Raw genomic sequence first — 144,179 nt, forward strand, 5'->3', positions numbered from 1 at the left:
TTTATATATTTTCTTCTGCATAATAATATTTTTGCTGCACCTAGATATTGCACATTTAATAACATTCCTTTGAGTTATGAATGGAACTGAAATTAGTTGTCTTGGTAGTGTTGTGATTTTTCTTTTATTATTATTCTACCAATTGTTACATGAGGAAGTTTTTATGTAATAGAGTTATTGGCATTTTTTTTAAATAAAATTTTTGAATTAACATTTCAGAGAAAAATATTATCAAATGCTCATTAAAGTTTAATTATATTTATATTTCTACATTACAAATATTGCAGTAAATACAAATTGATTAGATTACACTCCTTTAGCATTAACATCCTTTTGGACAGTTTAAAACAGTTTTGGACGGTAAATACCACCTGTCCAGTCCTAAACCAGTTTTGGACAGTCCAAAACCCAACCTTGTTGATACGTAAAGATGATCTAAGTTTTGGGATTTTAAAGAAATCCAAAGAGGCCTAAATTTAAATTTTGAGTCATAAAATTGCTCTTTTCTAAAAATTGATGGGAAATATTTAGAAAAGCCTGAATGCTGAACATGCAGTACTTGACACCATTTATTTTTGAGGTAGACCGGCAATGCAGCTAGAGTAACCTATGAATTGAGCTAAAGTACACAAACAAACTACTGTATACAGGGAAAAATGTATTTTGAATTCAAGAGAATGCAAGATGACAGTCACTGCATAAGAGACTCAAATACTCAAATATAGGGGAGAATGTTGTAGCTTGGGACACTGTAAATTTCTAAAAATCTATTTTTAGCTGCCATGTCTTTTGGAATCTCTAATAGTAACCTTCACCATTAAATTGTGCCATAGTAACAAACAGTATCAAAAGAGTTAAACTGATCATTTTATGAGAGAAAAAAAAATCGTGACTCTATAGAGTAAATATTTTCTTCAATTTTACTTCATTTTCAGTCTTTGAATTTGTAAAGCTAATCAACTGCATCTAGATTAACCACCATTTTGGTTTTTCTTAAATCACGTGGTGATTATACTCGGCACAGCCGAACATATTGTACCTCTTAGGATACGTCCAAAGGTGCAACATATGCATATTCTTAATAATTAAGATATGTTTAGGAACATGGAAAAATGTTGCAATCTGATGTATAGTCTTTTAAACACATTTAATATGTAGATAATAATTCATTATTTATTATTCATTACCATGAAAAAAAAATTTTTTTTTCATTTTTTGGTGCAAAATTGGTTCAAGTATATGGCTGTTTCCTGAATCATGAAGAGTGTCCCATGGTACAACAGGATGTGTTGTACTTTGGAACAGTTTGGAACTCTTACTGTAAATGGCTGGCTATATTTTATTTTCTAACTGTCTGAATTTTAAAAAATGTATTGCGGAGAAATATGTTGGGGGGTATTTTGATGTGACTTTTAGATTTTAAATTTGATTTCAATAATTGACATTAAAAATTAAAATATGAAAAGTGTCCCAAAGCACTCTCCCCTATAACAAAAATACATTATAGCGGTAACTTGCCTTTTATTTATACAGTTATGTGCTTCTAAGCGGCTGTTCATATAAAGAGAAGTCCAGTTTAACAGGGTTCGGATTAATGAGGTCTATGCCTGTAGTAATGATTGAACAACAAATATTTGTCAGTCATTTCTTTGTGTTTTCCGTGTTATCTAGAGAAAACTGAAATAAATTTTAAAATTTGTATATGTTCTGGCTTGCGAGATTGGCTCTGCTAAAAAAAGTTTGGGCACCACCACCCCTCTCTTAGGTATGTTATAATTATAATGATATGATGAAAGAGCACACCAAGGTCAAAAGAGCACAGCAATCCAAATAAAACTACTTGCTGGTCCCAGGGTTAGTGTCCAGTTTTGATACCTCCCCCCCCCCTCTTTAAATGGTAATTCTAGCTGCCCTAGTGACAAGAGGAGAAATAAAACTTAAAATTAAGCTATGAAAATTTTTTTGAAACTTATTTTTGGTACGAACTGCGTGTCACTTTTCAGATTACTTAGGGCTAAATTTCTGCTAAAACAAGTGAAGGAGCCCTATAGTCCTCACAATATATTTTTTTGTCTAAATGGTCTGAATTTCGTTTTAAATGTAAAAACCTTCATTAAATAAGGTATAATGTGCCTCGAGCGAAGGAGGATCAAAGGGGATATAATTCAGTTGTTTAACTTTATAAAAATGAGAGCTGTTGATGGTTTAACTTTTTTCACGGAAAGCAGGACAAGAGGTGATTGTTTTCAGCTATCCAAATCTCAGGCTAGTCTGGAAACAAGGGGAAAAAATACTACTTTAGTAGGTTTGTGGCACTTGGAGCAGTTTACCGGAAGAATAAGCAAGAATTGGATAACTTTAAGAGGGTCATTCAGCTTCATCGGTGACTAATAAATTGACTAGGATCTTCCTAGCTTGACCCCATAGCCTGTTGATGGTCATCGCATTTATATAAATTGAAAATAAGTACTGTAGCTCACTACAAACGTCAAAACCTTGAGAATCACGGGACTGGAAAAGAGGGGACTTAGGCTAATTAATCCTAGTTATGATCCCTGGTAGAAATGCAAAAAAAAAAAAAAAAAAAAAAAAAAAAAAAAAAAAAAAAAAAAGAAAAAAAAAAACATTGACTTACGGGAATAAGCCTAGGAATTTTGGGGCATAAACTGGAATTTTGAGAGCAAACCAACTCTTATGTTTTTCCACGTTGATTCTGATCTTAAAACACGATTGCGTGAGATTTTTTAAGATGATATCACTGTTGAAAAAATCTTCTATGTTCTCAGATTGGAACAAGGTATTTTGTATTTAAAATTGTAATTGAATTAAAATTAAAAATATGCTGTTGAACAGTTTTTTTTGCAAGAATTTCAAATTGATGGTTGATTTTGTACAAATAAATCATTTAAATGTTCAATTACGGATTTGTAATGTTAATAAAAGTATTAAACATTCACAAATCAATCAGTTAAGTATTTAATTGCATACCAATAAAAAAATAGTCAAGGGCAACTAAACAATCTATTTGGCATTATTTTTTTAGAAAAGAGTTACGTAATTTGCATTTGAAACTGTAAAAAGCATGAAAATTTTGAAATCGTGTAGGAAAAAAGTTAGCAAAGTTTTCTTTTCATTAAACTAATTGAAAATTCCCGGGATTTTACAAAATTTGCTTCCTGAGAATTCCGGTTTGTTCCCAAGAATAAACGCTTTTTTTTCTTTCCTTTGCAACGCAGGTAAAGAATTTGACTGCACAGGCCCTAGTTCAGCTCTTAGCTGCAACAATGGTTCAAAGTTGCTATTTGGGCTCAAGAAATGCAATGGCATTTCCCATGGAATTAGTTTTTTTTTTCCACCACTAGTAACATTCAAACACATTCTATTTATTTTTTTATATCTTGCAGTGTTTTATTTCAAATTAATTAAAAATAAGATTTTAAATGAATTATTTTCGTAGGCCTCTTTCAGATTCACTGCCCGAAATTTGATAGTCCATCGTTTTACATTTGGAAAACAATTTTTAATACTGGCTAAATAAGTCGTCGCCTGAAGAGCAACACTAAGATATCTTACTGTTGCTTTGAGGCGACGATATTCATAACCGCCCTTTTTAATTCCAGTTGGAACTAACAAGTTCAAGTAATCTTGAATTAGGAAAGTAATGCACGGATAATAACAAATTAATACCTTTGTGCTTGAAAATTAAATGAATAAATTTTCAACATTTTGATGCACAAAAATTGCAAATTACTGCAGAGACGTGTTTCGGCGTTACAAAGAACACCTTTTTCAATGCAAAATAGGGTGAGCTTTTGGATGAAAAGTCATCTGAAAGCTCACTCTTTTTTGCATTCAAAAAGTGTTCCTCACCGTAATGCGTGTCTGCAGTAATTTGCAATTTTTTTGCATCAAAACGTTGGTAATTCGTTCATTTAATGCAAGGATGTTTTATTTTCTGTCATGAAACTTTGATTTAAAATTTTTAACTTTTAAATTATAATCACTATTCAGTTCAAATGCACGAGCGAGTTACTCAAATTTAGCATTCAACCTCATTTATTCAAAATTAAAATAATGGCAAAAAAAAAAAAAAAAAAAGTGAATTCCCAAGAGAACTCTATTGAGTTTCTGGAGCCAAGCTAGCAACTTTGGACCCCCATTGCAGCCGAACTAGAGCCTATGTAGTGAGACATACCTGGGTAGTGTGAATCAACCTAAATCAAGAATTTTGTAAAGATCCACAACCCTCAGCTTCTGTGCCAATCAAGCCCTGGGTCCATTACTCTAGCTTGAAAAAATAAAATTAAAATGCGTGAAAGCTAAGTTTTCGAAGTATTCAATACTAATGCCATTGACATTCAAATATGGTTTACTAGTTGATGGACATTCTGCACCACTCATATGCATCTTTTAAAATGAGGGACAGCGCGAACGCAGTCCCAGCTACCAAAAATTACGCACCCCAAGCAACCGCAATTTGCGGATGTGGCGAACGTCAACCCTCCGAAGTGCAATGAAGGGCCTCTGCTCGGGGGAGCCTCCTCGTTGATCAAGGCATCCCCAGTGCCAGGTAAGTATGATTGGAGAAACTACAATTTTGTATATATATCTCTTTTTACTTCAGAATAAACTGGTAAAAAAGATATTTTTCCTAATTAGAGTGCCGTTACTTGGTACAGGTAGACTCAAACATAACTATGATGATAAATACCATATCAAGTATTCTCCAAAGTTTGGGTTTGCTGATAAAAAAGTAAAATAAATATCAATCAGAAATTATTTCCAACCTAAGTAGCAATTTTAGGAGTTCTTCAAATCGCGTTTTTCCAGATTGTCAATAGATGGCGCAAAACATCTTGATGCATCCGCTGAGTAAGACTTAAATGGGGCAACCGGGCAACCTAGCTGGAAACCAATGTAAAAGCTACGCAGATCCTAATCACAGCATCACGGCACTGCTAGGTTAGGTTTGCCCCAACTATAAAATTTAAAGAAATTATCCTATCCCCGGCTGAACATTTTGAGATATAAGAAATTAATATTGGGAACACAAAAAGCAAAAAAAACATCAATATGTCGGAGAAACTGCTTTTAATTTAAAAGAATTTGGTTTTTCTCTGTCTGGAGGCATATTTGTGTTTGATTTCCACCATGCAATTGCAAGATGTCGCCAGAAATTATTCGAAAGGACTTCAAAAATGACCCAATCACAAGTGGATATATAGAGGATGAATAAATATCATTAAATCACGATGACTCAGTCAATTCTGAATGCGTAGAGTACGCTTTCTTCCTATTGTTGGTTTCAACAAACAAATAAGTTTTGCGTCTAGAACATGTGTAACACAGCTAAATCAAAAGAAAAAAATGATAAATTCTGGATTAGTTAGCGTCATATCACATTTTTGCAAAAATGGGAAAGAACTCTCAAAAGTTCACAGACGAATGTTTGAATCAACGAAGAACCGAGTTAAAAATTTAAAGCTGTGTATGGAAATCGTACTTTCTTACTTATACTCCTTGAAAGATGCTGTCGTAAATTGTCAAAGTTGCGCATTTTAGCCATTAGACAATGGGTTTTTTTTTTCCTTCAGTCAAAAGTAGTACTTTTAGTCACTGAAATTGATAGAACAAGCAAAGAAAATAACATGGACCCAGAAAATTCTTTCATTTTTCCAACAGTTATTTTTTAATAAATTTTTTTAAATGTCCGATTTTGTAAACAGGCAAATGATGCTCTTTGGTGCCGCGTTTCCACGTTATGATAATCAAAAAGCGAATTAAAATTGCGCTCTACGCTTGCTATCAAACATATCGTTGCCAATACACGTGAGTAAAGATGCGAATTAATTATATTGCTCTGTGAATGGCATTTCATCATTTGTGATGTCATCGGCAGGAAATGTAAATAATGAAAGAGCACCGATTTAAGTAATCTTTTAAAAATATTAAACTTAAACAAATTACTTAAAAAATGGTTAGATCCTATCTTTTTAAGCAAGTTCTTTCAGAATAAAATACTTTTAAAATTTTGGAAACGACCCCATTTTCTCTTTTATTTTTCACAAATCGCGTTCCTCTCCAGATTATAATGGTTCCGACTTTTGACGACGGAGTTGTTATAGCTATTTCATTTGTAACTCATACAAGCTTGACACACAATCGAGGCCATTGTGGTAATCGCAATTTTGAAGACTAAAGATGATATGCACTTCTTTTTAAACCGGGAGCAGCGCGAACGCAGTCCCGACACCCAAAAATTACGCGCCCCAACCAACCGCAATTTGCGGAAGTGGCAGCCGTCAGCCGCCCGTAGTGCAATGGACGGCCTCCGACCGGGGAAGCCCCCTCCTTGATCAAGGCATTCCCGACGCCAAGTAAGTATGAACGGAGAAAATTCGTTTTTTGCTAGTATCATTACACACTATTCTAGAAACTGGTAGTAAAGGGATTTAGTGTGGTTTGGTTGGCAAAAAAAAAAGTTGGCAGTGGAATGTTTTACACCAATAGATAACAAAACTTGAAAACACATTAGTGCGGAACTTGTTTTTATTTCTTACATTTTTCAAAATCAATTTCATGTATTTTGAGAACCCTCTTAATTCTCACAATTGAGACATTTTAAATTTTGTTCAAATAAAAGAAGGCTTTTTCCAAATTCTTTTCCCTATAATGATGAACTTTTTTAACATAGTTATAATCAGTAACCCTAAGGTAAACAGGTTATTACTTATATAAATGAGTAAGATTTATAATTGAAAGAATTTAAACAGTCACGAGAGTCAAGATTACGGGTAAAGATGTGGAACGCTTCACGATTTTGCGTGTCATCCTTGCGCATTGGCCCTGCTAATCTTCACTGTACTGTATCCTCCCAATTTGAGTACATGTTCTCGGGATGTGTCGTTCATGAACGAACGGGTCTAAAAGAATGGTTCCTCAAAATGAACGGATCAGGACGATCTCCTAAAAAGTGAACGACCTTTCTTTTAAACAGTTCAGAACATTGTATTGATGCACTTGTGATAAAAATCGAGATTTTTTTTTTTTTTTTTTTGATTACAACGACAATTATCTTCAAATTTTAAACTCTCAATCAATAGCACATTTCCTTTTTCTAAATCTGTATATATAAAATTACTTGTCCTGACTAACAATCAAAGCGCAGCCATAACTACTGAGGCTAAAAAGCTGAAATTTGGAACGTAGGTTAATTTTATACCGTGCGTGCTAGGAAAGGATTTTTTGAAATTTCAATTTTGTGATGGTGAAATATGATGGGGAACGTTCCGCACGCACATGCAAAATTCTCGAGTTCATGGTAGGTAGTAAATAATTCGAAATCTTACAAGAGTTACGAATATTCGAGTCGTACGAACGAAAGATGCTAATTAACGGAGATATTAATTAAAAACTCATTTTTTTTACCCCAACTTGAACATGGGTCTATGCCAAGAAATGTTCCGATTCATTCGGTTTTTGTTCCGTTGAAAAGCCCATAAAAAATAATCATTTCAAAAATATTCGCAGGGACTAGAGCTTTGAACATCGAAAAATGACTACAAAAAAAGTTATAAGAGTTTGTAGTAAAAACTGATTTATTTCAAAAATAAATTTCTTTCTCCATTTTTTGCGCAAGATTAATTTTAGCTTGAAGAAAAGCTGAACAATATTATTTGTTGCCATTTATTCACGTTTTACACGCTTTTTTTCGTCCAAATAAGTAGTTTCTACGTTGGTTTAATTAAACACGCTAACAATAGGCTAAACAAAAACTTTCGCCAAGATTAATAATGTGCGAAAAAAAAAAAAAAAAAAAACATGTCTCCTATATGATAAAGGTAACAGTTTTCAAAGAGAGTCGACGGCTCTTTAAAATCCTCGTCTGGAATAAATGGCAACAAATAATATTGTTTAGCTTTCCTTCAAGCTAAAATTAATCTCTCAAAAAATGGAGGAAAAAATTTCTTTTTGAAATAAATTAATTTTTACTTCAAACGCTTATAACTTTTTTTGTAGTCATTTTTCGATGTCCGCGGCTTTAATCCTTGCGGATATTTTTGAAATGATTATTTTTTATGGGCTTTCCAACGGTATAAAAAACGAACAAATTGCACCATTTCTTGACGTATACGTATGTTCAAGTGGACGAAAAATTGAGTTTTTAATTAATGTCTCCGTTGATTAGCGTCCTACTTGGTTGAGGCTGGGATATTTGTGACCCTCGTCAAATTTCGAATTTTGAAATACCTGGTTCGACTCTGAACTCGAGCCCGTTCCTGAGAATTCCGCATATAAGTGCCTAACGTTCCCCGTCCCTTTTCACCCCCTTAAAATTGAAATTTTCAAAAATCCTTTCTTAGCACGTGCTTATGTTATAAAATAAACCAATGTTCCAAATTTCAGTTTTTTAGCCTTAGTAGTTTTGGCTGTGCGTTGATTGCCAGTCAGGCGAAGCTATTAGATGCAAAAGGAAGTGCGATATAACGAGAGGGGAAGTTTCTTCGTGAAAGGAAAATCTCACGTTTTTTAAAAGCTGTTGATGTAAATTTTCTGTAAAATGAACGTATTTTCATTATCATAATCGTATTTCACTTGACAAGTCGGACAAGTCGGAAACAAGTCGGAATAAAATCACGACGCATTTTTGAAAGTTCATCAATGAAATCAATTTGTAGCATTTTCTCCTGTGCTTGTTCGTTCTTCGTCTGAAGTACTGAATCCTAACGACCACTGATGACACAGAGAAACGAAAACGCTTATGGCACACGCACATTGCCATAAGCGATTCTTTCTTTTCCTGTGCAGCGGCAGACACAAATATTCCCTGTCTCCCTACAGTAGAAAGTGAACTCCGTAGATTTTTCCCTATCTAGTAAAGTCAAGAAACGGCAAAGTTTTTAGCCTACCTTCCCAGTAACAGTCAGAGAAAGAAGAAAAAAAAGCATGAAAGAAGGCTTAATGCACCTTGAAAATATTACAAAAAACAAAAAAAAAAAAAAAAAGTGAAAAATAAACAATTTTTGCTATGGGATAATGTATCCCTAGGGATCAAGTACCCCTGTCTCCCCTATAATATAAATTCTGACATTTTGAATTCAAATTATGTTTTTCGCAATCACGAGTTGCAAGAGAACCCTACTCATTGGGGTCTATTTCTAGAAAAAGCCCTCTCCCCAAGCCTGCTCCTTCTCCTGGGCGGTTCCGTGTGTGTACGTGTTTAAAGTTGTGCGTGTGTGTATGTGTGTATGTAGGACATGGACGCCACCGCCCAGGAGGAGAGGATTCTGGTGGACAGTGGCTGCTAGTGGAGGCCCAGGAACAGAGGAGCAGCTCCTGCATGGGCCGGTGGACGACGGTGCTACAGAGGCCTATGGTCCAATCCGAAAATGGAACCAGACATCAAGAACGGTCAAATGAAAACGATTAGAAATCGTGATTGCTCAAAAAAAAAGTAATTCGGAACTCCAGCGCTCGAATACGCTACCTTGCGGTGATTTATAAAACTGCGAATGCAACTAAAACTTTGCCACGTTGCGTTCCATGTGTGTCTGTTGACGTAAACACAGGCAGTTTGTTCTGAGTATTTATTAACGCAATCGATGTGTCTTAGTTTGCTTTCAGCTACAGAAATTAATTCGTCCCTTAGTAGTATTCTCGACCTCCTCAAAATAATGTTAGTTTTCATTATTTCCTTAATAATAGGTGAAAGCGAAAATTCTGGATTAACAAACTTGGATAACGTTCTACAAGGTAAAAATTTTTATTGTTTTGTATGAATTTGTAAGAATATGGGAGTTTTTTTAATCTTAAATTAATTAAACTTACCATATTTTACAGCAGCATTTAGTTGGAATGGACAGTATGCAAAATATTTTCTTGAATATATTATCGTAGAACAAAATGAATAACCGAGAAAGAATTTACTTTATTCCTTTTATTCTCAGCTGAAAGGTATCGCCAAATTTGTTTAGGGTTATAATTTTGGCATTGTGCGAGCAAAGTAGCCTTGGCGAGATTTCGCGTTTTTAGTTAAACCATTTTCAATTTTTATCATGAGTGGAATAAAATGGTAGTAAGATTACAGAATTCGATAAGTAAAAAGAAATAATTGTCAATCAACTGAAAAGAAAACTACCACCATATATCCGTGAGAATTTTGTTGATGATTTGCATAACATGACACAATTAAATCGTAACTCAGAAATTAGAAAAATCGAAACAGAAAATTTTTAAATTAACCGATTCAGGAATTCGAGAGAAATAACTCAGCTACAAATGGAAAACAATAAGCGCTAGCCAAGCAAGGCAAAAAAAGTATCATCTTCTTTCGATAACAATTTGTAATGTCATATTGAATTTTCTAGCATTAATTGTTATTCTTGTCAGACCACAATTATTATTTAGTTTTATCAAGAATTGATAAATATCGAATTCAACATCGTGGAAATAGCTGCTTAGAACTACGAACTACGTACTTTGCATTAATGTTTGACGTTTAGTAATGCTTCTTGAATTCTCATTTCTTTCTACGTGGGTCAGAATATCAACAAGACTTTGAAAATTAATTTAAAAAGAATAATGCGAAACAATCATACGTACGAACAAAAATCACAACACTTTTAGCATTTTCTTCGTTACCATGTGCGTTTGTTTTAGTTTTCAATTCCGCCATTAGACAGTGACTTCAGTGCCCCCTATAGTTCGTTGGAGTTGCGAATTAAATAAATATCGAAAAATTAAAAACTGGGAAGTAGGGTATTGAGATGGGGGAAAATGTCTGTCGTCGATCTGTCTGTCCCCCTCCTAAAACTTTTGAGCGAATAGTCCGATTCGAACAAATTTTTTTTTTGTTCGAAAGAATTCGTTTAGGACACCTCAGTCCGGTATTTCACTTTTTGATTTGAACTATTTTTTTGTTCAATTTTGAACAGTTCAAAAAATTAGTGCCTACGGGGAAATTCAAGGCAATTTCGAACTGTGAGGTAAATTTGCTTCAAACAAACTTTGTAGGAAAAAGCTTTTGATGAAAAACGTGTATATAAAATATCTTTTTGATTTGAACAATTTTCCATTCAATTTTGAACAGTTCAAATCCCCTAACATTAGCGCCTACGGGGTACTGAAAGTCAATGTAGATTCCGTACTTGAAGGCGGAATTACTTCAAACAAATTTTGTTGGAAATAGCTCTTGACTACCAACTCCAGACTCCGACTCCGAGAATTTAGGGGCACTTGACTCCGACTCAGACTCCCCATTTTCGTCTCGGACTTCATAGCTTTGGCAAAAATTTACACACGGAAGAAAAATGACTGACTCCGATTCTTGGATATTCGACTCCGACTCCTTTATCCCAAAATGAGATTGTCTCTGACTCTGCATCCATGGTTTTAACTGTGAAATAATTATTGTTAATATGACTTGTTTTTATTTTCACTCTAAAGTTTTAATTTAGGTATTCAGTTTTCAGCGGATAAACTCGAAGTCATTTATGTTTCTACACAAAAATATGCGAAGAAGATTTTTTTTTTTTTTTTTTTGACAATGAAAATTATTTCTTTACGTTGACATTTTATTGTTTTTATTTATTTTGGTAAGTGCATTGATTCATTTAAAAAGTCATTTTTTGCAACAGGGGAAAAAGAAACGATTTTTTTTTGATATGATTTATTTATTTTAATAAGCTTATTAATTTTAGTTATTATTTTTTTCATTTTGAAAGCGGTTAAAGAATTTTTTTTAAATGGCTTATTATTTGTTCGTTTATTTATTTATTTATTTTTGACGTATCCGGAAGAAAAATGACTGACTCCGATTCTTGGATATTCGACTCCAACTTCTTTATCTTAAAATGAGATTGACTCCGACTCCGCAGCCATGGTTTTAACTGTGAAATAATTATTGTAAATATGACTTGTTTTTATTTTCACCCTAAAGTTTTAATTTAGGTATTCAGTTTTCGGCGGATAAACTCGAAGACTCGAAGTCATTTATGTTTCTACACAAAGATATGCGCAGACGATTTTTTTTTTTTTAACAATGAAAATTATTTCTTTTAAGTTGTCATTTTGTTGTTTTTATCAGGGGAAAAAGAAACGAGTGAGTCATATTTTATTCCTAGAAAGCAGCCTAAAATATTAAAAAATTATGTTTGAAACAATTTGAGATTTTAGCTATTTTTTAGAATATTGATCAGGTATAAAAAAGTAGCATGAGTATACGAGAAAGTACGCTTGTTTAGTTATAGACGGAACTTCTAGTTAACATTTAGAATTGGTCCTGCCCCTAGACGCTAGCGGAAAACGACTGCTTTATTACTAATAAAAAATCATTTTGGCCCTTTCAACAAAAAGGAAAGGCCTTTCGCACTTTGATTATATTTTCAACAGTAATCAGCAAACAGATACAGATACAGATACAGATCATAAATATATTGAGTCAGAGCGAAGCTCTTTTACTCTGTATGAAGGATAAGATGTGATGGAGTTGACATTAGTTAGGTCATGAGGGGAGGGGGGGAGGAGGAAAAATAAGAAAGAAAAAAAAAAAAAAAGGAATCGTTTCAGGGCCACACTATATACATATTTACATATTTATAACATGAGATGAGACAGTGTAATAGTAGAATAATGAAAATCCGGATAAATAGGAAATACTAGGATAAATAATAACATGACATTGAGAATAAGTATGAAGTATATACAAATTTACATGAACGAAGTCATGAGTTGGAGAAAAGCAAACTGCCAGACCATACCTGGCAGTTTGCAGCAACTCCCACGAGGGGGAGCAAGTGAACAATGTCACTATCTATACTAGGGTTGCTAGCCCTGGTATAGGAGACTAATAGAGAGCATAATGAATAAACATTGAGTCAGACGGGAGATTTTTCCCGCCAGAGTTAAAGGTATATAATACCTGTTCATGAATAAGGGGGTTGGTGTGATTTTCAAGATTAGTGAAGAAGTGAGTAGAGGTGTCAATGATGAAGTCAGTAATGTGATTGACTCCAGAGTCATTGTGTAGGGTAGCGTTGGAAACGTACCAAGGGGCTTTAAATATTTTCCTAAGAATCTTATTTTGAATTGTTTGGATTTTTGCAATGTTAGATTTGGCAGCATACCCCCATGCGGGTATACTGTAGACAAGGGCTTGTCTGATGATGGTAGTATACAGTAAGAGACGGTTTTTTGCGCGAAGGGAATTTGTTTTGTTAAGTAAACCGTAGAGATAGCCAATCTTAGTGTTAGCTTTTTTTATAACGTTATCAATGTGAGGTTTGAATGTGAGGCTTTTGTCGAGGTGGACTCCGAGGTATTTGACAGTATTGGAGTAAGGGATAATATCATCGCCAACTTGGATGGGCTTAGGATATTTTTTGATGTTGTTATTGTAAAAGCAAATAATCAGCAAACGTAGGCCTGAACTACTTTTTATACGTTACTATCTTTAAAAAACGCTGGTAGTAAAAACTGCAGAACGCTGATTCAGAAGTGTACAATAGGCTATGTTGTCAGACAGAGCCGCTGAGAGCCAAGGCGGGCCCCTCCCTTCCCAAAGAAAGAAAAAAAAAGAAAAGAAAAGGGGAGAAGAATAAAAAATAGGGAAAAAGTAAAGAAAATGGGAAATGAAGAAAATAAAATGGGAAAAGAAGAAAAAAAAAAAGGGGGGGGGGAATCAAACCTGCTTATTAGAAAAACAATTAACTCTATTTGAAGTGCCACCACAGAAAAAAAACCAAGAGTAAATTTTACTTAATCTTTACGTTTTCTCTCATTTGGAATTGCCCCCTCTCCGTTTTTTATTTCTTCCTTTCTTTTTTTTGCGTCGTCGGGCCCCCTCAAGGCCCGGGCCCCTAGTTTCCGATTAGGCTGTCATGGCCTCTGGTCGGACCTGTTGTCAGATGCCACTGCTGAACACTGCTCAATCAGCTGTGGAAACAAGCCCAAAAACCAGTCATGAAAGCCGTAAAGAGCAGCACAAATAAAAGCCAGTTCAATCTTACGTAAATAGGAAACAAAACAAAACCAAAAAAAAAAAAAAAATGCATTTTTTCGAAAAGAATTTCGATAGTTAAAATAAACTGCTGATTTTAAAAATGGAATTACAAGCAAACGATGATATATAATTCCGTTTTTATGGCTTATGAGCTTGCGAAGTCGGGTTTTATTTTTACATTCCGCTGAAAATTTTTGTGTGGTACTAGACTTTAGCAACAGAAAACGCTGCCGAACCTTTTCGGCTCACATCAAATTCGAAGACAATTAAAGCAATGTGTTTACTTATTAAGAACTAGCTAGAGTATATTATTTTGAAGGAAATAGGGCATACTACTAAACTTCCAATATCATAGTAAGTCTGAGAGAATTTCTAGGGAAGGGAGTATTCGCTCATAAGATTCTCGACAAATCTGTTATTTCAAAAGAGTTGAATAGCAATTACAGAGACGGTTGGTCCATACAAGCTGCGGAACGGCAGCATCCCCCGCAAGTTAAAATATTAATAATAATAATACGTTGTTAAGTATTTGATGCATTCATACATTTATTTTATGTTGATTCTGAGTGGGAAAAAATCATACAAATTCATTGTTGATCATTGAAGGGAAATTTTGCATCACACACACTAATACGAAGATAATCTTACGGCCTCAACTGAAGTGCAAAAATATTCCCTAGACCGCTCCACGCAAAGCAGCTCCCTCAAGCTCGCTGCTTCATTCGGTTGCGCGCCCGCCGCAGGTGGGCGTCAGTGATGCTAAGAGTAGTTAGCTCTTTTGATCAAAAGCTTTGTACACATGCGCTGCATGACGTATGATCAGTTGTGTGGAAGGATTTTTCAACCGTCTGTAGGCTGCAACTTTTGCAGCTTTGACACTTAGCAGTTTGGCAACAAAATTCCACTTCCGCCAGAGGCCGCTACAGTTCCATCTCTCGCACTGTTCATATCTTTTCGCTCGTAGCGAAACATTGTAAACAAGTGTGTTTTAAAAACTATCATCTGTATATTTGGAAATATTAAACTACTTTTGCCATGAAGCTGTTCAGAGAAGCATAGAATACACCGCCCTAGGTTTTTGGCATATTTTGCATTCGATGTGTCTAATTTGTGTTTATGAAGCAATCTTTTTAAAACTTGACTTGATCTGCTACGACTTTAGCGAGCATTCATTCTTGATATGTGTTGTGCAATTTGTGTTCTATTTTGTATATTGTTTTTGATATGGCTGTTCTCCTCATTTGCCATGAAACTAAAAATGATTTTAGCTGACTTTTGAAAACATTTTCTCCCAGCAAAACCCGTAAATTACGATACAGAGTATTAATTTTTTTTTTGTAATCGTTTTTATAGATAAATCCAACAGAAAAAAGAAAAAAAAAAGCCTTTTTCAGCAGAAGTAAACAAAAACTAAACTAAATATTGGTGCAGTGAAATATTTAATTTTAAATGAGCTTATATCACGCAAAATTTATGGCGGGGGGGGGGGGGGCGGGGAGGGGCGGGAGAAAGTTGATCGAAGTAGCAGAATAAATTAATTGGAGTAAAAGAACTAAGCAAGCGAAATTCTGCTTTCCCTTTAAATTAGTCGAGCGAACTGCGAGAGATGGAACACTAGCGCCACCAGTGGCGATGGAATAATCCGGTCACTTTTTCACCCCGCTGCCAAAGGAGATGAGGCTTGTAGCCTCCCTGGTGTCAACAGATTAGAGTATTACTTCGCGAGATTTTTTTGACAACATCGATCACGTGACGGGAAATGTCGAACTCGAAAGGCGAATAGCTTGGAATCCAAATTGACTAAGCTATAGGCGCGTTTCCATGGGCACTTTCGACCCCTGAAAAAAACCTGCTTTTCACCGCATTTCGGTTATTTACGGGTTATATGTGGAATTTTTCTCCTCCTGCTTCCTTTTGGAGTAAAAGTGGATTTTTACCCAGAATGCATTACGCGAAACAAGTTCGTCTAATTGCTGGGTATAGTCGCTAAGGATGCTGGGTAAAAACCGCTTTCTCTGGTACAATGGGAAACCTCTTTGCACATGTAAACAGGGAATTTTTCAACCGGTTTTTTTTTCGGAGCCGGAGTGGTTGTTTACGAGGTAGAAAAGGTGTATTGTGAACGCGGCTAATGGAAGAGAAATAGGCACTCGATAGCTGAATCTTAAGGGGTATCATCGATACTTACTTGAAGTTCTCTCTTAGTTTTGGCCATGGATGATTTACTGCTTCTGTAGCTTTTTTTTTTGGTAAATCAGGAAAGCTCTAGAAGTGTACATTAAACCTATCAAATTTTTTTTTTTATGGTTTCCGGAACGTGACGGGCATTAACAGGAGAGATTTCCCAATTCTTCAGAAAGTTTCAAAGAAAATTTTAGAAAAGTTTCTGACTTTTACTTACAAGATATGTTACTGGCAGAAATTCGGCTCATCAGCTGCCTATTATTTTCCACGAACGTTTCTAAATTGTTTTTACAGTGTAAAGTGTAGGGTGAAAGTTGTATGAACCGTCAAAATTTTTACAGCGGGGCAGGGCCGTCGCCAGGTGCATTCGTTTGGGGGGGGGGGGGGGGTGTTGAAACTGATTTTGCCGACTGACTCCAAACTTTTTACCAACAGCAGTGGCAGAACTAGAAAAAAGTTTTAGGGGGAGGGGGGGGGGCTCATTTGAAAAAAAAAGAACTGATAAGGAAGGGCGGAGAGGGGGGGGGGGGGTCCAGGGGTTCTCCCCGGGAATTTTTTTTAAACTTGTAGCTATAACAAAATTTTGGACTTTCTTTGCTGATGTTAAGTGGAAAAAAAGATACAGGGGTCTGAGCGGAAAAATCTAGAAATTGAAGCCGAAAATACACGATTGCAATCCATTTTGGTGACGTTAGGGAGAGGGATGGAGCTCAGGGACTGTCCCCTATCGATTTTTTAACAGATTTAAAGCAACTCCTCCTCCCCCTCCAAATTTTTAAAATTAAGTTTCAAAAACGTAATTGCTGACAAACTTTGAAAATTTTACGTGAAAAAAGATTGTGGAGCTCTTCACCTGGAAATTTTTCCCTGGAGAGATGGAGACTAAATAACAGATGCTCCATAAGGCTTTCGGTGTTTGTATGTGGTGTGGGGGACTTTGGAGGAGTAGTATTTTAAAGACCTTATTTACAGAAGAAACGGAAAAAAAGATGAAAAAAGGAAAGAAGTAGCGTGTGGGTGGTGGGAGACTTAGCTGAACAATGAGCAGTAACTATTAAACATTTTTAATTCAAAGATTTCTTTTTAAAAGCAGTTAAGATTTTCCTCCTAACATTTTTTTATATAAAGATCACTTTGTTATCACAAGTTGTGGTCTTTTCTTCTCTTCAATAATTAAGAATAGTTTTTTAAAACATTTAACTTATCATTCCCCTCCCCCCCCCTTCTGGGTGTACCACTGGCCGACAGGAAGGGAGGAACCATGGAACCCTTTCTCTTTCTTTAACGTCACGAAACATAGCTTAAAAGTGTAATAAGGCCTTCAATTTCGAACAATTTCCCCCTTCTCTTAGGTCTTTGCACTTAACCTAAAACTGCGCTTTGGAAATTTCTATACCAAAGATTCTGTGGAGACATCCCTCGATCAAAAATTAGTCTCAAACGCATTTTTAAGATTTCAATTTTTAAAAATTCCGAAATTCCCGCTTTCCCAAAAGTTACTATCAAAGATAGCCTGGACCTGAACATGCGCTTTAAAGATTTCAATTTCAAAATCTTTCCGAGATAAATCTCGAAACACCCCCTCTCACTTTATGTATTCAAAGGTAGTCTAAAACTAAACTTCAATTTCGAACTATTTCCTATAGAAGTTCTCGACACCCCTAATATCAGAAAGATAGTCTAAAACTGACTTCAATTTTGAAAAAAAAAAAAAAAAAATCCAGAGGCACCCAAAACCTTTTTCGACATTACAAAAAATTGCCTAAAATTACGATTTTCGATATGAATTTGAAATATTAACGTTCTGCTCTTGACAGAAGTCACTCTCCCAGTATCTATGGCAGCAGCTGTAGGGACAACTTCAAACTTTGTTGAGAGGAGTAGTGCAGATAGTCAAGAGCGTCTAAATGGTCTAGTTCTGTCTGATGTCAATACAGAGTGAAATCATTTGTGCTCTTTCGACGTTGTTTTTTCTTACTTTAAAGTCTTATTTATTTAAACAATTGAAAAAAAAAAAAACAGAAATTTCATATTTTAATGTTTTTAAGCTTTTTCTGCGTAAATTTAAGTGAACTGTTAATCCTATGGCAGGTGAAAACACTTCAGTATTTCTGTCTCTTAATTGAGAAAATATTTTAAGCATATTACTGATGCATAAATAATGAGGTATTTATCTTTTTTAAAAAAAATAACCAGAATCACAATAGAGTGTATTGGTATTTTGAAATACCCTGCGAATGTGTAATAGTCAGATTTATACCCAATTTTTCATCTCAGCACCCTACTTACAACTTCATTTTTCAGTATTTAAAGGAAGATATATAAAAAAAAAGAGAATCTTAAAATTAATGCTTTCAAAATATTACATTAAAATAATCATACCTTTTCTGCTGCATTTCAATGTTTTTTCTTAAGCTCAAAGTAAGATCATATGCTTTCAGTTTTTCTCTTACTTGTCACAATATTGCTCATTCACATACGAATGAAGTTCAAAACTTCAACTAGTCTTCTTTTTTTGGAGGGCAGTTCAGAGTGCAGAATAAGCAAAATAGCTCTTATAGAATAATAACTCAAGTCTTCTACTTTTCCAATGCCTGATGCCTTTGATGCAGCCAGCAAAAGAGCAGGAAAAACATCAAAATCAATGCCACGTATCTCATCAGAACTCCAGCACCAATAACAAATTTCATTTTATTGCGGAAAGCTTTCATAGCACGACAAAAGGTTCAAAATCAACAGCACACAACAAACTGATCCAAGACTTCCCTAATTTTCCCTCGATCACCTAGTTCCAGAGAAAGATTCTGAAGTCCCGACGTTTCTAGCGCTACCGCAGTCATCGCCGTCTACTCAGCGGCATTTCCCAATGCTACAATAGATGGACTAATGTCCTGTTCTCCTGTTACTAGTTATCACGACACAATACACTTCTTTGGTCGAAAAATAGGCGTCTGTGCTATTTCGATTTTTACCCGTCAGCCTAGAAAAAGCTGAAATGGTGCTGAATATGTATTCAGAAGTTTGTTTCAAAATCTAACATTTTATATCTACCAATGTGACTTTGTTTTGTAATATTTTAATTTGTCTTTCATTTCAGCGCCCCGTGTATTTTTTCCACTTTGCTGTGTTTTTTATTGACGATACAATTTCATAAATGAGTCGACGACCCAACGCTATGTTTGTTAATCTACTTGTATTTTTAAACTGAAGTTTACCATTGGTTTCTATATACTGAACTGAATAATTATTCTGAAAATAAATAAATAAATAAACAAATAAAAATGTTTGAAACGTACATCTTGGTTGCTCATAGTTAGGTTATCTTAATGTGTAATACAGATTCCCGAATATTTCTAAATAATATTTTAAGATTACATTTACTTTCTAACCTTTACAAAATAAACACTAAAATGAAATTCAGCCTTATTTTAGCAAAAAATTCGTGCTTTGCATTTTAAAACTGTTAAAATGGAAAAAATATTACCAAAGATATGGGGATTCAGAATTAGCTCTAAAAATAAAAAGCTTATTATAACTGAAATTGCCGACTGATATAGTTATAGGCACACCAACAGGAGATCCCTGTGACCTCTCGAAATGTCCTCATTTGGCAAATTTCGTCTGACAATTCGGCAAATTTGGAGACATAATTGCAATTTTTAAATTCCCGATTGTCCCTTATCCATGGGTGCATGTTGATACCCTTATTTTATCATTCGGCAAATTAAGATTTCCTCCCAAAGTGAGAATTTTCCAAAAATTTCTGTTCGGGGCGTCCCTGGATAGTGTTGGCAAAATCAAATTTTGTTGAAGAAACTGTTGGAAAATTCAGAATGCAGTGCAATTAGCTGTCGGCTAATTGATTACATCTTTCACGTGATACACAAAGACACGCCTATGCAAACTATTTATGTTTTTGATTTTTCCTCCTAAAGGTGAAAAAGTGCACATGTCAAGCTGCATATTACTTTACTCAAAGATTTTAAATCCAGAATCAATTGAAAAAGATTAAAAAATGCCGACTCTAAATGAAATTTCTCAGTGGGCGCTTATCGTGTCGGGAAAATAAGCAGTCGTAAATTAAGCAATCGGCATATAGTGAGCAGTTGAAAAAAATGATCCTATCTGAAAAAAGAATTTATCAGAATGAACATGAAGCACTGTCAAACATGGTATGCCCGCCCAAACTGTTCATATTTTCTTTTCTCTTGTCGATGCTTATTATTCATTATAAATCTGTGTACCATGTGTGCTACATTTTTAAAAAAATCAAACGTTTCGTGAATGCCGAAACTAAAAAGTCAAAAATACCGATTCTGATTAATTTGACGACTGACCGTGTCATATTTTTCACGGACCAGTCAAAGCGCCCTTAAAATGACACGTTAAAGAAAACAATCGGCGAAAGAATGCCGAAGTAACTTTGTTGGCTTTTCTTTTTTAATTTTTTAATTAATGAATGCTTTTGAAATTCCGAAATATTGAAAATGCCGACTCAAACTCATTTTGCCGACTAGATGAAATCATTGGGAGGGTGAGACACCCCCTCACCCCCCCCCCCCCCCATAGCGACGGTCTTGCAGCGGGGTCGATTAGTTCAAAAGAAGTCGAGGTGAACAGAATCAATGCCTGCGAATTGAACTTTTAACATTCTCATTTCAAACTCGAATTATAGCATACAAATAACAGCTCGAATATGATTTTGAAGAAGGTGAAGTCAGCCGTGAAAGAGAAACGTCGTGGATCTCAGAGGAGACGTATGATTTTCCAACAAGACAACACACGCCCTCACGTTGCTCAATTATTCAGTGAACACACTGATGAAATGAGCTGAAAGGTGCTGCCTTGCTTTCCTTATAGCCTCAATTTAGCATTCTTTGACTTCCAATTGTTTGTTCCACTGATAACAAGGATGTCAAGAAATTCGCCGGAAATTGGCTCCGACACCAAGACAAAGATTTCCTTTCAGCCTGCATAGAAAATCTAGCAACCCGTTGGGACAAATGCATAAATGTTGATGGGTAGTATGTTGAAAAGTAGGAACAGTCATATTTTACTTAAATGGTTTTTTCTCCAGGTCAGTTTGTCTTTTAATTATTGAACGACACTCGTACATTAAAAACAGTTCGGAAACGTTCCTGGAAAATAATAGGCACCTGATACGCTCAATGTCGCCAGTAACATTTCTTGCAAAAACTAGGAACGTTTTCCGCTAAAAGTCAGCAACATTTCTGAAATTCGATTCCGAGTCACAACTGACTACAACTGTATTTATGTCGAGGACTGCATACTAAGTGCCTTACCTCAATTATTTTTTATACCGATAGATGGCAGCACCATCACCGGATCGAACAGTTAATGAGAATTTAGAACTAGACCAGGAGCTAATAGCTACCTGGTGCTAGCACCCCCAGAGGTATCGTTTCACTTGGAGGACATTGAGACTACGAGCATATTTAACGTCCCCTAGTCCCCTTTAATGACGACGGTGGATCTTCGACCATCGAGGTTTGAACTCAGGACCCTCTGGCCCCGAATCCGACACTCTACGATCGGGCTACCACGGTCCATTTCTGAAATTATCCTTGAAACGTTCTGAAGAAGTTAGAAATCTCCCGTTAGACTACCCCTGAAACATTTGAGCAACTAACTACACGGAAACCTATGACAGAATTGCAAATTGAATCAAAGCCTATTACTTACCTGCAACTATCCAATGAATGCTTCACTTTTACATGGAGCATAGTCAATCTGGACGTATCGTGTGCGTCTGAGAGCATTTAATAAACAGGCTCAGTCAATCTTTAAACTGGTAGAGGAAATTGTTTTTCACAACAGCGAAAAGTGTGCATTCGTTCAACTTGTAGAAATTCAGGAAACTTGTTTGCAAAGATACTTGATTTTAACAGGAATGAGATGGAAATCTGTGAAATCCTGAAATGTTCCTACTGATATTACCAGTAACGATTATACATTTTGGTTCCAAACTAATCGGGTAGGGAGTAGAGATGAGACGGGCTCAGCCCGGGCCCGAAGCGGGCTCGGGCTCTAGAAACAAAAATAGGTTTCGGGCTCGAGCGGGCTCGGCCTCGAGCAGATATTCAATCGCCAATCTCCATACAAATTCAAAGCAAATAAACATTTTCCTACTGTGAGAAAATGAAAGGAACATTTAAATCAGTTCAATCAATGTCAAATTTACCCCCCACTCCAGAAAAATAAATAAATAAATTAATTAATTAACGCTTATTTATAGTGTTTTTTTTTTCGATTACTATTGCAATATGTCATACAGTACTGCATTTGAAGTGGAGCATTTTAAGAAAATTTAGAAACTTCTCTCTGTTAATGAAGAGCATTTGACGTAACATTTTTCATTGACAGAGAAATCATATCAGATGTGAAAATGTGGTTCATTACAGCAAACATTTCCCGATTTAATTTTCTTGAATTTGTGAACTAAGTTATCTTACTAGATTTACTTGAAGTGACATTTTACTCAACTTAACATTCATTGTTTTAGGACCTGAGCTCATTTTTTTGCATTGAAAAACGCGTTCCTTTAATCCTGAAACACGTGTCTGAAGTAATCTGCAATTTATGCTTTTTGAAGTTGTTATTTCTTACTTTACTTTTCAGCACAAAGGTATTTATTTATCTTACTAGAAACAAGGTCAGATCCAAAGCTGTATTGTAACCGAAATGTCGGATAAGTCGGCCTGTCCTTCTCAAGGGGTTTTACCTTTACCATGAGTCTTTCGTAGGGAAAAACGCCACCGTTTCATCATCCACGGCCGCACTCGATTAAGGCCCCTATATATACGAGCCGACGCATCAGCTGATGTTCAGCCATTTTGGATCGGAGCGCGATTTTGAGTGGTTGTCTTATCTAAAACTAATTACTAATTTCAAAATAATTCATAACTAAAAGAAAAATAGTTCAATCCCTGCACCAGGGAAAGAAAAAAGAAACTAAGGAAAATCGATTCCGTCTTAAAATAAATGACGAGTGCCAAACTATAGATAATGCCGCCATCTAGCAACCATGCTGCCAAAGTTTTCGCTAAACCCTCACACCAGTCACATGACATATGTTTGAACCAATTTTCTTTATCAGCAAGAATGAGAAAGCTCGGTCTGCTCTTATTATTAGTCTATGGGCTAATAATACAAATAAATCTTACTACTATTACTACTATTATATATGCAAAAGTTTGTCTGTATGGATGTATGGATGTTTGTTACTCTTTCACGCAAAAACTACTGAATGGATTTTGATGAAACTTTACAATAATATAGTTTATGCATCAGAATAACACATAGGGTAGTTTTCACCCCGTTATGGGGGGCAACCTCCCCCCCCCCTAGAGGGCGATAAAACCCAATTTTTGTATAATTTCTCTAATATGAGAATGAAAAAATATTTGCACATATTAACATTATATGTCCATCGAAAGCTCTGATTTTTCTACTGAAGATGGCACCTGTTCAAAATTTCTAAGTAGAATAAAAAACGAGTTATGAGCTTTTTAGTTCCATGTTCGAAGGCTTTCCTCAACACAATATAGTATTTAAGGTATAATCTCAACTCCCTGTCGATTTTGACTATCTTCGCTTTTCGTGACTGTTCAAGGCTTTTCTCAAGTCAAATTTTAAAGTAAGATTTTTTGCACAAGATAGGCAAATAATACATGGATTTGGCTGATTATTTTCCAGTTTTACGCAACTTTGAGGCAATTATTTTTTTAGTAATGGTTTTTTTTATATTTTATTTGTGTTAACTGGGTGCTTGATCAACCAGCAGGAATCTCGCTAAACTTTTTTTGCAGAATCATTTCAACAGCTAAGGCATGTGGCAATTTTTTAAATTGTCGCTGTTTTTGAAGCTAAAAACTACGCGAATACTGTTTCTCGGTTTTCCCCATGTAACCAAAATATCGCCATTTCTTTAATATTTCTTTTTTTATATCATTTGTTAACATGTAAAATCCTCCGCCAACTAAATTAATCAAATCCATAAACAGCACAAGTTTGCGCACAATTTCAAACACAATTGCCAAACTTTACTACTTATTTTGGAAACATTTTGGATAGCATCATTTCATGGTCACCAGAAGTATTTCAGTATTTGGCGACACTATCTCTTCAATAAAATTAGTAACACACAGTTTTATAAAGTAGGGAAGTTAGTTATCCAAGGTTAGTTAGGCCAAGATATCCGAAAACTATTACAGCAAATTTCGTAACATTTAAAACCGCAGTAAGGGATTACGGGCGGCTACATTTTTTAAAAGTTTGTACTTCAATAGCAATATAGAGACGATTTTAGAATATGTTCAAAAAAAGGGTAAATCGTTTTTAACAAGTGAAGTTTAAATTCATATTTTGGAAATTCCTCAAATTTGTATATTCGTAAATGTCGTTTTTTCGTTTCTAAAAGAGTGCTATTTTGTCCTTCGTATTTATTGCCATTTTACTTTTATGGGTAATTAAAAAGCTCGATTTTTAATCATGTCAAAGCGGTATGTTTTGAGTTTTTTCAATTAAAACAGAAAGCGAAGGAAAGTAGCGATTGTTTCTAATAATTATTACTGACCCAGGCAACGCCGGGTATTTTCGCTAGTTATAATAATAAATAGTCTATGGGCCCTATATTGAGCCGACTCATTCGCTTCAGATCAGCCATTTTGGATCGGAGCTCGTGTTTGACCGGTTGTCTTTTCTGGCAAGTTATCGCGTTTGGTGATTTTTCACTGCGAGCAACTTGGATTGTTTATTAAATAAAATATTATTTTTGGCTAATTTGGCAAAACCAGAAACTTTGCTATGGTAACGCTGGCTCCGCAACAATGAAAAATTCGATCCAAAAACTAACTAATGGTTAAACTTAAGTTGATGCGTCAGCCTGTATATATAGCGGCTCTACACTCGATATCATACTTTAAGCTTCATCAAGTGCGGCAATGATTTTTTCGTTAAGAAATTGCTGTCAGACTGGTTGAATGTTTTAGTTTAGCCTTACTATTATGATAGTAATTAATTTTATAACCGTTAAGTCAGCACTCAATCGCCTGTGAGTAGTTTCAACAAGCTCATTTGCTTTTCAAAGTATCGAAAACATCTTAGAAGAGCGAAGGTTTTATAAACTTCGTAAGTTTTACGAATAATGCTGAAAGTAAGCGCTTTTTTTGAACTACCACGTGTTGCTTATTTGTCTCTCTTGACAGTATTTGATATTCCTTTGATTTTATTTTTATGTGTGTTCGATGCATGTTCATCCGATATGGATTACCGTTTACCTGAAATAGAGAACATCTTAAATTTAAAAAAAAAAAAAAAAAAAAATGAATTCGGAAATTTTTAGTTCAAATTATGTTTTTCGCAATCACGAGCTGCGACAGGACCCTACTCATTTTAGTTATTGTTTCTAGAAACAGCTCCTGTTCCCCCAAGCCTGCCCCTCCTCTTGGGCGGTTACGTGTGTATAGTTGTGTATGTGTAGGCTTGTGTGTGTGCGTAGGCCTGTGTGAATGCACGTTGGCGTGTATGTGTGTAAAGACACGTGTTTGTATGCGTGAGTGTGTATGTGTGTGAGCGTGCGTGTGTGTAGGACATGGACGCCACCGACCAGGAGAAGCGGATTGCTCAGGACCGGAAGAGCCGCGCCTGCAGGAGCGTCAAAGACGGTCAAGTGAAAACAATTAGCAATCGTGATTGAGGGGATATTTTGATAATTGGAAATCTGGTGCGGTCGTCTCATTTTTGGCGTAAATAATTTTTTTTGGTTACCCTGTTGATTTATAGTAACCCTATGTGAATAGATGTTTCCTGTCTCTTCGTTTTGATTTACAAAGAAAAATACCTCTCGCGCAGGAACTGAAGCCTAAAGTTGACTCCAATGAAAAAAGATCGCCAGATTCCCAATTATCGAAATCTTCCCGAAAAAAGTTCAAATGAATGAATAAATAAATAAAAAATGTCAACAACCCGGAGATTATACCAAAGCTGTCCCGCCGCGAGCACACAAAACTGCATAAAGATGTTAACTTTCTCGATAATTCGATTTTCAGTCGGTTGAATTTTTACTAACGATACTTTTAGGAAGACTTTATCCCTCCTAAGGGTTGGACTGACTAGGATCTGGTCGCGGCCCCCTGTTAACCAGCAAATTTTCCACTCAACTCGGCGGATTAAACTCCACGAAAAGCAGTAGAATCGAATTGAATGGGGTTGTTTACATCAGTCAAAAATAATACTTGTAGTCACTGAAGGTGACAAAATGAGCAAAAAAAAAAAAAAAAAAAAAAGAAAAAAAGTAAATGAATAAATAAATAAAACAAAAAGATGGAGCGAGTAAAAACTTACATTTTTAAAACTTTTAACTTTTAATTAATTTTTAAAAATGTCCGATTTTTCGAAAAATTAGCCGTGGTTATTATGATGTCACAAGTGATGTACTTTGGCGCATAATCAACTGGCGCGGGGAATGCTTACGCTTGCTGTCTACCGCATTTTCTGGTTATGATAATTCAGAAGCGAATTGAACATATGCATTCCAAGCTTGGTATCAACTATATCGTTGCCAGTTCATGTGAGTAAAGAAGCGAATTAAAAACTGCGCTAATGTCATTTCATCACTTGTGATGTCATGTGCAGAAGCGCAAGAAAGTAATTTGAATCTGCGCACCAATCAAAATATTTTTTAAAAATATTAAAATTTGTCAAATTGTTTAAGAAGTAACCAAATCCTTTGTTCAAAATTAGAAGAAGCTTAATTTAATGCCAAAAAAAAAAAAAAAAGCTCTTTCGAAGGACATAGAATGTTAACGGATGTGTGTAATCTTTCCTCCCTTTAATAGAAATTTATGTGAAATATTAGCTTAAAAGATTAATTACATAAAAAAGAAAAAGAAAAAAAGCACTTATTCTTAAAAAAAAAAAAAAAAAAACTGCTGTTCTCTAGTATCATTAAATTTGCACGCAGGATCGTTAACATTTCCTTTTTTCTCTTTTAGTTTTCAAAATCTGTACAGCTGGTCTACTTTTGGTGCTTGTTTCTTTCAGACCTTTCATTCTGTGGTAAGATACACTTGTTTTTAAAAGAACCAAAAAAAAAAAAAATAAATAAAAAAAAATAAATTAAATAAATAAATAAATAAATAAATAAAAATAAAAATAAAAATAAAATAAATAAAATAAAAAAACCTTGTTCTTTGTTTTCGAAGCTCTGATTGAAAAGTCTTGTGTAAACTACTGTATTATATCAGCTCTAAAAACACTTGAAATAAAATTTGGTTTTCAGGGGAATTATTTTCATGCCGGAAAAAGAGACGGTTTTCAGAACTTGCTGTCCTTAAAAATCCACATTTAGTTTAAATGACGACTTTTTGAGGTTTTTTTACCTGCTTGTCAAGGAGCCTGGAAGAAAACATGACTTATACAAAAAACTGAGTAACACCTGATCCAGCAATCCCGGAGGCATTGATATAGAATGGGAACTTGAATGGCTTTGTGATCACTGCGCAATTAAAATCACCAGTCACCGTTAGAGTCCCTAGGGACTCTAGTCACCGTCGGTGGTACATGTGGTACTATAATTGATCCGGTGAGGAGCGGATACAGAGATAGTTTTAGGAGGAGGCACCAGACGGTAAAAGGGTCTCTGTTCACCCTACTTCATAGCAACACAAATGCTTTAAGAAAAATATGGCTTCCTTCTCAAGATAGACGGAGTTCGCTACATTGTGGAACGGTTGAATAATGCCATTTCTGCCAATTGCGATTGATTGGGGGTGGGGGGGGGGGGCAAAGATTTTGGGTATCTAACGTTCCTCGGAAGATTTGTTCAGTAAGAGGATAGGTAGTCTTCTCTTATTATTTTTTTGAGTCGAATGGCAAATCAGATAGTTATAATCTGAGTGTGTTTCAGACGCTATGATATGCTACTAGCAGGAGTTGAATTCATCAACTGTATATTATTTTCTAGGAATGTTTCTGAATTGTTTTCACAGTGTAAGATTTCATGCTTTTGAGCCGTCATAGAGTGATATCAGTCTAGAGTGCAAGTTGTGACTTTAACATTCTGGAGTCGACATCGAGTTGATATGCCAATAATACATTGTGTCTGAAGATAGATAGCTATAGAGTTATGGCAATAGTTATAGAGTGCTTGAAGTAAACTTAAAAATTTTTGGCTGTAGAGTTGATATCCGTCTAGTGCGCTAGTAGTAAGTTTAACATTCTTGACCCACCAAAGCGATTGTAAAGGTCTAGTGTGTGCCAGTTGCAACTTTAACATTCTAATCTGACATAAACTTGATATAAGTTTTCTGTGCCTGAAATAAACGTTTCCATTCTTGAGACTCCTTGCAGTTGATATCAATATAGAGCAGTGTTTCGTAAATTGGGCTCCGCGGAACCCCAGGGTTCCACGAAGTTCTCTCAAGGGTTCCATAAGACTTGCATGGTTTCTTTTCACACCTTTCAAATTTGTTCTTTTAAAAATCGATAAACCTAACACTTTTTCAATATTAAAAATAAATTTACTTTTACTTTCGCATACTAATCTGAGCATTATTACGTTAGAGCAGGAATTAAAATGGAGGGAGCAAGTCCCATCATTGGCTCAGCAAAATCTAACCCATAGACCTCGAGTCACGTGACTCAGCAACGACGAATGGTTGGCACGTTATGCGTGAAACAAGCCCTAGAAACTTGATTTCTTCCAATGCTTTGCTTTAAAATCTATCATGTGACTGTAGTCTAGGTTTCATGAATGAAAGTCTTCACTCCCTCCCTTAATTTCATCTCTTCTCGATGTTAGTCACTATAAGAATATTTTTATTTGATGCCAAAAATGATACTAATTTTAGACTATCAAAAATAACTTGAAATTGTGCCTTCAAGATTTCACCTTCATAATTTTCCCTAGATCAGTCCCAAAACACCCCTTCTCATCTAATGCCTCCAAAGATAGCCTAAAAATGCGTTTTGAAAACTCCTATACTTCGATTTCGAAAAAATTCCGTAAGAAGCTTTTAATCTCTTAATATCACCAAAGAATATTTTAAAAGTGATTTCAGTATTGAAAAAAATTTGGGAGTCACACCCCCAAAGTCGTTTTCCTACAACATTGTCAAATATTGTCTAAAATTATGGTTTTTGACGTCATTTTCATATATTCCGCTTTTGATACTAGCCACTCTCCCAGTATCTGTGGCAGCAGTTGAAACGGCAATTTCAAAATTTAACGAGTGAGGACCAACTTAAGGAGCAGTACTGGTCAAGGGCGTCTAAATGCTCTTACTCAGTCTGACGTCATAGTAACATCTAAGTCCATTATTTATAAATAACTTTAAAAATGTTAAAAAATTGAAGAAGACATTTTAATTTTTGAGGTTTAAATACTTTTTCTGTGTAAGTTTGAGTGAAATATTGAACAAAACACATTAGTATATCTTTTCTTAATTCAAAAGAAAAAAAAATCAGATAACTCATTCATACATTCTGATTCTTATTTGTCCATTTTAAAATACTCAGAGTTACAAATAGGAGTGCATTGGTATTTTATAACAACAAATAATAACTAGAAGTTATCAATAATTAGTATGATCATAAATTAAATCTTATTTAAGTTGCCATTTAATGACAAATAGTGTATATAGTCTGTTTGAGGTAAGAACCTGGGCGCCCTAAGAAACAAAATCCAGGCTACACCGCTGCAAACTGGTGATGAAAAACCAGGGGTTCCACGAAAAAAGTGAGCATTAAAAAGGATTCCACTAATAAAAGAAATTAAGAAACACTGCTATAGAGCGACAGTTGTAACTGTAACATTCATCAGTCGGCATAAAGTTGCTAAAAGACCAGTGTTCCTGCTTTAACACTCTTGAGACCCTATGCAGTTGAAATCACTTCAGAATTCCAGTTGTAACGGCAACATTCTTTAGTCTTCATGAAGTCGATATAAGTCTAGTGTGCTTGAAGTAAGCTTTAACATTCTTGAGACTCTATACAGTTAATATCACTCTAGTGTGTGGTTGTAACTGTAACATTCTTCAGTCGGCATAAAGTTGTGCGCCTGAACTAAACTTCATTCTTGAGATTCCACACAATTGATCTCGCTTTGGAAGCCTAGTTGTAACTTTAACACTCTTCAGTCGGCATAAAGGTGATATAAGTCGAGTGTTCCTGAGGCAAACTAGTATTGAGCAGTCATAGTGTTGAAATCAACCTATAGTGCTTCCGAAGTAAAGATGGACGTTCTTTTCATCCTATCCAGCGTGCGCAAATGACTGCAAAAGGAGTGATGTCCCGCAAACTGTAATCGTCAGAGACACCTGCACCTTCCGGCCGGGAGAACTGTGCCACATGATGTGCAAAACGGACAATTTGCTGTTCTGGAGGAAGCATATTCTGTGCCAGGAGAACGGGCAGTGGGCTGAGATACCACCCTGCTCAGGTCAGATAGTGGAAGCTGTGGACTGCGACGAACTCTCCGCAGATGATTCCGAAAAAGAAGGGGCGTTCTGTATCCGGATGGCCGTTCCAAGAATAGAATCGGATACGGCGCCTTGTCCGGCTATCTCTCGGCTAGGATTCCAGGTCGGGGAGTGCACCAGGGAGCCGAGCTCGCTCTGCGCTTTGTCGTGCAAAGACCGGAAGTACGTCATCCAGTGTCGGTCGGACGGGACATGGTCAGAGATACCGCCGTGTGACGCTGCAGACTCCTGTCCAGAGCTGACGTTCGCCAAGCTGGTCAACTGCACCAGAAAGATTGGAGACATATGCAAGGTTTGTTTTAGATCTAAAGAGTTCAGGGAAGAAAGTAATATTATCAACTCCAGTGTTCGAGTTTGAAAAATAAAAACCACACTGTCATCTCCCAAAACTTACCTCTTTCGGCAACTTTCCCTGACGATTCAGCAATTTTGCAGACAGTATGTATTATTGCCATTTTTAAAAATTAATGTTGGCTATTCTATGTACATGTTCGTATTTTATCCTTCGGTAAAATTAGTAGTTTCATTCGGAAAATTGGGAATATCCGACCGATGAACCGTGGATTTTTTAAAATTAATTAATTTTAAAAAAATTAAAAAAAAAAAAAACGTTAAGAATAGTGCAGATTTTTCTCAAACACCCTGTACAACGATGATGTACTCTATGTTGGATCCTACGACGCTTTGGTTTATGAACTTTTTTGCGTGTACAGGTTCGATGCCCGAACGAAGTTATTCCTCTTGAGGATGCTATTTGCCTCTCATCAGGGGAGTGGTCACCAGTGCCGTCATGCCAGTCCAGAGAGGTTTGTGCGATTGCACCACTTCCTGAGCCCCTTCAGTTTGTGGATCCGAGCTGCAAGACATCGGCAGCGCAGAGTTGCAAAGTGGGCTGTTTCATCCGCGTCTTTGTGCCGGGCTCCGAACAAAACACGAAGAAACTTGTGTCGGTTGCTGACACTGTGTGCACGAACAGTGGCACGTGGAAGCCTCTTCCAGATTGCGAAATGGCGAGAGAATTATTTTGGGACGAGGCCATCAAGAATTCTCGTTGCCCTTTGTCTGAGCTTGATCCCAGCGCCGAATTCCAATCTCCATGTTCAGCCGTGGACGGATCGGAATGCCTGCTGCGGTGCAAAGAAGACTTTTTGCTTCAGGGGGATCACGTCATCAGGTGCAATCGGACGAAATGGATTGGACGTGCCAGGTGCCTGGAACCCATCTGTCCATCTTTGCCAGACGCATTCGAGACTGTGGGGAAGTGCTGGAGAGTTAAAGATTATAAATGCAGTGTGAGGTGCAAAAAGGGTGCACTTGAGGGAGAGCGAACTGTCCAGTGTCTGCCAAGTGGAGAATGGAACTCAATACCGAAATGCGTTGACAATGAAAAATGTCCAGTTTTTGTGTCTCCAGATATCTCTTTCGTGGCAAATTGTTCTTTTACGCATGAAAACAGATGTCAAATAATGTGTAATAATGATCTTGTGCTGGTAGGAACAAATTTTGTTACTTGCCACTCAGGAACCTGGAGAGGAATTCCTGACTGTGTTCCAATAGATTCCTCCCCGTATAAAAATTTCGGAATTGACTGCAAAGATGAGCCAGAAGTATCATCTACTCTGAAACTTTTAGGCCAATGCCGATATGTAGCTGGAATGTCTTGTCGCGTAGCTTGCCGTGATCCTTTGGCCTTCATGGAGGGTCCTAATGCGACAACATGCCTGACACCTGGGACTTGGAGCAGTACCAAATATTGTGTAGGTGCAAATACGTATTGTATCGATCCACGGCTTAGTCCGCATTTAGAGCTAGCTGAAAATTGCTCGGGCATGACTTTGGGGTCTGAATGTAGCGTAAAGTGCAAAAACCGACCTGAAATAAAATTTACCATCAAATGCTTAAGCAGTACAGTGTGGACAATGCCAGGAACTTGTACCTGTCGGAAGCCAGAGGTAGGTTCAAATTTAAAGACAATTGGAGACTGTTCAAACGTATCGATCGGAGAAAAATGTCAACTTGCTTGTGAATCAGGTTTTGAAATGGAAGGAAGTCGTTTTGTGATTTGTCAAAACGACTCGCAATGGAGCTCAATGCCCAGCTGTAGAGAAGCTACCTGCTCGCCACCCATTTTGCGAGAGCCTTTGACGTTTGCGGAAGATTGCTCATTGAAATACCCCGGAAGCTTCTGTGAGGTAAAATGTCCAGTAAATGGTAGACTGGTAGGGGAAAATACAATCGAGTGCATTAGTGGAAGTCGTTGGTCGGAACTTCCCATTTGCGTGTGCGATGAACCTTCCTTAGGGGATGATGTTGAAATGAACACTAGCTGTGTCGCAAAAAAACCGGGAGAGAGATGCTATCTCAAGTGTAAGTCACACGCGGTTTTAGAAGGAGAAAACTACATTGAATGCAAAATTGATATGGAATGGACTGATTTGCCTGCCTGTAAAAAACTCATGTGTCAAAAACCCAACTTACCTCCGCCACTCGTTTTCGCCGAAAATTGCAATTCAAAGATGCCAGGTGATCAATGCAAAGTGAAATGCGCAGGAGAAGAAGAGATCGTCGGAACGAATAAACTGACATGCGTGAATGGAAATCAGTGGTCTTCCTTCCCAACCTGTACATGTCCCAATCCCAACCTGCCTAGTGATTTGACAACTGCTAACGACTGCATACGGAAACGTCCCGGAGATAAATGCTTCCTCAAGTGTAGAGGCAGATCTTCATTTATTGGAAATGATTTCATTGTATGCATGAATGATTCGAGTTGGAGTCCGATTCCCGAATGTACGTTTTGCTCTGAACCAAAGCTTCCTGATAATATGAAGTTTGAAGAAGACTGCTCTTCGAAAGTTATTGGAGATGACTGTAAAGTTGCTTGTATCAATAGGGGCAAACTATTAGGTGCGGATGTTGTAGTGTGTATGAATGTCTCAGCTTGGAGTGAGTTCCCCACGTGCTCGTGTCCCAATCCAGAGTTTAATGAAAATATTGTTCCCGACAGTGATTGTTCTGGTGTCCCGCCAGGAAAGTTTTGCCTTTTGAGATGCAGGAATAATTTAACGATCGTTGGAAATAAAAGCATTGAATGTCTCCCTTCTTTGAAATGGACTCTTCAACCAAAGTGCGAGCCTAAAATCTGCTCAATACCTATGCTCACAGAAGGTTTGATGTTTACGGAGAACTGTTCTTCAAAATTAGAGGGACAGAACTGCCAACTGCGCTGCAAATATGGAGGGAAATTACTGCATAGGAATTACATCACATGCATAAACGAAACGTTTTGGAGTCCTCTTCCTTCATGCACCTGCCCGCCTTTTCAAGATCAAAATTTAATGACATTAGGAGACTGTTCTGTGAAGCACGCCGGAGAAACATGCAATTTATCTTGCGAAGAAGGAAAAATTCTTACCGGAAATTCCATGGTATCATGCCAAAGTAACGGCACTTGGGATTACCAACCTTCTTGTAGAACAGCAATCTGCATGACGCCTAAGCTAGAGGGTACACCCCTACACTTTAAGGAAAATTGTTCTTTCAAATCTCCAAGAGAAAGCTGCAAACTTGGTTGTAATAACGATGGTGTTGTGATTGGGACAAATTCCATCGAGTGCATTAATGAAAGGGAATGGAGTGCTTTGCCTCTATGTGCATGCAATGAACCGAAACTAGAAAATACCACCAAAACCAGAGTTAATTGTAATGGAACAACTCCTGGGACTGCTTGTCAATTGGAATGCACAAAGAAGGGTACTGAATTCAAAAGTAAAGACTTTATAGTTTGTCAGAACAATATCACGTGGGATGATGCTCCAGTTTGCGAGAACATTATTTGTCCCGATCCCATATTACCTGAAATATTAGTTTTCGAACAGGATTGCACTAACAGAGTTGCAAATGATAAATGTACCGTGAAATGCAAAGAGGGTGGAAAGATGCTTGGAGAAAGTATTATTCAATGTATTGAAGGCGTTAGTTGGACATTAGCTCCTGACTGCTCTTGCCCTGAACCTGAGTTGAAACCGGGATTAGAGTTCAAAAACAACTGTAGCCAAAAAAGGCGGACCGAAACGTGCACTTTGGGGTGTAAAGGGGGATTACAGCTGCTTGGTACCACTTATTTGACGTGTCTGAACAATACCAAGTGGTCACCACAACCGGACTGTCAAAGAATATCCTGCCCAAATCCATCTCTTCCAGCATTTCTTGCATTTAATGGCTCTTGTGTATCAGATGCCACTGGCGATATGTGCCGTTTGAAATGTAAAAACGGAGGAAAATTGGTGGGTAATGATTTTATGAGGTGCACAGACGGTATGAATTGGAGCGAGAAACCTGTTTGCACCTGTCCAAGACCAGCAGCCCGACAAAACGTGGAAATTAGAGAGCGTTGTGAAGAGAAGAAGCAGGGAGATCAATGCAGGGTAGGTTGCAAGCCGAAATTTAAAATTGAAGGTCTTAATTTCATCAGGTGCCAAAGTAACGGGCAGTGGAATCGACTTCCACAATGCAAAAGAACGGAATGTATTGTACCGAACGTGCCAAGAGTCCTGGAAACGAATGAAAACTGCTCTAATAAAAAAATTAACGAATCATGTCGTTTGAAATGCAAAAAAGGAGGTGGCATATTAGGCGTGGCATCCATTAAATGTTTGAACACGGGTAGGTGGAGTAGATTCCCAAAGTGTTCATGTCCAGTTCCACAACTAAGCGAATTTTTAGAGCCAAAAGGAAACTGTAGCCTAAAAGAGCCAAGGCAGAAATGCGAAATACAATGCAAGCAAAATTATCGTTTAAGCGGAAACGCATTTATTACTTGCAACGACAATACAGAATGGAGTCCTCTGCCTTCATGCGCAAAAATAATGTGTCCAAAACCTTTTCTTTCGGATGAACTGCTGGAATTTCAGGAAAACTGTACGCTTAAGTCTGCCGGAGATACCTGTCAACTGAAATGCAAGTCAAATAGTTCGCTGATTGGCTTGGGTGACATTAAGTGCTTGCCAAATTCTACGTGGACTGAAACGCCTAAATGTGGATGCCCGAAACTGGTTCTCCGTGGAGAGCTAGAGACAGCAGAGAATTGCACTGAGAAAAGAAGAGGGGAAACTTGTTTACTGAAATGCAAGAAAAATTTCGAACTGACTTCGACAAAAAATCGCATTTTATGTTTCAATAATGCTCAGTGGGAATCTCTACCAACGTGCAGGAAAAAATTGTGTTCTTCTTTTGCACTGTCTTCTGCAATACTTGACTTTATTGGGTGTGCTTCAAAAGGTATTGGAGAAACTTGTGAAGTAAAATGCAAAAAACGTGGAGAAATGATAGGTAGTAACAAAATTACATGCAGAAATGACACGTTATGGACTTCTTTTCCCGATTGTAAGTGCCCTGCTCCTTCTTTAGGAAATAAACTAAAAACGACTCAGGACTGCAAATCAAAGAAACGGGGAGAAAAATGTACGCTAATGTGCGAAGAAGACTATGTATTAGAAGGTAGAAGTTATATTGTTTGCAAAAATGACACCACTTGGGATACTCCTCCTACTTGCAAATTGAAGAAATGCCCGAATCCCAATTTCAGAGGCAGTGTATTCGAACTAAATGTTGCATGCTCAGGTAAATTCATTGGTGAGACATGTAGGCTAAAGTGTAAGAAAGGTGGGAAAATTATAGGAAATGCAACCATTATTTGTGGGAAGAATACTTCATGGACAGGTTTTCCAGATTGTTCATGTCCCGCACCAGGTTTGGGAGCTTATCAAAAAGCAAAGGGGGATTGCAGTGAAACGCTTCCTGGGGGTGTCTGCAGATTGGAATGCATAAAAACGGGTACTGAATTCAAAGGTAAAGACTTTATAGTCTGTCAGAACAATACCATGTGGGAAGATGCTCCCTCTTGTGAGAATATTATTTGCCCCGATCCTGTATTACCTGAAATATTGATTTTCGAACAGGATTGCACTAACAAAGTTGCAAATGATAAATGTACCGTGAAGTGCAAAGAGGGTGGAAAGATATTTGGAAAAAGTTTTATTCAATGTATTGAAGGCGTTAGTTGGACTTCAGCTCCTGACTGCTCTTGCCCTGAACCTGAGTTGAAACAGGGATTAGAGTTCAAAAACAACTGTAGCCAGAAAAGACGGAATGAAACGTGCACTTTAGGGTGTAAAGTGGGATTGCAAATCCTTGGTAAGAAGTTTTTGACATGCCAGAACAATACCAAGTGGTCACCACAACCGGATTGTCAAAGAATATCCTGTCCCAATCCATCTCTTCCAACATTTCTTGCATTGAATGGCTCTTGTGTGTCAGATGCGAATGGCGATATGTGCCGGTTGAAATGTCAAAATGGAGGAAAATTGCTGGGTAATGACTTTATGAGGTGCACAGACGGTAGAAATTGGAGCGAGAAGCCTGTATGCACCTGTCCGAGACCAGCAGCCCGACAAAACGTGGAAATAAGAGAGCGTTGTGACCAAAAGAAACCGGGAGATCAATGCAGAGTAGGTTGTAAGCCGAAATTTCAGATTGAGGGTCCAAATTTCATTAAGTGCCAAAGTAATGGGCAGTGGAACCAACTTCCACAATGCAAAAGAACAGAGTGTATAGCACCGAACGTGTCAACAGTCTTGGAAACAAATGAAAACTGCTCTAATAAGAAAATTAACGAATCATGTCATTTGAAATGCAAAAAAGGAGGTAGCATATTAGGCGCGGCGTCCGTTAAATGCTTGAACTCGGGTAGGTGGAGTAGATTCCCAAAGTGTTCATGTCCGGTTCCACAACTAAGCGAACTTTTAGAGGCAAAGGAAAACTGCAGCTTAAAAGAGCCAAAGCAGAAATGCGAAATACAATGCAAGCAAAATTATCGTCTAAGCGGAAATGCATTTATTACTTGCAACAACAATACAGAATGGAGTCCTCTTCCGGCATGTATGAAAATAGTCTGTGCAAAACCGTCTCTTTCAGATGTACTACTGGAATTTAAGGAAAATTGTGCTGTTAAGTATGCCGGAGACTCTTCCCAATTGAAATGCAAGTCAAATAGCTCGCTGATTGGCTCCGGTGACATTAAGTGCTTGCCAAATTCTACATGGACTGAAATGCCCAAATGTGGATGTCCGAAATTGATTCCCCGCGGAGAGCTAGAGACAGCAGAAAATTGCACTGAGAAGAGAAAAGGGGAAACTTGCTTACTAAAATGCAAGAAAAATTTCGAGCTCACTTCGAGAAAAAATCGCATTTCATGTTTGGATAATGCTCAGTGGGAATCTCTGCCAACGTGCAGGAAAAAAATCTGCTCTTCTTCTGCATTGTCTTCTGAAATACTTGATTTTATTGGGTGTGCTTCAAAAGGTATTGGAGAAACGTGTGAAGTAAAATGCAAAAAACGTGGGGAAATGATAGGCAGTAATAAAATTACATGCATCAATGAGACTTCCTGGACTTCTTTTCCCGATTGTAAGTGCCCCGTACCTGCTTTAGGAAATAAATTAAGAGCGACAGAGGACTGCAAATCAAAGAAACGAGGAGAAAAATGTACACTAACGTGCGAAGAAGACTATCAATTAGAAGGTAGAAGTTTTATTATTTGCAAAAATGACACCGCTTGGGATACTCCCCCTAGCTGCAAATTGAAAAAAATGTCCAAATCCCGATTTGAGAGGCAGTGTATTTGAACTGAACGGTGCATGCTCGGGTAAATTCATTGGAGAGACATGTTGGGTAAAATGCCAGAACGGAGGGAAATTGATAGGAATCGGAATGATCACTTGTGGGAAGAATACTTCCTGGACAAGTTTTCCTGACTGTACGTGTCCCACACCAAGATTGGAAAGTAATCTGGAAGCAAATGCCGATTGCAGTTCCGTGAAAAGACTCAATAAATGCCCACTGATTTGTAAAGACGGTTATGAGTTAGTTGGATCTGATTCCATTTCCTGTCAAAGTAATGGAACTTGGACGACTCAGCCCCGGTGTAAAAGAAAACAGTGCAAAGAACTGCAACTACCTGATAAAATACTTGGATGGGATGGACGGTGTTCCGGAAAATCTATTGGAGAAAAATGTACTGTAAAGTGCAAGAAAGGCGGGGAAATGATTGGAAATGGAGACATTATATGTCTAGCAGAATCCTCATGGAGTAGTTTTCCTGATTGTAAATGTCCCTTTCCAACTTTGCAATACGAATTAAAGTTTGAAAGAAACTGCAGTTCTTTGAAACGTGGAGAAAAATGTTTCTTAAAGTGCGATGAAAACTTTAAAATTGTCGGGAACAATTACATTACATGTCAGAATGATACTACTTGGAGTACCCCGCCTCGGTGGGAAATTAAAGAATGTTCAAAGCCATACATTTCTATTCATATGCTCGAATTTGCTGATGATTGCTCTAACAAGTCCATTGGAGAAACCTGTCTCGTTAAATGTAAGAACGGTGGCAATATTGTGGGGAAAACAGTTGGAACTACAAGCATAAAATGTAAGAATGAAGTTGAATGGGATCCATTCCCAAACTGCACCTGTCCTTCTCTAAATCCAGGTCCAGGATTAGAAGTTAGAGAAAATTGCGACAGTAAAAAGTCAGGTGAGAGGTGTGAAATGAGTTGCAAACCTCCATATCAACTATTGGGGCGACATAATTACACTTTATGCCAAAATGACGCAAAATGGGGTCCGCAGCCAACGTGTCAGAAAATAAGTTGCCCTGTCTCAACAATACCGGTGGAGAAATTTGACTTGGATAGAAACTGTGTAAGCAGGTTCGTTGGAGAATTTTGTGAGGTGAAATGTAAAGACGGGAAATTAATTGGTTCAGGACGCATACAGTGCTTGTTAAACGCGAGTTGGTCTTTGCCAGTTTGTGGCTGCTTGAAACCTAGTTTAACCCAAGACTTAATGTTACAAGAAAATTGCGAGAACAAAATACCAGGAGAGACATGTCGAGTGGAATGCATTAACGGCTTGCAGATAAAATGGAACAAATTACATAACCTGTCAAAACAATACTAAGTGGTCGACTGCACCCGTTTGCTTTGAAATGAAGTGTCCCGAACCAAGACTTTCACCGAGAGTCTATAAACTTGAACCTAGCTGTTCTTCCAAATCCATCGGGGACTCATGCAATGTGAGTTGTGCGAGAGGTGGCAAAATACTCGGATCTCCCACGATTATGTGTTTGAATGATACCACATGGAGCCGATTTCCTACGTGTGCCTGTCCGAAACCACTTTTAGATTCAGGTCTGGAGAACACGAATAACTGCAATTCCTTACGACCGGGTCGCAGGTGCAGACTAAAGTGTAAAGGAAATATGAAACTGATTGGGAATACTTCTATTATTTGTCGCGGTAATACCTCTTGGAGCTCTCAACCAAAATGTAAGAGCAATTTGATCAAATGTCCGAAGCCTTTGGAGAGATACTTGAACATCGTCGAACTGCTTGAAGATTGCTCCTCAAAAGGTGTCGGCGAGACGTGTCGCTTCAAGTGCAAGCAGGGAGGAACTGTCTTGGGATCTGATACTCTACAGTGCTTTCCAAATGGTTCTTGGACTGCGTTCACGGGATGTACATGTCGAGACATTCCTTTTACAAGAGGATTACTACCTGATGTGGAGAAAAATAGAAGAAATCCCCAGTGCAGAGCAATGAAAGAGAACGACAGATGTTATGTCAAATGCGAGACAGGTTTGACGTTATACGGATTGAATATTTTTATTTGTCTACCCGATACAACCCTTTCTCCACCCACTTCTCATAGACGATACCCGACTTGTCACGGTAGGGGTTGCTGGGCGCCTAGTATGGAATATCTCCCACCAGGAGGTGCTATTAAATATGAGATATATGAAACAGTAGCAAACTGCTCAGTAGTGAAAACCTACGATACCTGTCCTGTCAAATGTAAATACGGAGGTAAAATGTCGGACGATGGGTCATACATACGAAACATTACATGTTTTCCGAATGGGACATATACAGCCCTTCCTGTTTGTACATGCAAACCTTTGGTTTTGCTTGAGGGTATGCGGTTAAATAAATCGGCAAATCTTGATTGTGATAGCAAGAAACCTAGAGAAAATTGCTTCGTGGAATGCATAGAAGGTTACACAGCAGCATTCACTGACAAGTTTGAATGTATGGACACGACTAAATGGCGTGGATCGGGATCCTGCCGTTACACCGGAAGCGAAATACATATTTGCAAAAAGCTAGATCTCGGCAGCGAACATGTTATCGAAGGACCCTGCGTGCCGAAACTGGTTGGAGAATCATGTACTCTGAAATGCATATCTGGTGGCCCATATGTAGATGGAGCCATATATCACAGCGTAATGTGCATGGGCATAAGATTTTGGCGAGAGGCCCCGCACTGTACCTGCCCTTTACCTGTTTTATCTGATGGATTGGAATTGGATGTGGAACGCAATAAAGATTGCTTGGGACGCAAACCGTTGGAATTGTGTTATGTGCGTTGTCGACCGGGTTTCAAATTAAGAAGACCTGAGAAAAATTTCATCGAGTGCATGCATGAGGCCGAATGGAGTACTGATCCATACGGAATTTCGAGGGCTCAGTGTGATTACGTGGGATCTTCAATAGGCTATTGCGCACAGCCGACGCTTTCTGGAGCTCAAGAATTAGCGAGCGAATGTCTCTTGGGATTCAAGGATGATTCATGTGCAGTGAAATGCAAAGCAGGCGCAACATTTCAGGGCAATATAGTTTTTGGATACACTATATGCTTGGGCAGAAACATGTGGAGTAAATTGCCTGCGTGTCACTGTCCTCCGGCAGAAAGTGTTGGTCTCTTCAAAGGCGGTTTAGAGCTTGATATTACGAAAAATAAACACTGCAACGATGTGGCTCCGAATAAGTACTGTTATGTAAAGTGCAAGAGGGATTTCGCTTTGAGAGCTGGAGGAAGGGAGTACATAGCTTGTGAAACCAAACGAAATAGAAATGTCTGGAACACTCCTCCCGTGTGCGAATACAGAGGTGCCTTAGCCTCATACTGCTTGCAACCTGTTTTGCCTCAAGCATTAGATTTCGACTCGGACTGTGCGCTGGTGAAGCCCGAAGAGTCATGCCGTTTGAAATGCAAAGGAGGTGGAAGGTTTCTTTCCGGAAAACATTACATTTCTATTAAATGCAAAGGTAATAATACGTGGGAAGAGTTGATTGATTTTAAAGACTGTGCCTGTCCGTCACCTCTCTTGACAGGTAGCGTAACTCTTAGAAAAGATATGAACAGCCATTGTGACGGAGTAAGCCCTGGAGGGAAATGTTGGTTGTCATGCCTGCCTGGTTTTACTTTAAGAGGCCATAATTACACCGCGTGTACTTTTGATGACACCGTACAGAAAGATTATGCCCTCTTCAAGTGGTCGCCTCTTCCTTACTGTGATTACACTGGCCCGTTAGAGCAATACTGCGCAAACCCTACTATACCTACTGTGCTGGAATTTGAGGGAGAATGCAGTTTGAAAGGCGTGTCAGAGGCCTGTACTTTAAAATGTAGACGTGGTGGAAGGTTTTTGAAAGATGGCAAGCAGTTCGACTACATTCATTGTATCAAGCATGGCAAGTGGAACGATCTCGTTGATTTTATTGGATGCTCGTGCCCGCCACCAAAGTTAAACGATCTACTAGCTATTGACACTGACATAAATGCAGACTGCGACTTTGTCGCACCAGGGCAGTATTGCTACTTGAAATGTCCAGGAGATCATCATGTGCGAGGCTATAACTACATCAAATGTCTCTCGGATAACACTTGGAGCTATCAGCCCTCCTGCGCGAAGGGAGTGAAGACGTGTGTGAATCCACCAACTCTTCTACTCGGCCAAGCACTTCTGCCGGAGAGTGCCTGTTCCAACAAGAGACAGTACGAGACGTGCACGATCGCCTGCTATTCGATCGCTGGATGGTCCTACGTCACGCTCACCTGTTTCGGAGACGACGCGTGGTCTAAACCACCGAAATGTCAGTGCCAGCCCCCCTCGCTCTCTTCTGCGGCGGTCGATGAAACGCGGAATCCAAATGTTGACTGCAGGGAATTGGCTCCTGGGAATCAATGCTGGCTGAAGTGTCCTCCAGGTCAGGCGTTCGAAGCCAACGACTACATCGCTTGCCGAGCAGATGAAGACGTCGGGTGGGATCCAGAATCCAGATGCGTGCCTCTTTGCCCGCCCTTTCCTTTTCACCTCACGCAGGGCCTGGCACTGAACGAGCCTAACTGCGACCGCGTGCTCGAAGGACGATCCTGTCGCCTGAGATGTGAGCCGGGATACGTGCTGAATGGGAGAGCGTGGGCACTTTGCAGGAACGGAGAGTGGGTTGGAATACCTTCTTGCGCTTGGGGAGGATGAGGATGAACGTATGAACCTTGAAATGTGCAGAAAAACTTGGGCCTGGAATCAATTTTCGAAGTTTGCGATAAAAAAAATTGGGATTTGGGATGATTTTTTTCAATTAATAAAAGAAATACTGCGAATCGGCATGAATTTTCAAAATTTAGAATTCGAACAAAATTCACACTTGGGATGAGTTTTTGAAGTTTAAAATTGAAAAACCTGAAGAATTTGGAAGCGTTTCCAAGTTTTAGAATAAAAGTTTTTTTTTAAATGTTAATTTAATTTAAATCTTGGAAATTGATACAGACCTGTGAAATGGAAATTAGCTTTTTTCTTCTCAAATTTGATTGATTTTCACTATAAATAGCAATAATTTTAATAATAATAACAATAAATTTATTAACTCTTGGAATTTAAAAGAAATTACACTCATGTATTCATTCTAATAAAAAACCAAAAGTTTCATGAGCTGTTTGTTTTCTTTCCAGTTTCTCCCCCCCCCCCTTTTTTTAAATTTAAAAAATTCACAAAATTACTCCTCATACTCCACACAGTATGTCATGAGGCTTACAGATGTAAATGGTAAACAATACGCATATACTGTTTTTGCAAAATTGTAATGACAAAAATAGCTAAGAAGAAGGTAGAAGTTGAAATATAGTTTACAAATTTAAGTAACAATCAAAGTTGCGAAAATGTATTTTTTAAGGTTTTAAAAGCTGTGTTCAACAATGACAAACCGGGAAGCATCAGCACACATACATGAAAGCAACATAATGAAAACATAAACGTTCAAGAAATTTACAAACAAAATAAATACACAGTTTACTAATTTAAACAACAAATAAAACTACGAAATATTTTATGGTTCTTAATGTTCTCAATAAATAAAGACAAACTAGGTGGCCAAGAATTCGTCCTGTTTCAAGTCTTTCTTTAACATCTCTCTTGGACCTGAATAATTACTACAAAACAATAAAACACGTTTTACAGTTTTGACTTCCTGTTCACAAGAACAAATATCATCATTTACCAAATTAAATTTAAACGGATAACTTTTAAAATTTCCATGTGCTGTGACAATTTGTATCAACTTGATGTCAGTAAAGAATTTTTTACATTTTCATCGCCAAGAATTTTTTTGGTCCGCAAAGCTTTTTGTGCATCAAAAAACTCTATTCCAATTACGAACAATTCTAACAGAGACTTTGCTTATGGTGAGACAACGAGACTGATATTGATCATCAATGTCAGATTAATGTTTAATCACTTGGCTTGTCGCATCTTTGGCCAAAAAGTCAGCGCTATTATTGGCTAGATTTCCAATATAGCCTTAAATATAGTGCAGTGAATTTCTAAATTTTATTGAATTGCTTACAAAGCCGATTAAACCTCGACGACCAGTTTTTCCGAGTAGGTGGCGATTCGCAAGATGCGGAGTGAAGATTGGGAATCAGAGCAAATAAGAAACTTAGTAGTTCCATTCTTTCGATGAGTCTTACATTAATTTACTGGCGAGATTAATGGCCGGTAGTTCAGCTGGAAGAACTGAACATACATTTCTCAGTCGACGTTGAAGGACAGCCATTTCGACTCCTCAACTGCAACGTAAGACAATCCTACTCTTTTCATCCAGCTTACGCCATCAGGGACGCAAATAGTTCTGAATAGAGCCCCTTGAAAAGGAAAGACCGACTTATCCAACATTTTGATCCAAGACAAAATAGGATCCAACCTCGTTCCTACTATTCATTAATACGTTATAATTTCGCTGGTTGCTATGTCGTAAAGCAATTGATGATAAGTTGAGTAAAATGTCACTTAAGGTGAATCTAGAAAGATAACTTAGTTCACAAATTCAACAAAAATGCATCGGGAAATGTTTACTGTAGTAAACCTCATTTTCACACCTTAATTGTTTTTACTTTGTATTCCTTAAATCGTCTTCATCTGCAGAATAAAATAATCAAACATCAATCTGGCAACACATTTAATGCTTGGACACCAGTTTTCTGCAATGAGACTTTTGTACAAGTACTATTTTTTTTGCCCAACAATTCTGGAGAAACCAAAATGTCGGATAAATCAGCATCCCTTATATAGGGGAGCCTTATTGCTGAAGAAAACCATTTGAACACCCGATGAGCTCTGTTATTGGTTTCCTGTAAATTGGGTGAGGCAAAGAAGAAACAGAATGCTTCCCGTTCTTTCGAGTTTCACTTTCATAAATTCTTTTAAGTTTGCAGAGAGTGGATGTAGTGGACCAACAAAAAAGCTATTGTCATAAACGTGGGGTGAGGCATAGTAAAGTTGCAATGCGCTAAGCAATGATGCCATTTACAGCGCCACCTGGTAGATGAATTCGGAGTTAGCGTTTTTATCTGGAAAAGGTAAATTATACGAGGAAAAGTCTACTACTAAGTTGCTCAACATCATTTATTCTAAAAACGTATTTTACGCACAAAAAATGACATAAATGTAAAACATAAAATGGGCGTTTGATCGCGTTAAGCAAAATTGCACTTGCTGAAAATGAGTTTCATGTATCTGTAATGGTCAAAATAGTATTTTATTTCAGAACAAATACACATTTAGACACGGGACTTCAATTTGTGCAACCACATTTTACAGCACAGCATGAGACACGCTGGGATAAGCATCCATAATTCGGATACTAAGTTCCGAAAGTTGCATACACTCGTTATTTGATCTATTCTTGCAGGAAAATATCCAAAGGGTCAGGTGACCGTAGACAGGCGTGTCCACCTCGGGGGGGGGGGGGGGGGGCATGGCGCAGACAGCGCCATTGAAATTTTTAGGAGGGTTGATTACAGGGATATTTTTTACTTTTTTTGGGGGGGGGGGCGGGCTCTTGCTTTTGGAAGGGGGTCGTCGTGATATTTGGGGTGCACCCTTGCTCTTGGGGGGCACCCCCTGTTAATAATAAACGCAAATGATTTCGAAATTCCTAAATGGAAGTACATTCAGATTATCTAAAGTAATTTATACATTCACTTGTTGATACGTAGCATATGTGCAGACTGTCCAGCCGGAGGTCGCGTCCTACCGCGACATAATCAAGTGAAACATTATGCCCTAATTGGCGGGAATCTTTGGTGTATTTTTCTGTCCTCCATTTTCAAGAAAGCCATATTACGAGACCGGATCAGAATTTTTTTCAAACGTTGTTTGGTTTTTAACAAATAATTTGAACTTATTTCTACTCACTGGAAGATTGAATAAAATTTTACCCACAAGCCTTAAGAGACAAATTGGTCAGTAATTTTTGCGGGAAGTCGGGGGGGGGGGGGGATCAGAGTCCTTCTTGGGAAGTGGGACAATTAGTGCGTTTTTCCAGCTGGGTGGGTTGTAGCCAAATTATATAAAAAAAAATTTAGTATTTTGGTCAGGTTGGTGATATAGCTCTGAGTGGAAGGCATTTGAGGTGCAGGGGCCGTGATGAGGTCATCACCTGGCCCTTTCCTAATTTTGAGGTTGATAATTATCAGCATAATATGAAAAGGGAAGAAGGTAAGGTGATTGTCGAAGTTGTCGTGGACTGTGGAATTTGTCTGATCTTTCTTTACCGTACGTATTACAAATATCGTCGGCCCTGAAACGACTCCTTTTTTATTTTTCCTACATCACCGTTCCCTTCATACAACTTTCTTACTCTTCCTGACCCTCCTACATACCCCATCTCTTTAGCCAACTCTCCCCCCTCCCCCATTCATCTCGAAGAAAAGACTCCGGCCTGTCCGATTTATATAATTTTCTAATTTTCATATAAAGGAAGATAACACTAGTGTACGTATCAGTACAAAAGGTGCTATAAGCTGCAGATCTGTCCTAAACTTTGTTTTAATGAAGGAAAGCAAGAAATATTTAACGTAATAGGTATCTATTTTGCGGCATCAAAGATTTCTCTGACTATGTAATAATGAAGGGTTTCACGGCCGGTGTCAATAATGTCGTAAGATTCCGGGCTGTTGTGCCGTGGTCTGATTTGTTATTCCTAACGTTTCGGCGGCATCTGCGGCGGCCATCTTCAGTGTGCATGGTTGAAGCTTCCAGGGAAGCGACTTCCTAGTAACTGATGCAGATATCGAAGCGTTGTCACTATTATGTGGGAAGAGCTAGCTCTCCCTTCATTCTGGGGCAGGATTGGTTGATGAACGTTCGTCCTTGTTTCTGGTTGGCTGAAATTTGAGCTCACTTCATTCTGGTTGGCTGCAGGGCGTCCGTCGCTGTTTCGCTGTTTCTGGTTGGCTCGAAGTATCTCTCGGGATAATCCGTCTAAGTGTAGCATGCCAGGGTTTGTTGATCTTAATTCCTTCTTCTTTTTTGTTAAAATTGTTGGGGTGTTTGAAAATTTCGATCGCTTTTCTGTTTAATCTGGAGTAACAGTGGGAAGTCCTTAAAAGTATTTTGGTTTCTTTGAATTTAATGTGAGGGGTGCCATCACTAAAAGTGTGTTCCGCGGCTGCTGATTCCTCAGTGTGGCCCAGACGGCAATTTCTTTGGTGTTTTATTATTCCTGTATTTACGCTTCTTTTTGTTCCAATGCAGGCCGATCCGCAGGAACAAGGGATCTTGTAAACTCCTGCAGCGGACAAAGGGTCTCTCGCATCTGTCACTGATCGTAGTAAGTTGTTGATTCGATGGGTAGGCTTGAACACAGTCTTGATGCGTTTGCGCAGCAGTCTTTCGGTGACATCCTCAACCTAGGGGAGATAGGCTGTAGATTTGACCGGTTCTTCTTTAGGTTTTTGTCTTTCTACTTTGGAGTGGAAAGCTCTTTTAATTTCTTGCTTCGAAAAGCCGTTGGCTTGGAAGACATTTGTGAGGTGAGAAGACGTGATGGAACAAATCAGCGATATCTGATGAAAATATTTTCCGCACATAGTCCCTGGCTTTCTTGATTGAAACCCTCGTGAAAAGACAGACGAGGTTTAAGCTCACCAGAATATCTGCCGATTAGATGTTGAAAGTTTTGAGTTTCTCTATGAAGTGTGAAGAATCACGAGCAAAAGAGTCTGTTTTGCTGACGTGAGGTTTTAGCAGGCTGGCAAGATGTTTGGAAAGGAGGTAAGTTGGCGAGTTCATGACATTGAAAATAGGTCTTAATGGCACCTCTTCCTTGTGGAATTTTGGTAAACCATATAATGTGGGTGTCGGTGCTTCAGATGTTGCGATGATCTTCTTAGTTTTATCAGGTAGTGTTGACTTATTAATTAGTAAGTTGGTTTTAATGCTGGAGGTAGGGTCACGCTGGAGTTTAAAGTAGATGGTAGGATCTAAAAGATCCATTATCTTTTGTTGATAGTCTTCTGGGTTGAGAATAGTTGTTACATTGCCTTTGTCCGCCGGGAGCATGACGATGGATTTATCTTCATTGAGATTTCTTAAAGCATTTCTCTCCTTACTACTGACATTACTTTAGGGTGGTTTGGCTTTTTGCAAGATACGGGATGCATCTCGCCGAATTTCCTCAGCCTCTGCTTGCGGTAGCTGTCTCAGTCTGGATTCGACGTCGGCAATAATGTACTCCGTCGGAATTTAATTCATTGTAATAGCAAAATTATCACCTTTGGCCAGAGTAGAAGTTCTGCAGGTGTTAAGGCCCGGTTAGACTTGTTTAAAACCATTGGAGAAATATCAAGGGGAGGTTTAATGGATTGGATGTCATTCAGAGTGTTGAATTTTCTATTTTGACGAGCACTAACACTTTCTAATTTCTTCTCAGCAGAGAAGAAGGTGACACGATCAACAATGTCCCAGTCGGCTGGCCTGATGGAATTCGTTAGACTAAGCTGCAATTGAAGCAACAAGTGGCTTGTTTTAGCCAGATCTTTACGAGTATCAAGGATTTGTTCACGTAAAAGAGCTGTTTTCGTTCGGTTGCAGATTCGGTGAGTTTGAGCTCACCGCATCTACAACGGAACGGAACGTAAAAGAGCTTTTTCCGTTTAGTTGTAGATCTGTGATCTCAGGCTGGCGAAACGGAAAAAATCCAATGGGGGAAGCGACCAAAGGGTCCTTCTCAGGACAGACGGCGGAAATCCCGTGATCGCGGCTGCTTCTTCCCCTTCACGATCCAGATCCCCGTCTATTGAATCCACTTCAGAGTCATACTACAGCAGATGTGTGAAATTTTTCGTCACTTCCAGTTACAAATGGACGATGGGATGAATGAGTGCCCATCTTACCGATTATTTAAAGGAATTTAATCTCGAATTGAAAGGCCTAGAAGTGAAAATGCAAGAAACCGACGACATCCAGTGGGTGGAGGATGCAAAGACCAAACTACGCCAGGCCAGCAAATGGCTGAAGAACTACAAACTCGAGTCAATCTCACGCTCGGATGTCTACAAACTGAGGACTATCACAAAACACAAAAAAATTGATCAAAATCGGTCCAGCCGTTTAAAAGCCTTATGGTGACAAACGTCCGCACAGAAGATTTTTATATATTAAGATATTTTTTCCGTAAGTGCTGCTGAAGATAGATGCCACTCTAAAGCTCTTTTCCTTTCCACAACACCAGCACATGAAATGACAACCTCTGTCTTTTAACAAAGATTGCCAATAAAAATTCATTAGTTTCGGATCTATAAATTATTAGTTACTTTTTTCCCCTATTTTGCACTGAATCATAAGCTGGAAGATAGATTCTGTTGCATGCTTCGTCCTGGTTGGACTCGGGCATTTCAGAGAAATTTATTACTTGACTCTCAGATTTTAAATAATATTCATTTTCGTTTTCAGAGCTACCAGAAACCAGAAACTGTTTGGATGCAGGAATGGCATACGACCTATATAGCATTACATACTCTGAAATGTACTTTTTAAAGGTTCCTTTTATTTTCAGGAATGGCTATGACACGAAACCACTGGTTTGGGACCTTGTGAATTTTTATAAGCAAAGGAGACTTTCCTGAACTTCTAGTTTTCAAGTTCTGAAAACGACAGTGAGATAGACCGATCGTGTATAAGGTACACTCGTATAATTTGATTATTGGAGAGAAAATATTATTAATTTTTATTTGGAGACCTGCAAAATTTTTGCTACATTTGAAAGTAGTGTTTGGAACATTATGGACCAGAGTCATTCTATCGATAACTTGAACTTCGTTTTTCAAATAGAGTCTTCCAGAATTTTGCTGCAAGAAGTATCATTTTCAATTACGTTCACGAAATCGAACCTCGCTCTTTGCTTCAGTGAACTATTCTGATGAACCTAACCTAGCGTTGGGCTTATTGTATGGAAATGATTTTTAGATTTACTAACATCACTTTTGAGCTAACGTTTCCCAGGGTAAATGTTTTTTTAGTTTGCTTTTGCTGTTTTGCAGTCGCTATAGAAGACATTGTCATTGCAGGACTTTCTCTGGATAAGAGACTATTCACATTTTCTTTAACGTTCCACTGTTTTGATGCTGCTTATGTTATAGCCTCGCTCATTATGTTTCATAACTCGGGTGTAAAATCTGCAAAAGGGTTCTTCTGATCATTTATCCTTTCTATAATTACTTCGTACTTGCAAACTTGCATGTTTTAATTTTTTAAAAACGTCATTGTAACCCATACTAAGCAGTTATAATGCGCTAAAGGTTAAATAATTAAGTAATTACTTAACTGGGACATTGTTTTGATATTATTACGAAATAAAACCGCCAAAACAAGAGAGCCACAAAATTTGCTTTGGTTTATATCGAGTCTTTAAGGTACATTCGGCAATTTTTTTTTTTTTTTTTTGAGCAATCACGACTGCTTATTGTTCTCATTTGACTGTTTTGGCGTGCTATCATTTTATTTTCCCACTCCCATCCTCTGCCAGCACCGCCGCCGCGTCGACCGGCCTCACCATACTGCTCCTATAGCGAAAACCGTCGCCACGTTGCGCCCATATCCTACACACACACGCATGCACACACGCGCATACAAACTCACACATTTACACACACACGCATGCACACACGCGCATACAAACTCACACACATACACACACACGCATGCACACACGCGCATACAAACTCATACACTTACACACACACATACACACACTCCTACACACACGTACGCCTACACACACAAGCGTACACACACAGCACTGCATACACAACATGCACACACATGCTCACATACACATGCACACGAACGCGCCCACACACATGCGCCTACACAAACACATACGCGCATACATACACACATACGCTCGTGATTGCGAAAAACAGAATTTGAATTCAAGATACCAAAAATTCAAATTAATTTTTTTTTCTTTTCTTTTTTTTTCTTTTTTTGTTGAGCAATCACGATTGCTTATTGTTCTCATTTGACCGTCTTTGATGTTGGGTTCCTTTTTCAGCTTGGACAAGGGACACCAGCACCACCGCCCACCGGCCTCTGCAGGCACGGCACCGAGCACTGCCTCCTGGAATCCGTTTCTCCTGGTCGGGGGCGTCCATGTCTTACACACACGCGCGCTCATACACACACTCACACCACCTCATACACACACACACGCGCGCGCTCATACACACAAGCCTTTACACAGATACACACACTTCTTCGTGCATACACACAGGTCTACGCACACACACAAGCCTACATATGCACGGACGCGTAACCGCCTAGGAGAAGGGGTAGGCTTGGAGGGACAGGAGCTGTTTCCAGAAACAATAGCCCCCAATGAGTAGTGCCCTGTCACAACTCGTGATTGCGAAAAACATAATTTGAATTCAAAATTTCAGAATTCAAATTAATTATCTTTTTTTTTGTGTGCGTGAATTACCGCACCGCAAATGCTTTTTGAGCTTGCTTTTATTTCACTTTTCAACGCTTTGATAATAATTAAGTAATTTAAAACAAACTGGATAATGATATTTCAGATTTTATTGGTTCTCTAAACAGTTAAATAATTTTGATAATTTGAAAAAAAAAAAAAAATGCGTATTTTATTCAAAATTTTTGCTTTAATGCGAAAAATGGAATTTTATTCAGAAACTAACAAAGATATGACCTTAATCATACTAAGCTTTTATAAAGTCTTAGTTTTGTTGCGTCGATTGCCACTTTTTGCAGAGTTCTATCTCAAATAGCTCGCGAGTAATAAGTGTTTTATCAAACGGCTCCCCCACTTCTTTCCCTCCTATCCTGGGGATGTCGACATGTGTTTTCATAATCACTATAGTGCCTGCGACAATAATCAGAAATAGTTTTGCGTCAATTCTTCCATGCATGCTCAAAACCTTTCTTCAGATCCTGAACTACACTGCGAATCGTGTTCGAGCTTGCTACTGTCATTTTGTTTTCCAACGCGTTAACAGTACTTAAATAGTTTTAACCGACTGAATAATGATATTTAGGACTTTATTTATTTGAAAAAAAAATTAAACAATTTTTATTTGGAATTTGTCTTGGTCAAAAAAAGTTTGTTTTGCATATTTTATTCAAAATTTTTGCTCGTTTGCGAAAATATGGAATTTTACCCAGAAACCAACCAAGATAGGTCTATAATCATATTTAGCTTTTATAAAGCCCATATTTTGTTGCATCGTTTGCCTCTTTTTTCAGTGTTTTATCTCAAATAGTTCGCGAGTTATGAGTGTTTTAGCAAATGGCTTCCCCCACAGCTTTCCCCCCTCCCCTGGGGTTGTCAACCACCCAGGGGGGCGACGACATGTATTTTCATAATCACTATCGTGCCTGTAACAACAATCAGAAATAATATTGCGTCAGCCTTTCCATGCATGCTCAACCCCCTTCAGATCCCGGTCTATAGAGCCACTGACTATATTTAGGATATTTATGCGAAAAGGGACGTGGAGGTTAAAGGTTAAAGTAAAAAGTTATGGGCCCTGAAGATCCCATAGATTCTGTCGACGGCTCTGGCTGTATACCGGCACCTACCTGGGTGACGAAGACAATCTCTAGCCCCAAAATATAGGAGAGGTTCTCCTAATACTTGCACTGCTTACCTCCAATTTTCCAATTTCGGCACTTACACTCCTTTGCATTTCTCACTGCCTCAATTAATCCAAGCAAACCTTCCAAAATAACGCAAGCCAAGTTGAGATCCTCAACAAATACCTTAATAGATCATCGGCTGAGTGAAATTTACAACTATCAACCTGCTATCCAAAGTGCGACTAACTTACACAATTTATCGATATCGAAATCAAAAGTTTACAAACAATTCTCTTTTTGAAGCAAAATAGGCTTGTTGCGCGTCTCGAGTGCTGGAAAAAGGAGAATAAATATGTAATTGTGCCTTAAAAGAGCGTTTAAGTTAAGCGTGGCAAAAGCATGGAAGCTCCTCGACATTTTCTTTATCACTATATGAATACGAGTTATGTATCAAGGAGAGTTTCAGTCAGGCGTAATTAATTTCGAAACCAAGGAAAATAAAAACAAACGAGCTGATGTGTGCATCACATGACTTCCTTTTACTCCAATTTAATGTCATTTCCTCATTATTGGCAATTTTAATGTGATTCCATTGCTTACTCTCTAAATATCACCAACAGTGGCCAAATTGAAGCCAAATTTAAAAAAAAGAAAAAAATATCGCCAAATTTGTCGCCAAGTTGGCGACAAAACTTGGCGACCAAAAGACTGGCGATATATTGCCAAATGTCCAACAAATTATAACACAACTTGAGTTTACATCGAAATTAACAATGATTTCCCCTCAAAAAGGGGCAATAGACCCCCTCAGGAACATCCGAATGCAACTAAAAGGGAAGGCGCGCAACTACACCCCACAAGAAGTCTACGTACCAAGTTTCAACTTTCTAGGACATACCGATTTGAGTTATGCGAGATACATACACACATACGCACGTCACAGGAAAATTCGTTGTAATTAACTCGGGGGTCGTCAAAATGGATATTTCGGGTGTCTGTACGTTCCTAGGCATGCATCCACGTGTGATCGGGTCGGAAAAAAACTGAACAGTCATTCGGGCGTGAGAAAAATTGAAATCAAGGCCGATTTTTGAGTGAAAATTTTTTCGCGAATACAATACTTCCTTTTTTGAAAAAAAGAAGTAAAAAACGATGCTTGACAAATAAAGTAAACAAACTAATGACGCCATCTAGTGAACAAGACCTTTACATTTTTAAGAAGCGGTTATCATAAACCAATGGCATGTCCATCTACCCTTCACCCATTTGGGATTCAAATTAATACACTCCGCGTGTTGGTAAGGCTACTCAAGTCCGATCTCTTTTTAGCCTCCCCTTTCCACAAGCGTCTAGGGACAGGGCAAATCCTAATGTTAAAAACTTAGTCGTTTCTCTACTTCTCTGGGTAGGGAAAATCTACGGTGTTCACTTTCTTCTGTAGGGGAAAGGGAATATTTGTAACTGCTGCGCGCCAAACAGGAAAAGGAAGAATCGCTTATGAAAAGGTGCATGTGCAGATGTTTTCGTTTGTCTGTGTTATCAGTATTCAGTACTTCAGGCGTAGAACGAACAACAGAAGAAAATGGTAAAAATTGCTTTTACACTGATGAACTGTCAAAAATGCGTCGCTATTTAATTCCGATACAGTCTTGTTTCCTTTCATTTCAAGTAAATATATAAATATCATAATCATTTCAAGTAAAATGATAAAAAAAAAAAAGAAATAAAAAAAATAAGTTCATTTTCATGAAAATTATTTAACAGCTTTCAAAAAACGTGAGATTATGCATTTAAGTGTATTTTCTCTCGTTATATCGCACTTCCTTTTGCGTTTCTCCTGTATATATATATATATATATATATATATATATATATATATATATATATATATACAAAGAAAGAATAATAAAGTAGAAAATAATTCCAAGTTTTCACTTAATGCACATCGGGGTCGTAAAAAATATTATCTTTCACAAATTTGATTAAGAAAAAGAAATGACGATTGCTGACCACAAACAGATAAAAACGATACGTTGGTTATTTTTCATTCGGGGAAAAATATTTCTTTTTGAAACACGCAGAGTAATAAGCCCGCAGTTTTTATTCTCTTTTAATAAAAATGTTGTTTGCAACTTACATTTTAGAAGCAAATACTCTCATTTACTAGTACAACACTGTAAAAATATTCCGAAACGTTACTGATTATTTCCGTGTAACGTTTCGGGATTTCAATCGTTTTTATCCACTTCCTGGAAATATCCAGTATCATTGTCAAAAAGTTTCCTGAATTGCTACAAGTTGCCGAATGCTGACTTCTCTCTGTTGTAAAAAAAATTTTAGCTCCTAGTTTCAAGATTAACTGAGAGTGTTTATAAGGTGTATCGACTTCTCTTCGATTACGACTAGTCCATGCGGATTAAACTTCCAAAGGGAGCGAATAAGTATGGACTACGTAGCTTTGTAGGAATTGCAATAGGGAAGTTGCAACCTATTAAATGTTCATATTTTGGCTATTGGATATTGTAAATTAACCCTCAAAACTAAAAAATTCACCATCGCCGAATTTTAAAACACCGTGATTGATTTAATGAATTTTTAAAAATCCACGCGCAAAAGTGCGCTCTTCTGAAACGTCACGAGCCTACGTCACAGGGCGCTAATGGGCAGCCTTCCGCCAAAGATCCCTTGTTTTCGCTAGGGACATTTTGACCGCGCTGATATTTTTATTTTTTAGAAATTCAATAATCCTTTTGAACACACTGTGGAGGCCGGATTCGTTAAAGCACAATCTAAATAATCTTCCTCAATTAACATCAATGATGATATTCGAATATTTCCGAGAGGATGAGAGGTTTAATGTTCCAGAAACGCAAGGAGTTAAATGCGAGGAGATAAGCCTTTTACGTTTCGTCTTCGAAGTCGAATGCACGTCCTTCAGCTTCTCCCCTATCGGAAGAGCGCGTGACCTCACTTCCTATGACATTTGACGTCACAAGCGCTTGAACTTTAAAAATTAATTTAAAAAAAAACTACTTATCGTATCGCAAAAATTTTTTCACCTATGATGTTCATACATGTTACTCTATCATATAAAAATAAAATTGAAAAATCGAAAACTTCCCCTATTTTGTAAGATGGTTGATACTTACTTGCAATTCTGGCTAAACTTTAGCCAAGTTTCCAAAATTGATTTTGAAGCTGTCTTGATAAATCAGAAAGGTGCCGAGCTGTTATATTATCCCTACCTAAAATGATTCTGAAGTTCCAGAGACACGGTTGGCTTTAAACGGGAATAATTCTGGATTTATCCGGAATGTTACTGACTTTTAGCGGAAGACGTTCCTGGTTTTTTCGAGATATGTTACTGGCAGAAAAATTGGGCACATCAGCTGCCCATTTCCAGGAACAGTTCTGAATCGTTTTTACAGTGAATATCATTGTATGATAAGATTATTGACTTCAGTTTCAGTCCTATCGCATTTTCACAAACATTGCTTTTTTTATTGTCTGCAGCTTCGGACAAACACAATGTAACGAATGGCAAGGCAAGATATTTTCGGGTAGTGTCTTTCATCCCCCTCCCCCCCCCCCCCCCCGCCGGCACCGAAATTTAATACTTTTGTACGTCGCAATATCCTGAAACACTATAATTTCCATCTTCAGCGTAGGTCACCTACGGTAAATATATTAAATGAGATGTAAATTTTGCTATTACAAAACAAAATTAGGTAACAACAAACATTATTTTGATATAAAATAAAATGAAAACTTTATAATAGGGGAATGTAGCAAAGTGTGAAATGATTATTTAGAAAACAACATATGGGTTACATTATTATACTAGTGATACCCGCACGACTTTGCGATTTACAAATAATGTATGTTGAATTTCTCGCCGATTGGCTTGCCCATGTTACGGTTCCATGTTATGATAACTTGGTCATTTACTCGTCCATCTTATGATAATTTTGCTCGGTAAAATGTTCTTAAAATGTGAATAGAAAAAGAACAAAACCGAATTTTCGAAAAATCGCTTCGAGGTGCACACCGCTACAAACTAACTTTGTGCCAAATTTCATGAAAATCGATCAAATGGTCTAGGCGCTATGTTCGTCACAGAGATCCAGACAGACTGAGATCCAGAGATACTTTCAGCTTTATTATTAGTAAAGATTTAAAGAGTACTGATTAATGCACCTCAAAAATTGGGACGCATGCTGACCGTAGGCACCCTCAGGGTTGCCCAGTTGCCCATCGGCGGGGGCGGGGGAGGGTGCAGACTTTACCATTAAAATCTTTAGGGGGTTGTTTTCAGCAGCAGCTTGCGCCATAATTCCCCCCTGTGTGTACCCCTGACCATTGGTATGTATCAGAGGGGGGTAACAAGATGATGGAAGCAAAAAAAGGGGGTGTCGAATGAAACATGGGAGGTTAGGGGTGGCGCCCCTGAAGTTATCTTAAAAATAATTCGGCAATTTTATTGCATTTCAAAATTACTGATTAATTGACCTCAAAAATTGGGACACTCTCAGGGGTGCCCATCCAAGGGGGGGGGGGGCTGAGGTATGTCGAAGACTGTACGATTGAAATTTTTACAGGGGGGGGGGTTCTCAGAAGTATCTTTCTCTTTTTGAGGGGTTCTCAGTCTTCTGGCGAGGTTATTGCGGTATTTGGGGTGGGAAAGGGGAGTGCGCTATTGCTCTTGGGGGAAGGGGCAACTCTAGACCCTTTAACAATTTAAACTTCCTTTCTTATGAAATGATATAAAAAAAGTTTCATTTTGAATTTTTAATTAAAAAAAATAATTCACTTGTAAAATTTTTGTTTTTCAATCAATCATTAATTTTTAACTTTGAAAAGTGGAAGGACAGAAGCACCCCCCCTCCATATGAGCCGTCTATTGAGGGGGGGGGGGGTCAATGACGCAGACTGCGCCATCAAATTTTTTAGAGAGTGTTTCAAGCAATCTCTTTCTTTTTAGGAGGGAATGGGTATTTATATATTGAAAACCAAAAAACTGGAAAAATTAGGGATAGAAAAATTCAATAAAAACAAGAAGAGACCTTCAAGAGCAATTAAACCAATTAGACTTCAAACATAACTAGCGCATGGTTGCCCATTTATTAAAAGTAAAGGCAAGCACTCCCATCAAAAAACCAGGCCCCCATTGAGCATCGCTCAATGGTGTGATCCATTGCAGTTTGGCAGGATTTGTTCTGCACTTGAGGAAGATTTTCCCTCTTTTTCCCTTTTCTACCAAGAGCTAGAAACCAGTTTTCCCTACCCGGAGAGGAGGAGAAGTTTCTAACATTAGAGATTTGTCCTTTCCCTAGACGCTTGTTTTCTTCAACATATGTAGCACTATGTATCGTATGGCTCACTTTCTGAGATTCGTATCCGAGATGCGACTATTCGCTTTGGCCTCCCTTACTTTCAATAATAGTACGGTAATATTAGGCCAAAAAATGGCCAAACAGAAACATCAAAAAAAAAAAAAAAAAAAAAAAGTTGAAACCTGTTGCAAATTACTCCTTACCCTTCCAGCAAGAAGGGATAAAAAGTCCCAGCACTTTGCGTGTCGTGTTTTGGGGGAAAGGGTGGAAGGGGCGAAATAATCCTCTCTTTAAATAAAAATAATTTCTATTACTTAAGTCGCCGAAATCGATCACTATAATAGTAAAATAATAAACTCTCATGGAAAAAATGCTAATTAACCGGAGTGCACAGACGAGGGGGCGGGGGGGGGGGGGGGGTATCCATGGCGCAGATCGCGTCATTGGAATTTTTTATCGCAGTTTTTTCATTTTTTCAAGGGGTATTTCTTTCTTTTTTGAGGGCTTTTACTCTAGATGGGTACTCCATCACACTTCAGGGGTGCACCATCGCTTTGGGGGGGGGGGGGGACCATGAATGCATGACAGGCAATGCTGCAGTTCTGTACCCTACAAGTTGGTGGGGGTTCTCGTTTGCAAAAAACCTAGCCGCCTCTCTTTTACACAGCCGGTTATGTGAATTATGCTAAATATGCGAACATATACACATGTCACATCAGCTATCCAACGATCCAATGCAGAGACAAATTTAGGTGGTCCAGAACCTGTAGTGATTCAACGATGGAAGAAGTATTGATGAGAGCAATGCGCAATACAACAGTAGAATGCTAAATACTGATTCTCTTCTCTCTCTACGGGTATTGACTCAAGTTGGTAGTTTTGATGTTGCTCGCCGATACTGGTCGGTCGCTGATAATAAGGTGAAATGTGATGAGTTGTATTATCATAAAAGGATATGGAAGGCAAAAATTTAGTGCCATTTCTTTATAAAGGAGGTATGCAATTATGTCTCTAGCTTCTGCTACGAGAGTAGTTACTATCTGTAGAGATGTGTAAGCCCAAACCATCTTTTACACCGAATAGTATGAACAGTAAAAAAAGATGGAACAACAACGTGCTAAAAACTTCTAGTACGAGTTGTGCGCTGATCCTCCATCAGCATTCGATGAATCTGGTTTCAGAAGTAAAGAAAACCTGTAGGGTTAAGTGTTATTATCCCCCCCCCCTGAAGCAAAAGATCTATCCACGCCACCATCACAAAATAAACAATTGGTGTCATATATGTTATAGATGGAAGATACCTTCTAGATCATGTTTTTTCTTCTTTTTTTTTCGGTAATGATCTGCAAGCCTCAAGGAAATATGCCAGCAATGCAGTGTATATGTCACTTGTAAGTATGGGAAAGCTAGTGTCATTTTTGATGGGTACCAAGAAGGCGAAAGCACCACAGAAATATCTGCGTCCTATTACAACAGCAAGCCTTCCGCTCTAGAAGACTTTCTTCGCCCCATATCTTGTGCTTGCTCTGAGGGGTTCATTGGAAAAATGCATATTTGATAAGTCTGAAAGTGGACTGAAGTGCTCAACTATATGCACTAACTGTGTTAGACATAACTGCAACAATAACGAGGATTAAGATTCCAAAAAAGATATTGATAACGAAGACTTTTTGTTACAAGCTTTTAGGAGATATCATTTGAAAACTCCAGTTCTGTTGGACCTTTTATCTCAATCTGATGACGTATTTGAGGCATGCATGTTATAAAGCAAACTAAAAATTTTGCTTTTAAGTACTGCAAGAAAGCAATACAGTAAAAGGGGAAAAAAACCAGTTCAGCATAATTTTTCTGACTATTTAATCAAATGTGCCATCAGAGGGGGTGGGGTGTAATCTTTAAGTATGTTATTTCGTTTTGGGAGGTGAGTTACTGTTCTTGTGGGGTGGACAGTCCTGATTTAATGCATTTTAAATTTACATGAAATAATACTTCTAGTTGAAATGGAAAGGGGGGGGGGGGTTGGCGTATTATTTTTTTTCGGGGGAGGGAGTGCTGTAGCTTTGGAAGGATGAGCACCATCGCACTTGGAGGATGGACACACTTGATTACTAACTTTAACTTTGCATAAAATAATATTTCCACTCGAAATGTATGGAGGGGGGGGGGGGGGGGGAACGGGGGTACTGCTTTGTTTTACGGGGATAGGGGGCTCTAGGTGGGTTGTGTCATCCCTCTTGGGGGTAAACGCACTCATTTTCATGCTCTTAAATTTAGCATGACATAATATTCCCTCTTGAAGTTTACTCTAAAAATTCCGAAAAAATGGTCAAAACAGCAATTTTTGGATGCCCCCCCCCCATTCCGAAACCCGACGCACAATGGGGGTAGACTTTTTACCTGTTCTTATTGGGAGGACGATAAACAATTATCACCAAGTTTAGCTTTTTTCTTGGATGTTTGGGTCCGACCCCTATTTTTACTGTAATATAATGTCTATATAAGGTGTTGCATCTCCATTCAGGCGATGCATTGTTCATGAATGTTTATCAAGTTTTAATACCCAACGGGGAACGACTGTTTGAAAACTTATTTACTACCACTCTTTACAGACACTGGTAGGCATAGTATTTTAGAAAATTTATATTTTCTGTAGTCTTAATCAGTGGCGCAGTGGGGGAAGAGGACATAGGTTTCTCAACACGCTTTGCCGAAGGCAGCCAAGGGCAAAATTTTGAAATTAAGAGGAGAAGTGCACCGAAAGAAAACACTGTTCATAAGAACCGTCTATATTTTGTAGCTGCAACATGAATGGAATTGAAATCATTAATTTGTTTTTTTCAATTTATTATTAATTGTTCAATAATTCCGCAAAACCTTCTAATGTTCCACCTAGAGATGAAAATAGTCGGAAAAAAACCGGAAAAATTTCCGAAAAAAAACGGAAAAAAGACCGTTTTTTTCCGAAGAAATAAATTTCCACTTCGGAAAAATTGAAAAAAAAAAAATAATAAATAAATAAATAAATAAAAGAATTTTTTCAACTTTTCAGGGTTTTTTATTGAAATTTTCAGCAAAAAGTGATTAGAAATTTCTCACGATTAAAATCTTGATGCAATCCCCCCCCCCCTACCGTTTAATATTAAAATACTGTCTAACGTTAATGCAAGTTTTGTATGACAATATAATTTGCATATAGATCAAAAAATGTTTAATAATACTTTTTACAAAAAAGCTTAAACCAATGACCTTTGTGAAGAATTTGTTTTCCTTCTTCATAAAACAAACAAGCATAACTTGAATCACAAAACTATGTTTCTGCTGTCTGCAAACCAAATGTACAGAGTGCGGCAAAAAAAAAAAAGGCAAGCAATTTTCCAAGAAACTTAATTAAAAATAAATAAACTAACAAAACACAAAAAATAATAAGACCTTTAGCAATCATTAAATTTAATTGGTTTCAAACTAGCAGCCTTTTGCAGTAATACAGAGATGCAATTGCTTATTGAAATTTTCATTCAAGGGCAGCAAGTCCTTTTATCAACTCTATTCCCTATAAAGCAATTGGTTTAGAGAGTTCAACTTTATGTGTAATTTAGGGTAGACCTTTGACTCTAAAATAGGCCATAGAGTGTAATAAATGGGATTGAGGTCGAGCGAGTAAAGCGTCCACTCAAAAGATAAATCTTGTCAAAAACAATGCGCTTTGCACCACTCTTGTCTTTTTGGCCATATGAATCGGTGTGGAGTTCAAGGAAAATGTCCAGTCTACAATGCTGAAGTACTCTTGGGCCCACGGAAGTACAATAACTTCGAAAATGTCCTTCTGGTTCACTTTTTGGTTCATTTTACGGCCCTCATCCACAAAAAATCTAGAGATTTTTTTGTCGCTTGTCCTGATTCCATCTCAGAGCAAGCCTGACTTCGGATTTTGGTGACAACTAACACTTTCTAAGGTGCTTAGAGTGTCTACCAAGGGTGCCCATATGCAAAATTTTAATGGGGGGGGGGGGGCTCTGATATTTTCCCCATGGAAGCCGACTTTAGTACAGATTAGAGCTAATAAAATTTAACATTTTTGATATGGCTGGAGAAAAAATGTTTTTACATTTTTCCAAAGAAAACAGTATTAAAAGGAAGGAAGTTCTCATTTCCAAAAGGGGAGCTTGTGCCCCCACTTTCCCTCCTATACGGGAGCCTATGGTGTCTACAGAACAAATCATATGGTTGAACCGGTTGAACGGTAAATCAGTGAAAGGTATCTCTTCCAGCGTGGACTTGCGTTCCCGTCTCAAACGTTTCTGGCATTAACGAATGCCTGAATTTTTGGAACTTGCAAAGCTTCTGTTTGAGCTGTTTTTTCACTTATTTGCACTTATCGGTCACAAATTCCCCTAAACGGCTGCTCTCGTGGAAACCCGGGGATTTCATTGAACTCACTTTTGAATGACCTGACGATAAACTGAAATGTTCATTGTTCGTTTTTGTACACTTTCCAGACATCATTTTCAAGCCACTTGAAACGGCATGCCGTTTCAAATACTGTTTGTCGAGGCACAATAAGCAAGCGAACTGTCGTTCTATTTGGTCAAACAACTTAAAATAGCGGGCATTTCGCTTAAAATTGTAAGAAAACCGAAAAACAATACATAAACTTGGTAATATATTGTAAATTATTTCCTAATAAAGTGAGAAGCAAAAGTAAATTAGGTACTCTTTAAAATGAAATTACCCTTCTTCCATTCTATGATACAATTTTTGTCCGATATTTTTTTTTACTGCCGTGCTAAGCAAAAAAGGGGACCTTGCAGTTGGGCTCAAGCTGAGATATTGTATTTTAAAGTGTGGCTCTTCCACATATTTGATTCAGATGTCTTTTTTTTAAAGGAAAAGAATTTTTTAAACAATAGCTCTTGATCAAATGGCCCTAAAACATTTTATTTATTGAGTAAAATACGGAACAGAGAACAACTTGGTTATAATAATTCAGATTTGTTCAAAAGGGCTGGTATGACTACTTTCACTACTGCTTGCTTAGCAAGGCCGTATGAATAAACTTAAACCCCAGTTTAATTTTGGTTCAGCTTAAGAAAAACCAATTTAGTTTTGATTTGGACTTAGACTGGATTAGAAAAAATGAACACTCAACAGCTTTCATTTTCAGACAGTAAATTGTATTATTTTTCTTCCAAAAAAAAAAAAAAAAAAACTAGTATGTTGTGGCCATCACAAAACTTTCTTCTATATTTTTCTTTTTTTTCTGATCCCTCCCCATGCTTGACAATATGCAATACTCCCAACAAAAACAAAATTACATATGCAAAAACTAGACGACCATCCCAATGTCTGAATTATTGCAAAAGTAAAGACAAGAGCGAAAATTGAAAGTTATTTTAAAAGCCTTGCTTGAATTAATTACAAATATTTTATTTGTTAACAAACATAAGATGGCAACAGTTAAAAATTTTAAATCATATTTCCTATCATTTCCATACAATTAAAATCCCGAGAAATACGCAGACGACACTCTATTACGATGTATCTTTCTTATTGCATTAATAAAGCTATTTTTATTCGCAAAAAAAAAAAAAAAAAAAAAAAAAAAAAAAATCAACACCTCTTGGAGCGATTGGCGTCAAAATTGAACCAAAGCCTGTTTACATATGGGTTTACATATATTCCAAATTTCAACCAGAACGTAGTATTACTTCTTGAGATAGGGCACTCACAATGGAAAAAAAGAACGGGCGATTGCGCTACTCCCTTTCTAGCTGTTGACACCAAAATAAAATCAGCTCTTATACCCACTAAGGGCTACTTGTCGATAAATTTTTCTTTCATTCCCTTCATTATTTCTTGAGATACAGCAGTCACAATTGACGACAAAAAACGTTCTATAACTCAACCCCCGTTTGAGCTATTGACACCAAAATTGAATCAACACTTGTTCCTGTTGATGGCAATATATGGACCAAATTTTGTTTGATTCCGCCAGTTACTTCCTGAGGAATAGCAAGCACGCGTAACTCAAAAAACGCCCCATTGCTCCACCCCCCTTGGAGGAATTCGCGCCAAAAATCAATGGGCACAAGTTCACATAGGGGCACATATTAGTACCAAATTTCGTTCGATTTCATGCGGTAGTTTTTGCTGTAGAGCGGCCACAAAAAACTGGTCACACACAGACGTGACACACACACATACACACACACAGACAGACAATTTCCAAAAATAGTCGAAATGGACTCAGCACACTTCAAAACGTTCGAATCCGTCAAAATTCGAAATTCGAAAATTTGCACGAATCCAGTACTTTCTTCTATATATTAGATATAGAAGAAAGTAAAAATCAATCATGTTTGAAAGTCGAAAATTTCAGAAGTTTCAATGGCAATCTAAAATAGAAAATGTAATTGTTATGATTAGACACACATTACCCAATATTATTGGTTGAGTGACGACTTGACTTATTTCTGAGTTTTACCATGAAAGCCCTCTACTCAGTTATAAAACAAAAAGGAATTTTCTTCTAATTAATCTTACCTTTATGTGTATTTCTGTCCAGCAGAAAAAGAAGATGTGTGGATAGCATATATTTTTTAATGCTTAACCCTTTATATGTTACAAGAAACACAGAGCTATTAAGAAACCCAAATTTTATTCTTAAAGAAATCAAATTATCCATTTTTCCAATTTTTCCCACCACTTCAAAATTTCCGGAAATTTTACATCTCTAGTTCCATCTGAGTATAGCTAAAACTAAAAATCAGGTTTAATGATTAATGAGAACAAATCGGGGAGATTAGAAAATTTTCAAACTACGTTACACGAAAAATAAATTTCAAAAAGAAACCATGAGATTAAAAAAGAGGGTGATCAAGAATATTTGTTTTCAACCAAAGTGACTTGTAAAAAAATTACAGTGAAATCACAAAATATATTCAATGGTATTAAAACAATTGATAACGGTTTGATACAAGTATTGCTATTAACGGTATGGTACATATTCAAAATGAATGTATAATTTCTGAAGATAACATTGTGCAACAAAAAAGGTATTGTTCACTTTCCTCCAATGGTTATTTCCGGACAATAAATATTCGAAAACTTTTGCCAATGTAGTAGCTGTTGCGATCTTTAATCAATGATTTAGTTTTGTTGTATCTATATTTTAAAAGCATAATCAAACCCAGTTCTTTTTTTAAATATAAATTTAATGATAAACCTGTGGCATCTAATACATCGAATATAAAACGTGTATGATACGATAAACATCGACCCTAACACATAGTTAGCGGCTATACACAACAATAAAACGGGTAATAACCATTGAGAAGGAATACTAATGGAGGGAGCCATAGCAAATGTCTCAGTGAAATAAGCTTGGGAACCAATGTTTCCCAGGTCAGGTGACTTGTTTGGCTGGGAAGTTGTCGCGTTTTGGCATGCAATCGCTCTTTTGGCATTAAATATTTTTCAGACGACGCGACGGCGCTTATTATGAAGTCGGGCCTACAAATCAGAGCAACTCTGGCTCCAACTCCTTTACCGCACAGTAATAAATAAATAAATAAATAACGGATACAAATACAGGCCTATCATTCAAACTCCCTCTCCCCACATGTTTCCGGATTTTAAAATATAATGTAACTGCATTTTTCATGTATTTTGATGTTTATTCCGTGAAATGACGGGCATGTACAAATAGTTTAAAGTGTTCTGTTATTGACTGAAAATTTATGGATTCATATGTATTGTAATCCATGATTTGAAATGATTTCATACGCAGGCATACTAGTATTTAAATTGAAGCATAAAAATAGCAAATCTTTATTCTTGCGCATCTGCTGTTCCAGAGCTTGGCGAGAAGATACTCGACAACGAAGCAAATGTACACAAAATGCTTAAGAGCAGTTAAAATAATTTTTAGCTAAGTAAAAAGTGTTTTTATGGAACTAAAATGTTATTTGCACTCAAGATATACAATGTTTTATAACTTTTATAGGTAAAATAAGTACAAAATTTTAAAAATTATAGGCAACTGTGGAATATGTAATCGTTGAATGCATATAAATGTTATTTTTTCTTTATTTAGAAGTAAAAAACATTCGTACATGCTAGGGAAAAGTTACTGGACCTCCTGGTGTGGCTTTTTCCTCACAGTTTACAATGCTAGAATACTGCACTATTACTATAAATCTAATTTTTCCCTTCTACAGTAAAAGGTTGTTATCATGCATGGCTTCAGATAATGAAAACTTCTTCAGCGGTTACGGTCAACTCGAAATTGCTCCCCAAGTTACATGGTACTTTTGCCGTATCGGGATAGTAGGGTTGCACTCTCTCCATCTATTCCTTTTCAATGGTAATAACATAGATGTTGTAACAGTTACGGGGGAGGGGGTCAACCTCTGTCCATAGTGCCCCTCATACATCTCCCATCTTACATCTCCAGTCTCAATACAGTACTTCAACACCCCCCCCTCCTTACCATCTAAGTAAGGGAAACTCTGACTGCCCTATGGTATAGTGCCTAGAAAGAGTATGATGCCTCTTTCTAGGCGCTATACTAATTAGTTTTGAACATAAATCCAGATATGACTTGCCTTTTAAAACAGCCGATGTACTAAGGAAATAAAAGAGCCCTGATGCCCCTATACTCGGGTCACTAAATATGAAACTTCAAAGTATTTACTCTCTAAAAACTGCTTAAGGCTTTCACTGCCGGCGTCAATATGAAGAGAGGACATTTCCGGGCTTATTGGCCATGGTCTAAATGAATACGAAGAAACAGCAAACGTTTCGCCGAGCTGACATCATCGGTGGATGGAAGTGACAAATAAGTTTTGTGTGAGTGACTAATTGAATAATGAGTTTTTATTTGAGTGACTAACTAAGTCACTTCGAATCCATCCACCGATGATGTCAGCCGCAGAGCTCGACGAAACGTTTGGTGTTTCTTTGTTCTCATTTAAACCACGGCCACTAAGCCGGGAAATGTCCTCTCTTCATAGTTACGCTCTAATTTTATTTTTCTCCCCACATTTCGTCTGCTAAAGAGAGAAAAATCAGGCATGTAATTGCGTGATTCCCGAAACAGCAGTTTTTCAGATGTCTCCGTTCAGAACCATGGGAACGACATTTTGCTGTCCAGCCTCTCTGCTATGGGGAAAGAGTGCCAATCACGGTAATTTGTAACTCCAAGAAGAACCATTCAGAATGCTAATTCTATCCGGCCGCACCTCTCCCCGTATTGCAAAACTAATGTTTTTTCACACAAAAATGTGTATGTGTGTGTTTTTTAATGTTTACCGATAAAATTTTCATTGTGAATGCAACCCCCCCCCCCTCCTTAATGGAAATGCTCGAAACAATGGGGTTGCGACTGACATTCCAGCGTTATTGCTTTTTCAAAACAGCAATCTCTACCACCAAGCTGTTTTGACCGTACACCGTTGGGATATTTCAAAAGGGAATTTTCCTTATTTTCACGAACGCCGCACGGGTAATACAATTTCTCCGAAGCTGAGAATTGTCAAAAATTTCCCCAATTATAAAAAAAATGCATGAACTAACAATAAAATACTACACCTGTAACATTTCCGACTTTTGATATGATCTAAGTGTATGTAATTCATTAAAACACCATTATTTTTTCATATAACTAGGCGAACTTTTGAATCCTAACACAATACGAAATATATTAAGCTGATGGCCGGTATTATTCTTCTTTCCAAAACTTCAGCAACGAATGAGAACGGCTCTGTCTTGATTGCAGCAACGCCCCCGGAATACTAATTGCCTATTGCAATTGCCTAAAAAATGAATTTCCGTCGATGCCCGATCTGTTTTCCGGTACAGAGGACAGCGCTACCTAGCGTCAACCCAACAATGGCATTGCTTTGGAAATAGATCCAAATAATTCAAGCACTCGCCTTGTGAATACTTATACATCGGAATAATTCTTGAAACAGCATTGCACAGCCGTCATCCAACGATGGCGTTACAGCTGCTATTGTTATTTTTTCCGCTATTAGTTTCTAATACCTTCGATAGATGGCAGTGGCCTCCGTAGTAACGTTGACTGGTCCTCGTTCTCTTGTTTAGAGTAAATGTTTTCTTTAGAAACTATTCGTAAGGAAGATTTTGGCAATTTCCGACCCCCCCTACCCTCGTGTAAGGGTACGTAGGATTTTTCAAACCCATCCCCCTCCCCTCCCCGTCTACGCAAGATTCCATTTCGTTTTTCAAAATATTGAAATGTTAGAAAAGGATCAGTTACATTTAAACTCCCAGTTTGACATAAATCATTTTCAAAAACCTTATTGTGTAAAGAAATATTTACTAAAATGTTGGAATTTACCTTACAAAGCCGTACAAAGTGTGCTTCTTTTATTATATTTTATACTGTAAGTAAGAAACAGATCATACTAATAGACTAAGAGCTAGCTACACAAAAAAAGTACTCATAAGGTACATTAAAAATTTCTGTATGGAATGAAAGTACATACATAGCCAAGCATTTATCGCTTGGTCTGCCAGGGAGGGTAAGGGGACCGGGCGGGTTGGCGGGGGATCAAAGATCACCAATTTTCAGCAGGAAGCTGCAGATTTCTGCATAAAAACTGCAGTTTTTCTGAAGGTAAAGCATCAAATATTTAAAATATCTACAAAATTCTTCAAAATTTCTGCAGATGAACTTCTGCAGATTTTGTGAGGAAAACGCAGCACATTTGACTATTACTGTTTAAAATTAGGCATTTTCGTGCAAAACAAAATGCAGTATACTGACTTGATTACACTAGTTTTATTTTGATGTGTTTAGATACATATATTTTAGTTGCAATTATGTCACGAGATTACGTATGTGGGGCCGTGTACGTAGTACACGTATATGGTAGTGTTTTCTCCTGTTTTTTAGAACAAAAGTGATCTGTATGAAGGGGGGGGGGGTGTTAAACTATAAAGGGCGCAACTGATTAAGCTATGGATTTTAGAAGAAAAAAAATCCTGGAATGATTTTGGATATGGCAGATGAATGATCTCTTTTGCATGTAGTAATAATTGGTCACTTTAGCCAGAGGTTTCTCTCGCCCCCCCCCCAATGGCGCCCACCCCCAATGTTGCATAGCAACCCCCCCTCCCCCTTCCCTTGCTGAAAAAGGAAAGACCCTCTAAAAGAGTGACTAAAAGCACATTAAAAAATTAGATTCAAAAATAAAAACTTCTTTGATACTGTCTGACCACGGATTGTATGGAAAGACAAACATTCGTTTTACACCTGGAAACGGACGAATCTATTATTTTTTAGCGATGTCAGCTTTTGCAGAAGCAGAGTCTCATTCAAATGAGCGGAATACCGGTATCAAATTTTTACTTTTCCCCCTCATTCAGATGGATTCGTCTTATCTGGACGTTTGAAAATTCCATACAATCCGTTGATGGACAGTAGATATTTGAATGATAACTTCTTTGGAGAATGATGTCATTGTAACTTCATTTTTACTATCAATAAAATAGAAAATGAATGAGCATCTTAGCCTTTTTGACACACTCCTGGCGGTGCTGGATTATGTATAGGATTATGTACGAATTTTTCAAAAAATTTGCACCCTAAAGGGCAAGGCCTATAGCATTTTAAATAGAACCCTAAAATGCAAGTTTCCCATAGGTATGCATACAAAGACGCAAATAAGATATCTGTTGAACAGAATACTTCTTATGGCATGAAATATATATTACTGTTTTCAAAAGAATTTTAAATCACGCAATCTGCAGCTTCTAAAATGAAATTGAATTTCTTGTTAAATTCCGACCAATGTTTTGCTTATCTAAACACTGTTAGACATTCTAAATTATTATTATTATTATTATTATTATTTTCTTAGCAATGAAGCAGTCAAACTTATGGTGCTGAAAAAATATACTTAAAAAAAAAGTTTCAATTCCGAAATTTGCAGCCCCTAAAACCTGCCGCCCTAGGCGACTGCCGAGGTCGCCTACCCCAGTAGCCGGGCTTGCTTGTCGGAAAGAAAATGGTATACATGCAATTCAACGGCTCAGTAACGTATCAGACTTAAATTGTAACGTTTTTGCATTATAAAAGATGCCAACTCGACTCCCTGCATATCCCAATTCAGATAAACTTCGGGCAGCTGCTTCGGTTTCTTGAAAAACAAAACAAGTGATCCAGATACAACACTAATGAGTCCTCTTGATTTCATGCTGAGAAAGTTGCATAAATTCACAGACCATAGAAGCAGATGCGTAGATTAGCGAACCAAAATCTCCTCCTAAGGTCTTGGTTTTACATTATTTCCGATCCTAGTACAGTAGTTCATGTACAGGATGTCCTGAAAAAGAATGACTGTTTTGAAAAATTTATTACAGGAAATCGGTTAATGATAAAAATATAATTCTTGCAGAAAATTCATGTGATAGGCCGTAATTTTTCCCCCTCCAAAGTAGCGAATTTAGTTCAACAATTTTCCAATAGGCGGATCCAAATGGCGCTTCAGACAGTAAGCCCGTGAATCAAAGAAAGATTGAACACTACATCATAATATTTCGAAAAATTTCTTTAATGAACAAAATTACGTAACCATTCTTCAAAATGTCGACCGTCGGCTACAATCACGTTTCACAATCAAAGGAAAAATCGGTAAAATTTCAATTCTTCGTTTTTGACTTAGAGGTTTACCATCTACAGCGCCATCTATTGAAGAAAATTTTTAACTAAAATTTGGAACTCTATGGAAAAAATTTTACGGCTCACCAAATTAGTTTACTGCAATTTTTTTTTTTTTTTTTTCATTAACCGTTTTCCTGTTATAAATTTTTGAAAACAGTCAGTCTTTTTCAGGACACCCTGTACTATACGATAAGAATTTCACTTTGTTTGTTTATTTCACTAAAATATTTGCGTTACGTAGTCACGAAAATGTACTATTTTCTGTTTAAAAACTAAGTCAGATATTTGTACCAGTCAACACTTTTTATTTTCTTACATCTGTATCAATGTGCTTAAAAAGTGCAAAATTTTTATTTTAGATATAGTTGATATAAAATAATTAGTGTGACCAACGTAACATTCGATCTGTGGCTAACGTAACATTTTAAAAACGACTGCTATTATTTGAAACTTATTTAAGTTAATGTACATTTTCATTGACAATTTTGATTAAGTAGACATTCTACATTGATTAAAAATATTTAGGGTGAAAAATACCTCTAGCAAATGTTACAATGCTTCTTAAAAAAGGCTTTTTTAAAGGTCTTCTTTTAAAAGAAATATTTCCAATTTAAAGAAGAATTATTATTTTTTAAAAACAAAGGTGGGTAAAGCAAAATGATTACTCTTTTAAATATGCATTCAACACAAGAATTAATACGAAAGAATTAAGAAAATAGAAAGACTACAAAGGAGAACGATAAATTTTTTTAGGAAATATCTCCACTAAATATTAAAATACAATAATGGCAGCTCGTTGGAAAACATTTGAGGATGTTATGTGATACATTGACTATAAACTTTGCTGTAGCATATTACAGAAAATGCATTAATGATGATTTAGAAAAATAAACATTTGTGATGATATGTGAAATGCTTTTCATATGATGCGTTATATGAAAAGCATTTGAACATATTTTTTCTCAATATTACATTTTAATTCAGGATGTACAGCACTATTCGTTCGATGAATCAGTAAACCTTGAAGAATAATATGTCGTTGAAAAGTAACGGAGTTTCGTATGACGTAACTTGTATATTGGCAGAAGACTAAAATTTGGTGAAACTATCCACTAATTTAAAGTTAACTTCTTAAAAAAAGAGATATTTAGGACTTAATTGGCCCAAAAATTAGTAAATACCTTATTCAGTTAGTAAAAGCATTTTTTTTTCTTTTGGTACATTGGAATTGAGTTAACTAAACTGAATTCTTCCATTCAACTTCTCACACTAATGTAGAAAAAAAAGTAAAGAAAAAATCATAATGCAACATAAAAAAAAGTTCCTAAAAAGTGTAAAAGTGTAAGTCCAGGGTGTCCTGAAATTGACTGTTTTCAAAAATTTAAAGCAGGAAAACGGTCCTAGGTGCATACTTCCAATTGCAAAAATGTTCAAAATCAGAATCAGAGTTAAGGTACTGAACATTTAAGTGAAAATAAAAATGATTCAAAAAATACAAAATTTACCTTTGAATTCGGGCTGTAGGTCCTCTAAACTTATATTTAGAGAAATAATCTCCATTGAAAAATACCAGCACCTAAAAGGTTATAGCACATTATTCCCCAAATCCTTGTGGCAGGGTTTTACGTTTATGATTTTGAACAATAGAATTACGTGCACAGAAATTTGTAATTATTTATTTATATATTTGCTATTAGTAGCAAAAACACCTGGTGGAAAAAACCAGTAAAACCTGGAGAGATAAACTTGTATAAATTAAAAATATTTAAAACATTTAAATACGATCTTAATTTCTTAAATTCCATATTTTTTCCTTATTACTTCTTTTAAAACTTGAGAGTATTGTTTGAAAAGGTGACAGTAATGAAATATTGAAAGTTATAATTAGTAGTTGTATTACTATATCAGAAATTATGCACTTTTAGTTAAGTAAGTATGGGACAGATGGAAGCAGTAGATCTCACTATGAGTGGTCGAGTGGTCGCATAACTTGTGAAGCAACTGAGCAACATTGTCGTACGGCAAGCAACAATATTAATTTTAGATTCCAGATGATACGAGTAAGCTGCTGCGTTAATAGTTTTTGTCTTTTTATGCTCTTTTACATATATTTATGGCTTACGTATCTACCTCACTGCCGACCGTTTGTGTACGTTTCTTAGGTATTGATGGTTAGGAAAAAACCGAAGAAAAACATTCATAAGCTTTAATTCATAACAGACATTAAAAGTGGTAGCCAAACGTGCCTTATTTATACTGCCATCTGTCGCATGCGTCAGAAACTATAACCAAAGAAAGGTTGGTTTTACCGTGGATTGCTAATTCTTAAATGTGTATACAAACGCTCTCCCAGTTACATGTTTGGATTACAGTTTGAAGACAGCTGGATGACGTTATTTGTAACTTTTTTACTGCCTTCATTAATAGTATTATTATCATTTAATCTACGAACCAGCCTCGAAAATTTCAATTTGAAGGACGGTTTCAGCAGTTCAAGAGATATTTGTGTGGGCCAGGGTCTGATTCATAGTCTAATCAACGGGGTGGTGATTGAAAACCGTAACCCCAGACTCGTCATGTGGGGGTTCAGGCGGTCAATTGATCCCCCCACCCCGTCGATTTTTGAAAAATTAATGTTTTTACACGTAAGTGAGCGTGGCTTTCGTTGTGTTTTCCGATAAAACATTTCAATGAGTCACCACAGGAAAAATTCGAAATGACGGGCTTGCAGCCCCCCCCCCTCCCTTTTCCATCTTACCTCAATTTGGATATTACGATGAGCAACTGTGCAGACATGTTCGTCTGTACATAGAAAATTTTGTTTTCAAAGATAAAAATTTAAAAACGCACAAGCATTATTCTCACAATAGCGTTTTCCGTAGAAAAACTTTTAATAAACTTGAAACGTTTAATAGTTTTTTTATAATACTTAAAATAAGCAAGCAAGATAAAAAAAATTGAAATCAACAGGTAAAACATTAAGATATCATCAAGAAGTCACCAGAACTTATGGCCCTCATTAAACGTTTTTACGTTTTTAAACAAATAATTTACAGTTACATCTCTCAAAAAATGTTTTTAATACAGGGGTGGTCGCTTGGGGGGGGGGGGGCGCAGACAGGGCTGGCGCAGACTGCGCCATTAAAATTTTAGGGGTAGTTTGGAGGGGTATACTATTTTGCCCCCTGTTTTAGTAGATGAAATTATGTTTTACCCCTTTCTTTATTTAGATAATAAATAAAGGTATTAGCTTACACCCTGTTTCAAATAAGTAGACATACCAGTGTATTGAACTTACTAGACAGATAATCCCATCAACATAGCGACGCATTGTCGCCTTCATAATGTAACAAAAAATACGGTGAGACTGAATGGAATTGCACTCTGTGACCTTGTACGAACTCATTTATGTTTGGGATGCTAGTTGAAAAATTATTTTATTGGCACTGCGCAAATAACCGGTACTACGCAAAGGTGCTCGGTTTCCCTCATCCTTGTTTTAACAAACGGAATAGTTTAATCCCACGTACATAGGAAGTCATCGGATCAGATATAGATTGTAAACAGCTAGTGCAATCCTGCAGCAAGACTGAACAGAAAAAAAAAATATTTTTTTCACAAATTTAGTACTAATGCACCAATTGGCACAAATTACTCTAAATAGGTATTTATAAACATATGAGACCTGTTTTAAAACGAAGTATGCTACGATTTTACCTGAAATGGGGAACTTAACGGCACATCAGCAACTTTCCTACAAAAATTAGCTTATAACGCTATATTAAAAAGAAAAAAAAAGTTTCTACTTCATCTGCTAAACAGTTGGCTTAGCTAGTTGGGTGTCGTATGAGAAGTTTCAAATGGGTCCACAACTAACGCACTAGTACAGACAGTGAGGGTGGTGGAGCAGTCTTAATACATGCAGCTTGTCGGTCCAGAATTTTCTGGAACGATATACCCCTACTTCAACGTCTAACATTCTGTAAATGTGTATTTTTTTTTGACGTTTTGAAATTATTTGGAAGATAATGGTGGAAAGACAATTACATATACAAACATAAAAAATATTAAAGTTTTTAAAAAAAGTGAAGGCGAACTTGGATTAGAATTAAAAATTGGGTAACGCTGTTCAGCCTCGGCTACACAACTGTCTAATACAGGAGTCCTCAAACTTTGAGACATTACGACCCCTTTTAAGATTTAGTATTTTGGCGCCCCCCCCCCTCCCCAAAGTTTTAACTCTGTCTAAACCTCTGTCTAACAATAACTAAAAACTACACAAATGTTTAAGTTTTATCCTTTGTAACATAAGTAACTAGTCAAATAAACATGAAATTTTATTTCTTGAATTATTTTATAATAAGAGACAGTAGTAGATCTTACTAATTTTATGATCTTCCAATAAATTAGTTTTCTTTCAACTTTTCTTCCACATCTCGCGAACCGCCTGAACACATTTACACCCACAGTTTGAGAACCCCTGGTCAAATAGGACCGGGGGCACTACTATCTAATAAAACTAATTTAAAGCAAATTTATGGAATTAATTGATTAAATAAAACAGTAGCAATTGCTAGTAATTCATAACATTGGTTTCGGAAAATGACGGTCACGGAGGGGGCGGACAGCTGAGCAGTTAGATAGCCCCATCTTTGGCCATTTTCAACTTAAACACCTCCATTCCTAGAGATCACATTGCAACAGAACCACGCTGGTCAGAAATGATGAAAGGGCGTTTTCACTGTAAAGATTTTTCGGTGCGTTGGTTTCTATGTGCCGAAGGAAACCGCAGTCTTAGACCATTGAGAGATAGACGAAACACAAGCCATTCCATTCAGTTCCCTGAAGCAGGAGTAAAGGCGACAAGTTTTATGAGTGGGGGAGAAGATCAAATAATTTCGCCGCCTTGTACCACGTGATTCGGCCACTAGTCCTTTGGATGTCGGCGCTTTCTTCCTTTGTCGCTGTTCTACGACAGCGGAACTTTTAGAACCATTTTTAAATCGGCATAACTTACCAACTTACTGTAGAAATTCAAAAAAAAACAAAAAAAAAACACTCATCCTTGAATCAGGAAACTATGCGCTTGCGGGGGACAGAAATAAAACGTTCCAAAACATTTCAGGCAGAAGGTAAATAATTAAAATCGACGACTATTCAAATTTCTATGAGATTTAGTGCAGCTCTCGCGAAACATCTTCCGGGGAAGAAAAAAACGCAGTCACGTTTTTCCCCCTCACTTTCCCCGGAAGATTGCTGCGTAAGCAACCACACCCACTTGCAGCATCAATAGGGCGTTTCAATGTACACTTTCGATCCCGGAAAAAACCTGCTTTTCACCGCATTCCGGTTATTTGCCGGGTTTATGTGGAATCTTTCTACTCCTGCTAGCTTCTGGAGTGAAAGCGGTGTTTTTACCCAGAATGCATTACGCGAAACAAGTTCGTCTACTAGCCGCTAAGGATGCTGGGTAAAACCGCTTTCTCTGGTATAATGGGAGAACCTCTTTTTACATGGAAACAGGGAATTCTTCAATTGGTTCTTTGTGAAGCCAGAGCGGGGATTTTCCGGGTCGAAAAGTGCGTTATGAACGCGGCTAATTGTGTCAATGATCTAAGACGGCAGTATGAGGGGAAGGGGGGGGGGAATGAGGCCTAAAGGTGGGAACGATTGCCACTTTCCCCCAGACTCTAGAAATATTATGCATTTTCATTTTTTTTTTTTGATGTAATATGCTTATTTCATTAAGCTTATATATATATATATATATATATTTAAATTTGAAAGCGATTAAAGATTTTTTTTAATGGAAAAAAAATAATTTGTTGCTTTGTTTAAAATTTAATACTATTACTTGTTTTGTTCGTTTATTTATATTTTACGTATTTATTTCTAAAGATGAATGAGGCATGTTTTGTTTCGAGAAATCAGCATACAATGTTAAAAGGGTATATATGATATAATTTGCAGTCTTAGCTAGTTTACAGAATATTAATTAGATAATAGAAAGTCGATTTTGGTATACAAGAAAGTAGTCTCATTTAGTTCTTAAAAGTAGCAGGATATAAATTCTAGTAATAAAAGAAAAACTAGTGACAATCGCTTAAAAGTATATGAAAAACATCGCCTCGTAGGTTTTCAGAATTTACTTTCCACCACTTTATTTTAACACAAATGTTGCTATTTATACTAAAATGCGTCAATCGTTGAACCCTATCGTTGACCAAAAATTTCAACCCATCGTTTTATCCGATTTTTCTGAATTCATACTTAGTTTAAGTGGTTTTAATGATAACATGTTCTTTTCTACTTATTTTAAACTACTGAAGTTTCATAAAAAATTTTTTGTCAAAACACGTTTACTTTTAATATATCCTGACTTTATATTTATATAAATAATGAAGATTAAAAAAACTTTAGGCGCAGTTTAGCCCTCAAGGCCTCTTGGGCCATTACAACTAAATAAATAATAATAAAAAAAAATTATAAGCAAATTAATTTGAATTCTGAAATTTTGAATTCAAATTATGTTTTCGCAATCACGAACTGAGACAGGACCCTTCTCATTGGAGTTATTGTTTCTAGAAACAGCTCCTGTCTCCCCCCCCCCCCAAACCTGCCTCTTCTCCTGGGCGGCTACGTGTGCATAGTTGTGTGTGTAAGTGCGTAGACCTGTGTGTATGCACGTAGGCGCACGTGTGTGAGTGTGTGAGCGTGCATGTGTGTAGGACATGGACGCCTCCGACCAGGAGAAGCGGATAGCTCAGGACCGGAGCAGCCGCGCCGCGCCGCCTGCAGAGGACGGTGGGTGGTGGTGCTGCAAAGGCTTCTGGTCCAAGCTGAAAAAGGCACGGAACATCAAAAACGGTCAAATGAGAACAATAAGCAATCGTAATTGCTCAAAAAAAAAAAAAAAAAAAAAATAATTTGAATTTTGACATCTTGAATTCAAATTATGTTTTTCGCAATCACGAGTGTGTGTATGTAGGCATGTGTGTTTGTGTGCGTGTGGGGGGGGGGGTGTTTGTGTGTACGGGGTATGTGTGTTTGTGTTCTGGCATAAGTGTGTGTGGGGGTATGTGATGTGTATGTGTGTGTGTGTGTGGGGGGGTATGTGTATGTGTGTGTAGGCATATGTGTTTGTGTCTGTGTGCAGGCAGGAATGTGTGGGTAGTTGTGTGTATGTGTGTGTATGTATGCGTATGTGTATGTCGGCATATGTGTTTGTGCCTGTGTGCAGGCATGAATGTGTGAGTAGTGTGTATGTGTGTGTATGTATGCGTGTGTGTTTGTGTGTGTATGTGTTTGTGTGGTTGTGTGTTTGTAGGTGTATGTGTGTGTAGGTGTATGTGTTTGTGTGTGTGTGTGTGTTTGTGTGTGTGTGTGTGTATGTGCGCGTGTGTGTGTGTAGTTGTGTATGTATGCGCGTGTGTGTAGCTCATGGATGCAACCTGGAGACGGCTTTCGCTATAGGTGCAGCATCGTGAGGAGCCCGCCTGTCCACGGTGATGGTGCAGAGGGTGGCGGTGGGAAAATAAAATGATAGGACATAAAACAGTCAAATGAAAGCAATAAGCAATCGTGATTGCTCAAAAAAAAAAAAAAAAAAAACTAATAAAAGAACTTAGCTGTTCGACGACAGTGCCTTATAAAAAAGTGCACTAATGTTGCCATTTCTAAGTAGGAGGAAGCACATTTATGTTCTCCCCTCTACCTTTCCGCGTCATTCACTGCCGGTGAAATTACCTAAATAATACTAATACAGGACTTCGCCGCCATGGTGGGACGAGCCAACCTCTCCTCTAATTGGCTTCCACACTCACTTCCTATTATTTTTTTCAATCTTTTCAAAATTTATTAACCGTCTTTATCGTTTAACATTTTTTAAAACTTAAGAATTATACATATGGAATTAGGAGCTTTTGACTCCAGGCGTTCCAGAACAAGTCATTTATACATATGTTCCTGCGAGAGAAAGAAAAAAATAACTATATACTAAGAACGGAGCATTCTTCGATTTGCTTTACCTTATCCAAGAGGTAAGATAATGCGTTTATTGCAAATTTTACATAAAATGCTTTCTTAATTTTTCTTGTCTTTTAATATTAACTTTCGTTACACCATATGGAAAAAAAAAGTATGAATCTCGTGAAAGCATAAAACAGAAAAGGTTTTTTTTTAAATTATATTTTTGGGAGGGGGCAGGGGCTTGCACAGAAATTTTGGGGCCCGTCACAAATCACTTTTCCGGCCCCCCTCCACATTGTTTACCCCTATATTACACCCCTAGTTTTAAAAACATTGGGGCCCCTTCAGGCGTGGGCCCGGGCCAACTTCTTTCCTCCCCTGTGCACGCCCCTGGGCGGAAGGGATGTTATGGCAAATTCTAGCCCCGGTGACATCCATACTAAGGACGCCACTGGATCTAGGGAAGCACTTCAATCTTGCTAGCAATCAAAACTGGTGGCTTTAGCCACCAGCCTGAAGAACGGCGAAGTACATATAAGTATTTTTTCTGCATTTCGTCGTGCATGCAGTCCGCATCTACTAGCAGCCTCGCACGGCGGCTCTCCACATTGCCGGAGGGCCGCTGATAACAATATGGCTTCATATACATCCCACGCTAGCATCTAAGGACAGGTTAAATCCTAAATGGTAAAAACTTAGTTGCTTCTCAACAACAGCGGGTAGGGAAAATCTACGGTAGTCACTCTCTTCCGTAGGGGAAAGGAGACTATTTTGTGTCTGCGCACGCAACAGTCGAAATGCGTCTAGGGACAGGATAAATCCTAAATGCTAAAAACTTAGTTACGCCGGAAACATTGGGCGCCGAGCATTTTGGGCCCCGGGAATATTTGGCACAATATACTCGGCGTCCAAAGTTCCCGGCGCCCAATTTACGGCGCCTAATCTTCCTAAACCGGGAAAATCTACGGTAGTCACTGTAAGTCTCTGTAAATCCTTAAATTTCAACAGTCAATGCGCATGCGTCTTGGCGCGTGCTTTGCGAAATAAAGAGCGATAAACATGCAAATTGTCTTAGTTCTTAAACAACGTTATAGATCGCAATACTGCAAAACGGATATCTGTTGTATTGCCAGTAAAAAGGCGGATTTGAAAATAAATTTATAAATAAAGTTAAAGTTCCTCCTTTTCTTTTGAAGATACTTTTAGGACGTTGTTAAACTGCCTTCACGAACTATAGAAAAATATATCGCCAGGTTTCTTTTTTGGCGTGGTTTATCGCACACTTGGCGACTAAATTGTTTCTCTGAAAAATGAAAAATTTTCTTCTGAATTCTCGTTGCCAAAATATTTTCAAATAAGGTAAATTCTTAAGAACTGTAAAGGCAATGCGCGATTACAAATACAAAATTTCATTTTGTTTATGTGCGTGTGCAAATGGAAATTAATGCATGTACGGGAATGCCGTGTTGAAGATGTTCCGTAGATGCGTTTAGGAGGAGGGATGTTTGGTCCTCCTCTCTTTTCTCTCGCCAAAGCGGACTAATCGAAATTTGTGCGAACTGTGTGAATTCGGGTGGAAGGAATCTGTTTCCATATCGTCTATCTATTTGCGTGGAAACGCCGGAAAGAAGAAGAAGATTAAAGAAATATTAAAAAGGAACAAGATTAAAATTTAACATCTGAGTGTTTTCTCAAACATTAAAATTACTTTAAATGTGATAAAATTAATAACTAACAATTTGAACTGCGGTGCCGAGTGGTCTGAGTGACTGCTTGACATTGGCACACTTGAGGCGGTGGGCTCGACTCCCACCCTCGATCCGGCTGTACTTTCCCCTCTTTATAATGTAAATTCTTTCATGTGTTGTTAATATGTGTAATAAAATCTATCATGCGTAAGCGAGGCAAAGCACTCAGATTGTAGTCTTTATCAAAATAAACCTGTGCAATTAAGCACCGAAAGAGAGAAAGAAACAATCCACGTGCCGCTAATAATCGCTCGCAGTGAACAATCACCAAACGCGATTACTCGCCAGACAAGACACCCATATTCGGAACTCCAGCGCTCGAATACGCTACCTTGCGGTGATTTACAAAACTGCAAATGAAACTTAAACATTGCCAAGTTGCGTTCCACGTTTGTCAGTTGACGTAAACACAAGTAGTTTGTTCTGAGTATTTATTAACGCAGTCGATGTGTCTTAGTTTGCTTTCAGCCAAAAAAAAATCATTCGTCCCTTAGTAGTATTCTCGAGCTTCTCAAAATAATGTTAGTTTTCATTATTTCCTTAATAATTGGTGAAAGCGAAAATTCTGGATTAACAAACTTGGATAACATTATACAAGGTAAAAAATTTTATTGTTTTGTATGAATTTGTAAGAATATGGGGTTTTTTTTAATCTTAAATTAATTAAACTTACCATATTTTACAGCAGCATTAATTGGAATGGACAGTATGCAAAATATTTTCTTGAATATATTATCGTAAATGAATAACCGAGAAAGAATTTACTTTATTCCTTTTATTCTCAGCTGAAAGGTTTCGCCAAATTTGTTTAGGGTTATAGTTTTAGTATAGTGCGAGCAAAGTAGCCTTGGCGAGATTTCGCGTTTTTAGTTAAAACCATTTTTAATTTTTATCATGAGTAGAATACAATGGTAGTAAGATTACAGAATTCGATAAGTGAAAAGAAATAATGGTCAATCAACTGAAAAGAAAACTACCACCATATATCCGTGAGAATTTTGTTGATGATTTGCATAACATGACACAATTAAATCGTAACTCAAAAATTAGAAAAATCGAAACAGAAAATTTTTTAATTAACCGATTCGGGAATTCGAGCGAAATAACTCAGCTACAAATGGAAAACAATAAGCGCTAGCCAAGCAAGGCAAAAAAGTATCATCTTCTTTCGATAACAATTTGTAATGTCATATTGAATTTTCTAGCATTAATTGTTATTCTTGTCAGGCCACAATTATTATTTAGTTTTATCAAGAATTGATAAATATCGAATTCAACATCGTGGAAATAGCTGCTTAGAACTACGAACTACGTAGTTTGCATTAATCTTTGACGTTTAGTAATGCTTCTTGAATTCTCATTTCTTTCTACGTGGGCCAGAATATCCACAAGACTTTGAAAATTAATTTAAAAAGAATAAAGCGAAAAAATCATACGTACGAACAAAAATCACAACACTTTTAGCATTTTCTTCGTTACCATGTGCGTTTGTTTTAGTTTTTAAGTCCGCCATTAGAAAGTGACTTCAGTGCCCCCTATAGTTCGTTGGAGTTGCGAATTGAAGCTTGCAGAGTAGTCTAGCAAAGTAAATATTATGAAAATGGAAGCTGCTCTTCTATTGTGGAATAAAGAGATGAGGAAGAGGGGCTGTGCGTTGCTATAAATTGAAACGTTGTAAAAGAAAAGATGAAGCAACAGTATTTAAAAAAATGTATTAGATAAAAATAACGATCTGATCATAAAGCATAAATCATTATTATTTTCATTTTTAAACTCATAAATATTGTTCGTACAGTACTATTATAGTTCAGCATTTTATTATTACTACATACTGTACTTACCGTGTTGTTTTATTTTATGTCTTTCCTTCCAATTGATCTTTATTTTGTGCATCTTAAAGCATTTCATGTTGAATAAAACAGTTTTTTATTTTTTAAATACAATAAAAGTTCAGTTTTTTAAGTAAGAAACTAGTGTATAGTTGAGGAATGCTTTAAAGCAGTTTGAGGGGTGTCTATAACTGTCTAAAAGAATTTGGTAAGCTTCTAAAACGATTGTATACTTATATTTTTCCACAACGCGAAATTTCGACTTACGCGAGGAATCTTGGAACGCATCCCTCGCGTAATTCGGGACTCGACTGTATTATATATCGAGTAGATTTTTTTCGCGTTCAACGCAATTTATTTCAATGCTCTTATTTACTTACGGTGGGAGTTATTTACGTTTTTAGTTCGATTTTTTTAAGGCTTAGCTAAATTTAGTCTTTACCTTCTTCATTAAATCTGTCAGTAAAAAGTGAAGGACATATCCCAGTTTTCTTTTTGATACCCCTGTAAAGAGCAACTTTTTTTACTCCAGATCTAACTCGACCTATGGTTGAAAAACTAAGGTTCTATCTCCAAAGGAAAAACAGTTACAAGCCGTTTTAATCAAGTTCTAAACATCTCATTTCCATTCAAATTATTGATGCTTTATTTGGCGTTGCCATAGATACGACTTTTAGATTCGTTTGTTTCTTCTTTCTTATTCAAATTTTAAGGGTTTCAATTTTGACGGAAAATCTTAGGCTCAACTCAATTCCAGCCCCGAGCTAAAGGGCAAAATATATTACTAGAGGCTACAAATATGAAAACGACTTTTCAAACGTACAAAACTGCAGTTTTGCAATGCTCAGAAGCCCCTTAGCCCTTACGGCTCTGCACAAGTTGGTACATGCTATTTTGAATCCCGGGGAAGGGGTGCTTTTTGTTCCAAAGGGAACTCCTAATGCGTTTTTAATTTATTTCTCTATAACTGACGATTTAAATCTTTGCGAATCAAATAAGATTGCGAAGGGGATTGTTGAGCGGCAGCGAGCAGGGGGCGGAGACCCCTGGTAACAAAAAAAAAAAAAAAAAGAATCAGCATCAGATGAGGTTCAATCTAGTAGTGAAGTATCTCCATTCTAAACACCTATGGGACCGAACAAAAGTGCCCTGATTATGGGGGTGTTCGTTATATAGGAGGAAACGCATGAGTATATATGTATCCTATTGCGCTAATAATGGACTATATGTTCAGTACTTGGTCGAAGCGATCTATACCCGTTGTTAAGATAGAGGTGCTGTATTTTTCAAAATATTCTAAAACGTCATATGGCAATAGGTAGGGGGTCGTTGTCGAAAGGGGCTTATTTAAAAAAAGAGAGGGGCATATTTGGAACACACACATTATTATTATTATTTTTTATTGTTTATGAAATCAATTAGTAATATTTATGCTGCACTAAGTGTCCTATTCCTGACCGACTTGGTGTTTTTTACTGACAACCAAGCAGTTTTAAAAGTGTTTCCTGGAAAAAACCGTAGATTCGTTCAAGAGGGGGGGGGTCATTCATTAGCATGACCCACTCTTAAAATGGTAGATCCGACCCTGTTTAATAAGTTATCACATGGTAGATCTTTTGCTTTCGTATACAACACTAAAAGCATAATTTTCATTTCAACATGAGCATCCAAGAGCAGCAAAAAGCGTCCATTATAATATTTATTTTTCTTGGCGTTTCCCATTTAATTCTGAATTGTAATAATATTTGGTGAAAGGAAAACTTTTTTCATAGCAGAGCTTGAAACGGAGCTTGTGATTGAAGCATATTAACATGTCAAACTTAGTCTAGCTACCTACACATTGTAGTGTTCTTATCAAAACAAAAGATGTATTTATTTGTTCGTAGCTCATGTTGAAATAATAAGAATAAAAAATATTTAAAGTATTTTGCCGTCAAATAAAATATTACAACATTTTCTTCTTTCATCCACAGAATCATTATCTGCATTTTATTTTTTTGAACTGGAAGTGATTTCAAAATCTTGTGCAAAGAACGCAATCAGAGGCTTGCTTAAAATTCAAGATGATTGCACGCGATAAAAGAAACACAAATAATTTTTCTGCATCGAAGAAAAATGAAAGAACAAGTACACTATATTTCCTTGAATTATTTTTAAAATAAAAAAAGTTAAGTACCATGTTTTTAAAAATGAACTAAAAAGTATAAAATAATGTCTCGAAGTTTCAGTTAGACTTAAAGCCCCATACAGTTTCAGAATTTCTTACAGGTTGCCTAGAAAAATTTTGACTGTCAGTTTTTATTATCTATTAAATATTTGTAAGCATTAAAAGGAAATATATAGGGCGCACGCAAAAGACAATTGATACATTTATAATTTAACTAGCAATTTTATCGCTCCGCAAATAGTAGAAACTGAGGTTTAAGTTTTTTCCTTGATAAATTTTCTTTACACATTGTACATGCACCCCATGTTTTTCCTTTTAAATCTCCCAAGGGTTTTGATACATATTAAAAACTTATGAGATAAATTTTCCAAACAATCTGTAGGAAATACTGAAATTGTATAGGACTTTAAAACAGCATGAAGCCTCGAGAAATGATTGTCTACTTTTTATTTCATTTTAAAAACATGAGACTTTAAAACTTTTTCATTAATTATTTTCTGCTTTTTAGTATTGTGCGTTTGAAATTTTAAATTCGATTTTACATACTTCGATCAGACAATGACTAAGAGGGTTAAATTGACGATGACGGAGTTCAGTAAATTTATTCAGTAAACTTAATCAATAAACTACTATAATAACATTGAAACTTTGAAAAATAGTAAGCTTTTTTTTATTTTATTATATATATATAATTTCTGTGTACAACATAAGTTTAATGCAAGTAGAATACAGTGGCTCCCAAAAGTGTTCGTACACTTTGAAATTTTTTACTAAAACCAAAATAACTCGAAACTGAATTCGAATATGAAGACCAATATTTTTTCACATCTTTCCTATGTCATTCTAAATACAAACCATTGGTTTTTTTTCAAAATATTGACGGTTCTTCTTTTTAAATGGGCCAGAAAACGAAGAGACAGAGAAATAACACGCCACAAAAGTCATCGTACACTCAAATATTTTCGAATAGATTCATGATTAAATTTATCATATAGGGTTTTATTAATATTTTTGCATTGTGTTGACCCTTATAAGTCGTTTGGCTTTACCTTTTTGTTTATTTATTCCTTAATATTGTGCTTATTACTATAAAATGGCTGGTATTCGTAAAAAATAGCAAACACCATTCAAAATTTGAATTTTTTTCCCACAGTAGCGGTTAATTGGTTTGAAATGTCTCTAATGTAGTTAACTTATTTGCTTGTATAGTAAAGTGCTTGATAAAATGCTTTAAAGAAAGAAATCGGACCGAAAACAAGGCAAGAAAAGGTCAACCGGCAAAGTTGAAAACACGTAATCGGAGATTTAAAGTTGAACAATTTATGAAAAATACGCATTTAAGTGCTGTAAAAGTTTCTGCAGAGTTAAGTGAAACATTTTACATTTAATTTTCACCTAAAATTGTTCGTCAAGTTCTCTGATTAGCTGTATTAAGTGGGACCTCTTCCCGCAGAAATTTTCTCAGTCGCGCGAAAAACAGAAAGCTTACGCTTTTTGTCGCAAAATCAATGATAAATAAGCTCAAAACGTTTTAGAATTACGTCTTACTTACAGATAAAAATTAATTCAACATTTTTGGTTAAATTGTTGTATAATTGTAAGTCGAAGAAAAAATTAGGAACTTTATCTTTAGAACTTAGTTGAATCAGTTAATCAGGACGGTGGAGGTGTTCTAGTGTGAGGGTGCATATCAGCATCAGGACTTGGTAGTTTGGAATTTTTTGATGAAATAATGAATCATGCTGTTCCTTTAAATATTTTAAAAACCAATTTTGAACTCTTAGCCAAAGATTTGGTTATGGGAAACAACTTTGTTTTTCATCAAGGTAACGATAAGAAGCACACGGTTTTCAACATTTGCGTCTAGTGCCTCGAAAATTGTCCTAAAGTATAGAAAATACCCCCTCAATCTTCAGATTTTAACTTAATGTAACGTATTTAGAGATATCTGGAGGCTAGATTACGAAAATAGGGCTTTAAAACGAAAATTGAGCTAGAAACAGTAAGACTCGAAGTGTGGTTGAACACTTACTCTGAAATTACGCAAAAAAAAAAAAAAAAAACAAAGAAAAAGAATGAAATCTATTCCCAGACGTTTAAAAGGTGTTATGAATACTGTATGATATTCTACTAATTAATAACTTAATCAAAAGTTAGATTATTCAATAATATATAGACATTTTATAAAGTGTACGAAGACTTTTGTGAGATAAAATTTCCGGCACTTTTTGGTTTTTGATTTTTAAATAATTAAGTTTTTATATTTTTTAAAAACTTTTCATGTAGTTTTGTTAAAAATTGATCATAGATCTTATAATTAAACACCTATTAAGAAATATTATTTCTAACCAATGGATTGGGTCCTGTTTCTTTGAAAGTCGAAGGTGTACGAAGACTTTTGGGAGCCACTGTATTTGTTATGTGGAAAGATAAAAAATATCACACATTTATTTCTCTGTTGGGAGAAAAAAAATCTTATACAGAAAAATTAGGGGTTTCTATAGGTATTTAATTTTAATTTGTGCGAGCATTTTTTCGCCCTCATATTTTAGAGGATTTATGCAAAAATGTAGATTAAAATTGGAATAAACTAATAATTAATGCTAAATTAATTAATTTGATTATAGAAAATTCCATTGTCATCGAGTCTAAGGTTACATACAACAGAATACGATCATAGGAAGTATGTAAAAATTGAGTTCCAAGATTTCACCCGAAAACAGACAAGAAACTAATGAAACTGGAATAATTAATTAATTAATTTGATTATACAATATTGAATTGCTTTCGAGTGAGGTTACATACGAAATTTCATAAGAATCCGGCCACAGGAAATGGGTGAAAATTGTGTAACAAGATTCCGATTGAACAACCAAGGACCAAACCAAGTTAATAAAAGCATGGTAAAAAAAGTAAAACTACAGTTATTACATTTTTTAAATTCATGGTCAATGTAAAAAATACGTACAAGCTTCACTATCTTTAACCAATAAATCCGCATATAAAGGATGTACCTACTTTAGTTTTAAATTAAGTTTTCAGCCTGATTGCAGTTTTAGAGCTACTCAATGAAACAGACTAATAAAAACGGAATTAAATTTATTGAATATCTAAGAGAAAAAATAAAAGGCATTTCTCGCAATCCCATAATTGAATAAATAAATTTCTTTAAAATATATAGTGGTTGTATGTACCAACTTAGAGTGGATTTACCTTTAAAAAAAAAAAAAGAAAAAGGATAATTCAACCGGATGAACAAAAACTACTTTTATTTTCTTTTTTTAAAATCGAAACTGTCAATAATTGATCACTTTGTAGGATGTGCTGCCATCTATTAACGGCCCGAGGCGTAAACAGAATGTTCCACAACACATAGAAAATTCTAGGCGGTGAAATTTCTCCGCGATTCTCGATTGTTCCCCGACACCTGGCGGAAGGTATAAAAAGCGAGCACTCCACTTTTGCCGGTTAGATCAAAAACCTCTTGCTTTAAATAGCAGTGTTCTTGGTGTGCTTTTTCAGTGAGCGGTTCTCAGTTGTGTTGCTTTTCTAAACCGAATCTTTTTGCAAGAAATATTGTGTTTGATCAAGTAATGGCGTTGTCTAGCTTATTCGACGACTTTCCTCTGTTGAGTTGGGACAATGGTCACCGACGTCGTGTTCGTGGGAGACCCCTGCTTATCAATATTTTGGACAGTTTGGAAGACACACTCGACCAGAAAGTTGGCCATGTTTTCCGACGCTTGCCGAGTGCTTTACTGGATTTAGAAGACGACTACGAGAGGAGTGGAAGTGGAAGAAAACGCAAGCTGCGTTCCGAATCGACCCTTTCACCGTATGAGCCCAAGTCGAAAGTATTGGTGTCTTCAAAGGACAATAAATTCAAGATTAGTATGGACACTGCCAACTACCAACCGGAGGAAATCACCGTCAAAATTGTGAACGACAAAATTGCCATCTCCGCTAAACACGAAGCCAAAGGTAAAGATGTCTACGAGTTCAGTGAAATGTACCGTTCGTTCGATTTACCAGATAACGTGGATCCGGCCACTGTGACATCTCATCTTAGTGCTAATGGACAGCTGACCGTCGAAGCTCCTTTGAAAGCTCTTGAGGAGGCTTCAACTACAAGGAATATTCCTATTACTTTTGAAAATAAAGAGAAGGAGTCGAACGCCGCGAAAACACCAACAAAGGACCAAAGCCAGGACAAGGAGTGAGTTGAGGACTTGTGCTATATTTTGATACGTACCAATGTGTTCCTTTCATTTTTTTGATGTTCAATCTTCCCATTGTATTTAAATTCATTAATTTGCAACATTCCGTTTGAGTTTAGAGTTCTTAAAATATCAATCTTTTTGTGATTTTCGAAGTTTCTAATTCTACTTCTGTTTTATTTTGAGACAACTTGTCAACGTGCTCCTTTCATTTTGTGATGTTCAATCTTCTCATTGTACTGAAACTCATTAATTTGAAACAGTCATTTTGAGTTATTTAATATCAGCCTCTTTGTGATTTCAAGTTTCTAATAAATGTATTGAAATTTTCCTTAGCCTCTTTATTTGTGTTCTAAAAATGTATGATTAGAAAATTAGTTAAGAACAAAATCTTTTATGATAAAATAAATCTTTCATTAATGATTTAATAATTAAGAATATTGCAGTCTTTACTTGCAATGGTACCTATGATTTCCTCGTGGGTGTTAAATATTAAGAAATTAAGTAACTTGTGAATTTAAAATATTGCGATAAAACTAATTTCAGTGTAATATTTTTCATATTACGTGAAATGAATACTCAGGTTAGGTAAGAAAGTATTTTTAAGACTATTAGCATAAAATTTATGTCTGTAAACAGTTCCATAATGACGTTTCGCCATTTAAAACGAGTCTAATAATGTAAAAAAAAATTATTTGAGAATTTGACTACATTGGTGTGGTATGTTAGAGTAGTTACATTTTGCCATGAGCAGAAGCGTAAAATTTGATGTTTAAGGAATTTTTTTTTCCTCCAGTAACTAAATAGTTTGGTGCTTTAATTGAACAGGTAAGTTGTCGGTGTTTGATAATGGGAATGTGCTGAACTTTTTAAATTATGATAAAATATGAAATGATACTTCTAGTGATGTTAAAATAGCTACGTGTTTACTTTTAAGGGTAAATACCCAAAAAAGGTATGTACCTGAGTATTTTCCCCGAGTACTCTTGCGTACTTAAAACAAAATACCCATATTTGTGGATAATATGATATTGCATGTATATCTACAACATGTTGAGTGTGAAGATTAAAACATGTGAACCTTCTTAACAATTTTTTAACCCCATAAACATCGATCAGTTGTCCTCCAACTCTGCTTTCTGCTAAAAACAATGTAATTTGTGACTGTAAACTGAGGTGGAAGCTTATTTTTTCCACTCGTATTCAGAATGCACAAAGTTCTAGTCTGAAATTGTCTTAGAAAATTTCTGACTGAATTCAAAGAACAACTTCGTTCATTCTTTCAATGAAATAAATTAGTTTAGATGAAGTTTACTGTAATGTTTTGAAAAAGCTCTACTTATGAATACAATGTCCTCAATGAAAGGATTTGAAAGCTTTCGTTTCCTCAGAAGCTTTTGATCGGAAAGATAGATTCAACTTGATGAAAACATTACATGGAGCATATATGAGTGTCTAAAATATTTTGATTTTTAGTTTCTTTATCATTTTAGTCCGAAGAGCTATCGCTCCTCTTGTGTTGAGTCAAAAATGCATAGAAGTGAGATCAGGCTGTTGTTCGTTACTATGATTTTCACACTACATTGACTACATTTTACTTCAAGCTTTATTGTCAAAAAAGGGAAAAAGTGTCTAGCAATCCAAGAATACTACAGGAAGTATGAAAAATTAATTACTGTAGAAAATTGTCGTGAGTGAAAGTTTGGTAGTGTGAGGTTTACACAGTAAAATGATCAACAGAATTCATTCAACTTTTTGTAGAAAATTTCTTTTGTAGTACGTGAGCTTAAAAATATTTGTCTTCTCAAAAATTACATAATGTGTAAAAATTGGAGTAAATGTATATATTGAAAATAGACATTTCTATTATTTTTCAATGTATTATGCATTTTACTCCGCACTTATAGCATAATTGGAAGAAAATTCTTCAGCAATCAAACGATTTATGTACACAGTATACCTATCTTTATCAAACAGCTAGGCTCGTATTCCCTTTTTAAGGAGACTTAAACCTAGAGATCTTTCTCATTTTACTGTGAGAAAGAATGTTAATTTAGTTTATCTGAGGGTTCCCTGAAAGGTATTTTAAAGATTATTCTTTAAAATACCTTTAATAATACCCCTAAATAGACTTTTGATTTATTAAAGATAAATGTACCCTAGTTTCAGAAAAATTTCAGCCACACTTTGAGCCTCTTTGTTCCACAAATATCCCATCAAAATTTTTCAATGTTGATTGAAGCTCAACACAGAATAATCACTGTTTATTTTTTGGTGAATTTGATTTGTATTCGTTTTTTATCATTTTAGTTCATAGCAATATTTAATTCTATATTTTGCAATTGTGTTTTGGTTCTTGATTAGAAGTACGGAGCAGCACATCAAACTAAAAAAAAAATCTCCCAAATTTTATTGTCTATATGTGTATGTACCCACTTTTTTTTTTTTTTTGCTTGTTACTTATTGTACCCAAGGGGATCGCCAACTTCTTTCGAAGTTTTGAAGGGGTTCGCAAGGGGGAAAAGGATGGGAACCGCTGCTCTTTGTGTAGACTTAAATGTTTGGATTTTTTAAGATATACTTTAGTACTTTGCATGTAGGATCATGATCATGAAGCTTTCGAGAAGAAGAAGAATGCAGGAGGAAACAGTGAAAGGGTCAAACAAATCCAAAGTGGCAATGAAAATTAATTTCATGCAAAGAAAAATCAGCAGAAAAATCAGCAGAAATCTAAAAACTCCAATGCCCAAATATGTTTAAAAAAAAAAAAAAAAAAAAAACCTTTTATATTAAACAATATTTATCATGAAAGCAAAAATTACTTTATGTTTCATTTGATAGGCATCTTTAATTTTTTGAAAGTTTAATTTGGTTAGTCAAAGTTGTCAAAAAAAACTTTGCTTTAAAAAAAAAATTAAGTTATAAATATTCAGTTACTATACCAGTGGTTGTCAAACTTTTTCTTCTTGTGGCACCCTTTGAAGAATTAGAACCTTCTCACGTACCCTAGTCCATCTCCATTACTTGAGGTAAGTGTGTAAGGGTGATGCTACCCTAAGGTTCGAAACCTAATATCAATAAAGCTTTTGCATATTCAACAGATGGCCCACAAAAACTTAAGAAAAGAAGGGAAAAAACCTGGTGAAAATTTAAGCTTCAATTTGATTTCTGAACAGTTTTAGTAAAGAAAAGCGTTATTAAGAAAGTGGGCCAAACTCGGATAAAGATTACTTCATGCAGAGTCGAAGCCAAAAGCACCCCAAGTGCTATGAAACTAACTGGAAGAGGTTTTTAATATACGTTTGATAACCTGGGATGGCTTTATTGGTCTAAATTACCTTACTTGACAAACTCTCCTAAAACCCCTCCTAATGGACACCCCTCTTATGCAGACCATTTTTGATTCCCTGATTCCAAGGCAAATAACATTATTAAACCCCTTTCCTGCGGACACCCTTCTAAGGACAAAAAAAATGTCCCGTTAGTGTCCGCATTAGAGGAGTTTTACTGTATGTTGATTACACAACACTTCCCGGCACCCCCCAGTTTGAGAACCCCTGCACTATACTATTTTTTCAGTTTTAATAAATTCTTTACTATCCTTTATTTTTATTTATTTTTCCATGATAAAATTATCAGGATATCAATGAGAATATTGCATATAAAAAAAAAACAAGTTTTTTTTTTTTGAGTTTTTGATACAATTTTGATTTTGTCACAATTTTATGAATCCGTCTCTCCCTCAAGGCATGACATCACTTGTGGATGACCCTTTTTACAATATCATAACTGCAACTTACTAAATAATTGTTTTTTAACAGAATTACATAATGTAGTATATCTACTTGTATATTTTTAAATATTAATGAGACAACTGACTTTTGCTGTTGAGAGTGTGGTGAAGTGAAAAGCAATAATCATAAAGCTTGAAAATACAGCCGAGCACCATTTAAGCATATTTACTTATGAAATGTCTTATCTTATTCATCTAATAATATTTTCTCCTTCAACATTAATGACTTCTATGATCATTTTGTAAATCAAATCTTTGAGGAAAGAATAAATATAGGAAATTACTACATTAAAATCGTTTTTATGACGAAGTTAAGTTGTCGATCGAAGTATTTTAAGTTACTGTCATAGAGGTAGATTATGTTGTCTTGAACTAAAAAAGGAGTTTTGAAGGAATTAAATCCAAAACGAAGAAGTTTGAAGGGCCCTTCAAAAAAATTTCCTAAATGAAGGAGTATTGGAGAAGTTTTGAACAGGGTTGGCCTATTTTATCCACCCCGGAAAAAACTGTACCGGACAAAATGTCATTTTGTCCACTTTTTCAGTAAACTAAAAGTTTTTATTTAAAAATTTGAATTTTGAAAATAATAAATAATCATATAGATTGTTCCTATTCAAGTAATATTTTAATATAAAATAGCTTACATAAATCTATATAAATAAAACAAAGAATAGATGTGTGTGTGTATGTTCCCTATACAGATTCACAGTTTACGTTGGAACTCGACCAAATTTGGCAGGGAGGTACTTGGGCTCCCGAGAAGGAATGTATTGGGGTTTTCAAACGCCAAAAAAGAACCGAACTGTTTGAAATTCAATCTTAGGACATGAAAATAGCTCTTCCTACCCGAAATAATTATTCTATCAGTTTGAATTTGTCACCATTCCAAAGCCCGCGAAAAACACCCATAGAGTTTACTCACTTCCTTCAAATTTCTAAAAAAAAAGCTGTAAAATCACCGGGAAAAAATTAAAAAACATTGCTAACCCTAGTGGAACCGAAATTTTAAATCTTAAAATTATCATTTGCTTGATCTCATTTTAAATTAGCGTTCAGAAGGTTGCCACTTTTTTTTTCCTTGGCTGCGACTAAATAAAATTTTGTTTCGTTTTTGTTTTGAGGTATAAATTTCCCCTTTTGATTATTATTTAGTGATTTATCTTTCTTTTTTTTTAAAGGATTTTAGTTGTATTTATGGAAGGTTGCATTTAATTTTTTTTCAGGAAACCAAAACAAAGTTTGAAGGGCTCTTCAAAAAAAAAAAAAAAAAAACCTAAATGAAGGAGTTTTGAAGGAGCGAACGAACCCTGCTGTAAGTTGACCACTCTTGGGGTGCATTACTTTAGTGGTCAACTAATAGAGGTTGATTATATAGTATATAGGACTGATTCTGTACCTGAAAAAAAACGGTCTACTTTACATGTTTTACTGCATTATACAAAATCCTTACTAACATAATAAATGCGAAAGTGACTTTTGTTTGTTACCATAACTATAGTGCAGCTCTGGTTAGTTGAGATGTGACCTTGAATATGTTTACCTATTTTAGGGGAGTTGAGTGAAAAATAGAAACGTTGTTGGCTCGGATTTTAGTTGGAATATTTTTGAAAAACTACTAAGAAAGTTTCTCAACTCAACTTAGCGCCAATTACCCCTCCCTATTTACCGAAACAGAGATAAACATTGTCAGAGTCAGAGCTCAACTTCTCAGAGCCTCACAATACTCAACCGACCATCATGAAATTTGGTGTACACGTTGTCATGAGTGCCGGGGTGAACATAGGGTACCTTCCATTTAGAATAAAAATATTCCATGATTTTTATTAAATTTTAAAGAAAAATATAAATTTGCAATTATCTGATTGAAAAGTCATTTTTGTTCTATTTTGCATCATGTAAAGCCCTTAAATAGCTGCATAATGTGAACTTTATTCGGAGTTTAAGGGATAATTAGAAAACATTCAAATTGTATAGTTAAAGATAATTCCACGTTCTAAAACGAGGCTTATCTTCATTTTTGAATTATCGTCTGCTGTTTCTGGTCACAGAATTGAAATTAAATAACGTTGAATTCCTCATTCATAGCAAATGATATTTTCGTGAAGAAAAGTAATTGGTTTAGTTTTCATGTTTCTTTTTTTAAAAAAATGTATCGCCTTTGCTTTCTGCAGGTCTTGATAGCTTTTGTGGGACATAGAAGATAGGCTAAATTATATTAAGTAGATATACGTTGGTGTTAGTGAAATTTTTGACAGATTTTTATGAAGTTTTCAGAATTTTATTCATCAATGCAGAGTTGGTAGGGTTTTGGACGCTACGGTAAAAACCAGGGTAAATACCATGGTTTTTACTGTCCTGTCCAAAATCCTGGGGTCCAGAACTGTCCAAAAGTGTCCAGAACTAAATTTTTTTGAAAAACTTGCATTTTGTAAGGAAAAATAAAAACAACAAAACCTGTCAAAGTTATGTTTTGCATTGAATATTTATTCAATGTGAACATTCTTGTATAAATATATGTGTAACTTATTTATACAGCTGGTTCTAATCAAGTTACTTAGAAGTTGAGTTCTTCAGTATAAATTTCAATTTATTTATATATTTTTCTTCTGCATAATAATATTTTTGCTGCACCTAGATATTGCACATTTAATAACATTCCTTTGAGTTATGAATGGAACTGAAATTAGTTGTCTTGGTAGTGTTGTGATTTTTCTTTTATTATTATTCTACCAATTGTTACATGAGGAAGTTTTTATGTAATAGAGTTATTGGCATTTTTTTTAAATAAAATTTTTTGAATTAACATTTCAGAGAAAAATATTATCAAATGCTCATTAAAGTTTAATTATATTTATATTTCTACATTACAAATATTGCAGTAAATACAAATTGATTAGATTACACTCCTTTAGCATTAACATCCTTTTGGACAGTTTAAAACAGTTTTGGACGGTAAATACCACCTGTCCAGTCCTAAACCAGTTTTGGACAGTCCAAAACCCAACCTTGTTGATACGTAAAGATGATCTAAGTTTTGGGATTTTAAAGAAATCCAAAGAGGCCTAAATTTAAATTTTGAGTCATAAAATTGATCTTTTCTAAAAATTGATGGGAAATATTTAGAAAAGCCTGAATGCTGAACATGCAGTACTTGACACCATTTATTTTTGAGGTAGACCGGCAATGCAGCTAGAGTAACCTATAAATTGAGCTAAAGTACACAAACAAACTACTGTATACAGGGAAAAATGTATTTTGAATTCAAGAGAATGCAAGATGACAGTCACTGCATAAGAGACTCAAATACTCAAATATAGGGGAGAATGTTGTAGCTTGGGACACTGTAAATTTCTAAAAATCTATTTTTAGCTGCCATGTCTTTTGGAATCTCTAATAGTAACCTTCACCATTAAATTGTGCCATAGTAACAAACAGTATCAAAAGAGTTAAACTGATCATTTTATGAGAGAAAAAAAAATCGTGACTCTATAGAGTAAATATTTTCTTCAATTTTACTTCATTTTCAGTCTTTGAATTTGTAAAGCTAATCAACTGCATCTAGATTAACCACCATTTTGGTTTTTCTTAAATCACGTGGTGATTATACTCGGCACAGCCGAACATATTGTACCTCTTAGGATACGTCCAAAGGTGCAACATATGCATATTCTTAATAATTAAGATATGTTTAGGAACATGGAAAAATGTTGCAATCTGATGTATAGTCTTTTAAACACATTTAATATGTAGATAATAATTCATTATTTATTATTCATTACCATGAAAAAAAAATTTTTTTTTCATTTTTTGGTGCAAAATTGGTTCAAGTATATGGCTGTTTCCTGAATCATGAAGAGTGTCCCATGGTACAACAGGATGTGTTGTACTTTGGAACAGTTTGGAACTCTTACTGTAAATGGCTGGCTATATTTTATTTTCTAACTGTCTGAATTTTAAAAAATGTATTGCGGAGAAATATGTTGGGGGGTATTTTGATGTGACTTTTAGATTTTAAATTTGATTTCAATAATTGACATTAAAAATTAAAATATGAAAAGTGTCCCAAAGCACTCTCCCCTATAACAAAAATACATTATAGCGGTAACTTGCCTTTTATTTATACAGTTATGTGCTTCTAAGCGGCTGTTCATATAAAGAGAAGTCCAGTTTAACAGGGTTCGGATTAATGAGGTCTATGCCTGTAGTAATGATTGAACAACAAATATTTGTCAGTCATTTCTTTGTGTTTTCCGTGTTATCTAGAGAAAACTGAAATAAATTTTAAAATTTGTATATGTTCTGGCTTGCGAGATTGGCTCTGCTAAAAAAAGTTTGGGCACCACCACCCCTCTCTTAGGTATGTTATAATTATAATGATATGATGAAAGAGCACACCAAGGTCAAAAGAGCACAGCAATCCAAATAAAACTACTTGCTGGTCCCAGGGTTAGTGTCCAGTTTTGATACCTCCCCCCCCCCTCTTTAAATGGTAATTCTAGCTGCCCTAGTGACAAGAGGAGAAATAAAACTTAAAATTAAGCTATGAAAATTTTTTTGAAACTTATTTTTGGTACGAACTGCGTGTCACTTTTCAGATTACTTAGGGCTAAATTTCTGCTAAAACAAGTGAAGGAGCCCTATAGTCCTCACAATATATTTTTTTGTCTAAATGGTCTGAATTTCGTTTTAAATGTAAAAACCTTCATTAAATAAGGTATAATGTGCCTCGAGCGAAGGAGGATCAAAGGGGATATAATTCAGTTGTTTAACTTTATAAAAATGAGAGCTGTTGATGGTTTAACTTTTTTCACGGAAAGCAGGACAAGAGGTGATTGTTTTCAGCTATCCAAATCTCAGGCTAGTCTGGAAACAAGGGGAAAAAATACTACTTTAGTAGGTTTGTGGCACTTGGAGCAGTTTACCGGAAGAATAAGCAAGAATTGGATAACTTTAAGAGGGTCATTCAGCTTCATCGGTGACTAATAAATTGACTAGGATCTTCCTAGCTTGACCCCATAGCCTGTTGATGGTCATCGCATTTATATAAATTGAAAATAAGTACTGTAGCTCACTACAAACGTCAAAACCTTGAGAATCACGGGACTGGAAAAGAGGGGACTTAGGCTAATTAATCCTAGTTATGATCCCTGGTAGAAATGCAAAAAAAAAAAAAAAAAAAAAAAAAAAAAAAAAAAAAAAAAAAAGAAAAAAAAAAACATTGACTTACGGGAATAAGCCTAGGAATTTTGGGGCATAAACTGGAATTTTGAGAGCAAACCAACTCTTATGTTTTTCCACGTTGATTCTGATCTTAAAACACGATTGCGTGAGATTTTTTAAGATGATATCACTGTTGAAAAAATCTTCTATGTTCTCAGATTGGAACAAGGTATTTTGTATTTAAAATTGTAATTGAATTAAAATTAAAAATATGCTGTTGAACAGTTTTTTTGCAAGAATTTCAAATTGATGGTTGATTTTGTACAAATAAATCATTTAAATGTTCAATTACGGATTTGTAATGTTAATAAAAGTATTAAACATTCACAAATCAATCAGTTAAGTATTTAATTGCATACCAATAAAAAAATAGTCAAGGGCAACTAAACAATCTATTTGGCATTATTTTTTTAGAAAAGAGTTACGTAATTTGCATTTGAAACTGTAAAAAGCATGAAAATTTTGAAATCGTGTAGGAAAAAAGTTAGCAAAGTTTTCTTTTCATTAAACTAATTGAAAATTCCCGGGATTTTACAAAATTTGCTTCCTGAGAATTCCGGTTTGTTCCCAAGAATAAACGCTTTTTTTTCTTTCCTTTGCAACGCAGGTAAAGAATTTGACTGCACAGGCCCTAGTTCAGCTCTTAGCTGCAACAATGGTTCAAAGTTGCTATTTGGGCTCAAGAAATGCAATGGCATTTCCCATGGAATTAGTTTTTTTTTTCCACCACTAGTAACATTCAAACACATTCTATTTATTTTTTTATATCTTGCAGTGTTTTATTTCAAATTAATTAAAAATAAGATTTTAAATGAATTATTTTCGTAGGCCTCTTTCAGATTCACTGCCCGAAATTTGATAGTCCATCGTTTTACATTTGGAAAACAATTTTTAATACTGGCTAAATAAGTCGTCGCCTGAAGAGCAACACTAAGATATCTTACTGTTGCTTTGAGGCGACGATATTCATAACCGCCCTTTTTAATTCCAGTTGGAACTAACAAGTTCAAGTAATCTTGAATTAGGAAAGTAATGCACGGATAATAACAAATTAATACCTTTGTGCTTGAAAATTAAATGAATAAATTTTCAACATTTTGATGCACAAAAATTGCAAATTACTGCAGAGACGTGTTTCGGCGTTACAAAGAACACCTTTTTCAATGCAAAATAGGGTGAGCTTTTGGATGAAAAGTCATCTGAAAGCTCACTCTTTTTTGCATTCAAAAAGTGTTCCTCACCGTAATGCGTGTCTGCAGTAATTTGCAATTTTTTTGCATCAAAACGTTGGTAATTCGTTCATTTAATGCAAGGATGTTTTATTTTCTGTCATGAAACTTTGATTTAAAATTTTTAACTTTTAAATTATAATCACTATTCAGTTCAAATGCACGAGCGAGTTACTCAAATTTAGCATTCAACCTCATTTATTCAAAATTAAAATAATGGCAAAAAAAAAAAAAAAAAAAAGTGAATTCCCAAGAGAACTCTATTGAGTTTCTGGAGCCAAGCTAGCAACTTTGGACCCCCATTGCAGCCGAACTAGAGCCTATGTAGTGAGACATACCTGGGTAGTGTGAATCAACCTAAATCAAGAATTTTGTAAAGATCCACAACCCTCAGCTTCTGTGCCAATCAAGCCCTGGGTCCATTACTCTAGCTTGAAAAAATAAAATTAAAATGCGTGAAAGCTAAGTTTTCGAAGTATTCAATACTAATGCCATTGACATTCAAATATGGTTTACTAGTTGATGGACATTCTGCACCACTCATATGCATCTTTTAAAATGAGGGACAGCGCGAACGCAGTCCCAGCTACCAAAAATTACGCACCCCAAGCAACCGCAATTTGCGGATGTGGCGAACGTCAACCCTCCGAAGTGCAATGAAGGGCCTCTGCTCGGGGGAGCCTCCTCGTTGATCAAGGCATCCCCAGTGCCAGGTAAGTATGATTGGAGAAACTACAATTTTGTATATATATCTCTTTTTACTTCAGAATAAACTGGTAAAAAAGATATTTTTCCTAATTAGAGTGCCGTTACTTGGTACAGGTAGACTCAAACATAACTATGATGATAAATACCATATCAAGTATTCTCCAAAGTTTGGGTTTGCTGATAAAAAAGTAAAATAAATATCAATCAGAAATTATTTCCAACCTAAGTAGCAATTTTAGGAGTTCTTCAAATCGCGTTTTTCCAGATTGTCAATAGATGGCGCAAAACATCTTGATGCATCCGCTGAGTAAGACTTAAATGGGGCAACCGGGCAACCTAGCTGGAAACCAATGTAAAAGCTACGCAGATCCTAATCACAGCATCACGGCACTGCTAGGTTAGGTTTGCCCCAACTATAAAATTTAAAGAAATTATCCTATCCCCGGCTGAACATTTTGAGATATAAGAAATTAATATTGGGAACACAAAAAGCAAAAAAAACATCAATATGTCGGAGAAACTGCTTTTAATTTAAAAGAATTTGGTTTTTCTCTGTCTGGAGGCATATTTGTGTTTGATTTCCACCATGCAATTGCAAGATGTCGCCAGAAATTATTCGAAAGGACTTCAAAAATGACCCAATCACAAGTGGATATATAGAGGATGAATAAATATCATTAAATCACGATGACTCAGTCAATTCTGAATGCGTAGAGTACGCTTTCTTCCTATTGTTGGTTTCAACAAACAAATAAGTTTTGCGTCTAGAACATGTGTAACACAGCTAAATCAAAAGAAAAAAATGATAAATTCTGGATTAGTTAGCGTCATATCACATTTTTGCAAAAATGGGAAAGAACTCTCAAAAGTTCACAGACGAATGTTTGAATCAACGAAGAACCGAGTTAAAAATTTAAAGCTGTGTATGGAAATCGTACTTTCTTACTTATACTCCTTGAAAGATGCTGTCGTAAATTGTCAAAGTTGCGCATTTTAGCCATTAGACAATGGGTTTTTTTTTTCCTTCAGTCAAAAGTAGTACTTTTAGTCACTGAAATTGATAGAACAAGCAAAGAAAATAACATGGACCCAGAAAATTCTTTCATTTTTCCAACAGTTATTTTTTAATAAATTTTTTTAAATGTCCGATTTTGTAAACAGGCAAATGATGCTCTTTGGTGCCGCGTTTCCACGTTATGATAATCAAAAAGCGAATTAAAATTGCGCTCTACGCTTGCTATCAAACATATCGTTGCCAATACACGTGAGTAAAGATGCGAATTAATTATATTGCTCTGTGAATGGCATTTCATCATTTGTGATGTCATCGGCAGGAAATGTAAATAATGAAAGAGCACCGATTTAAGTAATCTTTTAAAAATATTAAACTTAAACAAATTACTTAAAAAATGGTTAGATCCTATCTTTTTAAGCAAGTTCTTTCAGAATAAAATACTTTTAAAATTTTGGAAACGACCCCATTTTCTCTTTTATTTTTCACAAATCGCGTTCCTCTCCAGATTATAATGGTTCCGACTTTTGACGACGGAGTTGTTATAGCTATTTCATTTGTAACTCATACAAGCTTGACACACAATCGAGGCCATTGTGGTAATCGCAATTTTGAAGACTAAAGATGATATGCACTTCTTTTTAAACCGGGAGCAGCGCGAACGCAGTCCCGACACCCAAAAATTACGCGCCCCAACCAACCGCAATTTGCGGAAGTGGCAGCCGTCAGCCGCCCGTAGTGCAATGGACGGCCTCCGACCGGGGAAGCCCCCTCCTTGATCAAGGCATTCCCGACGCCAAGTAAGTATGAACGGAGAAAATTCGTTTTTTGCTAGTATCATTACACACTATTCTAGAAACTGGTAGTAAAGGGATTTAGTGTGGTTTGGTTGGCAAAAAAAAAAGTTGGCAGTGGAATGTTTTACACCAATAGATAACAAAACTTGAAAACACATTAGTGCGGAACTTGTTTTTATTTCTTACATTTTTCAAAATCAATTTCATGTATTTTGAGAACCCTCTTAATTCTCACAATTGAGACATTTTAAATTTTGTTCAAATAAAAGAAGGCTTTTTCCAAATTCTTTTCCCTATAATGATGAACTTTTTTAACATAGTTATAATCAGTAACCCTAAGGTAAACAGGTTATTACTTATATAAATGAGTAAGATTTATAATTGAAAGAATTTAAACAGTCACGAGAGTCAAGATTACGGGTAAAGATGTGGAACGCTTCACGATTTTGCGTGTCATCCTTGCGCATTGGCCCTGCTAATCTTCACTGTACTGTATCCTCCCAATTTGAGTACATGTTCTCGGGATGTGTCGTTCATGAACGAACGGGTCTAAAAGAATGGTTCCTCAAAATGAACGGATCAGGACGATCTCCTAAAAAGTGAACGACCTTTCTTTTAAACAGTTCAGAACATTGTATTGATGCACTTGTGATAAAAATCGAGATTTTTTTTTTTTTGATTACAACGACAATTATCTTCAAATTTTAAACTCTCAATCAATAGCACATTTCCTTTTTCTAAATCTGTATATATAAAATTACTTGTCCTGACTAACAATCAAAGCGCAGCCATAACTACTGAGGCTAAAAAGCTGAAATTTGGAACGTAGGTTAATTTTATACCGTGCGTGCTAGGAAAGGATTTTTTGAAATTTCAATTTTGTGATGGTGAAATATGATGGGGAACGTTCCGCACGCACATGCAAAATTCTCGAGTTCATGGTAGGTAGTAAATAATTCGAAATCTTACAAGAGTTACGAATATTCGAGTCGTACGAACGAAAGATGCTAATTAACGGAGATATTAATTAAAAACTCATTTTTTTACCCCTATTTGAACATGGGTCTATGCCAAGAAATGTTCCGATTCATTCGGTTTTTGTTCCGTTGAAAAGCCCATAAAAAATAATCATTTCAAAAATATTCGCAGGGACTAGAGCTTTGAACATCGAAAAATGACTACAAAAAAAGTTATAAGCGTTTGTAGTAAAAACTGATTTATTTCAAAAATAAATTTCTTTCTCCATTTTTTGCGCAAGATTAATTTTAGCTTGAAGAAAAGCTGAACAATATTATTTGTTGCCATTTATTCACGTTTTACACGCTTTTTTTCGTCCAAATAAGTAGTTTCTACGTTGGTTTAATTAAACACGCTAACAATAGGCTAAACAAAAACTTTCGCCAAGATTAATAATGTGCGAAAAAAAAAAAAAAAAAAAACATGTCTCCTATATGATAAAGGTAACAGTTTTCAAAGAGAGTCGACGGCTCTTTAAAATCCTCGTCTGGAATAAATGGCAACAAATAATATTGTTTAGCTTTTCTTCAAGCTAAAATTAATCTCTCAAAAAATGGAGGAAAAAATTTCTTTTTGAAATAAATTAATTTTTACTTCAAACGCTTATGACTTTTTTTGTAGTCATTTTTCGATGTCCGAGGCTTTAATCCTTGCGGATATTTTTGAAATGATTATTTTTTATGGGCTTTCCAACGGTATAAAAAACGAACAAATTGCACCATTTCTTGACGTATACGTATGTTCAAGTGGACGAAAAATTGAGTTTTTAATTAATGTCTCCGTTGATTAGCGTCCTACTTGGTTGAGGCTGGGATATTTGTGACCCTCGTCAAATTTCGAATTTTGAAATACCTGGTTCGACTCTGAACTCGAGCCCGTTCCTGAGAATTCCGCATATAAGTGCCTAACGTTCCCCGTCCCTTTTCACCCCCTTAAAATTGAAATTTTCAAAAATCCTTTCTTAGCACGTGCTTATGTTATAAAATAAACCAATGTTCCAAATTTCAGTTTTTTAGCCTTAGTAGTTTTGGCTGTGCGTTGATTGCCAGTCAGGCCAAGCTATTAGATGCAAAAGGAAGTGCGATATAACGAGAGGGGAAGTTTCTTCGTGAAAGGAAAATCTCACGTTTTTTAAAAGCTGTTGATGTAAATTTTCTGTAAAATGAACGTATTTTCATTATCATAATCGTATTTCACTTGACAAGTCGGACAAGTCGGAAACAAGTCGGAATAAAATCACGACGCATTTTTGAAAGTTCATCAATGAAATCAATTTGTAGCATTTTCTCCTGTGCTTGTTCGTTCTTCGTCTGAAGTACTGAATCCTAACGACCACTGATGACACAGAGAAACGAAAACGCTTATGGCACACGCACATTGCCATAAGCGATTCTTTCTTTTCCTGTGCAGCGGCAGACACAAATATTCCCTTTCTCCCTACAGTAGAAAGTGAACTCCGTAGATTTTTCCCTATCTAGTGAAGTCAAGAAACGGCAAAGTTTTTAGCCTACCTTCCCAGTAACAGTCAGAGAAAGAAGAAAAAAAGCATGAAAGAAGGCTTAATGCACCTTGAAAATATTACAAAAAACAAAAAAAAAAAAAAAAAGTGAAAAATAAACAATTTTTGCTATGGGATAATGTATCCCTAGGGATCAAGTACCCCTGTCTCCCCTATAATATAAATTCTGACATTTTGAATTCAAATTATGTTTTTCGCAATCACGAGTTGCAAGAGAACCCTACTCATTGGGGTCTATTTCTAGAAAAAGCCCTCTCCCCAAGCCTGCTCCTTCTCCTGGGCGGTTCCGTGTGTGTACGTGTTTAAAGTTGTGCGTGTGTGTATGTGTGTATGTAGGACATGGACGCCACCGCCCAGGAGGAGAGGATTCTGGTGGACAGTGGCTGCTAGTGGAGGCCCAGGAACAGAGGAGCAGCTCCTGCATGGGCCGGTGGACGACGGTGCTACAGAGGCCTATGGTCCAATCCGAAAATGGAACCAGACATCAAGAACGGTCAAATGAAAACGATTAGAAATCGTGATTGCTCAAAAAAAAGTAATTCGGAACTCCAGCGCTCGAATACGCTACCTTGCGGTGATTTATAAAACTGCGAATGCAACTAAAACTTTGCCACGTTGCGTTCCATGTTTGTCTGTTGACGTAAACACAGGCAGTTTGTTCTGAGTATTTATTAACGCAATCGATGTGTCTTAGTTTGCTTTCAGCTACAGAAATTAATTCGTCCCTTAGTAGTATTCTCGAGCTCCTCAAAATAATGTTAGTTTTCATTATTTCCTTAATAATAGGTGAAAGCGAAAATTCTGGATTAACAAACTTGGATAACGTCCTACAAGGTAAAAATTTTTATTGTTTTGTATGAATTTGTAAGAATATGGGAGTTTTTTTAATCTTAAATTAATTAAACTTACCATATTTTACAGCAGCATTTAGTTGGAATGGACAGTATGCAAAATATTTTCTTGAATATATTATCGTAGAACAAAATGAATAACCGAGAAAGAATTTACATTATTCCTTTTATTCTCAGCTGAAAGGTATCGCCAAATTTGTTTAGGGTTATAATTTTGGCATTGTGCGTGCAAAGTAGCCTTGGCGAGATTTCGCGTTTTTAGTTAAACCATTTTCAATTTTTATCATGAGTGGAATAAAATGGTAGTAAGATTACAGAATTCGATAAGTAAAAAGAAATAATTGTCAATCAACTGAAAAGAAAACTACCACCATATATCCGTGAGAATTTTGTTGATGATTTGCATAACATTACACAATTAAATCGTAACTCAGAAATTAGAAAAATCGAAACAGAAAATTTTTAAATTAACCGATTCAGGAATTCGAGAGAAATAACTCAGCTACAAATGGAAAACAATAAGCGCTAGCCAAGCAAGGCAAAAAAAGTATCATCTTCTTTCGATAACAATTTGTAATGTCATATTGAATTTTCTAGCATTAATTGTTATTCTTGTCAGACCACAATTATTATTTAGTTTTATCAAGAATTGATAAATATCGAATTCAACATCGTGGAAATAGCTGCTTAGAACTACGAACTACGTACTTTGCATTAATGTTTGACGTTTAGTAATGCTTCTTGAATTCTCATTTCTTTCTACGTGGGTCAGAATATCAACAAGACTTTGAAAATTAATTTAAAAAGAATAATGCGAAACAATCATACGTACGAACAAAAATCACAACACTTTTAGCATTTTCTTCGTTACCATGTGCGTTTGTTTTAGTTTTCAATTCCGCCATTAGACAGTGACTTCAGTGCCCCCTATAGTTCGTTGGAGTTGCGAATTAAATAAATATCGAAAAATTAAAAACTGGGAAGTAGGGTATTGAGATGGGGGAAAATGTCTGTCGTCGATCTGTCTGTCCCCCTCCTAAAACTTTTGAGCGAATAGTCCGATTCGAACAAATTTTTTTTTTGTTCGAAAGAATTCGTTTAGGACACCTCAGTCCGGTATTTCACTTTTTGATTTGAACTATTTTTTTGTTCAATTTTGAACAGTTCAAAAAATTAGTGCCTACGGGGAAATTCAAGGCAATTTCGAACTGTGAGGTAAATTTGCTTCAAACAAACTTTGTAGGAAAAAGCTTTTGATGAAAAACGTGTATATAAAATATCTTTTTGATTTGAACAATTTTCCATTCAATTTTGAACAGTTCAAATCCCCTAACATTAGCGCCTACGGGGTACTGAAAGTCAATGTAGATTCCGTACTTGAAGGCGGAATTACTTCAAACAAATTTTGTTGGAAATAGCTCTTGACTACCAACTCCAGACTCCGACTCCGAGAATTTAGGGGCACTTGACTCCGACTCAGACTCCCCATTTTCGTCTCGGACTTCATAGCTTTGGCAAAAATTTACACACGGAAGAAAAATGACTGACTCCGATTCTTGGATATTCGACTCCGACTCCTTTATCCCAAAATGAGATTGTCTCTGACTCTGCATCCATGGTTTTAACTGTGAAATAATTATTGTTAATATGACTTGTTTTTATTTTCACTCTAAAGTTTTAATTTAGGTATTCAGTTTTCAGCGGATAAACTCGAAGTCATTTATGTTTCTACACAAAAATATGCGAAGAAGATTTTTTTTTTTTTTTTTTTGACAATGAAAATTATTTCTTTACGTTGACATTTTATTGTTTTTATTTATTTTGGTAAGTGCATTGATTCATTTAAAAAGTCATTTTTTGCAACAGGGGAAAAAGAAACGATTTTTTTTTGATATGATTTATTTATTTTAATAAGCTTATTAATTTTAGTTATTATTTTTTTCATTTTGAAAGCGGTTAAAGAATTTTTTTTAAATGGCTTATTATTTGTTCGTTTATTTATTTATTTATTTTTGACGTATCCGGAAGAAAAATGACTGACTCCGATTCTTGGATATTCGACTCCAACTTCTTTATCTTAAAATGAGATTGACTCCGACTCCGCAGCCATGGTTTTAACTGTGAAATAATTATTGTAAATATGACTTGTTTTTATTTTCACCCTAAAGTTTTAATTTAGGTATTCAGTTTTCGGCGGATAAACTCGAAGACTCGAAGTCATTTATGTTTCTACACAAAGATATGCGCAGACGATTTTTTTTTTTTTAACAATGAAAATTATTTCTTTTAAGTTGTCATTTTGTTGTTTTTATCAGGGGAAAAAGAAACGAGTGAGTCATATTTTATTCCTAGAAAGCAGCCTAAAATATTAAAAAATTATGTTTGAAACAATTTGAGATTTTAGCTATTTTTTAGAATATTGATCAGGTATAAAAAAGTAGCATGAGTATACGAGAAAGTACGCTTGTTTAGTTATAGACGGAACTTCTAGTTAACATTTAGAATTGGTCCTGCCCCTAGACGCTAGCGGAAAACGACTGCTTTATTACTAATAAAAAATCATTTTGGCCCTTTCAACAAAAAGGAAAGGCCTTTCGCACTTTGATTATATTTTCAACAGTAATCAGCAAACAGATACAGATACAGATACAGATCATAAATATATTGAGTCAGAGCGAAGCTCTTTTACTCTGTATGAAGGATAAGATGTGATGGAGTTGACATTAGTTAGGTCATGAGGGGAGGGGGGGAGGAGGAAAAATAAGAAAGAAAAAAAAAAAAAAAGGAATCGTTTCAGGGCCACACTATATACATATTTACATATTTATAACATGAGATGAGACAGTGTAATAGTAGAATAATGAAAATCCGGATAAATAGGAAATACTAGGATAAATAATAACATGACAATAGCGCCGTTCACATGACGCCTTTCGGCCCAGGAAAAACCCTGCTTTCGACCGCAAGCCGGTTATTTGCTGGGGAAATGCTGGAATTTTTTTCCTCCTGCTTGGGGGTAGGAGAAAAGCCGGGTTGTTACCCAGAATGCACTGCGCCAACTGTGACGGTTTACTTCCTCCATTTAGGATTTGCGCAAAGGATGCTGGGTAAATCCGCTCTCTGGGATAAACCAGCTTTTCACATGTGAAAGAGGAATTTTTCGATCCGGGTTTTTGCAGAGCCGGAGCGAGAAAATGCGAGGTAGAAAAACGTCATGTGAACGGCCCTATTGAGAATAAGTATGAAGTATATACAAATTTACATGAACGAAGTCATGAGTTGGAGAAAAGCAAACTGCCAGACCATACCTGGCAGTTTGCAGCAACTCCCACGAGGGGGAGCAAGTGAACAATGTCACTATCTATACTAGGGTTGCTAGCCCTGGTATAGGAGACTAATAGAGAGCATAATGAATAAACATTGAGTCAGACGGGAGATTTTTCCCGCCAGAGTTAAAGGTATATAATACCTGTTCATGAATAAGGGGGTTGGTGTGATTTTCAAGATTAGTGAAGAAGTGAGTAGAGGTGTCAATGATGAAGTCAGTAATGTGATTGACTCCAGAGTCATTGTGTAGGGTAGCGTTGGAAACGTACCAAGGGGCTTTAAATATTTTCCTAAGAATCTTATTTTGAATTGTTTGGATTTTTGCAATGTTAGATTTGGCAGCATACCCCCATGCGGGTATACTGTAGACAAGGGCTTGTCTGATGATGGTAGTATACAGTAAGAGACGGTTTTTTGCGCGAAGGGAATTTGTTTTGTTAAGTAAACCGTAGAGATAGCCAATCTTAGTGTTAGCTTTTTTTATAACGTTATCAATGTGAGGTTTGAATGTGAGGCTTTTGTCGAGGTGGACTCCGAGGTATTTGACAGTATTGGAGTAAGGGATAATATCATCGCCAACTTGGATGGGCTTAGGATATTTTTTGATGTTGTTATTGTAAAAGCAAATAATCAGCAAACGTAGGCCTGAACTACTTTTTATACGTTACTATCTTTAAAAAACGCTGGTAGTAAAAACTGCAGAACGCTGATTCAGAAGTGTACAATAGGCTATGTTGTCAGACAGAGCCGCTGAGAGCCAGGCGGGCCCCTTGTCAGTTATATCGCGGGCCCCTCCCTTCCCAAAGAAAGAAAAAAAAAGAAAAGAAAAGGGGAGAAGAATAAAAAATAGGGAAAAAGTAAAGAAAATGGGAAATGAAGAAAATAAAATGGGAAAAGAAGAAAAAAAAAAAGGGGGGGGGGAATCAAACCTGCTTATTAGAAAAACAATTAACTCTATTTGAAGTGCCACCACAGAAAAAAAACCAAGAGTAAATTTTACTTAATCTTTACGTTTTCTCTCATTTGGAATTGCCCCCTCTCCGTTTTTTATTTCTTCCTTTCTTTTTTTTGCGTCGTCGGGCCCCCCCAAGGCCCGGGCCCCTAGTTTCCGATTAGGCTGTCATGGCCTCTGGTCGGACCTGTTGTCAGATGCCACTGCTGAACACTGCTCAATCAGCTGTGGAAACAAGCCCAAAAACCAGTCATGAAAGCCGTAAAGAGCAGCACAAATAAAAGCCAGTTCAATCTTACGTAAATAGGAAACAAAACAAAACCAAAAAAAAAAAAAAAATGCATTTTTTCGAAAAGAATTTCGATAGTTAAAATAAACTGCTGATTTTAAAAATGGAATTACAAGCAAACGATGATATATAATTCCGTTTTTATGGCTTATGAGCTTGCGAAGTCGGGTTTTATTTTTACATTCCGCTGAAAATTTTTGTGTGGTACTAGACTTTAGCAACAGAAAACGCTGCCGAACCTTTTCGGCTCACATCAAATTCGAAGACAATTAAAGCAATGTGTTTACTTATTAAGAACTAGCTAGAGTATATTATTTTGAAGGAAATAGGGCATACTACTAAACTTCCAATATCATAGTAAGTCTGAGAGAATTTCTAGGGAAGGGAGTATTCGCTCATAAGATTCTCGACAAATCTGTTATTTCAAAAGAGTTGAATAGCAATTACAGAGACGGTTGGTCCATACAAGCTGCGGAACGGCAGCATCCCCCGCAAGTTAAAATATTAATAATAATAATACGTTGTTAAGTATTTGATGCATTCATACATTTATTTTATGTTGATTCTGAGTGGGAAAAAATCATACAAATTCATTGTTGATCATTGAAGGGAAATTTTGCATCACACACACTAATACGAAGATAATCTTACGGCCTCAACTGAAGTGCAAAAATATTTCCTACTTTCCCTAGACCGCTCCACGCAAAGCAGCTCCCTCAAGCTCGCTGCTTCATTCGGTTGCGCGCCCGCCGCAGGTGGGCGTCAGTGATGCTAAGAGCAGTTAGCTCTTTTGATCAAAAGCTTTGTACACATGCGCTGCATGACGTATGATCAGTTGTGTGGAAGGATTTTTCAACCGTCTGTAGGCTGCAACTTTTGCAGCTTTGACACTTAGCAGTTTGGCAACAAAATTCCACTTCCGCCAGAGGCCGCTACAGTTCCATCTCTCGCACTGTTCATATCTTTTCGCTCGTAGCGAAACATTGTAAACAAGTGTGTTTTAAAAACTATCATCTGTATATTTGGAAATATTAAACTACTTTTGCCATGAAGCTGTTCAGAGAAGCATAGAATACACCGCCCTAGGTTTTTGGCATATTTTGCATTCGATGTGTCTAATTTGTGTTTATGAAGCAATCTTTTTAAAACTTGACTTGATCTGCTACGACTTTAGCGAGCATTCATTCTTGATATGTGTTGTGCAATTTGTGTTCTATTTTGTATATTGTTTTTGATATGGCTGTTCTCCTCATTTGCCATGAAACTAAAAATGATTTTAGCTGACTTTTGAAAACATTTTCTCCCAGCAAAACCCGTAAATTACGATACAGAGTATTAATTTTTTTTTTGTAATCGTTTTTATAGATAAATCCAACAGAAAAAAGAAAAAAAAAAGCCTTTTTCAGCAGAAGTAAACAAAAACTAAACTAAATATTGGTGCAGTGAAATATTTAATTTTAAATGAGCTTATATCACGCAAAATTTATGGCGGGGGGGGGGGGCGGGGAGGGGCGGGAGAAAGTTGATCGAAGTAGCAGAATAAATTAATTGGAGTAAAAGAACTAAGCAAGCGAAATTCTGCTTTCCCTTTAAATTAGTCGAGCGAACTGCGAGAGATGGAACACTAGCGCCACCAGTGGCGATGGAATAATCCGGTCACTTTTTCACCCCGCTGCCAAAGGAGATGAGGCTTTTAGCCTCCCTGGTGTCAACAGATTAGAGTATTACTTCGCGAGATTTTTTTGACAACATCGATCACGTGACGGGAAATGTCGAACTCGAAAGGCGAATAGCTTGGAATCCAAATTGACTAAGCTATAGGCGCGTTTCCATGGGCACTTTCGACCCCTGAAAAAAACCTGCTTTTCACCGCATTTCGGTTATTTACGGGTTATATGTGGAATTTTTCTCCTCCTGCTTCCTTTTGGAGTAAAAGTGGATTTTTACCCAGAATGCATTACGCGAAACAAGTTCGTCTAATTGCTGGGTATAGTCGCTAAGGATGCTGGGTAAAAACCGCTTTCTCTGGTACAATGGGAAACCTCTTTGCATATGTAAACAGGGAATTTTTCAACCGGTTTTTTTTTCGGAGCCGGAGTGGTTGTTTACGAGGTAGAAAAGGTGTATTGTGAACGCGGCTAATGGAAGAGAAATAGGCACTCGATAGCTGAATCTTAAGGGGTATCATCGATACTTACTTGAAGTTCTCTCTTAGTTTTGGCCATGGATGATTTACTGCTTCTGTAGCTTTTTTTTTTTGGTAAATCAGGAAAGCTCTAGAAGTGTACATTAAACCTATCAAATTTTTTTTTTATGGTTTCCGGAACGTGACGGGCATTAGCAGGAGAGATTTCCCAATTCTTCAGAAAGTTTCAAAGAAAATTTTAGAAAAGTTTCTGACTTTTACTTACAAGATATGTTACTGGCAGAAATTCGGCTCATCAGCTGCCTATTATTTTCCACGAACGTTTCTAAATTGTTTTTACAGTGTAAAGTGTAGGGTGAAAGTTGTATGAACCGTCAAAATTTTTACAGCGGGGCAGGGCCGTCGCCAGGTGCATTCGTTTGGGGGGGGGGGGGGGTGTTGAAACTGATTTTGCCGACTGACTCCAAACTTTTTACCAACAGCAGTGGCAGAACTAGAAAAAAGTTTTAGGGGGAGGGGGGGGGGCTCATTTGAAAAAAAAAGAACTGATAAGGAAGGGCGGAGAGGGGGGGGGGGGGTCCAGGGGTTCTCCCCGGGAATTTTTTTTAAACTTGTAGCTGTAACAAAATTTTGGACTTTCTTTGCTGATGTTAAGTGGAAAAAAAGATACAGGGGTCTGAGCGGAAAAATCTAGAAATTGAAGCCGAAAATACACGATTGCAATCCATTTTGGTGACGTTAGGGAGAGGGATGGAGCTCAGGGACTGTCCCCTATCGATTTTTTAACAGATTTAAAGCAACTCCTCCTCCCCCTCCAAATTTTTAAAATTAAGTTTCAAAAACGTAATTGCTGACAAACTTTGAAAATTTTACGTGAAAAAGATTGTGGAGCTCTTCCCTGGAAATTTTTTCAAAATTATGGTCCTAAAAACTAAAGCAATATTTTATATTCAGGGGTTATTTCACTAAAGTTGTTTGTAAGTGTAGCTTAAGCAATTTTCGATATTGGTTTGCATTGCGGAGCGTTCTCCTAGAAATTTTGTGAAACTGGAGAGATGGAGACTAAATAACAGATGCTCCATAAGGCTTTCGGTGTTTGTATGTGGTGTGGGGGACTTTGGAGGAGTAGTATTTTAAAGACCTTATTTACAGAAGAAACGGAAAAAAAGATGAAAAAAGGAAAGAAGTAGCGTGTGGGTGGTGGGAGACTTAGCTAAACAATGAGCAGTAACTATTAAACATTTTTAATTCAAAGATTTCTTTTTAAAAGCAGTTAAGATTTTCCTCCTAACATTTTTTTATATAAAGATCACTTTGTTATCACAAGTTGTGGTCTTTTCTTCTCTTCAATAATTAAGAATAGTTTTTTAAAACATTTAACTTATCATTCCCCTCCCCCCCCTTCTGGGTGTACCACTGGCCGACAGGAAGGGAGGAACCATGGAACCCTTTCTCTTTCTTTAACGTCACGAAACATAGCTTAAAAGTGTAATAAGGCCTTCAATTTCGAACAATTTCCCCCTTCTCTTAGGTCTTTGCACTTAACCTAAAACTGCGCTTTGGAAATTTCTATACCAAAGATTCTGTGGAGACATCCCTCGATCAAAAATTAGTCTCAAACGCATTTTTAAGATTTCAATTTTTAAAAATTCCGAAATTCCCGCTTTCCCAAAAGTTACTATCAAAGATAGCCTGGACCTGAACATGCGCTTTAAAGATTTCAATTTCAAAATCTTTCCGAGATAAATCTCGAAACACCCCCTCTCACTTTATGTATTCAAAGGTAGTCTAAAACTAAACTTCAATTTCGAACTATTTCCTATAGAAGTTCTCGACACCCCTAATATCAGAAAGATAGTCTAAAACTGACTTCAATTTTGAAAAAAAAAAAAAAAAATCCAGAGGCACCCAAAACCTTTTTCGACATTACAAAAAATTGCCTAAAATTACGATTTTCGATATGAATTTGAAATATTAACGTTCTGCTCTTGACAGAAGTCACTCTCCCAGTATCTATGGCAGCAGCTGTAGGGACAACTTCAAACTTTGTTGAGAGGAGTAGTGCAGATAGTCAAGAGCGTCTAAATGGTCTAGTTCTGTCTGATGTCAATACAGAGTGAAATCATTTGTGCTCTTTCGACGTTGTTTTTTCTTACTTTAAAGTCTTATTTATTTAAACAATTGAAAAAAAAAAAAACAGAAATTTCATATTTTAATGTTTTTAAGCTTTTTCTGCGTAAATTTAAGTGAACTGTTAATCCTATGGCAGGTGAAAACACTTCAGTATTTCTGTCTCTTAATTGAGAAAATATTTTAAGCATATTACTGATGCATAAATAATGAGGTATTTATCTTTTTTAAAAAAAATAACCAGAATCACAATAGAGTGTATTGGTATTTTGAAATACCCTGCGAATGTGTAATAGTCAGATTTATACCCAATTTTTCATCTCAGCACCCTACTTACAACTTCATTTTTCAGTATTTAAAGGAAGATATATAAAAAAAAGAGAATCTTAAAATTAATGCTTTCAAAATATTACATTAAAATAATCATACCTTTTCTGCTGCATTTCAATGTTTTTTCTTAAGCTCAAAGTAAGATCATATGCTTTCAGTTTTTCTCTTACTTGTCACAATATTGCTCATTCACATACGAATGAAGTTCAAAACTTCAACTAGTCTTCTTTTTTTGGAGGGCAGTTCAGAGTGCAGAATAAGCAAAATAGCTCTTATAGAATAATAACTCAAGTCTTCTACTTTTCCAATGCCTGATGCCTTTGATGCAGCCAGCAAAAGAGCAGGAAAAACATCAAAATCAATGCCACGTATCTCATCAGAACTCCAGCACCAATAACAAATTTCATTTTATTGCGGAAAGCTTTCATAGCACGACAAAAGGTTCAAAATCAACAGCACACAACAAACTGATCCAAGACTTCCCTAATTTTCCCTCGATCACCTAGTTCCAGAGAAAGATTCTGAAGTCCCGACGTTTCTAGCGCTACCGCAGTCATCGCCGTCTACTCAGCGGCATTTCCCAATGCTACAATAGATGGACTAATGTCCTGTTCTCCTGTTACTAGTTATCACGACACAATACACTTCTTTGGTCGAAAAATAGGCGTCTGTGCTATTTCGATTTTTACCCGTCAGCCTAGAAAAAGCTGAAATGGTGCTGAATATGTATTCAGAAGTTTGTTTCAAAATCTAACATTTTATATCTACCAATGTGACTTTGTTTTGTAATATTTTAATTTGTCTTTCATTTCAGCGCCCCGTGTATTTTTTCCACTTTGCTGTGTTTTTTATTGACGATACAATTTTATAAATGAGTCGACGACCCAACGCTATGTTTGTTAATCTACTTGTATTTTTAAACTGAAGTTTACCATTGGTTTCTATATACTGAACTGAATAATTATTCTGAAAATAAATAAATAAATAAACAAATAAAAATGTTTGAAACGTACATCTTGGTTGCTCATAGTTAGGTTATCTTAATGTGTAATACAGATTCCCGAATATTTCTAAATAATATTTTAAGATTACATTTACTTTCTAACCTTTACAAAATAAACACTAAAATGAAATTCAGCCTTATTTTAGCAAAAAATTCTTGCTTTGCATTTTAAAACTGTTAAAATGGAAAAAATATTACCAAAGATATGGGGATTCAGAATTAGCTCTAAAAATAAAAAGCTTATTATAACTGAAATTGCCGACTGATATAGTTATAGGCACACCAACAGGAGATCCCTGTGACCTCTCGAAATCTCCTCATTTGGCAAATTTCGTCTGACAATTCGGCAAATTTGGAGACATAATTGCAATTTTTAAATTCCCGATTGTCCCTTATCCATGGGTGCATGTTGATACCCTTATTTTATCATTCGGCAAATTAAGATTTCCTCCCAAAGTGAGAATTTTCCAAAAATTTCTGTTCGGGGCGTCCCTGGATAGTGTTGGCAAAATCAAATTTTGTTGAAGAAACTGTTGGAAAATTCAGAATGCAGTGCAATTAGCTGTCGGCTAATTGATTACATCTTTCACGTGATACACAAAGACACGCCTATGCAAACTATTTATGTTTTTGATTTTTCCTCCTAAAGGTGAAAAAGTGCACATGTCAAGCTGCATATTACTTTACTCAAAGATTTTAAATCCAGAATCAATTGAAAAAGATTAAAAAATGCCGACTCTAAATGAAATTTCTCAGTGGGCGCTTATCGTGTCGGGAAAATAAGCAGTCGTAAATTAAGCAATCGGCATATAGTGAGCAGTTGAAAAAAATGATCCTATCTGAAAAAAGAATTTATCAGAATGAACATGAAGCACTGTCAAACATGGTATGCCCGCCCAAACTGTTCATATTTTCTTTTCTCTTGTCGATGCTTATTATTCATTATAAATCTGTGTACCATGTGTGCTACATTTTTAAAAAAATCAAACGTTTCGTGAATGCCGAAACTAAAAAGTCAAAAATACCGATTCTGATTAATTTGACGACTGACCGTGTCATATTTTTCACGGACCAGTCAAAGCGCCCTTAAAATGACACGTTAAAGAAAACAATCGGCGAAAGAATGCCGAAGTAACTTTGTTGGCTTTTCTTTTTTAATTTTTTAATTAATGAATGCTTTGAAATTCCGAAATATTGAAAATGCCGACTCAAACTCATTTTGCCGACTAGATGAAATCATTGGGAGGGTGAGACACCCCCCTCACCCCCCCCCCCCTATAGCGACGGTCCTGCAGCGGGGTCGATTAGTTCAAAAGAAGTCGAGGTGAACAGAATCAATGCATGCCAATTGAACTTTTAACATCCTCATTTCAAACTCGAATTATGGCATACAAATAACAGCTCGGATATGATTTTGAAGAAGGTGAAGTCAGCCTTGAAAGAGAAACGTCGTGGATCTCAGAGGAGACGTATGATTCTCCAACAAGACAGCACACGCCCTCACGTTGCTCGATTTTTCAGTGAACACACTAATGAAATGAGCTGAAAGGTGCTGCCTTGCTTTCCTTATAGCCTCAATTTAGCATTCTTTGACTTCCAATTGTTTGTTCCACTGATAACAAGGATGTCAAGAAATTCGCCGGAAATTGGCTCCGACACCAAGCCAAAGATTTCCTTTCAGCCTGTATAGAAAATCTAGCAACCCGTTGGGACAAATGCATAAATGTTGATGGGTAGTATGTTGAAAAGTAGGAAAAGTCGTATTTTACTTAAATGGTTTTTTCTCCAGGTCAGTTTGTCTTTTAATTATTGAACGACACTCGTACATTAAAAACAGTTCGGAAACGTTCCTGGAAAATAATAGGCACCTGATACGCTCAATGTCGCCAGTAACATTTCTTGCAAAAACTAGGAACGTTTTCCGCTAAAAGTCAGCAACATTTCTGAAATTCGATTCCGAGTCACAACTGACTACAACTGTATTTATGTCGAGGACTGCATACTAAGTGCCTTACCTCAATTATTTTTTATACCGATAGATGGCAGCACCATCACCGGATCGAACAGTTAATGAGAATTTAGAACTAGACCAGGAGCTAATAGCTACCTGGTGCTAGCACCCCCAGAGGTATCGTTTCACTTGGAGGACATTGAGACTACGAGCATATTTAACGTCCCCTAGTCCCCTTTAATGACGACGGTGGATCTTCGACCATCGAGGTTTGAACTCAGGACCCTCTGGCCCCGAATCCGACACTCTACGATCGGGCTACCACGGTCCATTTCTGAAATTATCCTTGAAACGTTCTGAAGAAGTTAGAAATCTCCCGTTAGACTACCCCTGAAACATTTGAGCAACTAACTACACGCAAACCTATGACAGAATTGCAAATTGAATCAAAGCCTATTACTTACCTGCAACTATCCAATGAATGCTTCACTTTTACATGGAGCATAGTCAATCTGGACGTATCGTGTGCGTCTGAGAGCATTTAATAAACAGGCTCAGTCAATCTTTAAACTGGTAGAGGAAATTGTTTTTCACAACAGCGAAAAGTGTGCATTCGTTCAACTTGTAGAAATTCAGGAAACTTGTTTGCAAAGATACTTGATTTTAACAGGAATGAGATGGAAATCTGTGAAATCCTGAAGTGTTCCTACTGATATTACCAGTAACGATTATACATTTTGGTTCCAAACTAATCGGGTAGGGAGTAGAGATGAGACGGGCTCAGCCCGGGCCCGAAGCGGGCTCGGGCTCTAGAAACAAAAATAGGTTTCGGGCTCGAGCGGGCTCGGCCTCGAGCAGATATTCAATCGCCAATCTCCATACAAATTCAAAGCAAATAAACATTTTCCTACTGTGAGAAAATGAAAGGAACATTTAAATCAGTTCAATCAATGTCAAATTTACCCCCCACTCCAGAAAAATAAATAAATAAATTAATAAATTAACGCTTATTTATAGTGTTTTTTTTTCGACTACTATTGCAATATGTCATACAGTACTGCATTTGAAGTGAAGCATTTTAAGAAAATTTAGAAACTTCTCTCTGTTAATGAAGAACATTTGACGTAACATTTTTCATTGACAGAGAAATCATATCAGACTGTAGAAGGCTCGGTTTTTGATACAAGAAAGTCTCCTTCGGGCTCGAATGTTGGTCCGAGACAATATCACTCGGGCAAGCTCGGGCTCTCAAAAATGAGCCCGAAACCGTCTCTAGTAGGGAGGGGGGGGGGGGAGACAAAATTAATATTTGTACAAAAGACTCGTTGCAGAAAACTGGTGTCCAAGCTTTAGATGTGTTGTCGGATTGATGTTTGAGAAAAAAAAATGTAAACGAAGAAGATTTAATTAATGCAAATTAAAAACAAATCAGGTGTGAAAATGTGGTTCATTACAGCAAACATTTCCCGATTTAATTTTGTTGAATATGTGAACTAAGTCATCTTACTAGATTTACCTGAAGTGACATTTTACTCAACGTATCATTCATTGTTTTAGGACATAAGCTCATTTTTTTTGCATTGAAAAACGCGTTCCTTTAACCCTGAAACACGTGTCTGAAGTAATCTGCAATTTATGCTTTTTGAAGTTGTTATTTCTTACTTTACTTTTCAGCACAAAGGTATTTCTTTATCTTACTAGAAACAAGGTGAGATCCAAAGCTGTATTGTAACCAAAATGTCGGATAAGTCGGCCTGTCCTTCTCAAGGGGTTTTACCTTCACCATGCATCTTTCGTAGGGAAAAACGCCACCGTTTCATCATCCACGGCCGCACTCGATTAAGGCCCCTATATATACGAGCCGACGCATCAGCTGAAGTTCAGCCATTTTGGATCGGAGCGCGATTTTGAGTGGTTGTCTTTTCTGGCAAGTTATCGGGTTTGGTGATTTCTCACTACGAGCAATTATCAACGACACGTGAATTGTGTATTAAATAAAGTATTATTTTTGGCCAATTTGGCAAAACCCGAAACTTTGCTGTGGTAACCCTAGCTCCGCAACAATGGAAAATCCGATCCAAAATGGCTGAACTGAAGCTGATGCGTCCACCTATCTATATAACGGTTCTACCATAGAGTAATAATAAGAGTAGACCGAGTTATGGCAACCCTTTTGCTGCTCACAAACCAAACCATGTAACTAGTGGGTATCCTAGCAACGGCGAGTGTTGATCGTAGCAGACGACGTCTACTCGACGTTAAATCCCGGTTATCACAAATTTGCCATTTCAACTGCGCTTGCGCGCGGACTTAGCAACAAAACTCTTGCTAAATTAATTACAAACATTTTAAATTTGGTAATAAATATGAGATGGCAAAAGATAAAAATTAGAAATCACAAAGTTTTTTCTGATTTAGTTTTTAGGCCTCGGTAAAGATTGAATTTTGCGTCTTAATTATTAATGGATTCGGTGTCTGAATCGTCTGTCCTTTTTCAGGACCAAATTTTTAACCTCAGAAAAGCGTACTAGAATTTCAGCATCACTTCTAATACAAAGCCGAATCCTCAACCTAAATAAAAATGTATAATACTAAGTTGTTTACGCCTAACGTAAAATATCCGCAAAAGACGGATTTCTGTGCTAATATTCCAATCAATTTTGAAGTAAACAACGTGTTTTACTTTTATGTTAAATAAATATTTCCAAACTAATAAATATTGAAGTGTCATTTTTCTCTTAAGATTATCAGTTATTCATATCCGTAGTTTCATATAATATGTCACGAAGTCGCTGTGAAAATATTCTAATCGCATTCATTAATTTGGTGGGACTCTCGCTCAGCTTAAATATAAAGAAGCAACACGAAATCTTAAAACAGAAAGCCCAAAAAGCCAAGTCCGCGCGCAAGCGCAGTTGAAATGGCAAATTTGTGATAACCGAGATTTAACGTCAAGTGACGACGTCTTCCATATGTAACAAAAACCATGTTTACAAAGCGCTAAGTTTATTTTCTTATTCATAACACCAAGTGCAAGAAAAATGGTTCGCTATTGCTGCGCATTTCCTTGCACAGAAAAATATGTAAAAAAGTATTCAGTACTATTAATATTACATTTTATTTCATTTCTTGCAATTATTCTTTTCCGAGCCGTATTTCGATATTAAGTTCATAACTATTTCTATTAAATACTAAGTTATATCAGTGAAACTCATAGGAATACATTTTATACACTATTTTGCTAGCTTCTGGAAGTATTTTTTATCCTCAGAGAAGTGAAATGCATTTTGAAAAGCTTTTTAAGTCTTAGCAAGTCAGTCTTAATGTTGGCGACAATTTTTTTCCGCCAATTTGAAAGATCCTCTTTTTAAAATGAAAACAATCTTGATTTTTAGTTTTCTCTTTTATGTACACATACTTTCCTTAAATAATTCGTATTTCAATGTTGAAATTTAAAAATTTTCGGTATTGCCAAATTTTATTCCTCTTAATTTGTGGTGATATCCGTTTAATAATGTTTTGACGTTATTTAGACAGTTTGAAGTACCAAACTCGTTTTGAGAAGACCACTTATTTCTATCATATTGATTTAAGAATGTAAAGTGGGAAAAAAAATTCAGTGTTTAGTTTACTACAGTGACGGATTTCTAAATTGGCTACTATCTGGTATAGCTTACGGCGGACAACTTCCGTAGACACCAACTTTTTGAAATTCTAAATTCCTTCGGCATTCATTAGAAACGTAGTATCCCCTAATTTCTTTCACTATTGCAAGAAATGTAGTCAGTAAGTTTCAGCATAATATACAAGGCAAGTTGTTTCAACTTGTTTGCAGCGAATACTTTTAGTCAAACTTAAGTTGATGCGTCAGCCTTTATATATAGCGGCTCTACTCTCGATATCATACTTTAAGTTTCATCAAGTGCGGCAATGATTTTTTCGTTAAGAAATTGCTGTCAGACTGGTTGAATGTTTTAGTTTAGCCTTACAATTATGATAGTAATTAATTTTATAACCGTTAAGTCAGCACTCAATCGCCTGTGAGTAGTTTCAACAAACTCATTTGCTTTTGAAAGTATCGAAAACATCCTAGAAGAGCGAAGGTTTTATAAACATCGTAAGTTTAACGAATAATGCTGCAAGTAAGCGCTTTTTTTGAACTACCACGTGTTGCTTATTTGTCTCTCTTGACAGTATTTGATATTCCTTTGATTTTATTTTTATGTGTGTTCGATGCATGTTCATCCGGTATGGATTACCGTTTACTTAAAATAGAGAACATCTTTAAAAAAAAATTAAAAAAAAATAAATAAAAAAATTGAATTCGGAAATTTTGAGTTAAAATTATGTTTTTCGCAATCACGAGCTGTGACAGGACCTTACTCATTGGAGTTACTGTTTCTAGAAACAGCTCCTGTTCCCCCAAGCCTGCCCCTCCTCTTGGGCGGTTGCGTGTGTATAGTTGTGTATGTGTAGGCTTGTGTGTGAGCGTAGGCCTGTGTGAATGCACGTTGGCGTGTATGTGTGTAAAGAAACGTGTTTGTATGCGTGAGTGTGTATGTGTGTGAACGTGCGTGTGTGTAGGACATGGACGCCACCGACCAGGAGAAGCGGATTGTTCAGGACCGGAAGAGCCGCGCCTGCAGGAGCGTAAAGGACGGTCAAGTGAAAACAATTCGCAATCGTGATTGCGAGGATATTTTGATAATTGGAAATCTGGTGCGGTCGTCTCATTTTTGGCGTAAATAATTTTTTTGGTAACCCTGCTGATTTATAGTAACCCTATGTGAATAGATGTTTCCTGTCTCTTCGTTTTGATTTGCAAAGAAAAATACCTCTCGCGCAGGCACTGAAGCCTAAAGTTGACTCCAATGAAGAAAGATCGCCAGATTCCTATTATGATGTCATAATCAACTGGCGCGGTGAATGCTTACGCTTGCTGTCTACCGTTTCCTGGTTATGATAATTCAGAAGCGAATTGAACATATGCATTCCAAGCTTGGTATCAACTATATCGTTGCCAGTTCATGTGAGTAAAGAAGCGAATTAAAAACTGCGCTAATGTCATTTCATCACTTGTGATGTCATGTGCAGAAGCGTAAAAAAGTAAATTGAATCTGCGCACCAATCAAAATATTTTTAAAAATATTAAAATTTGTCAAATTGTTTAAAAAGTAACCAAATCATTTGTTCAATATTGGAAGAAGCTTAATTCAATGCCAAAAAAAAAAAAAAAGCTCTTTCGAAGGATATAGAATGTTAACAGATGTGTGTAATCTTTCCTCCCTTTAATAGAAATTTATGTGAAATATTAGCTTAAAAGATTAATTACATAAAAAAGAAAAAAAAAGCACTTATTCTTTAAAAAAAAAAAAAAATGCTGTTCTCTAGTATCATTAAATTTGCATGCAAGATCGTTAACATTTCCTTTTTTCTCCCTTAGTTTTCAAAATCTGTACAGCTGGTCTACTTTTGGTGCTTGTTTCTTTCAGACCTTTCATTCTGTGGTAAGATACATTTGTTTTTAAAAGAAAAAAAAAGTTAAAAAAAATAATAATAAAAAATAAAATAAAAAACCTTGTTCTTTGTTTTCGAAGCTCTGATTGAAAAGTCTTGTGTAAACTACTGTATTATATCAACTCTAAAAACACTTGAAATAAAATTTGGTTTTCAGGGGAATTATTTTCATGCCGGAAAAAGAGACGGTTTTAAGAACTTGCTGTCCTTATAAATCCACATTTAGTTTAAATGCTAACTAATCGACGACTATTTGAGGTTGTTTTACCTGCTTGTCAAGGAGCCTGGAAGAAAACATGACTCATACAAAAAACTGAGTAACACCTGATCCAGCAATTCCGGAGGCATTGATATAGAATGGGAACTTGAATGGCTTTGTGATCACTCGCAATTAAAATCACCAGTCACCGTTAGAGTCCCTAGGGACTCTAGTCACCGTCGGTGGTACATGTGGTACTATAATTGATCCGGTGAGGAGCAGATACAGAGATAGTTTTAGGGGGAGGCACCAGGCGGTAAAAGGGTCTCTCTCCACTCTACTTCATGGCAACACAAATGCTTTAAGAAAAATATGGCTACCTTTTCAAGATGAACGGAGTTCGCTACATTGTGAAACGGCTGAATAATGCCATTTCTGCCAATTGCGATTAATTGGAAAGGGATGAGGGGGGGGGGCAAAGATTTTGGTTATCAAACGATCCTCGGAAAATTTGTTTAGTAGGAAAATAGGTAGTCCTCTCTTATTATTTTTTTGAGTCGAATGGCAAATCAGATAGTGTTTCAGACGCTTCGACATGCTACTAGCAGGAGTTGACTTCATTAGCTGCCCATTATTTTCCAGGATTGTTCCTGAATTGTTTTCACAGTGTATGGTTTAATGCTCTTGAGCCGTCATAGAGTTGATATCAGTCCAGAGTGCAAGTTGTGACTTTAACATTCTTGAGTCGTTGATGTATTGAATATTATTATTATCGAATATCAACAATTAATCAGAAGGTTGAATAAATAAAAATATTAAGCAGCAGCATTAAAAAACATAAATATATACATTTATTTACAATCAATCACCAAAATATCAAGCGCCTTTTTTACTCACAAACTTATTCCGCTGATCTTTGTTGAATTCCTATTTATGGAATTCTAAATTGAAAGTTAAAGTTATTATTTTTCTTCTTGCAACGCAACGCCTGCGAGGCTTCGCTCTATCTTTTAGCACGATGGAAGGTTTTCCTGTCCGCTACATCGACATAGAGTTTATATGCCAATAATACATAGTGCCTGAAGATAGATAGCTATAGAGTTATGGCAATAGTTATAGAGTGCTTGAAGTAAACTTTAAAATTTTTGGCTGTAGAGTTGAAATCCGTCTAGTGCGCTAGTAATAAGTTTAATATTCTTGACCCACCAAAGAGCTTGTAAAGGTCTAGTGTGTGCCTATTGCAACTTTACCATTCTAATCTAACATAGAATTGATATAAGTTTTCTGTGCCTGAAATAAACGTTAAAATTCTTGAGACTCCTTGCAGTTGATATCAGTATAGGGCAGCGTTTCGTAAATTGGGTTCCGCGGAACCCCAGGGTTCCACGAAGCTCTCTCAGGGGTTCCATAAGACTTGCATGGTTTCTTTTCACACCTTTCAAATTTGTTCATTTAAAAATCGATAAAACTAATGCTTTTTCAATATTAAAAATAAATTTACTTTTACTTTGGCATACTAATCAGAGCATTATTGCGTTAGAGCAGGAATTAAAATGGAGGGAGCAAGTCCCATCATTGGCTCAGCAAAAGCTAACCCATAGACCTCAAGTCACGTGACTCAGCAACGACGAATGGTTGGCACGTTTTGCATGAAACAAGCGAAAGAAACTTGATTTCTTCCAATGCTTTGCTTTAAAATCTATCACGTGACTGGAGTCTAGGTTTCATGAATGAAAGTCTTCACTCCCTCCATTTCATCTCTTCTCAATGGTTAGTCACTATAGGAACAATTTTATTTGATGCCTAAAATGATACTAATTTTAGACTATCAAAAATAACCAGAAATTGTGCCTTCAAGATTTCACTTTCATAATTTTCCCTAGATCAATCCCAAAACACTCCTTCTCTTCTAATGCCTCCAAAGATAGCCTAAAAATGCGTTTTAAAAACTTCTGTACTTCTATTTCGAAAAAATTCCGGAAGAAGCTTTTAATCTCTTAATATTACCAAAGACATTTTAAAAGTGATTTCAATATTGAAAAAAATTTGGGAGTCACACCCCCAAAGTCGTTTTCCTACAACATTGTCAAATATTGCCTAAAATTATGGTTTTTGACGTACTTTTCATATATTCTGCTATTGATACTAGCCACTCTCCCAGCATCTGTGGCAGCAGTTGAAACGGCAATTTCAACATTTAACGAGTGCGGACGGATCCGTGGTAGCCCGATCGGTAGAGTGTCGGATTCGGGGCCGGAGGGTCCTGGGTTCGAACCTCGATGGTCGAAGACCCACCGTCGTCATTAAAGGGGACTGGGGGACGTTAAATATGCTCGTGGTCTCAATGTCCTCCAAGTGAAACGATACCTCTGGGGGTGCTAGCACCAGGTAGCTATTAGCTCTTGGACTAGTTCTAAATTCTCATTAACTGTTCGATCCGGTGATGGTGCTGCCATCAATCGGTATATAAAATAATGGAGGCAAGGCACTTAGTATGCAGTCCTCGACATAAATACAGTTGTAGTCAGTTGTAACTCTGAATAGGAATAGGAATAGGAACGAGTGCGGACCAACTTAAGGAGCAGTACTGGTCAAGGGCGTCTAAATGTTCTTACTCAGTCTGACGTCATAGTAACATCTAAGTCCATAATTTAAAAATAACTTTTAAAATGTTGAAAAATTAAAGATGACATTTTAATTTTTAAGGTTTAAATACTTTTTCTGTTTAAGTTTAAGTGAATTATTGGAAAAAAAAAAAAAACACATTAGTATCTTTTTTCTTAATTCAAAAAAAAAAAAAAAGACAGATAACTCAGTCATGCATTTTGAGGTTATTTGTCCCTTTTTAAAATACTCAGAATTACAAATAGGAGTGCATTGGTATTTTATAACAACAAATAATAACCAGAAGTTATCAATAATTAGTATGATCATAAATGAAATCTAATTTAAATTGCCATTTAATGACAAATAGTGTATATAATCTGGAGGTAAGAACCTGGGCGCTCTCTGGAACAAAATCCAGGCTACGCCGCTGCAAACTGGTGATGAAAAACCAGGGGTTCCACGAAAAAAGTGAGCATTAAAAAGGATTCCACTAATAAAAGAAATTAAGAAACACTGCTATAGAGCGACAGTTGTTACTGTAACATTCATCAGTCGGCATAAAGTTGCTAAAAGACCAGTATTCCTGCTTTAACACTCTTGAGACCCTATGCAGTTGAAATCACTTCAGAATTCCAGTTGTAACTGCAACATTCTTTAGTCTTCATAAAGTTGATATAAGTCTAGTGTGCTTGAAGTAAGCTTTAACATTCTTGAGACTCTATACAGTTAAAATCACTCTAGAGTGCCTGTTGTAACAGTAACATTCTTCAGTCGGCATAAAGTTGTGCGCCTGAAGTAAACTTCATTCTTGAGATTCCACACAATTGATCTCGCTTTGGAAGCCTAGTTGTAACTTTAACTCTTCAGTCGGCATAAAGGTGATATAAGTCGAGTGTTCCTGAGGCAAACTAGTATTGAGCAGTCATAGTGTTGAAATCAGCCTATAGTGCTTCCGAAGTACAGATGGACGTTCTTTTCATCCTATACAGCGTGCGCCAATGACTGCAAAAGGAATGATGTTCCGCAAACTGTAATCGTCAGAGACACCTGCACCTTCCGGTCGGGAGAACTGTGCCACATGATGTGCAAAACGGACAATTTGCTGTTCTGGAGGAAGCATATTCTGTGCCAAGAGAACGGGCAGTGGGCTGAGATACCACCCTGCTCAGGTCAGATAGTGGAAGCTGTAGACTGCGATGAACTTTCCGCAGACGATTCCGAAAAAGAAGGGGCGTTCTGCGTCCGAATGGCCGTTCCAAGAATAGAATCGGATACGGCGCCTTGTCCGGATATCTCTCGGTTAGGATTCCAGGTCGGGGAGTGCACCAGGGAGCCGAGCTCGTTCTGCGCTTTGTCGTGCCAAGACCGGAAGTACGTCATCCAGTGTCGGTCGGACGGGACATGGTTTGAGATACCGCCGTGTGACGCTGCAGACTCCTGTCCAGAGCTGACGTTCGCCAAGCTGGTCAACTGCACCAGAAAGATTGGAGACATATGCAAGGTTTGTTTTAGATCTAAAGAGTTCGGGGAAGAAAGTAATATTATCAATTCCAGTGTTCGAGTTTTAAAAATAAAAACCACACTGTCATCTCCCAACCCTCTATCGGCAACTTTCCCTGACGATTCGGCAATTTTGCAGACAGTATGTATTATTGCCATTTTTAAAAATTAATGTTGGCTATTCTATGTACATGTTCGTATTTTATCCTTCGGTAAAATTAGTAGTTTCAACCGTGGATGCAGCAAGTGTGACACCCGTAGTCATACTCAAAAGTTGTGCGTGCGTACGAGAGAACGCCATACGATCCGTCACAGCTAGGCGGATAAGGTGTCGATAATCCCGTGCGCTGGTACGAGTCCTTTGGCTCATTTCATCGTCTTCTGTCTATCGTTTACAAATACGCATCCCAGTGGAGGCATTAGGCCCCGTGTGGACAACGATTTCGCTATACGTAAGTCCACCCTCACGCATGCCGATCAGCACGGAGGCCCATTCGAACTCCGTTACTCGTTCGTATGACGCTCTGCGTTTTGGACGAATCATATTGAGTACTAGAGAAACATCTACCTTTGGCAGATATTTCTCTAATAGAATGAGTTCGAAAAACCTTTACCGTCCTTTATATACAGAGTCTACGCCGCAGTTAAGAGGGCGTTTCTCGGTCCACGCATGCGCGATGTCTTTGTAATTCTAATCATTTTCCTCCTGCTGTCCTGCGAATTTCGTTCATTTGCCTAATTCCTTCTTGGTGTTGCAATTTTCACGAACATGAGTGTATTACAAAACTGATGGCTACTGATAAAATAGTAGCTAGAAAGATAGTGTTGACTCCTACACTAGGCAACACAGCATCGGTCAAATGCAAATTTTCGACCAGGTGTAAAATTTGCATAGTGATCTTATAATTTTGTCGTATAAACGAATTGCTTCAAAACACAAATCAATAACATTTTTATGCATCATTAGAGTTTACCATTTATTTGGTGACTGGCCATTGTTGCCTCCATAATAAACATAATAAATACATTATAAACGAATTTCTTTTCCACTCTTCATTTTTTTGGTCACGTTTTTGTTGCTGATCTTTTATTTTTGTCGAGGACTGTATCAGGGTCATTCCACTGAATAGCAAACAGTTTCTCTCGCAGGTAACAACTCTATTTTTCTTTAAAAACGTAAAATAACCAAAAAACCAGGAAAAAAGTTTTAGTAAATATTGTGTTGAATGTTAAAAACACTAGGTATTCGACTACGTTGAAAAGGCCATTTTCAACAAAAATGCACTTTTTCTCAAAATAGTTTTATTCAACAGCCCCATTCTTTAAGATTATAAAACGTTTTGGTTTTTCAATCTACGTGAATTAGCACTCACGTTATAAGCAGTTGAATACTAAGTGTCTGCAGTATAACACGTGTAAAGTCTAATCTTTACTTACGGTGTTTGAAGAATGCAATTTTTGCTCGATACTGGCTACGAAAAACGTGGTTTTGCAAATTCTATTCAGTATTCAAGCATGAAATTTGGCCTGTCACCTTGTCATGCCTGTCATGTAAGTACTTGTGAGTGGAATAGACCGCAGATTTTGTAAATAATCAAATATTTTTTTATTTATAGCTTTTTTTTTTTACCGAAAAAAGGTGACTAATTTTTGAGAAATTTCTGGGTAAAGTCACGTAATTTGTCATAAACCTTAAAATTCTTAAAATATTTCTTAACTTGCGGTCTGTTTCCTGTGTAGCACTTATAGCTACATGTGAAATAATCTAAGCGAATTGTTTGTAGCTAGTTAATTTTTATTAATACAGTGTTTCTCCTAACTGGTAATTTTCAGTCATTTTTGCGAAAAAATCACCCATTTAAAAACATTATTGATATTATGGTTTATTTTTAAGCAAAATACATGTTTTAAGATCATTCTGTTTCTAAAAAATCATTAATATTATTTCACAAGTGTTTAAAAAAAAAACTGCTCCGAACCTAGTCGGATACCTTTATTTTGCTTTATTAATGTCAGTCAGTTAGTTACCCACAGAATTGCCTGCATATAAATCTAAGGAAAATTTTAGTCCTATTGTCCCACAAGTAACGGTGGAATTATCATCACTTTTTAGGCACTTTTTTTTCACACATCGAACACATAATGCAGGTTGTCCGAGAAAGATCTTCACCATCTTGCTATGGTTAGTCTAAGAAAAATCATCATGCAAAGAAATTTTCGACCACAAAGATCCACCATGTAAGACATTTGGTGGATCTTTTTTGTACATCCTTTGGCAACTTCTTTTTAAGGTTATCGAGGATTTTAATTCCGCTGACCAAAATACACACAGCATTTTCTCCTGTGCAGTTTGATAATTTGTTTTCTTAGCTCATTTGGCTAGTAATTTGCGCCCTCTACTTCAGACAATTTATAACAAGAAAACTTTCGGTGTACTTCTTCTTTTTGCAGCAAACTGCGGTTCACTTTTCCAGAAATTATTTTTGTTGGTAATTCAGAATGGAATAAAGAATATCTCCCGGGCTTTTTTCCACGAGGAACTCAAAAATTTCTACCAAATAAACTACTATGACTTGAACAGATTCTCTATGTCCCTTTGTGGTTTAGGATGAAGTCTGCCACCATGTTTCGTCTGATTTCTGGCCGCAATTGTCTAAGAAATCAGCTATGTTGCATCAAAGTGATTTCTGATCCTTTTTGTTCATTATGTGATCTTCACGAAGAAAAAGACTTGTTTCATATCTCTATGCATCCTGTCCTTCCTCAGGCATCAATCTGGGAACGCTACTGGAATGCCCATTTTCAGTTGTAGATTTATTGCTATCTTTTGATTTTCAATTGTCTTTTAATGAGCTATTGGAAATTTAAAAAAAAAAAAAACGTTAAGAATAGTGCAGATCTTTCTCAAACACCCTGTACAACGATGATGTACTCCATGTTGGATCCTACGACGCTTTGGTTTATGAACTTTTTTGCGTGTACAGGTTCGATGCCCAAACGAAGTTATTCCTCTTGAGGATGCTATTTGCCTCTCATCAGGGGAGTGGTCACCAGTGCCGTCATGCCAGTCCAGAGAGGTTTGTGCGATTGCACCACTTCCTGAGCCCCTTCAGTTTGTGGATCCGAGCTGCAAGACATCGGCAGCGCAGAGTTGCAAAGTGGGGTGTTTCATTCGCGTCTTTGTGCCGGGCTCCGAACAAAACACGAAGAAACTGGTGTCGGTTACTGACTCTGTGTGCACGAACAGTGGCACGTGGAAGCCTCTTCCAGATTGCGAAATGGCGAGAGAATTATTTTGGGACGAGGCCATCAAGAATTCTCGTTGCCCTTTGTCTGAGATTGATCCCAACGCCGAATTCCAATCTCCATGTTTAGCTGTGGACGGATCGGAATGCTTGCTGGGATGCAAAAAAGACTTTTTGCTTCAGGGGGATCATGTCATCAGGTGCAATCGGACGAAATGGATTGGACGTGCCAGGTGCCTGGAACCCATCTGTCCATCTTTGCCAGACGTATTCGAGACTGTGGGGAAGTGCTGGAGAGTTAAAGATTATAAATGCAGTGTGAGGTGCAAAAAGGGTGCACTTGAGGGAGAGCGAACTGTCCAGTGTCTGCCAAGTGGAGAATGGAACTCAATACCGAAATGCGTTGACAATGAAAAATGTCCAGTTTTTGTGTCTCCAGATATCTCTTTCGTGGCAAATTGTTCTTTTACGCATGAAAACAGATGTCAAATAATGTGTAATAATGATCTTGTGCTGGTAGGAACAAATTTTGTTACTTGCCACTCAGGAACCTGGAGAGGAATTCCTGACTGTGTTCCAATAGATTCCTCCCCGTATAAAAATTTCGGAATTGACTGCAAAGATGAGCCAGAAGTATCATCTACTCTGAAACTTTTAGGCCAATGCCGATATGTAGCTGGAATGTCTTGTCGCGTAGCTTGCCGTGATCCTTTGGCCTTCATGGAGGGTCCTAATGCGACAACATGCCTGCCACCTGGGACTTGGAGCAGTACCAAATATTGTGTAGGTGCAAATACGTATTGTATCGATCCACGGCTTAGTCCGCAGTTAGAGCTAGCTGAAAATTGCTCGGGCATGACTTTGGGATCTGAATGTAGCGTAAAGTGCAAAAACCGACCTGAAATAAAATTTACCATCAAATGCTTAAGCAGTTCAGTGTTGACAATGCCAGGAACTTGTACCTGTCGGAAGCCAGAGGTAGGTTCAAATTTGAAGACAGTTGGAGACTGTTCAAACGTATCGATCGGAGAAAAATGTCAACTTGCTTGTGAATCAGGTTTTGAAATGGAAGGAAGTCGTTTTGTGATTTGTCAAAACGACTCGCAATGGAGCTCAATGCCCAGCTGTAGAGAAGCTACCTGCTCGCCACCCATTTTGCGAGAGCCTTTGACGTTTGCGGAAGATTGCTCATTGAAATACCCCGGAAGCTTCTGTGAGGTAAAATGTCCAGTAAATGGTAGACTGGTAGGGGAAAATACAATCGAGTGCATTAGTGGAAGTCGTTGGTCGGAACTTCCCATTTGCGTGTGCGATGAACCTTCCTTAGGGGATGATGTTGAAATGAACACTAGCTGTGTCGCAAAAAAACCGGGAGAGAGATGCTATCTCAAGTGTAAGTCACACGCGGTTTTAGAAGGAGAAAACTACATTGAATGCAAAATTGATATGGAATGGACTGATTTGCCTGCCTGTAAAAAACTCATGTGTCAAAAACCCAACTTACCTCCGCCACTCGTTTTCGCCGAAAATTGCAATTCAAAGATGCCAGGTGATCAATGCAAAGTGAAATGCGCAGGAGAAGAAGAGATCGTCGGAACGAATAAACTGACATGCGTGAATGGAAATCAGTGGTCTTCCTGCCCAACCTGTACATGTCCCAATCCCAACCTGCCTAGTGATTTGACAACTGCTAACGACTGCATACGGAAACGTCCCGGAGATAAATGCTTCCTCAAGTGTAGAGGCAGATCTTCATTTATAGGAAATGATTTCATTGTATGCATGAATGATTCGAGTTGGAGTCCGATTCCCGAATGTGCGTTTTGCTCTGAACCAAAGCTTCCTGATAATATGAAGTTTGAAGAAGACTGCTCTTCGAAAACTATTGGAGATGACTGTAAAGTTGCTTGTATCAATAGGGGTAAAATGTTAGGTGCGGATGTTGTAGTATGTATGAATGTCTCAGCTTGGAGTGAGTTCCCCACCTGCTCGTGTCCAAATCCAGAGTTTAATGAAAATATTGTTCCCGACAGTGATTGTTTTTTGTCCCGCCTGGAAAGTTTTGCCTTTTCAGATGCAGGAATAATTTAACGATCGTTGGAAATAAAAGCATTGAATGTCTCTCTTCTTTGAAATGGACTCTTCAACCAAAGTGCGAGCGTAAAATCTGCTCAATACCTATGCTCACAGAAAGTTTGATGTTCACGGAGAACTGTTCTTCAAAATTAGAGGGACAGAACTGCCAACTGCGCTGCAAATATGGAGGGAACCTACTGGATAGGAATTACATCACATGCATAAACGAAACGTTTTGGAGCCCTCTTCCTTCATGCACCTGCCCGCCCTTTCAAGATCAAAATTTAATGACGTCAGGAGACTGTTCTGTAAAGCACGCCGGAGAAACATGCAATTTATCTTGCGAAGAAGGAAAAATTCTTACCGAAAATTCCACGGTATCATGCCAAACTAACGGCACTTGGGATTACCAACCTTCTTGTAGAACAGCAATCTGTATGACGCCTAAGCTAGAGGGTACCCCCCTACACTTTAAGGAAAACTGTTCTTTGAAATCTCCAAGAGAAAGCTGCAAACTTGGTTGTAATAACGATGGTGTTGTGATTGGGAAAAATTCCATCGAGTGCATTAATGAAAGGGAATGGAGTGCTTTGCCTCTATGTGCATGCAATGAACCGAAACTAGAAAATACCACCAAAACCAGAGTTAATTGTTATGGAACAACTCCTGGGACTGTTTGTCAATTGGAGTGCACAAAGAAGGGTACTGAATTCAAAAGTAAAGACTTTATAGTTTGTCAGAACAATATCACGTGGGATGATGCTCCAGTTTGCGAGAACATTATTTGTCCCGATCCCATATTACCTGAAATATTAGTTTTCGAACAGGATTGAACTAACAGAGTTGCAAATGATAAATGTACCGTGAAATGCAAAGAGGGTGGAAAGATGCTTGGAGAAAGTATTATTCAATGTATTGAAGGCGTTAGTTGGACATTAGCTCCTGACTGCTCTTGCCCTGAACCTGAGTTGAAACCGGGATTAGAGTTCAAAAACAACTGTAGCCAAAAAAGGCGGACCGAAACGTGCACTTTGGGGTGTAAAGGGGGATTACAACTGCTTGGTACGACTTATTTGACGTGTCTGAACAATACCAAGTGGTCACCGCAACCGGATTGTCAAAGAATATCCTGTCCCAATCCATCTCTTCCAGCATTCCTTGCATTTAATGGCTCTTGCGTGTCAGATGCGAATGGCGATATGTGCCGGTTGAAATGTCAAAATGGAGGAAAATTGGTGGGTAATGACTTTATGAGGTGCACAGACGGTAAGAAATGGAGCGAGAAGCCTGTTTGCACCTGTCCGAGTCCGGCAGCCCTACCAAACGTGGAAATAAGAGAGCGCTGTGACCAAAAGAGACCGGGAGACCAATGCAGAGTAGATTGTAAGCCAAAATTTAAAATTGAGGGTCCAAACTTCATCAAGTGCCAAAGTAACGGGCAGTGGAATCAACTTCCACAATGCAAAAGAACGGAATGTATTGTACCAAACTTGCCAAGAGTCCTGGAAACGAACGAAAACTGCTCTAATAAAAAAATTAACGAATCATGTCGTTTGAAATGCAAAAAAGGAGGTGGCATATTAGGCGTGGCATCCATTAAATGTTTGAACACGGGTAGGTGGAGTAGATTCCCAAAGTGTTCATGTCCAGTTCCACAACTAAGCGAATTTTTAGAGCCAAAAGGAAACTGTAGCTTAAAAGAACCAAGGCAGAAATGCGAAATACAATGCAAGCAAAATTATCGTTTAAGCGGAAACGCATTTATTACTTGCAACGACAATACAGAATGGAGTCCTCTACCTTCATGCGTAAAAATAATGTGTCCAAAACCTTCTCTTTCGGATGAACTACTGGAATTTAAGGCAAACTGTACGCTTAAGTCTGCCGGAGATACCTGTCAACTGAAATGCAAGTCAAATAGTTCTCTGATTGGCTCCGGTGACATTAAATGCTTGCCAAATTCTACATGGACTGAAATGCCCAAATGTGGATGCCCGAAATTGGTTCTCCGTGGGGAGCTAGAGACAGCAGAGAACTGCACTGAGAAGGGAAGAGGTGAAACTTGCTTAATAAAATGCAAGAAAAATTTCGAGCTGACTTCGACAAAAAATCGCGTTTCATGTTTGGATAATGCTCAGTGGGAATCTCTGCCAACATGCAGGAAAAAAATCTGCTCTTCCTCTGCACTGTCTTCTGAAATACTTGACTTTATTGGGTGTGCTTCAAAGGGTATTGGAGAAACTTGTGAAGTAAAATGCAAAAAACTTGGAGAAATGATAGGCAGTAATAAAATTACATGCATCAATGAGACTTCCTGGACTTCTTTCCCCGATTGTAAGTGCCCCGCACCTGGTTTAGGAAATAAATTAAGAACGACAGAGGACTGCAAATCAAAGAAACGGGGAGAAAAATGTACGCTAATGTGCGAAGAAGACTATCTATTAGAAGGTAGAAGTTATATTGTTTGCAAAAATGATACCGCTTGGGATACTCCTCCTAGTTGCAAATTGAAAAAATGCCCGAATCCCAATTTGAGAGGCAGTGTATTCGAACTAAATAGTGCATGCTCAGGTAAATTCATTGGTGAGACATGTAGGCTAAAGTGTCAGAAAGGTGGGAAAATTATAGGAAATGCAACCATTATTTGTGGGAAGAATACTTCATGGACAGGTTTTTCAGATTGTTCGTGTCCCGCACCAGATTTGGGAGCTTATCAAAAAGCAAAGGGGGATTGCAGTGAAACGCTTCCTGGGGGTGTCTGCAGATTGGAATGCATAAAGACGGGTACTGAATTCAAAGGTAAAGACTTTATAGTTTGTCAGAACAATACCATGTGGGAAGATGCTCCCTCTTGTGAGAATATTATTTGCCCCGATCCTGTATTAACTGAAATATTGGTTTTCGAACACGATTGCACTAATAAAACTGCGAATGATAAGTGCCACGTGAAATGCAAAGAGGGTGGTCGGAGGCTTGGAGAAAGTTTTATTCAATGTATTGAAGGCGTTAATTGGACATTAGCTCCCGATTGTTCTTGTCCTGAGCCTATCTTGAAACCAGGATTAGAGTTCAAAAACAACTGTAGCCAGAAAAGGCGGAATGAAACTTGCACTTTGGGGTGCAATGTGGGATTACAGATGCTTGGTACGTCTTATTTGACGTGCCTGAACAATACCAAGTGGTCACCACAACCGGACTGTCAAAGAATATCCTGCCCAAATCCATCTCTTCCAGCATTTCTTGCATTTAATGGCTCTTGTGTATCAGATGCCACTGGCGATATGTGCCGGTTGAAATGTAAAAACGGAGGAAAATTGGTGGGTAATGATTTTATGAGGTGCACAGACGGTATGAATTGGAGCGAGAAGCCTGTTTGCACTTGTCCAAGACCAGCAGCCCGACAAAACGTGGAAATTTGAGAGCGTTGTGACCAGAAGAAGCCGGGAGATCAATGCAGGGTAGGTTGCAAACCGAAATTTAAAATTGAAGGTCTTACTTTCATCAGGTGCCAAACTAACGGGCAGTGGAACCGATTTCCACAATGCAAAAGAACGGAATGTATTGTACCGAACGTGCCAAGAGTCTTGGAAACGAATGAAAACTGCTCTAATAAAAAAATTAACGAATCATGTCTTTTGAAATGCAAAAAAGGAGGTAGCATATTAGGCGCGACATCCGTTAAATGTTTGAACACGGGTAGGTGGAGTAGATTCCCAAAGTGTTCATGTCCAGTTCCACAACTAAGCGAATTTTTAGAGCCAAAAGGAAACTGTAGCCTAAAAGAGCCAAGGCAGAAATGCGAAATACAATGCAAGCAAAATTATCGTTTAAGCGGAAACGCATTTATTACTTGCAACGACAATACAGAATGGAGTCCTCTACCTTCATGCGTAAAAATAATGTGTCCAAAACCTTTTCTTTCGGATGAATTACTGGTATTTCAGGAAAACTGTACGCTTAAGTCTGCCGGAAATACCTGTCAACTGAAATGCAAGTCAAATAGTTCGCTGATTGGCTTGGGTGACATTAAGTGCTTGCCAAATTCTACGTGGACTGAAACGCCCAAATGTGGATGCCCGAAACTGGTTCTCCGTGGAGAGCTAGAGACAGCAGAGAATTGCACTGAGAAAAGAAGAGGGGAAACTTGCTTACTAAAATGCAAGAAAAATTTCGAGCTCACTTCGACAAAAAATCGCATTTCATGTTTGGATAATGCTCAGTGGGAATCTCTGCCAACGTGCAGGAAAAAAATCTGCTCTTCTTCTGCACTGTCTTCTGCAATACTTGACTTTATTGGGTGTGCTTCAAAAGGTGTTGGAGAAACGTGTGAAGTAAAATGCAAAAAACGTGGGGAAATGATAGGCAGTAATAAAATTACATGCATCAATGAGACTTCCTGGATTTCTTTTCCCGATTGTAAGTGTCCCGTACCTGCTTTAGGAAATAAATTAAGAACGACAGAGGACTGCAAATCAAAGAAACGAGGAGAAAAATGTACACTAACGTGCGAAGAAGACTATCAATTAGAAGGTAGAAGTTTTATTATTTGCAAAAATGACACCGCTTGGGATACTCCCCCTAGCTGCAAATTGAAAAAATGTCCAAATCCCGATTTGAGAGGCAGTGTATTTGAACTGAACGGTGCATGCTCGGGTAAATTCATTGGAGAGACATGTTGGGTAAAATGCCAGAACGGAGGGAAATTGATAGGAATCGGAATGATCACTTGTGGGAAGAATACTTCCTGGACAAGTTTTCCTGACTGTACGTGTCCCGCACCAAGATTGGAAAGTAATCTGGAAGCAAATGCTGATTGCAGTTCCGTGAAAAGACTCAATAAATGCCCACTGATTTGTAAAGACGGTTATGAGTTAGTTGGATCTGATTCCATTTCTTGTCAAAGTAATGGAACTTGGACGACTCAGCCCCGGTGTAAAAGAAAACAGTGCAAAGAACCGCAACTACCTGATAAAATACTTGGATGGGATGGACGGTGTGCCGGAAAATCTATTGGAGAAAAATGTACTGTAAAGTGCAAGAAAGGCGGGGAAATGATTGGAAATGGAGACATTATATGTCTAGCAGAATCCTCATGGAGTAGTTTTCCTGATTGTAAATGTCCCTTTCCAACTTTGCAATACGAATTAAAGTTTGAAAGAAGCTGCAGTTCTTTGAAACGTGGAGAAAAATGTTTCTTAAAGTGTGATGAAAACTTTAAAATTATCGGGAATAATTACATTACATGTCAGAATGATACTGCTTGGAGTACCCCGCCTCGGTGCGAAATCAAAAAATGTTCAAAGCCATACATTTCTATTCATATGCTCGAATTTGCTGATGATTGCTCTAACAAGTCCATTGGAGAAACCTGTCGCGTTAAATGTAAAAACGGTGGCAATATTGTAGGGAAAACAGTTGGAACTACAAGCATAAAATGCAAGAATGAAGTTGAATGGGATCCATTCCCAAACTGCACCTGTCCTTCTCTAAATCCAGGTCCAGGATTAGAAGTTAGAGAAAATTGCGACAGTAAAAAGTCAGGTGAGAAGTGTGAAATGAGTTGCAAACCTCAATTTCAACTATTGGGGCGACATAATTACACTTTATGCCAAAATGACGCAAAATGGGGTCCACAGCCAACGTGTCAGAAAATAAGTTGCCCTGTCTCAACAATACCGGTGGAGAAATTTGACTTGGATAGAAACTGTGTAAGCAGGTTCGTTGGAGAATTTTGTGAGGTGAAATGTAAAGACGGGAAATTAATTGGTTCAGGACGCATACAGTGCTTGTTAAACGCGAGTTGGTCTTTGCCAATTTGTGGCTGCTTGAAACCTAGTTTAACCCAAGACTTAATGTTACAAGAAAATTGCGAGAACAAAATACCTGGAGAGACATGTCGAGTGGAATGCATTAACGGCTTGCAGATAAATGGAACAAATTACATAACCTGTCAAAACAATACTAAGTGGTCGACTGCACCCGTTTGCTTTGAAATGAAGTGTCCCGAACCAAGACTTTCACCGAGAGTCTATAAACTTGAACCTAGCTGTTCTTCCAAATCCATCGGGGACTCATGCAATGTGAGTTGTGCGAGAGGTGGCAAAATACTCGGATCTCCCACGATTATGTGTTTGAATGATACCACATGGAGCCGATTTCCTACGTGTGCCTGTCCGAAACCACTTTTAGATTCAGGTCTGGAGAACACGAATAACTGCAATTCCTTACGACCGGGTCGCAGGTGCAGACTAAAGTGTAAAGGAAATATGACACTGATTGGGAATACTTCTATTATTTGTCGCGGTAATACCTCTTGGAGCTCTCAACCAAAATGTAAGAGCAATTTGATCAAATGTCCGAAGCCTTTGGAGAGATACTTGAGCATCGTCGAACTGCTTGAAGATTGCTCCTCAAAAGGTGTCGGCGAGACGTGTCGCTTCAAGTGCAAGCAGGGAGGAAGTGTCTTGGGATCTGATACTCTACAGTGCTTTCCAAATGGTTCTTGGACTGCGTTCACGGGATGTACATGTCGAGACATTCCTTTTACAAGAGGATTACTACCTGATGTGGAGAAAAATAGAAGAAATCCCCAGTGCAGAGCAATGAAAGAGAACGACAGATGTTATGTCAAATGCGAGACAGGTTTAACGTTATACGGATTGAATATTTTTATTTGTCTACCCGATACAACCCTTTCTCCACCCACTTCTCATAGACGATATCCGACTTGTCACGGTAGGGGTTGCTGGGCGCCTAGTATGGAATATCTCCCACCAGGAGGTGCTATTAAATATGAGATATATGAAACAGTAGCAAACTGCTCAGTAGTGAAAACCTACGATACCTGTCCTGTCAAATGTAAATACGGAGGTAAAATGTCGGACGATGGGTCATACATACGAAACATTACATGTTTTCCGAATGGGACATATACAGCCCTTCCTGTTTGTACATGCAAACCTTTGATTTTGCTTGAGGGTATGCGGTTAAATAAATCGGCAAATCTTGATTGTGATAGCAAGAAACCTAGAGAAAATTGCTTCGTGGAATGCATAGAAGGTTACACAGCAGCATTCACTGACAAGTTTGAATGTATGGACACGACTAAATGGCGTGGATCGGGATCCTGCCGTTACACCGGAAGCGAAATACATATTTGCAAAAAGCTAGATCTCGGCAGCGAACATGTTATCGAAGGACCCTGCGTGCCGAAACTGGTTGGAGAATCATGTACTCTGAAATGCATATCTGGTGGCCCATATGTAGATGGAGCCATATATCACAGCGTAATGTGCATGGGCATAAGATTTTGGCGAGAGGCTCCGCACTGTACCTGCCCTTTACCTGTTTTATCTGATGGATTGGAATTGGATGTGGAACGCAATACAGATTGCTTGGGACGCAAACCGTTGGAATTGTGTTATGTGCGTTGTCGACCGGGTTTCAAATTAAGAAGACCTGAGAAAAATTTCATCGAGTGCATGCATGAGGCCGAATGGAGTACTGATCCATACGGAATTTCGAGGGCTCAGTGTGATTACGTGGGATCTTCAATAGGCTATTGCGCACAGCCGACGCTTTCTGGAGCTCAAGAATTAGCGAGTGAATGTCTCTTGGGATTCAAGGATGATTCATGTGCAGTGAAATGCAAAGCAGGCGCAACATTTCAGGGCAATATAGTTTTTGGATACACTATATGCTTGGGCAGAAACATGTGGAGTAAATTGCCTGCGTGTCACTGTCCTCCGGCAGAAAGTGTTGGTCTCTTCAAAGGCGGTTTAGAGCTTGATATTACGAAAAATAAACACTGCAACGATGTGGTTCCGAATAAGTACTGTTATGTAAAGTGCAAGAGGGATTTCGCTTTGAGAGCTGGAGGAAGGGAGTATATAGCTTGTGAAACCAAACGAAATAGAAATGTCTGGAACACTCCTCCCATGTGCGAATACAGAGGTGCCTTAGCCTCATACTGCTTGCAACCTGTTTTGCCTCAAGCATTGGATTTCGACTCGGACTGTGCGCTGATGAAGCCCGAAGAGTCATGCCGTTTGAAATGCAAAGGAGGTGGAAGGTTTCTTTCCGGAAAACATTACATTTCTATTAAATGCAAAGGTAATAATACGTGGGAAGAGTTGATTGATTTTAAAGACTGTGCCTGTCCGTCACCTCTCTTGACAGGTAGCGTAACTCTTAGAAAAGATATGAACAGCCATTGTGACGGAGTAAGCCCTGGAGGGAAATGTTGGTTGTCATGCCTGCCTGGTGTTACTTTAAGAGGCCATAATTACACCGCGTGTACTTTTGATGACACTGTAGAGAAAGATTATGCTCTCTTCAAGTGGTCGCCTCTTCCTTACTGTGATTACACTGGCCCGTTAGAGCAATACTGCGCAAACCCTACTATACCTACTGTGCTGGAATTTGAGGGAGAATGCAGTTTGAAAGGCGTGTCAGAGGCTTGTACTTTAAAATGTAGACGTGGTGGAAGGTTTTTGAAAGATGGCAAGCAGTTCAACTACATTCATTGTATCAAGCATGGCAAATGGAACGATCTCGTTGATTTTATTGGATGCTCGTGCCCGCCACCAAAGTTAAACAATCTACTAGCTATTGACACTGACATAAATGCAGACTGCGACTTTGTCGCACCAGGGCAGTATTGCTACTTGAAATGTCCAGGAGATCATCATGTGCGAGGCTATAACTACATCAAATGTCTCTCGGATAACACTTGGAGCTATCAGCCCTCCTGCGCGAAGGGAGTGAAGACGTGTGTGAATCCACCAGCTCTTCTACTCGGCCAAGCACTTCTGCCGGAGAGTGCCTGTTCCAACAAGAGACAGTACGAGACGTGCACGATCGCCTGCTATTCGATCGCTGGATGGTCCTACGTCACGCTCACCTGTTTCGGAGACGACGCGTGGTCTAAACCACCGAAATGTCAGTGCCAGCCCCCCTCGCTCTCTTCTGCGGCGGTCGATGAAACGCGGAATCCAAATGTTGACTGCAGGGAAATGGCTCCTGGGAATGAATGCTGGCTGAAGTGTCCTCCAGGTCAGGCGTTCGAAGCCAACGACTACATCGCTTGCCGAGCAGATGAAGACGTCGGGTGGGATCCAGAATCTAGATGCGTGCCCCTTTGCCCGCCCTTTCCTTTTCACCTCACGCAGGGCCTGGCACTGAACGAGCCTAACTGCGACCGCGTGCTCGAAGGACGATCCTGTCGCCTGAGATGTGAGCCGGGATACGTGCTGGATGGGAGAGCGTGGGCACTTTGCAGGAACGGAGAGTGGGTTGGAATACCTTCTTGCGCTTGGGGAGGATAAGGATGAAAGTATGAACCTTGAAATGTGCAGAAAAACTTGGGCCTGGAATGAATTTTCGAAGTTTGAGATAAAAAAATATTGGGATTTGGGATGATTTTTTTCAATTAATAAAAGAAATACTGCGAATCGGCATGAATTTTCCAAATTTAGAATTCGAACAAAATTCACACTTGGGATGAGTTTTTGAAGTTTAAAATTGAAAAACCTGAAGAATTTGGAAGCGTTTCCAAGTTTTAGAATAAAAGTTTTTTTTTTTAAATGTTAATTTAATTTAAATCTTGGAAATTGATACAGACCTGTGAAATGGAAATTAGCTTTTTTCTTCTCAAATTTGATTGATTTTCACTATAAATAGCAATAATTTTAATAATAATAACAATAAATTTATTAACTCTTGGAATTTAAAAGAAATTACACTCATGTATTCATTCTAATAAAAAACCAAAAGTTTCATGAGCTGTTTGTTTTCTTTCCAGTTTCTCCCCCCCCCTTTTTTTTAAATTTAAAAAATTCACAAAATTACTCCTCATACTCCACACAGTATGTCATGAGGCTTACAGATGTAAATGGTAAACAATACGCATATACTCTTTTTGCAAAATTGTAATGACAAAAATAGCTAAGTAGAAGGTAGAAGTTGAAATATAGTTTACAAATTTAAGTAACAATCAAAGTTGCGAAAATATATTTTTTAAGGTTTTAAAAGCTGTGTTCAACAATGACAAACCGGGAAGCATCAGCACACATACATGAAAGCAACATAACGAAAACATAAACGTTCAAGAAATTTACAAACAAAATAAATACACAGTTTACCAATTTAAACAACAAATAAAACTGCGAAATATTTTATGGTTCTTAATGTTCTCAATAAATAAAGACAAAGTAGGTGGCCAAGAATTCGTCCTGTTTCAAGTCTTTCTTTAACATCTCTCTTGGACCTGAATGATTACTACAAAACAATAAAACACGTTTTACAGTTTTGACTTCCTGTTCACCAAGAACAAATATCATCATTTACCAAATTAAAATTAAACAGATAACTTTTAAAATTTCCATGTGCTGTGACAATTTGTATCAACTTGATGCCAGTAAAGAATTTTTTACATTTTCATCGCCAAGAATTTTTTTGGTCCGCAAAGCTTTTTGTGCATCAAAAAACTCTATTCCAATTACGAACAATTCTAACAGAGACTTTGCTTATGGTGAGACAACGAGACTGATATTGATCATCAATGTCAGATTAATGTTTAATCACTTGGCTTGTCGCATCTTTGGCCAAAAAGTCAGCGCTATTATTGGCTAGATTTCCAATATAGCCTTAAATATAGTGCAGTGAATTTCTAAATTTTATTGAATTGCTTACAAAGCCGATTAAACCTCGACGTCCAGTTTTTCCGAGCAGGTGGCGATTCGCAAGATGCGGAGTGAAGATTGGGAATCAGAGCAAATAAGAAACTTAATAGTTCCGTTCTTTCGATGAGTCTTACATTAATTTACTGGCGAGATTAATGGCCGGTAGTTCAGCTGGAAGAACTGAACATACATTTCTCAGTCGACGTTGAAGGACTGCCATTTCGACACCTCAACTGCAACGTAAGACAATCCTACTCTTTCCATCCAGCTTACGCCAGCAGGGACGCTAATAGTTCTGCATTGCTGAATAGAACCCCTTGCAGAGGACAGACAGACTTATCCAACATTTTGGTTCCAAGACAAAATAGGATCCAACCTCGTTCCTACTATTCATTAATACGTTATAATTTCGCTGGTTGCTATGTCGTAGAGCTCCTTGAAAAGGATAGGCTGACTTATCCGACATTTTGGTTCCAAGTCAAAATTGGATTCAACCTCGTTTCTAGTATTTATAAATACGTTATAATATTCGCTGGTTGCTATGTCGTAAAGCAATTGATGATAAGTTGAGTAAAATGTCACTTAAGGTAAATCTAGAAAGATTACTTAGTTCACAAACACAAGAAAAACGTATCAAGAAATGTTTACTGTAATAAACCTCATCTTTTCACCTTATTTGTTTTCAATTTGTATAAATTAAATCGTCTTCAGCTACAGAATAAAACAATCAAACATCAATCAGGCAACACATCTAAAGCTTTGACACCACTTTTCTGAAATGAGACTTTTGCATAAATACTATTTTTTTCGTCCTACAATTTTGGAACCAAAATGTCGGATAGGTCAGCTCCCCTTATATAGGAGCCTTACTATGTCGTAAAGCAATATGATGATAAGTTGAGTAAAATGTCACTTAAGGTGAATCTAGAAAGATAACTTAGTTCACAAATTCAACAAAAATGCATCGGGAAATGTTTACTGTACGCACTGTTCACACCTTAATTGTTTTTACTTTGTATTCCTTAAATCGTCTTCATCTGCAGAATAAAATAATCAAACATCAATCAGGCAACACATTTAATGCTTGGACACCAGTTTTCTGCAATGAGACTTTTGTACAAGTACTATTTTTTTTGCCCAACAATTCTGGAGAAACCAAAATGTCGGATAAA

At 37.0% G+C, this 144,179-nt stretch overlaps 4 protein-coding genes, 4 non-coding genes and 2 pseudogenes across 8 annotated transcripts; 4 read left to right on the forward strand and 6 right to left on the reverse strand.

Moving 5' to 3' along the window:
• Positions 1-4,417: 4,417 nt before the first annotated feature.
• Positions 4,418-4,578, reverse strand: LOC129233212 (U1 spliceosomal RNA). The gene has a single exon (XR_008581434.1). It is a non-coding gene; the product is annotated as a U1 spliceosomal RNA (small nuclear RNA).
• Positions 4,579-6,223: 1,645 nt separating this feature from the next.
• LOC129233215 (U1 spliceosomal RNA) lies at positions 6,224-6,385 on the reverse strand. Its single transcript, XR_008581436.1, has one exon. It is a non-coding gene; the product is annotated as a U1 spliceosomal RNA (small nuclear RNA).
• Positions 6,386-6,796: 411 nt separating this feature from the next.
• On the reverse strand, positions 6,797-6,915 carry LOC129233217 (U6 spliceosomal RNA; annotated as a pseudogene).
• Positions 6,916-31,691: 24,776 nt separating this feature from the next.
• On the forward strand, positions 31,692-38,369 carry LOC129233207 (sushi, von Willebrand factor type A, EGF and pentraxin domain-containing protein 1-like). Its single transcript, XM_054867269.1, has 3 exons — positions 31,692-34,990; positions 35,486-35,604; positions 36,307-38,369. Exons 1-3 carry the CDS (start codon positions 31,692-31,694, stop codon positions 38,367-38,369), a joined length of 5,481 nt encoding a protein of 1,826 aa, XP_054723244.1.
• Positions 38,370-40,495: 2,126 nt separating this feature from the next.
• Positions 40,496-43,063, forward strand: LOC129233208 (complement component receptor 1-like protein). The gene has a single exon (XM_054867270.1). It carries the CDS (start codon positions 40,496-40,498, stop codon positions 43,061-43,063), a length of 2,568 nt encoding a protein of 855 aa, XP_054723245.1.
• Positions 43,064-88,283: 45,220 nt separating this feature from the next.
• On the forward strand, positions 88,284-89,174 carry LOC129233206 (protein lethal(2)essential for life-like). The gene has a single exon (XM_054867268.1). It carries the CDS (start codon positions 88,284-88,286, stop codon positions 88,908-88,910), a length of 627 nt encoding a protein of 208 aa, XP_054723243.1. The 3' UTR covers positions 88,911-89,174.
• Positions 89,175-99,709: 10,535 nt separating this feature from the next.
• Positions 99,710-99,870, reverse strand: LOC129233214 (U1 spliceosomal RNA). Its single transcript, XR_008581435.1, has one exon. It is a non-coding gene; the product is annotated as a U1 spliceosomal RNA (small nuclear RNA).
• A 1,645-nt stretch (positions 99,871-101,515) lies between these two features.
• Positions 101,516-101,677, reverse strand: LOC129233216 (U1 spliceosomal RNA). The gene has a single exon (XR_008581437.1). It is a non-coding gene; the product is annotated as a U1 spliceosomal RNA (small nuclear RNA).
• A 411-nt stretch (positions 101,678-102,088) lies between these two features.
• Positions 102,089-102,207, reverse strand: LOC129233213 (U6 spliceosomal RNA; annotated as a pseudogene).
• Positions 102,208-138,177: 35,970 nt separating this feature from the next.
• Positions 138,178-141,651, forward strand: LOC129233210 (sushi, von Willebrand factor type A, EGF and pentraxin domain-containing protein 1-like). The gene has a single exon (XM_054867271.1). It carries the CDS (start codon positions 138,178-138,180, stop codon positions 141,649-141,651), a length of 3,474 nt encoding a protein of 1,157 aa, XP_054723246.1.
• The last annotated feature ends 2,528 nt before the right edge of the window (positions 141,652-144,179 follow it).

This window comes from Uloborus diversus, unplaced genomic scaffold (assembly GCF_026930045.1).
Source record: "Uloborus diversus isolate 005 unplaced genomic scaffold, Udiv.v.3.1 scaffold_254, whole genome shotgun sequence".
NCBI lineage: Eukaryota > Metazoa > Arthropoda > Arachnida > Araneae > Uloboridae > Uloborus > Uloborus diversus.

Excerpts from the sequence above, each read along its gene's own strand:
- LOC129233206 (XM_054867268.1), top strand. The coding sequence starts at position 88,284 with ATGGCGTTGTCTAGCTTATTCGACGACTTTCCTCTGTTGAGTTGGGAC.
- LOC129233208 (XM_054867270.1), top strand. The coding sequence starts at position 40,496 with ATGGAATATCTCCCACCAGGAGGTGCTATTAAATATGAGATATATGAA.
- LOC129233210 (XM_054867271.1), top strand. The coding sequence starts at position 138,178 with ATGTTACAAGAAAATTGCGAGAACAAAATACCTGGAGAGACATGTCGA.
- LOC129233207 (XM_054867269.1), top strand. The coding sequence starts at position 31,692 with ATGGCGAGAGAATTATTTTGGGACGAGGCCATCAAGAATTCTCGTTGC. Across the intron at positions 34,991-35,485 it reads GTGGGTAATGATTTTATGAG|CGGAAACGCATTTATTACTT; the intron begins GTGCACAGACGG and ends TTATCGTTTAAG. Across the intron at positions 35,605-36,306 it reads GCTGGAATTTCAGGAAAACT|GTAAATTCATTGGTGAGACA; the intron begins GTACGCTTAAGT and ends TTGCATGCTCAG.